Source organism: Chelon labrosus (assembly GCF_963514085.1).
Source record: "Chelon labrosus genome assembly, chromosome: 6".
NCBI classification, from domain to species: Eukaryota; Metazoa; Chordata; class Actinopteri; order Mugiliformes; family Mugilidae; genus Chelon; species Chelon labrosus.
The window spans coordinates 23,205,935-23,348,522 of NC_140342.1; the positions used below are offsets into that span (position 1 = coordinate 23,205,935).

Here is a 142,588-nt window from a genome sequence, read left to right on the forward strand (position 1 = left end):
ATTTGAGTATCTGACAAAGTGGCAACAACACCAAGACTTCAGTTATTTATATTTTGGTATTTTACATCTTGTTTATATTTTATGCTTATAAAGTGCCACGATTGTATAGTGACGCTAAGATAAAATATCCTTACTGCAGATGTCACACAAGTTTAAGTTCAGTCGCCACTCGATCACTGAGTTAGCATCACACTGTGAATGAACAAGTTTATAGTTTTAAAACAACATACCTCATCTTCTGACTCATTGTGAGGGACAGAGAAACAGTTGGTGACCTCAATGGAGTGCTTGTCAATGGTACCTGAGGAACAAACGTCAAAAATTAGCCATGTTATTTAGAGAGCTAGCAACACACAAGAGGCGAAATTCATGACGAGCCAACAACATTAGCGGATGTCAAAGCTAACAACGTTCGTTCCTAAATGCATTTAAGTCGGATTTTGCCGCACCAAAATCACCATAAAAATAAAAAATGACTTGAGAGATGGTCGGTATTTAATGTTACATGACAATATGAACGAACAAACAGCTGTTACAAGTGATGCCGCTGGCTGTTTTGGCTAGCGAACGGCGGCTAACGCTAGCTGTTTGACTAGCCAACGGTCGATAATGCTAGCTAACGGAAGCTAATGCTAGCAGTTTAGCTAGCTATCTAAGCGTAGCTAATGATGTTTGGTTAGCTAACGGTAGATAACGCTAGCCTTTTGGTTAGCCAACGGTAGAAAACGCTAGCCTTTTGGTTAGCCAACGGTAGAAAACGCTAGCCTTTTGGTTAGCCAACGGTAGAAAACGCTAGCATTTTGGTTAGCCAACGGTAGAAAACGCTAGCATTTTGGTTAGCCAACGGTAGCTAATGCTAGCAGTTTAGCCCGCTAATGCTAGGCAGATGTAGATGTAGCTACTGGGTTCAACCTCAACCAAGCCAGCATGCGTTAGCATCGAAGCTACTAGCCGGCTATCCATCACCTGTTTCATAACAAATCAGTCCAAACAAACGGAGCGACTAATAAGTCATGTTTTTTCTGCTTTACCCAGGAGGGTCCCAATCACACGACTTGCTCCCTCATTTCTTCGCTCGTAAGAGTCGCAGATAGAAGCGAGAACGACGGGGTGAATTTTCACCACTGGCCCGTACACCGACATCTTGGAAAAGGAGGATTGATCACCGGCTTCAGTGGACACATATACCGCCACCTAGAGGCCGGCGGCCGAATAGTGTAATAAAAAAATAATGAATAAGGCTAATTATATAATAAACTTACTGATAAAATTGATTAAGACGATGTACGTGTGACTTTAAGACTTTAAAAAAAAAGTTAATTATATATTTATAATAATTGTAACGTGTTTCAAGGAGTGTAATTGTAAAATTTCCTTGCACAAAAGTAAAAAAATAAACACACACACTATTTTTCCTGTTAAACTGCATCAACATTACATTATTATTATTTTTTTTAATAACTCAAACTGCTCTGTATTATAGCTGCAGCTCTTTAAAGCATGAGGTGTTGATGTGATTTTATTATAAGGTGGATCACAAAAGGCCTTCCTCGTCCCTGAGCCGTGCAGACAGCTGAGAGGGGGTCTGGCAGCCAGCGGAGAGGAGGGACACGACTGTCCCCTCTGTTGTGGAAATGAGGAGCAGGCAGGGTTGATAGGGGCTGGGCTGATGACAGCATCCTCCGCCGCTCACAGGCTCCACACCTGACTCCGTCAAGATGCACAGATGATGGAGCTCTCCGCGCTGCCGGGTTATCCTGTCGCCACCATTTCGCACGACCACTGCCCCGAAACACATGTTCTACAGCCAGCCCCAATGGCTGAGCCTGAATTGTTGCTTAATTCTGCAGCGAGTGGGCTGATCGCCGTGGATTTACTGTGAGTGGTCGGATCGAGGTGGTCTTTTCTTTTTCTTTTTGTTTTTTTTTTTCCTGGTAAAGCGAACAGGAGTGGACTGATGCTGCTGCTGCGTCGCGGGTAAACACCAGAAATGGGTGTCATCGAGTCATTTCTACCGACCCCGGCTCCTCGTCCTTGGACCGGATTCTTCCCATGATAAAACATCTGCCCGATCCGCGTCTTACACGTCTACAAGTTGCCTCACTGAGCAGGTAGGATCTGGTTCATTCTGCCATTAAGCCTGGTCGTTTGCTTTCTATTGGCTGACTCACAGTCACCCTTCAACAGAGAGGCTATTTCTGATCCATCCATCAGGCGTAGTGCGTCATCTTGATTGTCACCATCAGTCTCCTCTTGCGTCCATTCGCCCAATTGTGTCCAAATGGACGCGCATCACCATCGCCGAGGCTATACAGCTAGAGGACACCATTTTACTGGGCAAATATGCCAGGGACGTGTCTCACTGTGGCAATATGCATATTTAACTCTTCTCCTCATTATGTAAGAAATCTCCCATATTTTTATATATAAGCTGTGAATCCAACACATTTAAAATAGCAGTAAGTACACTTACACAACACAAGCGCACATGCATGGGCCACACACACACACACACACATACCCCAAGGCATTGTATGAAACAGCTAAAGTGGCTGTAATGTCCACATGTCACGTTGTTCTCAAGGATTAGGATGTCTTTCAAAGAATGCGTCTTGTGTTGAGTTTAAAAACCGTGTAAGACAAACCCTGAAATGTTTTTATTTTCCTCCGTGCTTTGTGTCAAATCACGAGGACAAGAGGTGAACTGCATGCCCTTAAAGTACAAAATAGCACGCACGTCCAAGTGTATTAAATGAAGCTCCCATCTCCTTTAAAGCGATCATTCGTCAGTGAATTACCGTGACAGCGAAGCAGCTAATCCATGCGGTGGACTCGTTTTATCATTGTGCTCTTCTCCTTTATTCCAGGCTTCAGTCAAGCAAACAAATGGTCCAATCAATAGCCACTGGACAGAGTCTGCCATAGGGAGGATATCAATAACGCACAAATTACGCCTCACACACAAACACACACACACACACACATAAATATATATTTTTAAGCAAAGCCATGGCGCTGGAGAACTCTGTCTTCCCCTCCCGTCCCGACTCCCTCTCTCTCCCCGTGGAGGAGAAGGGGGAAGGGGAAGGAGCGGAGGAGGCCACCAAGGCCGCGGTCCCCACGGAAGTCTTCAGCCTGTCCGAGGAGCTGGGCCACGTCGTCACCACGGAGACGACGCCTTCCCCGCCGCCGTCGGCCAAGGTCAGCAGGTCGTTCCAGGACAAGCTGGCCGAACGGGAGGCCAACGCCAACCAGCACAGGAAGAAGACCCAGGAGAAGCCGGAGAAGGAGAGGGGACGATTCGGGTGGCGTGAGTGTCCCTTCTTGTCTTTGATGGAAGTTTTGTTTCCTTGACTGAATGTTGTCTGTTGTTGTTTAACTTCACCAAAGACGTCGAACTGTTGACTCACTCTAGATCAACATTCGCTCTACATCCACATTGACTGCGCCTCCTTCTCCTCCCCATGTATCTTGCTGTAGTAGAGGCTTCTCTAATTTGGACGCCGCTGCAGCTCTTCACCCCTCGGCGATTTCAACCGTCTCGCAAATATTGTTTTTCCGAAAGTTCAGCCACCCCGTCTGAAGCCTAAAACCTAAAAACACAGTTAATTAAAGAACCGCGATGAGATGTGTTTGGAGATCTGTGTTTTTTTTTTGTGTGAATACTAAAACACCACCCTCCAAAAAAGCTGAAAACAAACACAACTGGGCTTGGAGATCCGAGTAGATTCTTCACTTCTAAAAGACTGGTGGAGATCTGGGGTTTAAACAGGAACATCTGTGGGTGATGCTCACCTAAAACCCACTGGACTCAGGTCTGTTAACGACCAGATAGATACTTGTCGTCGGAGGAAACTGTTAACGACCCATCATCAGCCCAAGACTCCAGTCTCAAGGTGTGAAACGTTTTGGAGACAGATTATCTCAGTGCTTTTCCAGTTTGACACAGATGGCTCAACAGCAGGAGAACCAGCACGTCAGGAGACGATTCAGAGGTCCACCTGCACCCTGGTGGACGAAGGAAACACTCCTCTGGAGACAACAACGTCCACATTTTAGCCAGAGAAGACGGATGGTTGGAAAGAGGAGTAAAGGAAGACATCTATGTCAAACTGGAAAACCCCTTCTTTGATCGTGGGGAGGTGGACCGAGATGTAATCTGCCATCAGTCTATAACACAGTCTGAACGTCTGTCCCCAAAATGTTTCACACTTTGAGACTGGAATCAAACTGTTTCCTTCAACTACAGGTAAATATCTCGTCGATAACAGACCACAGTCATGTCAGCCTACTCCCTACCAGCCTTTCAGAACTGAAGAAGACACTTGGATGAAACGTCTTCAAGAAAATCCACAAGTCCAGTTGTCTAAGAAAACTCAAAGGACTTCCAGAGTCGTCGGCTTGCCGAAAGAAATATTCACGCATAGCAGGAAAGTCACCAGAGAAAAGGTTACTTAAGTCCGATCTTTTAGCTTTCCGTCTCTCTCCGAGTGTTTGATGACGTTGTCCCGTCGCACTTCGTCTTGCTTTCTTTTCCTCACCTGTCTGTTCCTATTTCAGTTTTCCCTTCTTCACCAGCCAGGCTTTCCTCTGAGAGAAACTGCAGCTCTCCGAGTAGCTTCGTCCCTTGACACCTCCCCGTGTTTATCCTCAAATCTCTCCCAGCCTTTGTTCATCTCCCATCCTCTGTCTGTTGTAGCTTGAAACGGGAAAACCTTTCAGAAATTTAGAAAGCCCGCCCTTGCTTTGTGTTTTCTAAGGCTTCTGAAAGCGTTTCTTGGAAATGGGGTTATGAGACCGCTGTTTCATGCTAAGGAAGTCACAAAAATGAGGCTTTCCTACAAGCCTTACATATTTCTATCTAACAGTCTTCTCCTTTGTATCTTCGATGTCCCCCTCGGTTCCTTCACCAGCCCGGGCTCGGCGTAAGAGACAGCGCTACGTCGAGAAGAACGGTCGCTGCAACGTGCAGCACGGTAACATGCGGGAGACGTATCGCTACCTGACGGACATCTTCACCACGCTGGTGGACCTCAACTGGCGCTGCTCGCTCTTCGTCTTCGTCATGGCCTACGCCGTCACATGGCTCTTCTTCGGGGCCATCTGGTACCTCATAGCCTACTGTAGGTAAGACTCCTGATTGAGCAAGTCACAGACATTTATTGGTCTGGATCTCTTTGACGCTGAGCCACGGAGGAGGCTGCAAAGCTACATTGAGACTGAACACATCTCGTTAGAAATCCCAGCGACAGTACGTGTGACCGAAAATACTCTTATTCACCCACATGTCTGTACGTCCAACAAGATGCTAAGTAAAGAACATTGACAATCTTGTGACAGTTCAGTGTTCTGCTGGGAAGCTTCTGGACCTGGCATTCATTCATGTGGATGTTACTTAGACATGTAGCACCCACCTAGACCAGACAAGGCACCCCCACCCCATAGCAATGACACTCCTTGATGGCAGCAACAATATTGGTTTAGGAGCAACTTAAAAAACATGAAGAACAGCACAAGGTGTTGACCTGGCCTCCAAATTCACTAGATCCCAAACTGATCAAGTATCTGTGGGATGATCCACAGAGGACTCTCCCCTCAACCCATAGGACACCACAGGAGACCCTCAGAAGGTCCATGTCCATTCTCTGATGAGTCACAACTGTTCTGGAGGCACAAGGGAGACCTACACAATATTAAGAAGGTGGTCATAATGTTATGTCTGATCGGTATACAAGCACAGTCTGGTAATTGATGAGTTTTAGAAGGGGCTTGCTTCTTTGTGCTAAGCTAAGCTACCCATCTAATAGCTATAGAATCACACTCAGCAGACAGCTTGTGAATCGATCCTCTCATCAAACCCTCATAATTCCCAGATGTCAGATTATTACTTTAATGAGATCATCAGGCGTTTTAGACATTTTTGCAACCGAGGCTTTTCAGCCAAAAAAAAAAAAGAAAAGAAAAAAAGCAGATGACAAAGCAGTATTATTATTATTATTACGCCGTATATCATCACGACGCGCCACCCCTTCGCTAGACGCGTCTACTCGATGGATCCCCCGCTTTAATTAGCTAACGTATTCCTCTCGTAAAGCTGCGACCTTTTTATATCCATTACAGGCCGTTTTAATGCGTGCCAGAGAGCTGTCGGTGTTGCCGCAATTCCCTGGTCACCAACACAGGTCAATAAAAGTAATAGATTATATAAATTACTTAACACCACTTTCATTAATTAGCCCTCCCCCTGTGGCTGGATCTGTGTTAAATTAGGAACATCAGCCTGCGTTGTTTGAAAGGAAGTTGTTTCTGGCGCAGGACTGAAGAAATTCCAGCAGATGTTGTGTGTGCGATGAAAAACGATGAAAGGTAGTTTCATTTTTTTTAAGCAGGATGGAGAAAAAGTGGCAGCGCAAACGTTACGTTAATCCCCCCGGTTAAATCTGGTGAACAGGATTACTCCTATTCATTACTGGCTGAAAGGAGGTGGCACATTTAAAAGGAGAGAGATGAGCCGTCATCTATATATTTCCGCACCTCGGGTCTAAAAATATAAATCTTCTCACTCTCTTGTCTATTTTTCCCTCCCGACACCCACTTTGTCACCTACCGCCTCCCCCTCTCCCCTCCTCTCTTCTCCCTCTCACATGTCCTCCCCCCCTTTTCTTCCCAAGGGGTGATCTGGACCATCTGGAGGATGAGACGTGGACGCCGTGCGTCAACAATGTCAACGGTTTCATCTCGGCCTTCCTCTTCTCGATCGAGACGGAGACCACCATTGGCTACGGCCACCGCGTCATCACCGACCAGTGTCCAGTGGGCACCATGCTGCTGCTGCTACAAGCAATACTGGGATCAATGGTCAACGCCTTCATGGTGAGCGCCAGGGGAAATTAGATTTAAAAATCACTAGAAAGACGGTTATGATGATTTTGGAGAAGAAATATAGACATTAAAGCTCAGATAAATTAAATATTATGAATCATATGATTACTGGAAACACCTGTATACACAGATCAGCCACAACATTATGACCACTGACAGTAGACGTGAATAACATTGACCATCTTGTAACAATTCAGTGTTCTGCTGGGAAACTTTTGGACCTGGCCTTCATTGGTGTGGATGTTACTTAGACATGTAGCACCCACCTAGACCAGACCAGGCACCCCCACCCCATAGCAATGACACTCCTTGATGGCAGCAGCCATCCCCAGCAGGATGCAGCCTGACACAGGCACACACACAAAAACACTTTAGGAACAACTAAAAAAACATGAAGAACAGCACAAGGTGTTGACCTGGCCTCCAAATTCACTAGATCCCAAACTGATCAAGTATCTGTGGGACGATAAACAGAGGCCCCTCCCCTCAAAGGCCCCCCCACTAACAACATTGTGTTACCAGACACCACAGGACACCCTCAGAAGGTCCATGTCCATTCTTTAATGAGTCACAGCTGTTTTGGAGGCACAAGGGAGACCCTACACAATATTAGGAAGGTGGTCATATTGTTATGCATGAATGGTGTATGATGATTTTGCCCAGTTAACTTGAAATTCATGTCACGCAAAAGTTTCTATACTTAGTATTATTTACTCATTCAAATAAAATAATATTATTCGTTTTGTTTGCGGATCTGACACAAGGAAAGAAAAAACACAATAAATTGGTTTTCAGATTCTGAGCCGATGTTAAAATCAGTGTAATTACTTTTAGCAAATAAAACAGTTTGACCTGAGTGTGTTTGATTAAACAGAGATTTAACTGAATTAAACGTCTTTCTTGGGCCTTGAGAAAGGAATGAACGAAATGACACCAGTTCTGTGCAGATGGTATTCCTCCTGAAAGATTTACTTTGAAAGTGCTGATGAAGTTCATTTTATTTTTGCACAGAGTAAGCAGTCTTTTGATGGGGATGAGCTCACACACACACACCAGACGTCCAGGGTGAATCATGTTTATGCATGTTCGCGAGCTGGAAACATGCCACGTTAACAACTGACAGTCATGATGTTTTAGTATGCATTAAAAATGGAGGCTAACTCAAGTGTCACTGCCGGTTTAAAATATCGAAAACTAGAAATGGCGAGCTTAGCGCTTCATGTGTTCAGGAAGCTGTTTGGCCTGAGGTGTTAATTACTCAGAATACAGAATGACACGAGATGCCGTACGCTTAAAATGAACCCCCTGCTATTCTCCACTTCCTCTTCTTCGTCCAGGTCGGCTGCATGTTCGTCAAGATCTCGCAGCCCAACAAGCGAGCCGAGACGCTGGTGTTCTCCAAGCACGCCGTCATCTCCCTGAGAGACGACAAGCTCTGTCTCATGTTCAGGGTGGGCGACCTAAGGAGCTCCCACATCGTCGGGGCCAACATGAGGGCCAAGCTCATCAAGTCCAAGCAGACTCAGGAGGGTGAGACGATTTACTCTTTACTTTTTGCTTTAACGTTTTTCGCGGTGGAACGGCTCTACCTGATCCTAATCCTTACTGATGTGGACGACTGTCCGTCCCTGTCTTCTCCTCCAGGCGAGTTCATCCCCCTGGACCAGACAGACATCAGCGTGGGCTTCGAGACGGGCGACGATCGCCTCTTCCTGGTCTCGCCGCTGGTGATTTCCCACGAGATCGACGTTCACTCGCCCTTCTGGGACATGTCGCAGTCCCAGCTGGAGAAGGAGGACTTTGAGATCGTGGTCATCTTAGAGGGGATGGTGGAGGCAACCGGTGAGAAACTTTGATTAATGTTGTTTAAAGGCGACAAATAGAATCTAAAGTCTGATATTTTTGTACACCGTGCAGGAAAATGAATACATTACTCCTGGAGAATAAATGTTTATTGACCTGCAGCTGCTTTTAATTTAAAATGTATGAGGCTAAGCAAACAATACCATTAGCAACATTTTCTCCTGATTTACTGCCGGAGCTTTTTGTGGTGTAAAGTGATAAAGGTGCTATAAAACATAAAAACTTAACGGCGTTACATTGTATGATGAATAATACCCCGCAATTTAATTTGACTGTAAAGTTCCACTGTCCGCGGTGCTGTAAATGCATGTTTGGCTGCGTCAACCAGAAGCGAGCATTAGCAAAATTAATCTCGCCGAAGCGTGCGGCGGCGCGATGTGACACTAATACCGTCGCTGTTTTTAACAGAAAGCGGCGCTTCTAAAACTGTCCATTAGAGAATGAAAACTCCTCTTCCAGGATGATGAGTTCAGAGCACGCCATTTTTTTTTTTGTCTTGAAAGCTGTTTCAGGAAGCGTGTGTCGTGATTATGTGGGGTTTTATGCACTGCGCTGCGACTGTTTTTATAAGCGAGGAGCTAAAATAGAGAGACGTCTACCCCGGAGCAAAGAACACAGCCTTACTGTGCTCACTCACTCTTGATTAATCATCACCTAAAAGTATTAAATGTGAATTTGTTGCTGATAATTGAGACTTTCTGCTGTCTAAAGAGCTGTTTTGAACACATATTAAGGATTACAGTAGGGTTAAAGGGGAACTACTGTTTTTTTACAACCTGGACCTTATTTCTAGCATAAAATATGGTAATTTACTCACCCATATAACTTTTGTGTCATTTGCACTCCTTCAGGAGATAATTAGATCAGCGTATATCCATTTAGCGGGAGTGACTGGGGCATCGAAAACTGCTAGCTTACAGGTAAACAAGCCGACCATCTACAGACCCCTTGATGATGATAACAGGTAACTCCGGATTCAACGGGGAATAGCACTAGCGTGTCATAATAAATATTGACAAAATGAACGAGTTTCGCTGTAGATAATGCGTCATTTAGAGGCTGCGTCTCGGTGCCCCATTCACTCCCACTATATGGATATACGCTGATCTAATTACTTCCTAAACGAGTGCAAATGACACAAAAGTTATATGGGTGAGTAAACGACCGTATTTTATGCTAGAAATAAGGTCCAGGTTGTAAAAAACAGTAGTTCCCCTTTAAAGTGGCCCATTTTACTCACTGAAAATTAAAAAAATAAACAGTTTAAACAGAAACAAGTATCCGGATAGCAGCTAACCCTTGAACTGTTTGGACGGGCTGTTTTCCTTTATCCACTTCTCATATATCGCTTATGTGAAATTCATTCTACGAGGATCGAGTACTCATCTGTATGTATCAGAGCTATTCATGAGGTAAAGGTGGCCTCTCTGCCCACTGCAAATATTGATTCCCTTAGTCAGAGGGCTGTGCTACAAAGAAGAAGCTGACAGTCGTAACTCAAAATTCATACCGCGACATCGTGCAGATAAAACTGTGACTAAGCGGCTGAATTAATTATTTCTCGCCACAAACGAGCGCTGTTTTATTTGTCAGGCACAAGATGAATGAGTTTCCACAGCCGCTGGTTTGTTTGTTTGTTTGTTCTTGCAGGCATGACGTGCCAGGCGAGGAGCTCCTACCTCACGGAGGAGGTGATGTGGGGTCACAGGTTCAGCCCGATGATGTCCCTGGCAGAGGGCTTCTTCGACATCGACTACGGGGCCTTTCACCACACGTTTGAGGTAACGCCTCCCAAGGCTGGGGTGACACACACACAAATATTTTCTGGATGATAATAATAATTCATGGTTGGCGGCACAACTTGCCATTCAGTATTCGTTTAAATAATTTAAATAAACATCGACACACAAAGTTTAGATTCAGTGTTAGTGAGTGTGAAAACTTTTCTGCAAGATCTCTGAGAGAGGACACTGGAACAAATCCTTCTCTGTTATCCCTATTCCTGTCTCCACCTACGTGTGTAACCATCAGCTGAATTCTCACACATCTCTTGAGGTTGCTGAAAGGCATGCTGGGAAATGTAGGAACTTGGACTAAGCTTCTTTGCACTGCTCATTAACAGAAGCCAACAGGAATGGAGCATACAAAAACAAAACAAAGCACAAAAAGTAACACAGTAAAATGTCATAAAAGTTGTTAAACGTGATTTTAACCTGAATTTACAATGATCAGATTCCCATTTGACTTTTATACGTGAGTTTATAGGACACCTGACCATGTTCCATAGATGAAGTCATAGTTAATAGTAGGATTAAGAATTTACACTCATGACATGCTGATGTTTAGGAGGTGTGATCACCCTATTAGTTTAGCATGTTAGCACAAGCTAATACTGAGGGGTAGTAGACAGCTGAGGCCGTTGGGAATGGAATTAGTTCTGCAGATTCATTCTAGCTGGAGCCTATCCCAGCTGACATCGGACGAGAGGCGGGGTCCACCATGGACAGGTCGCCAGTCTGTCGCAGGGCTAACGCAGAGAGACAGACAACCCAGTTTTGCAGATATTTGAGGAAAAAATTAAGTACTGGACGAAGGTGACCTGTTGATGAACGTTTACCTGACTGCTGTCTGAGGACCTTTGAAAGCTAGTAAGCAGTTAGTGTAGATAGCTATGCAGTTAGCATGTTTTCTTGCCATATTTTGTGCATTAAAAGTGTACACCGTTGTTGTTTTGAGTGGTTGTCATGGCAGTGGTTAGTCATCCTGTTTCTATAGCCCGTTCAAATAACTAAAACCAAACTTCTCAGAACATACATCAACATTATATTAACTACCTAAAATGACTGAAACCATCTTTGAAAAAATATATATATATTTGACGTGTACTTCAGTGTTTTAGTTTGGCCCAAGTCCCGCCCACTAACATGGAAGAGGTGGAGCTTATGACCTATACTGCAGCCAGCCACCAGGGGGAGCTCTACTTGACTTGGCGTCACCTCTGAGGAGCTGTCATGGTGGCCACTTTTTTTACATCCGTTTCTACATTTTATGCTCCACACCAACTTTCTCTGACAAAAAGTCACTGTTGGGGCTTTCTTCCAGACTGGAAGCTGCCGGTAGTTTCTCACAGGTTGCTGACAGGTTGAACCACGGTGGTTTTAGCTACAAGCTATAAGTAGAATGGATTGTCTTGAGCTGTGATCCTGCAGCCTCATGAGAATCCAGCTGCCTCACGAGGTGACTGTCTGTACCGACAGCTATCGCAATATTTCCCTCAACCAAATTATTAGGATTCATGAATGATTGTTATGAAGACCAGAAACACCTGACCATCTTCTATGAAATCTCTTCACATATTAGTAAAGGTATTAAGCGTCTGTCAACTCACACGTTTCTACCTCTCCCCCCACTAGGTGGACACGCCCTCCTGCTCCGCACGAGAGCTCTCATTGGCCGCGGCCAGACTGGACGCTCACCTCTACTGGTCCATCTCCAGCAGACTGGACGAGGAGCCCACCCTGACCAACCCGGCGGCCAAGCAGCCGGACGGCGGCTCGGCCAACAGCAAAGGAGGCGAGCCGACCTTCGTCGTCGGGGAGATGACCGACATCCAGGAGCAATCAGGACTGGGCGAGCTGAACGGCAGCGTCGCCACGGACCAATCCGAATCAGAGGCCTAGAACAGAGAATGTTTACAGAGACCCTCGGTATATCGCCACCACATCACAGTTACTGTCGGCAGAACCTTTTTGTTTCAAGGCAAACGATTAGTTTCATTTCTAGTCTCTGTTCTGCAGTGTATGCCATATCTTCCTCTGTTACCACACGAAAGAGTTTATTTCTTGATATTTTGTCTTTTATTTGTGCATTTGTCTTTGTTTGTAGTGTACTGTACTCTCTCTTTGTTGCGTTAGCTCCGATCACCCTTGCCTATATCTACATTTAAATGACAAAACTATGCTTTAGGTGGGGTCAACAGATGGGACAACCCGAGGCCCGAGGCCATTCGTCTCGTGGGGCACGAAGATGACAAGTGTATGGGTTGTTCACATTTAGATGCTTTACTTTCTCCTGCACACTACCGCTACTAGATTATAATTAAGAAACGTTAGAAACCTCCTTTAGATGGAAATATTGTTAGGAGATTTATTGCACGTCCGTCAGGGTGGGAAAGTAAAGAGTAATATTCGTTTGAAGGAAGCTTCACTCGACAAATAAAACATCATTCGGTGCTAGATAAATGTAAATTTCCGTGGACACCGCGGCTAGTTTCCCGCCCTGAACGCGTTCTTATCTTTTTCGCGAGGCACAAAGTATTATATTTATCAACGACCCTGATATAAATGTGCTAAACTGCGTAGCTGCACTCAACACTTTGTGTCTGAAACAAACCTTTAATATAGAAACACGGAGGCTTCGTCTCATATATGGCGCGAGCAGCACAAGGGTTTATGTTATCTATCGTTTGTCCATCTAGTAGAAACTAAAAGCACAACAGTGACCTGCTCAGTTCAGCCCAGACTCTTCTGCTTCTCTTGCTGCTGTGTACATACAGTATGTGGCCATTTTTACTTGATGTTTTTAATATTTAATATAACACATCGACTAGAATTAATAAACTACACTATATTCCTTCAGCACGTGTGTCGGCTTGTGTGTTTGTCTGAGGAGGAGCTACGTATATGAACGCAGCTTTAGTTTAGCCGCCATTTTATTTGCCTATTTGCATTTGTCCTAAATGATATCGCAGTACATTTGTACAACATAAAACAACAAATTACAATAAGTTCAGCTTTGATTTCAGAGACACATTTTCATACTTGTAAACTAATTTAAATTTATCTGGAAGTTCATTTCCATATTAAAGGTTTACAAGTAAAACTTACGGCCATGTTAGAAAATATGAACAGCAATGCAGCTGTAAAGATAATGAAGTAGTTTTTATTTTAATACAGGACTTTGAAGCTTTTATTTCAATAATTTGATGCAGCAGCAAATAATTAAACCTAAAATCTACTCCTACCTAACTTAATAATGTGTCTTTTTGTTACGTAGTACATTACAGATATATAATAAGTTAGAAGAAATGCTGGATAAGTGTTTAGGTCATTTACTTGAGTAAAGCAAACGGAAAAATCTATTAAAAGTAAAAGTCTTGTACTGAAAATGTTACTAAAGTCAACTTAAGACGCAAGAAAACGTACATTTATTACTTGAAAATAAATATTTAACATGTCGGTAACTATTCAGTACTATATACAGCTTTTATGCACTCGCTTGCCAAAACATTAGGTACACAAATTCCTTTCAACACAACAGCCCTGCCCAGGGGATAGATTAGATTGATTGTAGATTGGTGTCAGGATTGAGGGAGGGGGGACACAAAAGTTTTTTTTGCCGGTATGCAACTCATACCATGCCACCATACAGCAAACATTATTTGTTCCACCATTTCGTTTTAGATGTGAATCTAAAATGTGAAAAATGTGAAGTCTGAAAATACATTTGTTCAATTTCGAATGATTCAGGTTATATTTATTGGTGGGGACAATTCATGTTTTTCAGAAACTGGGCGGGACATGTCCCCCTGTCCCCCCCGGGAACTGCACCCATGGCCCCGCCCTCCATGACGGTTACAATGTTCTCGAAAAGTCTTGAAATATGAGTATCTGCTGGAAACATTAGCCATTTGTATAAGCACTGCTGTTATTATTTTAAAGTTAATCCTGCATTTCTTCCTCCATTCCTCCAAATATAAAGTAATCAATTACCTCATAGATTTACTTTAGTGCAGAGCTTGCTGCTTACTTTCCCGTCACTCTGTATAAAGTCTTAACCACAACCTTCCGCTTTTCTTTACTTCTTTAATAAACACTTTTTTTTTTTGGCTCTAATTGTGTATAACCAAATGCTGATTAGATGATAAACTACAATTCAACCGTATTCAACTTTTTACCTCTGATTCCTGTAAAACCTAACAGAGCCATGTGTCCCATTAGGGATTCATGGCACCAGGAGAAGTCAGCATATTGGGTTACTAGGCAGAATCTTTGCTTTAAAAAAAAAAAAACTGAAGACGAAGAAGAAGCAGCAGCAGCAGCAGAAGAAGAAATGTCTTTCTCTGTTTTGGCTGCTAGATGGCGGTAAAGATCCCACACATCCTCCCTGCCTCCTCCTCCTCCTCCTCCTCCTCCTCCAGCCCAGTCACACGGCCCTATTGGCGTGTAATGAGATGGGGTCCCCGTCTCAGCTGTCTCCAAGGCAACCGGGGCTGGGGACAGGGAGAGGGCAGAGTGTGTGCGTTGATGTGTGTTTGAACTGGACCTTCGCGACTGATAACGGGGGGGGGAGTTTATGAGGACTGTCAGAGCTGATGTGAGGTTTGGGTTTGATATTTGTGTGAGAAAAGGACGACGGTGACGCCTGGCAGTGACCTTCAGGTGGAAAACAACGGACGCCCTTGACATTGAAGTCGTGGAGGACAGTGACTGGTTCCTGCATTTATTTTACCTGATAACAACTTCAAACAACAGCACAAGTTTCAGCATCTCAATAAACGTTTTTGAAGCGTCTGTGTGTGTGTGTTTTCTAGGTTTTGGCTCACATTGTACGAGACGCCGTGAACGGGATGAGACACGTTTTGTTTCAGAGGAAAAAGGCAAAAAACAAAAGTGCAAGTTTAATAGTTTCCAGTGATTTTCTGTTTGCCCCAGAGTTTGAACCCCGCGTGCCATTTCCAGCTTCTAATTGTGATTTTAATGAGAGGCTGTTTTGCATGATCCCCCCGCTGAGCTGAAATCAATGTTTCTCTTGATGGAAGGAAGTCATGACAGTCTCCTTTCAGTCTAGGCGGGCGAAGACAGGCAGGAGGAACTGTATGAAAATAGTAGAAATAAAGCATTATCATTTGCTCACTGACCAGCAGCTGCTACGAGACTTTTGCGAGATGAGTTTTTTGGAGTTTGCAAATCTCCTCACGCAAAACTAAACACTCAAAGTCGTTACAAAATTAGATCTAAAGGTCTAATTAAGATAAAGGGTTTTATAGTCCTGATAAATATTAACATTCAAGCCAGGAGCAATGATGATCATTAGCATGTCTTCTGTTGTTCATTAAAGCTGCTCTAATCTAGCCTGGAAACCAGACAGGCTGTCCTTGGCCAAAAGATTTTAGGTAGAAAGTTGGTCTGGAGTCACTCCAGTGGGGACTGATTATGTTCTGGCAAATATCTGTCAGGCCAATCAAATCATTCGGGGCAAGATTTATGTGGTGATTGACAGAAGAGCAGCAGCAACATATAGTAGTTATGCACATCATCTGAGCACACAAAACTGGTCGTAGGACTGTCCAATTGTGTGTAAAATCAAAATGTAGTGTTACCAAATTGAGAGTTTCTGCAATAATTAATACAATCGGTCAGCCACAACATTATGACCAGGAACAGGAGAAGTACATTCCATTGACCATCTTGTGACAATTCAATGTTCTGCCGGGAAACTTTTGGACCTGGCATTCATTCATGTGGATGTTACTTAGACATGTAGCACCCACCTAGACCAGACCAGGCACCCCACCCCATAGCAATGACACTCCTTGATGGCAGCAGGCACACACACAAAGGCTTTACTCAAAAAAACAAAAAAAACATGAAGAACAGCACAAGGTGTTGACCTGGCCTCCAAATTTGCTAGATCCCAAACTGATCAAGTATCTGTGGGATGATCCACAGAGGTCCTTCTCCTCAAAGGCCCCCCACTAACAACATTGTGTTGCCAAATACCACAGGACACCCTCAGAAGGCCCGTGTCCATTCTCTGATGAGTCACAACCATTTTGGAGGCACAAGGGAGACCTACACAATATTAGGAAGGTGGTCATTATGTTATGCCTGATTGGTGTATACAGAAAACCATGTGTTAGAAGCATGGCCGACCACTCAGATGTATTTTCAAAACTGCATACATTTGGAAATGTCAGATCAAAACGGTCACGAGCATTGTTTTCACATTCAGGTGTGGAGATGTCCTCACTGTACTGGACTTCTGTGGTGGAGAATTAATTTAAAATCTCCTGGTTATTTTTTCCTGCTGCTTTTAAATCGGATTCGCACTCATGATTGTTTCCTTTGCAGTATGAACCACTGTAACAGTCTAAGCTATACCACGCCTCAAAAAAACTTCTTCCCGCTGTACAGCTGATGGGAAAAACATGCAGCAACACCTCCTGTACGTGTAATGACTTCAATCTGAAGTGAGATATTCACATCCTGGTAACAGCTGCTCTCAGAATAAGGACAATTAAAGCACAACATTCGATCGATGCATGGAATAAAACCTAAATGCCTTAGGGTGATCAAATCCTAAATCTTTACAAGGTGTAAATACAGGGTTTAGTCAAAGCTCACCTTCTGATACGAGACTAGGACTCTCCACTTACACAAATGTCCCGTGTTTTTTTTTTTTTTTTCTGTGACATATCTCCGAGGCCTTTTAGCAGTGAATTAGAGACAAAGACCTGCACCCAGTTAAAGCCAGCCTGGCATGTGAAGTAGAGCAGAGCTGATATAGGAGTTAGACCACCCACCGTAGCACGCAGCAGGCTCTGAGACGCGCTATGGAAATGGCAAAGTCATTTTGCGTCTGCCAAATGACAGGATTTTGCATCACTTACAAACTGCAGAACGTTCCTAAGAAAAGCTCAACACCACATCCAGTCAGGTCTGGTTTTAGAAGAGGTCTGAAACGAACAAGATCAAGTTGTGAACAGATCAAAGCGCCACAGGATTAACCTCACCTTCATGTAGTCAAACCGTATCTCCTTCTCATAACACTGAGAAATATCCATCTGCTGATTGAGACCATAACATGTGAGACACTGGAGCTAGGAGCTACAAAATAAATAGATCTTGAGGTGAGTTTGTTAGCCGCTAAACTCAAGAAGATGTTTGGAAACTGTGTACAAGCCAGGAGGCTTAGTATAATACTAGGCTTATTTCTCAGTGCATTAAAATTGAGATCTGGGAAGAGTTGTTTTGTCGCTAGTCACTTGAACATGAAACCATCAATTTCTTTGGTATGTTTCCTTAAATAATTACCAAAAATTCAGATGTCTCTTGTAATGGACTAATCATTGTAGGTGAAGTGAACTGCCCAACTTTTTTGTGGCAGGACGCTGGTCTGGAGTCCCTCTGTTGGGAACTGATTATGTCCCAGCAAAGATCTGTCGGGCCAGTCAAATCGTTCGGGTGGGGCTTTACGCGACGACTGACAGAAGAGTAACAGGTAGGCTCTGATTGGTTGTAGGACTGTCCAATTGAATAGAAAAAGAAAAGCCTTCTGTGCGTGACCTCTTGACTTTGTTTGCTAGTGTTTCTGGCCTCTCTTCCAGTGTACCGGTTTGCTAAACTAAACAGACAGTCAGCGTGATCTCTTTGACCAGTGGGCTCCAAAAAGATGCTGACAAGGATCCAACCATGGCTCGTGACACAATGCAAAATCTAGGGCCACAAATGTTCTCTGTCTGCCAACCATCTGCTTGGTGTGTCATGACCCTTAGTGCCAGGGCTTTTGGGCAGTGGCCTAGAGGAGGCAGACTGATTATGCAGAGGTCATTAATTCAAGAAGGTTCTGGGTTCGATTCCATCTGGAGCCTTTCTGTTTGGAGTTTGCATGTTCTCCCTGTGTCTGCGTGGGTTCTCTGCGGGTACTCCGGCTTCCTTCCATTAGGTTAATTGGTGATTCTATATTGGCTGTAGCTGTGTTAGCCCTGCGATAGACTGGAGACCTGTCCAGGGTGTAGGTACCCTGCCTTTCACCCAATGACAGCTGGGATAGGCTCCAGCCTCCCGCAACCCTCCAGAGGACAAGCGGTTACAGAAAATGAATGAATGAATGAATGAATAAAGTACCTGCTATTATGTTTAAACAACCAGAAAGAAACATAGATGGTTGAAAATGTGCTTTTGTGTTGAAAGTATGAAGTGTCTTCCAAACACACTGAGGCTGGTGTTAGTGTCAGCCAACTGGGACATGTCTGAGTGGCTTGAGGACCAACCATAAGCTGACCCAGGCCCAAGTGTGGCTCCCATATTTGATTGTGTATTTAAGACGTGGTCCCGGCTGCAGCTGGCATGAAAAAAGATCTGCAGTTAGCAGCACTCAGGTTAGCGTTGAGCCAGTGTCAGCCAGGTGTTTCATTTATCACCAGTCTGACAGCAAGGTGTCCTAGAATAAGGCATGTACTGGGTCAAAGCATTTTGGCTGCTTTGGAAACCTTGAACTGCAGTGCCTCCATTCTGAATAGCCTTTGTTTGCGCTATTGACTCAAGCAACCAAATGTGGCAATCATCATTTCTCAGACATGTTTTTGTGGTTTATAATATTCCACCTAGGAGACAGATGAAGTAACAATACAAAAAATTAATCTGGGACAAAGACAAGGGGGTTTCCTGTCGTTGTTTCTTCAGCACTAAAAGCCTGGTGGGGTGTTGGGCATTAAACAGGAACTTCAGAAGATGTTGCTGAACAGTTTTGATGCTGTTTACCTTCCCCAATGAATGTTACTCTAATGACCCATTAATGTCCAGAGGCTCCAGTCTTAAGGTGTGAATGGATGTGAAACCTTTCGGGGAAAGAAGTTAAGACTTGTTGTAAACTGATGCCAGATTATATGTCAGTCCACCCACCCTGTTCAGAGAGGGGTTTTCAAATTTGACACAGACGGCTTCCTTTTACTCCTTGTTCAAACCATCTGTCTTCTCTAGATAAAATGTTGTGTCCTTTGTCCTTCAGGTGTAGATGGGATCTGATTATGCCCCGGGAAAGGTCTGCCAAATCAGACAGAAGAGCAACAAGTGGTCATTCGGGTCATCTGAGCACCTTGGAGATGAATTTGTTAACAACAAAATAGATCTGATTGGTTTTGGGACAATCTAATTGCGTGTCCTCTTTCAAATCGTCTGTCTTCTCTAGATAAAATGTTGTCCTCAAAGGAGTGTCCTTTGTCCTTCAGGTGTACGTGGACAGCTGAATGGATTGTTTTGTTTCCGCAATGTCTGTACATTTTTCACTACAGTGAATGGCGTAAACCTTTTGGGGGAAAGAGCCACAATGGACCTTAGTCATGTAAGTTTCAGGAGGGCAACAGCTACAGATGTTCCTATAAGAACCCCAGTTCCCATTAGTCTTTAGGAAATGAAGAAGCTACTTGGATGAAATGTCTTTAAGAAACATCATAAGTCTAGTTGCCCTTGTTTCAACTTGATCTTTTAGACATACCATGACCTGGATGACTAAGAACCTTAAAAACGAGGGTAACAATAAGCCACTGGCTTAGATCAATTAAAATACTTCCCTGAATGAGTACAAACTAAGCATTGAAAAACTGCTCACATGCAGTGACCCCCCTGAACACTTCCTCATGAGTGAGTGGATCTCCGGGACGTGCCCGCTGTCCCGTCACTCCGCCACCGAACGAGGGATCCCTCAGAGTGCAGCATGTCACAGTTGGCACAGGAAGGCCTGAGCCCAGCGCATTTAATTAGCCAAGCTGTTTTGGCATTGGACGGGAGGAGGGGGGACACACACAGTGACGAGTCATCAACATCACCAAGGGTGCGGCGCTGCTCGCTGCCATACTGCACGGCCAAAACTTAGCGCATGGGCGTCGCAAACTGGCGGAAGAACTGGGAGATGGAGTTTTTTTCTTACCGGATCAATGCAACAAACATGAGCTGACCTTTCTCACAGAGACGTATAAGGTGTGTCAAACGTGAGATTAAGGTGGAGGGAGATACATGGGCCTCTCCTGCTCCTCACATCTGTAGTTATCATTCAAGTCAATATGCAAGGCTGATAGAGGGGGGGTGGTGGTGGTGGTGGGGGGGACTGTTGCTATGAAAAAGGGAAAGTTAGGAGAAACAGTTTGGAAGAAACCATTCTGACATCCCTTTTTCCGCGGCTGCCTGCATGTGAGGAGCCCACCCCACCTCAGCTGTAGTGAGGAGAGCCCAGTCCAGGCAGCCAGCAACCAGCGCGTCTCTGCCTACCAATAGGCATGCTCGGCTCAGGCTCTGTGCAGTGCTCTCAGTCTCAGCAGCCGAAGCTGGGCGCAGGGGAACTGCGACGGCCGCGCCAAGCATCTTCCCAGGTATGCGTCTCTCTGTCGCTACGCCCTTTTTTTTTTTTACCTCTCAGAAAAAAAAAATAATGTTTTGCAATCTTATTGCAGCCTTTGCATGCATGTTGTACCCCCGCTCTGCAGACACGGGCTTATATTTATAGGGAGGGGTTGCTGTGTCTTTTTTTTTTTTTTTTCTTTCCATTTCCATTTCCACTAGCCTCCATGGTAGCAGGGCAGCAGGGCTCTTGGTAAACACTCAGTCAGCAGCGGAGACGCATCTGCAAAAAGCCTCCTCGTTAACCGCGCGTCAACTTGCACACGCCTCAAAATGTTCGCCCTTCGACAGCCGAGCCTCCTCCTCCTCCTCCTCCTCCTCCGCCGCTGCCGCTGCTGCTGCTGGAGGTAGCGGTGGTGAAGGTGGTGGTGGTGGTGGTGTTGAGGCGGGTGATGTGCGCTCACTCACTGCTGTACTGCGTGCATTTCTCGGGGTAAAAAATTTGCAGCGGGTGGGGGGGTTATGGTTTGGCCAAGCGGCTCTCGCCCAAAACCTGACTGACATATTTTCAACTTAGAGTGCGTGCAGGTGCAGGAGGGATATTCTTATTTTTATTTTTCCTCTGGACTTGCGGCACTGCTGGCTGCTGGCTGACTGGCTGGCTGGGTGAAACCAGGTACAGGGGGGCTGATTTGGAAAAAAAATAAATAAAAAAAATCATTTCATAGCAGTCAATTTTATGTAGGCTGTGCCATATGACACTGCTGCAGCAGGCTATAGAGCGAGGCTATAATGGGTCATGCTGTATCCATAATGCATGTGTGTGTCTTATCTCAACTGTGATATTTTATTGATAACTGTGTGTTATGATGTTATGATACAGCGGATCTGTTTTACATCATTATTCATTCATGCTCAGAGTTATCCAAGGGGGGGGGGGGGGGGGGGGGAGAAATGTGTTTTTAATTTTTCTTCTGAGAATCTGATGCACTTAGTTATTAACACACAGTGCAGCTGATTGAAAAACGCCCTGAACTTGTGTTTTTGAATGAGTTTTGCATGAAGCATTTATTTTTTTTATGGTGTTTTTTTTTTTGAGTGTGTGTTTTTTTTCTCCTTCCTGTCACTAGGTAAGATGTAGGTACACTCCCTTAGCAGTTAGGGTGGTGCTGCTGCTGCTGCTGCTGCTGCTGCTGCCTGCTAGTGCTGATGTGTTACAGTGGCCACTACCTGTGCATGCAGTCTTCTTCTAGGCCTGGCTGTGCACTGGTGGTGGATGTGGTGGTGGTGGTGCTGGAGGGGGGGGGGGGTGCTGCTCCTCTTCCTCACCTCGGCCAAATGTTTTCATCAATGAAACTGCATTTATTTAAAGTTAAATCCCTGCTCGGAAGTTAAAAGTTGGAGTGTGCCGTGTGCGGGAAAGTTACCACATGCGACCTGCTCGTGCACACGCAGCAAAAAGAAATGATTATTAATAGTCGCTAACGAAGAACCTCCTGCAGGAACTTTAACATCAGCTTGACCTTACCGTTTGTCCAGACTCTCCTACGTGCTGGCGTGTCAGCGAGGCGCGTGTGAAAATACGGCTTCGGTGCAATTATTAATAGTAGTTTTGTTGTTGCTATGCAGAAAGGGCTCATGTGCCACATTTCCACCGCAATCATTTGAAGCTGTGACCTTGTCAAAAAAGAGCCAGTGTGTGTCTGGTGCTCTCTGATAAAACTCCTGCGTTTAAAGGAAGCTACTTTTTTTTTTTTTTTTTTTTTACACACCCCGTCCTCACTGATCATGGCTGCTTCTGGATTTGGCTAATTCAAGAAGCACTTGAGTTGATTTTTTTTTCTTTTTTCCTGCTGCATTTGCCACATATTCGCTCCACTTGAAGAGCCAGGAATAGTTGGAGGACTCGCACATCAGGCGCTCTGATGTCAGCATCCCGATTTTGATTTTACTTTATATTATTATTATTATTTTTTTATTTATATTATAAATTTAGCCTCCGCTCAGGCTTGTCCGTGAAGTTACAAAAGCATTAATTGACTGGATAATCTGTTTTCACATGTGTTGTCCTTGAGAAATGTGGCCGCACGCAGCGTGGTCTCAGAGTGGAGATTTTCTGCTGAGCTTTTTACATCTGGACAGTATTAATTATCTCCAGGCTATGAGGCTGATCCGAAGTGTTGCAGTCAATCATATGGTTTAAAATACGACGCAAACAAACGGTGGAGAGGGGGGGGACAGCTCTTAACTTGCAGAGTGGACAAAGTTACGGAGTGGGAAATGTTAAGGTCATCTTAAGGTCAAGAGAAGAAGATGTCATTTTCCAAATCATTTTTTTCTAAAATAGACGTCAGGGATTCTTCATGTACGCAGAGGTAATCAATTGATTAATAATCCGAGATCTGATTTAGGTAAACTTTTTGCAATTGTGTCGTCCACTTTTGAGAGCTTTGAGCCACGGAGGTGAGTCTAACAATCAACGTTTTGTTTAAGGATTAAACTTTTAATAGTTTGAGTTAAGGCGGCACAGTGGCGTGGTGGTTAGCACTGATGCCTCACAGCAAGAAGGTTCTGGGTTTGAATCCATCGGCCAACTGGGGCCTTTCTGTGTGGAGGGGTTCTCTCCAGGTACTCCAGCTTCCTCCCACCGTCCAAAGACATGCTGGTTAGGTTCATTGGTGATTCTAAATTGGCCGTAGGCAAAGATGCCAAATATTTGCTGATCCCGTCATCTCATATGGACAGACTTCCTGCCATTTACCTTAAATGTATATCAAAAACAAGCGACTGATCAAGAAAATAATCAGATTGATCAACTGATAATGAAAATACTTGGTAACTTTGGTAAAGTCACATGTGTAATGCAGTCATTTTTATACTGTGACGTCAATACTTACCAACTTTCATTGATGAAACAACAAAAGTGTGGGGCTGTTAGAACTTTGAAATCATTCATTCATTCATTCATTCATTTTCTATACTCAGTTATTCCTGTTAAGGGTTGCGGGGGTCTGCTGGAGCCTATCCCAGCTGTCATCCGGCGAGAGGCAGGGGTACACCCTGGACAGGTCGCCAGTCCATCGCAGGGCGGAACTTTAAAATCGTTTTGTCTTATTATAATGTTTTAATAATGGTTTGCACAGAAAGTTTATTTATATTTTATAATGTGTACTACTTTGTCTTGATAACTACCAGTGTTTCGTGTAAACTTTGGCATAATCTGTGGTAGAAGACATCAGTGTGTCTGCAAATCTCTGAGTCACAGGTGACAGGGTCGGGTACTTTTTGTCACATGACCTCAGTCCACGATTTATCTGCCCAGACACAACAATAAAATTGGAAGGTTTCAGTCTCAGGAGAAGAATTAAACAAGAAGCTGCCATCAGTTCTGACCCAAACTTTAAAACGAGTATTCGAGTCTGTTTTAACGCCTTTGATTCGACACCGTGCTCGTCTTTTAAATGACACCTGCATAATGGGAAACGAGTAGCGAGCCGCTGTTCAAGTCCAAACGTGATTAGCCAAAATGCTAATGCCTGCAAAGCCCTTGATCACAGCGCTACCGCTTCGTAAGCCACGCGCCGTCATCTCCAGGCAGGGCAGACCGTTATAGCCACTAATTAATACATCAGACGGGCTGGTCTGGTTTGTGCGTTCACAAGCTCACACTAAAAGTACAGGAGCAACTTTTTTTCCCCTCTACTTGCTGCAGCATATTTAGAGCTAAAATGGTAGAATGAATAGCTGGTTATGTGATGAATCCATGTATCAATCAAAAAGGAAGAATAATCAACAATTATTATGATATTGAAATAATTGTTTAAGACATTTTCTCTTCTAAATTGTGAGGATTTGCAGTTCGTCTTGTGTGATACATGTATTTTTGCAAAAAGCTAGTGACACTTCCTCATATTTTAAAACAACTTTGAGTGTGACTATTTTCTGACATTTCACACCGAACTAATTATTATTAACTACGACAATCAGTAATAATCTGGCTTTTACAATTAAATAGGCAGGAAAGGAAGTGTCACTACAGTCTGAGAGAGGTGCAAATAATCTAAAAATTAGTTTTGTTGCTCAGTTTTATGCACAGATTTAGTCATGGCCACGCCTTGTGTGTTGGCCTGGTAAGTTTCGAGTGTTTGTTGGTCACGTTTTTGTCAGAATAAATAAGAATTATTATATTATAAGGAAAAAAAGTGAATATAATGAATGAATATAATGATTATGCATATAAAAATTGATTGGAGTGATATGAAATCTTAGTAATTAGGATTTGTTTTTCTTATTTTAACCTAAATTTTAGAGTGTTTTTAAGATCTAAATGTAATGTTCACTTCATTTCAACTCTGCAAGTAGAACTTTGAACTGGACATTGAAGTAGATTTTTAAGAGCAGATTTAAATGCAGGTAATGAATGCACGGTATTTTGTAAGAAATTCAGGCAACTTAGCACGCTAACACACATGCACACTTGAATAAAGCAAAGACAGTGGGAAGTACGCACTGTGTGAAATTAGCTGCAGGGGAAATATATGATGCAACTATACAGTACTTGTACAGGGAATACTTAAGTGTGTCTGACTCATAATATGGTAACGATTTAATATTTTATCTTTGCGTGATGTAGATAAACTTCACGCAGTTTCTCTTAAAGCACGGACAGTTAGTACTCTCTATTAGAGGGCGTACAGCATTTAATGTGGACGTTAAATGCTGTCCTGCACTGATTAGCTGTCCAAATGCTGCTCTGAGCGTCTGGGGAACAGCGAGTGATTGTCATGCCTCGTGACGAATGTTCCACCTAGAACCTGCTCGTGTTAAATCACATTTTCCACAGTGTTCTGACAAAGGGTTGCGAAACCATTATGTAGGCAGCGGTTTTGATAGGATGAGAACCCTCGTTTGAGCAGTTCTTACAATTAGACAAAGGTTTCAGACACTTTGGAAAGATTATGAACTGTCTCCGGGAGGAACAATGGGTGTGGCTAATAACCCACACAGATGAGTGTATAGCTGGACTGTGCTGCAGAAAAAAAGGTGGGGTCTTAGTCTCTGCACCGTTAAAACTTTATTGAAGAGTTGCACGATAACGTCAAATGTTGTTTAAGTTCCAGCATCCCTCACTGAGCTGTCGACATAGCATGTGCATCTTGAGAGGGAACACAAACATGGCATGCTCTGACACATCCTTGATTTAGATGCATGCAGAAATAATCTGTTACCTCTTCCCTCCCCTGTCCTCTCCTTAGTGATGGCCTCTGCCGAGCAACCGTGCTCCAGCTTCCACCAGCAGCACTGCGCATAAGGCAACACACCCACCTTTGCCCTCGCGCCCAGAAGTGAGAGAGACACCACCATGTACAGTGTGGAGGACCTCCTCATTTCGCACGGATATAAACTGCCCAAGAGCGGCCCTCCGTCTGCCACGCCTTATGACAAGCGCCCCGCTGATTGCCAGCGCGAACTTGTGGACAACAGGGCTGGCCGGGGGACGCTGAACGGGTACGAGGCGGACCGGGGGGCGTCCTTCACAGGCATCGCAGGCATCGCAGGCATCTACGGCAGCAGGCAGGCACTGGTGAAGGGCTACCCCGCCATAGACAACGAGAGCGGGGAGAGGAACCAAAGGAGAAAAGAAGTCGGCATCGGTATCCTAGGTGACGCTCAGCCCTTGGGTGATTCTCTTGCCACAGATAGTGGGTGAGTGTTTTTTCCCTCTCTTTTGCGATCCCCCACACCCTTTACCTTCCCTTTTTTTCCTCACCCCCCTTCTCACTGGGGCCCTTCAGTATTGCATGCAAAACTGAGTCTGCACTGCGCAGGGTTTTTTTTTTTTCCTTTCCCCTCCTCATCCCTTCCCCTCCTTCCAGAGCTGCAGAACACTGTGGCTGCAGCAGCACTACTGACATATCTTATGCTGGGATATGAGGAATTGTGAAAGGTGCCTTTGCACCCGTTTGAGTTGTTTACACGCCTGCACAGAGACGCGGCCTGCGTCTCGGTGGAGCCCACCCGTGCGCTGGTATCGTCTCCACGGCCTCAGCTAGGCAGGCAGATGTAAACAGCAGCACTAGACAGTGAGCAAACTGAGGAGGACTGAACATGCCTCAAGACAGGCGCGTAATCACTCCACTGTAAACACTGGCACACTGAATCACGCCCAGCACGTGCTCTGTGATGTAAGCATGTTGCTGGGCAAGTGTGCACAGCGCGGCTCCCCTCAGCCATACAGTAGCATATGCTGCTGAGGATGATCCATTGACATTGCTGCTTAAATGAATGAATACAATGACTAACAGTGATTTAGTGCAGTGCAGACATTAGATGGAGCTCTTTAAAAAGCACTATTGTAAATCATTCTTTTCTTTTTAGCTCTTTTTTTTTGTATTTTAAAAACCTATGCATTTATATTTTTACATTTTTATCTGAAAATCTTTGAAAATCGCCGGCCATATGAATCTGTTTTATTGCATGAACAAACAACGCTGAGAAAAAGCACCATGATTGATTTGGTTAACCATAAAGATTTGATGGTTTAAAATCCAATAAGCATTTCAAACGTCTACTCCCTCCGTCATTATAACCGACTGTCATCTCGGTGGCTTAAAAGGTGCCTGACAACCTGGGGACATAGAGTTAATATCAAATTGTCTCCTCTGCTTCAGGAAAATTAACATAATGACCCGTGTGTGCACAAACAAGTGAAGCTCTATGGGTTTTTTTCAAGATGTAAACTGGTATTATATATCATACTATATCTAAATTAATTGTTTTGTCAGAGCAACACGCATTACAGCAGTAATCTCAACCTGAGTGGTAAATATGGAACCATAACTAAAATTATCTCCAGGCAGCATTGCTTCATCACACTGTAGTAGAACCACTGTTCTTTAAACCTGCCAACAGTCATTTGTCACACTGTTGCCATTTTAGATTACCTTCATCAAGCGTTTTTATAAATATAGGAATGCTTTTGATATCACTTATTCACCCTGGCAACAATCAAACAGACCTACTTCGTCTGATTTTCTCCTGTTGTGACACAGTGCAGCAGATTTATTGATTCTTTATTCTATGTACTGTATAGACTAATGTTTATCGTACGCCGCTTATATTGGATTTCCTAAAACTCTTTAATTTGTTCTTGTAATAAAACAAACAGAGGAAGAGAGTCGTTCTTTTTGTGCTGTCACATCAGATCACGTAATGGGATATTTTTGCTTAGACGTTCTTTAAGTGCCACAGCCGCTGCCCAGATGACCAGCTTCCAAGATAAGGTCAGCACAATTTAATATGCAGATCATATTGCAGTAGCATCACAATTTCATGGTGTCTTCGAGGGACTTTGGAGCCGCTGACTCAAGCACTTCTGTCTCATATGTGCTGGCTCTCCTTGATTAAGTTGTGTTGGAAAGCCAATACTGCCGAAGCCAAAACATGTGCTTGGGACGTGTCACTTACGATGTATAGAATGATCAAATCTCAACGGGAGGGCGTTGTTGCATTATATTATCATAGAAACTGAGATAATATTAATTGTGATATGTTCGTTTTTGTGAAAGTCTTATGATTGGAAATAGTTTTTGATGAATCTGAGTCTACAACTTATGGCTGTGTGTTAGACGTTACTCATTTTGCAACTTCTATGACAAAAGAAAATGTTTAGTCCAGGTCACTCTCCTTCTGTAACACTGCGACAGTCTTATTAACATTGATTTTTTTTTTTTTGTCTTTAGGTTCTACGATGTTCCTAGTTTGACTTATTCAGAGCCGCTGAGCCATGATGAGAGGGATGTTTCCTACTGGCGAAGACGGGGCCAGGATTTCAGCATCCTTCTGGACTATGCTGATGGCAGGGAGCTGAGGGCCTCTGCTGGAGCATGGAGGCCACAGGCCCTGATCTCAGCAGAGGAATACAGGGCGGAAAGGCAAGCGCAGCAGCTATGGGAGGACATTTCCTGGTTAAGGGACCCAGATGCTGGCCCTGGTCAGCTAAGGGTGACTACGGAGAGGAAGTGCCAGAGCCTTGGTACAGAGGAGTGGAGACCGGCCGTGGGCCTGGGAAGGCAACTGTCGGATGGGGATGGAGAAAGGTGGGCTCAGGAGCAGTACCGCCTAAGAACACCTGAGGGTTTTTTTCACCCTAGAACTAAAGCAAAGTCTCAGTCTCTCCCCAGAGTTTTGTCACCCGATGGAGCTGACTGCAGAGAGCTCATTCCATCAAGGCCTAGCCTACCTGATAGGCAACAGCGATTAAACAGCACTGTCTTCTCTGGGCCCTACAGTAGGTATATCTATGGTGGTGGCAGGGACCGGTGGGGTAGGAATATTGGGCCAAGCAGCCATGTTGCACTTTTACCAAAGCCCAGGTTCAGTAGGCCACTAAAGCCTCCGTCATATGAGATTCACCAGCAGACAAGGGGTAGCGCAGAAATGCTTGCTATAGACCAGGGTGCCAAACAAAAAGACAGGCCTATCTATTATCCAAGGGGTGGGGAGCTGAGACAAGACTATTTCGCACAACACTCTGCCATCACTGGAATGGAGCCTCCTGGCTACATCCCACCCCCATCTTATAAAAGAGCCCCACTCCCAAGAGCAGTTTCAATCAACCGCAATGAAATGGCAAATTTAAGATGGAGGGCAGAAGCTTTGCAGATGCCTAGCTCAGATCCTGGAAGGTGGTTTTCCAGACAGACAAGTGGCTCGTGGCTGGAGCATTATGGAGATCGAATTGCGTCCTACCGAAAACAGGTACATTCTGGACATGAAGAACAACCAAGTCATGCCCGTCAATTACCCACTGAAGACCCAAGAGTGAAGCAAATCTCAGGAGGGCCTAGCGGAACTTCTCTCACTGACTCAGACAAGATCCGTACCATCAACAAAGAGATTCCGCCCGCTAAGATTTTAGGACAATCTACACATGATAGTGCCTTTCCTCCCCAACAGGGGCCATCTCTCAATACTGAAACCCGCAAAACAGCTAGTAATGACAACGAAAGCAGTACTAGATGGTCCAACAGGGGAATTAAAAAAAGTGACAGTGTAGCTTCTGAACAAAACCGTAGTCAGTTTTTTCCTTCATCTATTCTGGGTAAACCACCACCACCTCCATGTAAGCCGGCTGAGCAGGGTGTCGCTGAAACTGTGGCAGAAGTAAAAAAGGTGGAAGTACCTGAACCACCAGAGAAAGACAAATCCAAGAATCTAAAAAAGAGACTTAGTGAAACAATTTTTTGTTTGGTGTCCGTCCCTGTCACTCCGCAACTCACTGGGACAATCCGTGATCAGAATAATAACAATGAGAAGTCCCCAGACCCAGCGGACAGCCCTAGTGACAACAAAACTGGCCATTTAACAAACCAAAGTCTCCAAAGCACATCGTCAGCTGAAGCTGAGCTGCAAGCACTAACTGGTAGCATAGCAAGCAGCAAAACAAGCAGTAGAGCAAGCAGCAAAATGTTTAAAAGATTACCCTGTAGACCCCCTAAGATAAATCACTACAAGGAGCTGAAGCTGTCTGGATCCTGGCCTGCAAACCAGTATCGAGACCAGGAGACACAAACTAGCCCAGAGGCCCGAAAACCTACCCCTGACAACAAGGAAGCACAACAAGAACCTGTTCCTCCTGGCACGGAAGTTACTCCTGATAGCAGCGGCGTAGTGGGCACTGCCTTCAGTTTTCCTATAAAGGGAGTGAAGAGCCTGAAACTGTCAAGCAACAGCGCCTTCTCCCTGACCTCCACCTTCTCCAACCAGCTGAACAAGAGCACAGCTCAGCAGCCAGCAGTACCACCCTCAGGAAATGTGGAGGAGACTAAACCAGCAGCAAACAGTGGGCAGGAGCCATTTGAACAGTTCCTGCTGAAACCTGCCAGCCAGCGACCATGGGATGCTGTAAAAGAGCTGGAGACCATCAAAAAAGAAGTCCAGGATCAACAGCAGCAACAGCAGCAGCAGCAGCAGCAGAGCAAACAGCCCAGTGTTGACAAGTGCATAGAGGACCTCAACGAGGCCTACAAGGACATCTTGGAGCTAGGCACTGCCAGCAATAAAGTCCCAAATGGTTCCGTCCAAATCCCTGAGCGTATCAAAATCCGATTGACATCCGAACCTCTCAACAAGCCCAGCAGCCTTAGGCGCAGTGCAGTAAGCTGGTCTGTTGACCCAGAATACAGGGAAGTGAAGAGCGCCTTCTCCAGGCCTGCCACAAAGTCGGTAACCTTCAGCAAGCAGCTTAGAGAGGAGCTCCCGGTCCCACCTCGGGAGACGGGCTTCAGAGAATACAGGGTTGTTGCTCATCTTTCGCGCAGAAGGAGCAACGATGGCAGGACAGTAAAACTAGACCTGCCAGATGAGCCCATTGAGACACCACTTTGTGACTTTAGTCCAACAACGCACACCACAGCAGCTGAGGTCCCATGGGCAGATAGACAACCCATGCAGGATGCCTCTACACTCACTAGTCCTCCTGATTATGAGGACATATGCCAGACTTTGCGTCAGTCTAGGGACCCAGCAGATGCCAACAAAACATCCACTGGCCATTCCAGACCAAATGACGCAGAGCTTACTCAAGATCTCAGTGTTGATTCAGAGGAGGAGTGCCCTATTTGTAAAAGAGAGCTTGAGAATCAGATGAGACAGGGTCCATTGCCTCCTCTTCATGAGGAGAACAGCTCAGACAGCTCAGCCAATCAAAATGGCAGTCCGCCACAATGCACCGCATCAGAAAGTCCAGCAGAAGATGCTAAAACAGAGGAGTCAAACGACTCAAGTGTGAATCAGTCAGGGTCTGACCTGTGTGCCGAAACAAGGGAGCAGCATTCACTGACACAGGAAAACGTGGGAGAGGGTGAAAAAGCAGACAATGCTCAGGCAGAGAACTTGGACAGTTTATGCATGGTTAATACTGCTGAGAGTCTACCAGCAAATGCAGCTACAGGGGATGCCTCTTCTGCATCCACAATTTTACCAAGTGATCTGACTACAGGTCCCCAAGTCACAGAGGAACAGATTGTTACTGAAAAGGTAACTAAGGACGTAGAGTTAGAAGAAAAGGAAGCCATTGCAGGAGAAACATCTGAAGGCAGTGCAGGCAAGCAAACAGCTGAAGACAAAAGTGAGGGTAAAGACAACACAGTGCTTGATGAGAAGCAGGAGGAAGAGAAGAAGCCATTTGCTGTCCCAGAGCATAGACTCGGTCAACGGACTCATCTGGGACGAGACCACCCAGGGTTACCGGAGTTTCCGCCAGATAGACTGCCACTTTCAGTTCCCCCAAACTTAGACCGAAGACTATCTCTTAGCTTGGAAGGGGAGCGGAGGAGCAGAGGCCCCTCCCACAGAATTGAAGCGTTGCAGAACAAGCTGGCTATTTCTCCGGGTCGAGTGGCAGTTGAGCGAATGGCTCGGATGAGAGACGTGGACGTTATGTATCGCATGAGGCGCCTGAGCATCAGGAGCACTGACTCTGGGGAGGGGGAGGCAGAGGCAGAGGGGGACGGCAAGGAAGAACCAGCAGAGGAGCTCCACCCTGCTCCTCAGGGAGACAAAGAGAACAATCAAGAGGTCACCCATTCACAGCAGGTCTCTGAGGAGACGGTGTTGAAGGATGAGGAGGAGACATCTCTCTTAGGTAAGATAAAATTCAGAAAACTGACTGTTCAGCTTCACAAATGGAGCCAGGGTAACGTTAAAAGTAAAAAAAATATGTATTTCCCTTGTGGATCTTGGCCCACGCAGTTTTGGAAAGTAACCAAATCGAAAAGACAAGGAAAATAAAACAGATCCTTAAAAATTTCATTGCTCTCCACAGATTTATTATGCATGCCTCTGGATAGCTACAGACTAAACTAAAAGTGTACATGAAAATTTTATTTAAATGGAGATGTGAGGCATTTAAAGGGAATGATGTAGAATGATGTGGTTGCTCACTCGAATGTTTATTCACTGTTTGGTTTTCAAACACACACGGACTGTGCAGGTATTTTTCTCATAAAAAAAAAAAAAAAGAAAAACTAGAGGATAAGATAAACAAGGGAGCAAAATAAAGCACGAAATCTTATAAACTCCTCGGCAGTTATCAAAATGAAAGATTAAAGAAACTGTTGCTGTTTAAAACATCTCCACAAGATGATGTCAGTTCCTATAGTCTTCTATCTTCAGCCTGTTGTAAATCATTAAAATGTTACTGATGCTGTCTCTTTAATGAGCTGATGGAGTGCAAAGCATACTAGAAAAAACATTTTTACAGTCCTGTCCTATCAAAACCAAGCAATTTTTTACAATGATAGTAATTATTTTGTACTTTGCACACTAAAAAAATATACATTTGTGAATTAAATGTTTTTCTCCTTCACATCCCAGAACCCCACGATCCCAGCGGAGGAAAGACAGTGTAGAAAGACTGCGTCCGTCATCTCCATCTGAGGTTTTTAGCTCCAACACTGTGACCTGGCTGCCTACTAGAATGCCTTCATCTCATCTTGACACTGAAATGGCCTTCTTGTCCGACAAGAGCATTGTGTACACCCTCACCCTCGGCGCTGCGTTGACTACTAAGAGTGCTGTTCCACTGCCAAAGGGAGGTGCCCCTTTAACTTAAGGGGCAACTTCCACCCTGAAATCCTTCCCCAAGCCTTCCTAAACTGACTTAACACTACCCCATCTGTCCTCCACGCCCAGGCCCATTCTCTTATAGGGTTTCTACTAGTTAGTCTTCTTGTAGCGGCTTGTCCTTTCTATCCTATCCTCCCTATGCTTTTCTCATTGGCAGACATTATGCAATTCTGTCGTGCATACTAGAACTTCTCAAAACGTCCATAGCGAAAAAACATCTTTTTCGCATTCTGAACGAATCTGTTTGTTTACGGGCGAGCTGTTAAGGATATGAATGTAAGTGTTTATGTTTATAGCTAATGTAGACGTAGAAGGGTTTATTGTTCTGTTGCGTTTAAAACTACACCAAAACAAACTATCTGATTGTGGTGAGGCGACAGCTGTTTCAGAACTGGACATCACTGTCTTTGGCTAAAGAACTGTTTTTGATTTTCAGACGAGATAAATAAGCCTTTCTTTCTTTTTTTATTTCTTTTTTTATTTTAATGACATTGTGCTCTCTTCTCATTGCTTTTGTACACACTGCAACCATAACCCGTTAACGCTCTTCAGTGAAGAGTGACTCTATACCACATGACATGATAGATCAGCGACCTATTATAAGATATGTTGGTTCTACGCTGGAGAGTGATAGTTGCCTTTTTTTTTTTCTTTTTTTTTTAACCAGATGCGTAATTCCTGGTTGGATCCGATTAGTCTCCTGTATAGTTCCCATTTCCAGGTAATTTCAGGAAGCAATAAAGGCACAGATTGAGAGTTGAAGTGGTGGTTGGCAACTTTGATAAACACCAAGGATGGATATTGGGGTATAGAACAAAAATAAATAAATAAATAAAAAAAGATTTGTAGAGCAATATTGTTGTACAAACAGCTCAGTGGTGTAGTGGAGCTACCTGTAGGAACCATTGTCTTAATGTGAACATGTCATTCAGATCATATTACAGGGAAATGGTATCGTGTCAGGGTATATGGGCGCTTAACAGTGGGGGTGGGTGCTTTACTTCATATATATATCTATATACATAGATATATATATCTATATATCTATCTATATATATGTATTCATACATCTGTACCGCAAAGAGACAACATTTCACGGAATATTTATTTTTGTTATCATCGAATTGTTAATCAGTTTGCATAATGTACAAAATAAAAGTATATTTTAAATATTTTAAGAGAAATTTTGTATTTAACCATGAAATTTTATTTCTCCACAAGTTATATCAAGCTGAAAGTATCATATATGTGTGCATAGTATCATATTGAGAGTATACATAAATTTTCTAGTGCTTTAAAATCTTAACAGAGAGATATAAGAGGGGATGGGCCTGTGGTGTGCCTTGATCGCACGATTGGGTTTTCGGTGAGCGATAGGGTCCATCACTGCAAGATTTGACACGGTGGAAACTTTTTGATTGTGCCATGATTTCCTATTTGATAGTGCTTCTTCATACACTAACAGAGTCAATGTTGGACGCTCCTTGTGATATTCGACACATCAATCCATCCCAGCTGTATTTCCTATGTTGGTGGTCAGACATAACCTGTGTCTTATTTTCGTCTTTGTACGTCCTCGAATTCTGGTCATGTATCGTTCTGTTGTTGGTTCCTCAAGACATGTTTAGAAATAAAATTGAGAATTCTTTTCTTTTTCCTTCTTTTCTACCACCCGTCTTTTTTCAGCCTCTTCTTCCTAACTCCAGTCTCTCTGTCTCTGTCCCTTTCATTCCCTGGTGTGTTCATTTTGTGTAAATTGTTCTGCTGTCAATAACACTAATTGCACTAAAGGATTCAATGCGGTGTGCTATATTAGGCTCAAAATCACATATCTGCAAAAACACATTAGAAGACAATACAGATGTTTTGAATGCATTTAAGATTATAATTCAGATTATAATCGTTTTGATCTTCTTGTGGATTTTGCAGCTATGTGTTTCTCTTTTAACAGCATTGTTGCATTGGTATAGAAAACAGATCTGTAGGGATTCATTGCTGTTAATCGTTCCTCAAGTATTACGTAAATGTTATGTAGCATTTTACAGTTGTAGCATTTATCAACACAGAAACTTGTCGTTGTATTTCAAACATTTCTTGTACATTTGGGAGAATCATGTCGCCTTATTATGTGTTTGTTGCGTTACAGTACTCCAGGAAATGCCAAATATTAACGTACTAAGCACTGTTTCATACCTTAGGTTTTTACGACTTAACCGTTCTGCCATCCCTCTGGCTGGAGAGGCGCAGTAGCATTGTGGATAGTTTCTGCTCTTCGTGTTGTTTATCTGTAGGAACATTGAATCAAAACTGTGACCTTCAAATAACAGAAAAAAGCATAATTATTAAAAGTGCAGGATGAGATTCAGTGTTTTCAAGACAAGCCCATGGTCAGCATCACAGGGAGGACAAGCTGGCACGCCCATAAATACTAACACATCTAATTTTCAATTCATTTCGAAGACTGACTCGAGTCTTGTGTGTAAACTGCCCCTGACCACGTTTAAATAGCTATTTCAGTACATACTCAGCCGCCCCCGCCCCTAATAATTGGCATGTCAGGTACACTTGAACATAGTGTCATTTGACCTTTTGTACTGCAGGTTATGTGCAACGTGAAGTAATTATGCACACTTGTAATATTTTCTATTTTCATATGAGATTTAAGTGCTTTTTGTACTCACTGACATCTTTTTTTTCTTCCTTGCATGAAATGCAAGAGAGAGGAAGAAAAAAAAAGTTTTTCATAAAGTATATTTGCATTTGGTACTCCAATAGTAAAACCAGTGGGCAAAACATTCTGTTTCATAATTTAATTTACAAAACTATGCCAAGTATTTAAAAGCTATTTTTAGAGTAAATCAGAAGAGAACTCATTCATTTTTTTTCCTTTGAGACATGCCTTTATCTTTGTATCTATAAATATGAGCATAATCCATAGTCATATGATTGTGCTACTGTTGTATGATACTGCAGTCTGATTCATAAATAAACTCTCTGCATGAAAAGTGTGTTTGTCATTCACTGGCTGTTTTGTGTGGTTTTGCATATCCACGGGGGAAATTTAATTGCTGTGCGGTGTTTTGTGGAATATTTCAGGAACGCATTACTTCCTCTGTCCTCCGCTCTTCAGCCGGTACTCAAAGTGAAGATATTTAATTTTCAAAGACGTCCCTCCTTTGAGGAATGTTAAGTGCGTGTCCACAACTTTTGTGTGCGTGTTTGTTTTCACACATTTGCACTTGTGTACTAGCAATTTCAGCCCAATTACCCTGCCAGACTGCCACACCGAGCTCCACTCGCTGGATCAAAGCGTTGGCGAAGACAATACTTGAGCTGAACCTTGTGAAAACCTCCCAGAATCCTCAATGAGGCCTGGAGGGCATCCATCCTCTTCAAAACTCGTCTGCGTGCCGTTTATTTCTTTTCCAAGTCAGATTACTACTTACTCTTAGGTAAAGGTAAGTTGTCCTTTCACAAGGCTTAAGAGTGTCCTTTGTTGATGGGCACACTGGCAGATGTTTTAGACAGCAGGTGGGTTGAGATTGAGCTTCTGGTAGTGCTAGTGAACATACACCAATCAGCCATAACCTGCCTTATATTGTGTAGGTCACCCTTTCGCATCCAAAACAACCCTGACCTGTCAGGGCATGGACTCTTCTATCTCTAAAGGTGTGACGTGGTATCTGGCTCCAAAATGTTTGCAAAAGATCCTTTAAGACCTGCAAGTTTCAAGGTGAGGCCTCCACGGATGGGACTTGTTTGTCCAGCACATCCCACAGATGCTTGACTGGATTGAGATCTGGGGAATGTGGAGGCCGAGTCAACACCTTGAACTCGTTGCTGCGTTCCTGAGACCATTCCTGGACCATTTTTTGCTTCGCGTCAGGGTGCATTATCCCACTGAGAGGGTCCACCGTCGTCAGAGATCGCTGTTTCCATGAAAGGGGTTTTGCATCAGTACTAATTATATGACAAATATCTGTGCATGATCACATAAGAGCAGTCCCTGCTTCATCTGATATGTATTCATGGTCATTTAACTGATTTAGTAACATGTAAACAACCCCTGGTCACATAAAAGTTAATTATCAATAATCAGAAAGTTGGCACTGAAAGATTAATAGCTAGGTTGATTATTATTATTATTATTATTGTATATATATATATTTAGCTAGCCACAACCACTGTATTAGCCCTGCATGTCAGCTAGCTGCAGTTGGCTGTAAAGGCAATTTTAAATAATAATTATTGTTTTTAATGCTCCTAGTCTACCAGAATTAAATATGTGGATAAATAATTTTTCAGCTTATTTACACATTTTAAAACGTTAAATTGTCATTTTACCATGTTTTCCTCATCACTGCCACGCCAACTGTTAGCTAAAGCAGCCTAACGAGCTAACTAGCTAACAGTTAGCTTCCAAACAGAGAAAGATTATAGACTTTCTTATTGAAGATTTCGACAAATCTCGTAGTTGTAGTCTTACCTTCCTTGCTAACTACAAATCGCAATGTGACTTCTTAATAAGCGATGTCACTTAGTGGGCTAACTGAAAGTAAGCTTAAGTGGATGAGCTAGTTGTCTTTTATGCTAACCTTCAAAATGGCCGCCATTCATAACCGTTGATGAGCCGTCCCTCAGGTAAATGTGAATAATATAAAACTATCTAGACCTTTTAACATACAGTTAATTATAGTATTACCACTTAAATAATGTCTACTATCAGTAGTATATTTTTCTACACATACATAATAGGCTACTACTGTCATTAACTGCTATTTAGACTGCTAATCTTACGAAGTAGTAGTGCTAGCTGTAGCAGTTGTTGTAGTAGGACTTTTTTCAAATGCGAATAAAATTAATAATTTACGTTATATATTATTTAGGACGGAAAAGTGTCAGTTAAGTAAATGACTACAGATGAAATAAACCTTATAATAATAGATTATGATAATCACTATTGCACACCTTTCAAATAAATGGCTGAAAATATGATAAGACCTTCATCTAAAACACAATGAAGACAAAAATACTAAAATTGTTTGCGCTAAATACAAGCATTCAGTTTAAATCAGACAGAGTGTGTGAAGCTAATTACATCAACAAAAGTTTAAGTAAAAAAACTGTCAGCAAACCTACAACACATTGCACGTGTGGATTACAGCTATTTTTACTTAAAGAAAAGAAAAAGATCAAGTATTGTTTACTGTCTTCAGTTAAATGGAGACTACGCACTACTGTAGCTACTTTCTGTAGGATCAACTTTACTGAGAAAATGTTTCGTAAGCTGGTGAAACTAAGGTTGAAGATGGTTTTGGGGAAGAACAAGGAGAAAATTTATCAAGATGTCTTGCAGGACGACGCCAGGATGGCTGCCACCTGAGGACAATGGAGGACAATGAAGGACGATGACAACACACCTAGAGGAAAATCTATTACATAATTACCTCAGACATAGATAATCTGACTCTTGGACTGGCCCAGACCTTTACTCAATCAAATTACCTCGAGAGATGCGTTTGCCAAGACCATGACTGAGCAGAGGCACATCTGAAACACTTGGCTGAGGTTACGAAAAGATCAGTAATTCAATCCAAGTGTTAAAGAAAGACACAAAATAGTGTAATTATTAGTGTGTTACTGGCTTAACTTATATTCATCCAAACTTAAAACTTAGATGAAGATCAGATCGTATTTTATAAGAAGGAAAAATGCCAAAGGGATCACAGACGCAGACTGTTGACCCTGTATAGTAATCCATTTTTCAAACAGTCTTCCCTTGTTCTCCATCCATCTCCAGCTGTCATTCCACCACAGCTGCCTTTGTCTCGGAGTCAGTCCTCGCTAAGTAAAACTGTGTATCGGTCATTACTGTACACCTGTCAAGGCTGCTCGCCTCTGCCGCTGAGGGAATAAGTAACTCCATTAATGCTACGGTGACAGTTGCCCTCCTCCTCCTCCTCCTCCTCCTATACCACGCCCCGAAAGTGTAAAAACTATTTCAACGTATGCACTCTGAAAACAGCTAGCTTGGTTTTGTTCTCCGTCTGTATTACAGGAAGTGGAAATGTTAAAATACATCAGGTACATTAACTTATTTTTGTCTTTTAATCAGTATTAAACTTTCTATATATTAACATTAGTCGTGCAGGGCTGTCCTCCCATTGCTCTGTGACACCACCAGATGGAGACAAACACCAGTTGAACAGAAATGGGACCCAATTACTTAAACTGACCTACTCCTGTTATGTTAAGGCTTAAATCACCTTGATATGCTGACATAAATGGAAGTCTGAAGTGACACCTCGGCCTATAAATAGCTTGTATTAATACTACTTACAATGCCCTTGCAGTTATCCTTCTATCTTCCATTTCTCGAAAGAACTGCAGCTTTAACTCAAACGTTGCGTGGGTTTGTCGGGAGCTTTGCAAGTCGAGGGTTTACGTGCAAATCTAAACGCACCTTCAGTGTCGTTCTCCCTTCCCATGCACGGTTTTGGGGATTAATTAAAAAACGACCGCTTGCGTGAATATATGTGCATTTGTGTTTGTGTAGGTGGACAACTCAACATGAGCACGGGAGAAGAGATCCTGTTTTGTGCATCACACAACTGTAGTAAGTGCATTATGGTCAATTAATTAAATGTGAGTGGTGATACTGCACACACAGGCTTCTCCTTAATTTTAGATTTGATGACGCACAAGTCAATTTATGGCCTTTAAAATCCTCAAAATGGGTTATAAAGTGTAAGGATAATGACTGAAATTGGTGACTAAAGCCAAAAATCAAGGTTGGTCTCTGCACCGTATGACCCCAGTGTTGTGGTGCAGAAGCCCCGGCAGAGCCTGTCTCACTCTCTGCTGCTGGATTGTAGTTTTAACAGCTGATTCGATCCCCCTGCGCTGGAAGCCCGTCGCTTCCTGGCTATTTATGGCAGATGCCCCTCTATCGAGGCCGCTCTCTTCAGCCCATACATGGTTGCTGCGGGATGAGGTTACCACACCGATTTTGGCCCCGCACTCCTCAAACCATTTGGAAGCCTTTCTTACAGTCAGTCTAAACTCTTGTCAGTCCGGGATCTCAAACCTAGTTCACAAGGATGGATGAACCACTGTCTTAATTTCTCTGGAACCGATTACTGTAGGGAGATTATTCTAGCACCCCTTCAGTGCACTTTTTCTCATCGCTGTTTTTACCTCAGCCCTTGTCCTCTCTCCTTCACCCCTCTCCTGCATACCCCACTCCTTCTCGGTCCCTCTCTCCCTTCTTCTCTTTCTTCGCTTGGCTGTTCCCGGACTGATTTATTTGGCCCAGCGCAGCAGAGCTGGAGGGAAAGCACCAGGCTATATTTGTCGGCTGCTGAGGTTGGACCTGCTCTGTGGCAGATGACTTAGGATCCTCCGTTTGGGTTTACCTGCTCACACCTGCACCTCCTGCCTCCTCAGCATCAGCTTCGCTCTGAATAAGGAACTAGGAGATTCTTTTTGGTTTCACGCCTCCACGTTAGGATAAATGGATTTCACCTGTTAAGCATTTGTGGAGTGCACAAGTGTAAGTATGATCTATGATTTTAATCTCTTGCATTTTGTGAAATGTATGGGGTTAACACGCAATCTGACCAACAGGTGAAACTACTTTTGTGTTATTTGGCGTATTTAAGTCCACAGGATAACAAGATTTAGTAAACTTGGCATTGTGTGAAGTCATTTAACTGAACCGACCTCCCAGTTTGATAGTTTTGTGCTTTTTTTGCAATACATTTTTCAAAAAAACGTCATCACGTCATTCGCCAAGTGCATCGTGTTTACCAAAGTTTTACAGTATTTTTTAAGTGGTATTTGGCCTGTGTCAAGTTTAAACGTAGTGTCCCGTCAACGTAGTGTCCCGATCGAGTCTCCCCTCTCGTTGCCTTGCGGTCAAGTCTCGAGTAACCACAGGAGTATCGGCATTCCAAGCTCCAGATCGTGGCTGTTTGGTGGCACTGTGTGCTTGTGCAGCTGATCTGATGGGCGTGCGTCGGGCCGGTGTGTTGTTCCAAGACTGGCCGGGCGTCATTTAGCCACCGTTTTGTTTTTATAGTGTGTGTGGGACAGAGAGAGAGAGAGAGAGAGAGAGAGAGAGAGAGATGCCGTAAAGCAGTTGCCTGGTTCTCTGCACCTGCTGCAGCCGTCAAAACGAACAGACAGGTTTACTGGCTGGCTTGCATGCTTGACTCGCAGCCACTGGACTTTGTGCATCTCCTTATGAGAATACGGACTGACAGAAGTGCTTTAGATATCTGTAAATGTTGTTTTACTTAAGCCATTACGTTTTAAAACACAAATATGTCACTTTTAATTGACTTTGTTGACCAGGAAATGGCCTCAGAACAAAAAGCTTTCAGTACAAAGTAGCTTCAGACACGTTTCACCCTTTTTTTATGGTAGTATCACGAGTACCAGCAGCAGAGATGCCAGCTGATGAGTCTAGAGTACAAAGTTTGCAACATTATCCCATAAGATGGCACACAGCGCCGTGTCTGACGATGCTCTCTGTCTAATGTTACTGTCAGCACTTTGTAAGTCAGAAAACATGGACCCGTCCACTGGATTCCACTGGCCTGCTGATATTATTAAGTTAAATTAGTTAGTTCTTTACTCAGTGATGTTCATAGATACTTATGCATCATATATAATGAAAAGGATAATATTTTTGTTGTGTTTTTGCATTGTTCGATAAAAATGTACAGCAGTGGACCTTCCTGTTATTATTGGGATAGATCAACACGACTGAAATCAAAGTTTCCTCTTGAAAACTACCAGATTATAAGCACCAGAAATCTAACACTCTCAAAGGCAAGGTGGTAGCGACAGGATTTTGCTTATATTAGAGCATGCAAGGAATTATAAGGTCATCTTAAATTGGTCTATTTATACATGCCCAGAGGACGGTATTGGTAAGAGATGTGATATATATATAGATAGAAAGTGATTGACAGAGTTGTTGAAGTACGGGACGCCGCCAACGTTAGTCTGAACGACATCCTCTAATTGTAGGTGAGTATCGAGTTGTTTACGGACTCTAGTCATGTCAGTTTCAAGTGGGAACCATCTTCAGATGAAAAAAGAAAGCGCCTAGAAGGACTAAAGAAGCGGATGAGTGGTGAAACAAGTCCGGTTGCCCTTGCTTTAGCTTTTATTTTCAGATATACCATGTCCTGGATGGCTGAGGGCCTGTTCAGACCTTGCGTTAACATTCGTCCTAGGCAATCCGATCGCGAGTGACCAGCTTTAGGTATGTTCTGTATGCAAATACAAACACCAGCATCACTTGGGGTGCAGCACAATACTTTAACAGCAGCTGTCTCTAATGGATCTCTACCGCTGTTTCAGAACCACAAACATAAAGGTTACGTTATTATTTAGAGACCTGCACAAACTCAGATTCACACACAGCGCTCTACTATTCTGTAATTTAATCTCTTGTTTAGATCATTTTATTATTCAGTTAATTAAAAGCTGCAATGACAGGATGTTTTAAAAGCCCACTTACGGTGCTTTTTCATTTTCAGGTGATCCATTTATAACAGTGGCTGCGTGTTTTGTTTTCTGAATGAATGAAGCAACTATGGCGCAAGAGCACCCTTGTTGAGTAGGTGGTCTTGATTGTGTGTTCACACTGCCAAAGGAATGCGGACAAATGGGACCTAGGCCACCTCCAAATGTGGTCTGAGATCGGGTCTGTCAGATGCAATCTCAGTGTCACTTGTGATCAGATTCCCCTGGACAGGTGTTAATGCAAGGTCTGAACGGAGCTTTAAAATCTCACATTTACATGGCGGTATTACAGTTGTGTATCTGAATGCATCAGAGGGTTCAGGTCCGCACTGTAACATGGTCTGTAATCAGAGTCATGGCTTTGTCTTCTCTCTGATCTTTGTGTTTTTTGTAGCTGGAAGTACAAACGCTGCAGAATTTACTTTGCGGTTTGCTCACACACCACTGACTAACAAACCGATTAATGTTTTCTGCCCATGAGTTTCCCCAAACTACCTCCTAATGTCAACCAATGCGTGAAGATGTTCCTGGACGATGTACCTTTAAGAAAGGACAGCCAAATAACATTCCTGGCATGAAATCACCCTCTTCCTGCGTCTTCCTTTTCCATCACTCTGTCTCTCGTTCCTTGTCCTCCCTCTCTCCCCTCTGGTCTGTCTTGAGAGTTGTCGAACTCGAGTGTCTCTCCTCCTCGGCTCCGGCCTCTGTGCTCATCGATATCCATATAAGAGCAGAGCGGGCAGATTTCTGTGCTGGACGTCAGGCAGGAGTTGACGCTAGGCAGCAGAAAGGAACGCAGATCTGGATCTAAAGGGGGAATGCCAGAGTAAATGTTTGAAGGAAGGAGGGAGGAAGAAGGTCCCAGCTTCTCTTTTGACCTGTGTATCCGTGTGTGTGTGTGTGTGTGGATCATGTACTTCCTCAGCACATGTGTGCATAAGTTAAGCTAAACAGAGAAAATGTATCCTAATAAAGGCAGCTCTGTCTGGGAGCTGCTACTTGGATAATAATACAAACCACTTTGCTTCACTTTTCTCTTTTTGGAAATCGTGCAGTTTGTTTATCCACGTGGAATGAAACAAGATGCAAAACAAGCATGAGAAAAAGCGCCGTCTATGAGGAAGGCAAAAGGTTTCCGTGTAAATACATTTAACTAAAGTGGCATTGTCAAGTGGAGGTGTGTTTGCATCACTCCTGGAAACATCGAGACATGCATGGTCAGTCGGTTGAACTACCCTCTGAAAGGTAACAGCTGAGCAGCAGAAACACATCCCTAACTGTGTTCTGCTTATGGTTTTGCATGGGAATGCTGTCACAGACACACAGTTTGTTTATTATCATCTTCTCCAGAGAGTCTTTGTTAAATTCTTGTCTGCAAAACAGCAGGGGATGAGGACGCACTGACGACTCCTAGGCACAAAAACACCAGCCAAGAATCAGACAAAACCCTCAGTAATAATCCAAATACTGACGGTGCTGTCTCGTTATGGGCTCAAGGAAAGCTGCAGACCTTTTCTTCTTATGATGCTCGTCCAGAATTCCTGGACTTTTCGCGTGATGTTCAGGCCTTTACTTGGAGACGAAGTCAAACATTGTGCAGTCTGTTTACGTCATGATGTACTGTTGCAGCCGTAACAGACGTTTATTTTATTAAAAATCTTCAAGATTGTCACTTTAACAGGTAAACTGGTGGATTTAAACTATAACAACACAATCAGTCTTTGCATTTCCTTTCACCTACTTAACCTTTAAATCTTTTATTTTGAAGGACACAGTTTGTAACTCTAGACCTGTTTTTTTTTTATGTAAGTTGTTTACAGAAACAATCTATCGTCAGACTATCACGCGTCACTTTCTGCCTGCGATTAGTCAAATAGCCCAGGGTTCTGTGAAGTGATACGAGCTCGCACTATTTCTAAATTAAGGTTCCTATCCTGGCTTAAAACCCCGTCTTTAGGTCGGGAGGCTAAAACCGAAGCGTGTGCTCAACTCGGCTCACTCATAACGACGCCGTGACACGAAGCATTAATCTCAGTAAAGCTGAGCTCGTTTGAAAAGCGGACCGAAAACAAAGGCGGCAAACTCCAAACTTAGCTGAAACTCCGCTGAGCTTCCCAGCTTCCCTGACTGATTTACAGAGACACGCTTTGATGTTGACTCACACAGGGGTACGTGAAGACACTTGGCCTTTGGTGTTTACACGATGACCTGGGTGTTGAGTTTTATTGAAGTGTTGTTGACCGGACTGTACGTCCCGTGCTGCAACATGAAATTGTCGAGTGAAGTTTCTCAATTTGTCTTCGACCCGACGGACTGAGAGGTAGTTACAGTCACAGCAAGTGGCCTCAAGACTGAGTTGTAGACATTTTAGTTATGATTTAAGTTCAGATACTAAAGGAAATATCCAATATTTCTATATGAACATGCAAAAAACTCAAGATAATCAATGTCACGTGCATTAAAATAACTCATTTGTTGTTATGAAAAGAAAAATAGCTCAGCAACAGGTGGGAAAATTGAACATTTTACAAGTGAGATACAAAACCTCCTCGCAGTGTTTTTTCCAAATCCCACAGTTTGCATTAAAAAGACAGGTCGTCCTAAAATCCCCAGTAACCTGGACGATAGAGGAGTTCTGCAAATCATGTCTTAAACTTGTGATCTGGTCATAACACAACTTCCCATGTTGTCATCAACTACTCCACCATCTTAATTTAGTTACTTGGAAGACTATAAGTATTATATCTTGCACCAGTGTGGTTTACTTCTAAGAAAAGCCGTATGAATGACGTGAGGCCTGTTTTGAAATTATGCATTTGCACGCAGCTGGCGAGACAGAGAGTGAGATAGTAAAGAAGGCAAAGGGTCCACCGAGAGAAAAAGAGGGAACTAATGAAACACAAAGAATGCAAGAAAGAAGAGGGAGAAGGGTGTGAAGAACCAAAGGGAGTTGATAGGAATGAGTAAGGAGGGGTGAGAGGTGAGCAGGAGACGGATGGCACGGCGGACAAATCTGGGGAATGAGAGGAGAAGGAAAGAAAACAAAGCAGAGCAGAGGAGACGGTCCCCCTGGTAAACACTGGCCTGCCGGCTGACAGGATGACCACTCTCCGAGGCAGCCACTCACAACACATGTTGCCTTATTAGGGGCGTCTACAGGGAGCAGAGGCAGAGTAGGGAAGGTGGCGGTGGGGGCAGTTTGTGTGTGAAAGGGTGAGAAAAAGCATCACACGGAGGGAGTTGAGGGAGTGTGTGAGTGAACAAGACGGAGTCCAGAAGTTGGTGGCGAGTGTAGAGGTTTCTATGAGGTCGCTGTTAAAATGATCAGGTATTTTCTGTCTTCGCAGGAAACAATGAAGTAAAACTCTGTATGTAATTGGATAACCCAATGACTTTATCCACGTAAAGCCAGCCCAAATATTTGATTGGCCCGTCAGATCTTTTCATAATCAGTTCCCAGCGGAGTGACTCCGGACCAAACTATCCACCATAAATACATCGTGGGCAGGACAAGTTCAGGCTGCCTTTTAGGCCATGCTTTCTCCAGGAGCTGCTATGGTTTTGTGTCGACCTTGACAAAAAAAAAAGATCATTTATTGTATTAGACCCGTGCAATTGTGACTAGAAGCCTCTTTTCTGCAGATCGTTATAGCAGTTTTCATGAGTGATATTCAACAAACTTGTAGCCTGTGTACTGCTGCAGATTTCATTCATTCATTCATTTGCCTGTCCTGTGAAGGGTTGCAGGAGGGCTGGAGCCTATCCCGGCTATTATTGGGCAAGAGGCAGGGTACACCCTGGACAGGGGTCTCCAGTCTATCACAGGGCAAACACCGAGAGACTTTGGACGGTGGGAGGAAGTCGGAGTACCCGGAGAGGACCCACCCAGACACAGGGAGAACATGCAAACTCTACACATAAAGGCCCCATATGGAATCCTTCTTGCTGTGAGGCATCAGTGCTAACCACCACACCACTGTGCCGCCCTGCTGCAGATTTATACATCCATTTTACACATTTTAAACATTATGAGTGAAATATAATCTGTAACCATTTAGAAACATCTAATTTTCTTGACATCTTCGTGGCTAAAGAACTGCCTCTGGGTTGTGAGGTGGTGTGAGTGCATGAATGCACATCTGCTGCAGCTTTATCACTGTCAGTAAACCAAGCTAATTTGTGTTTCTATACCTTTGTTTTTGAGGAAGTTATTCTTCTCGCAGCGTATGTTTGGATGTGTTATTTCACCAAGTGGTCAGCTGTAGAGCTGTTTAAGGTCAGGGTTGTGTCTGTGTGGGTGCTGGTATCTTCACCGTCTTCTTCGCTTGTCTCGCCCTAGCTCATAACGATGATGTGATGGTTTACACAAGTGCCGTTTGTCCTTTATTAGATCTAGTGTGTCTGCACTCGCTCTGTGTGATTATGTCTGCATTTCGAAGCTCGAGCCAACTTGTGGCAGAGAGTGTGGCAGCTGCGTGTATTCTTTTTTATCTTTAAAACATTTCATCACTTTTTCAGAAGACAGATTGCGTGAAAGAGGATAAAGGGACCCATATTGTAAAACCCTTCTATGAACAGAGACACCATCAGCCACCCGCCGAAAAGTTTCACCCTCATTCACACCTTGAGTATGGTGTTTCTGGACATTAAGGGGACTTTAACAGTTGTGACTCATCAGAGAATGGACATGGGCCTTCTGAGGGTGTCCTGTGGTGTCTGGTAACAGGATGTTGATAGTGAGGGGCCTTTGAGGGGAGGGGCCTCTGTGGATCATCCCACAGATACTTGATCAGTTTGGGAATCTAGTGAATTTGGAGGCCAGGTCAACACCTTGTGCTGTTCTTCATGTGTCAGGCTGCATCCTGCTGGGGATGGCTGCTACCATCAAGGAGTGTCATTGCTATGGGGTGGGGGTGCCTGGTCTGGTCTAGGTGGGTGCTACATGTCTAAGTAACATCCACACCAATGAATGGGCCAAAGGTTTCCCAGCAGAACATTGAGTTGTCACAAGAAAATCTCAATCTCCCAGTTGTTATTGCTGTTTTTTAAATCTAGTATCTTAAAAACCATCAAAATTGTAATGTGGCCAAAACATTTATTTTATATAGTGAATTTAAGAGCAAAATATTAGGAAAAATACTACAGAATACTACTAATACTGTTACCGATGCTGTAGTCTTTCACACTGACAGAGATAGCATCAAGGCAGAGCTGTCTGTCAGGGCCTTACAACCACAGTGAATCGTATTTTATGATCTGTTTTACTCCCAACTGCATTTAAAAAAAAGAGTAATGACGATCCCACAACCAAACCATCTGACAGATTGATGATAATATTCATGTAATATTTATTTTATGGAAGTGTCATCCCACCCGGACTTGTTTGCAGAAGCGTGCCTGATGTATGCATGTGTTAAGCCACCCGTCTGACTCCCCGTAGCACCCTGGACCCAGTACCACCCCCTGCAGTCCTGCTGGCACCTTCCTCCAATCCTGTTCCAGGGTTTTTTACCATCAAGGCTAATTTCTGCCTGTAATCTGATTAGGGCTCTGAGCTGCTTTAGCGCCCTGCTGTGCTGTCTCTCTCTCTCAGCTCTCTTGCATGCACGCACACACACATTCACATACACACCAACACACACATACTGTGCGAGTGCCAGTCTGTGTAGGCTGCAGCTTGCTTTGTGGAAGTCGCTCTGCTGTTGCCGTGTGCTTGTCCATGCGTGTGTGCGGGTTGTGTCGCCACCTCCATCGTCGCCTGCCTGCCTGCTTGCCGACGGCAGCCCTCATTTCCACCGCTGCCACTCCTGCTGTCCGCCACCATCACCACCACCACCACCACCGTCGTGACCAGAGGGGCCGTCTAGCTGCAGGGCATCTTTCTGTTCTCCTCCCTAAATATGTTTCGAAACCCATGGATTTCTAGTTACCATGTGAACCATGTGCAGCCCTGTGGCCAAGGTAAGGCCTGTGGAAGGGGAAAGGATTGATTTGGATTCAGGTTGACTTTCAAAACCCACTTGAAATGAAATTTAGCTCCCAACTTAGCAAAGTGATGTAGGCTGTCAGTGGTTCAGTGGGGGAGGGAGAACTGAAGTTGTTGATTTTGCTTCTGTTTGCTCTGTTGGATTGAAAGAAATGAGTTGTGTGAGAGTTAGTCATCCCCGTCTAGTCCTTTTTTGGATGTGTTTCTGTCATTACAGGCATGAATGTTTGCACATAAACTGCAGCGAATGCCGTTGTTATTTAACTAGAGTCATTACTACTTAATAGTCGATAGGTGGGTGCTGCTATGTGGTATACATATGTCTCCTCCCTTCTTCCTTCTTATAAGTCCAATCTTGATGAAATACCCTTCACAAACATCCATTGGATAAGCGCTGATCATGTTGAACACAGATTGTGTGGAAAGAGAAGGCCCAGTTCACTCTGGGAGTCTATTTTGCACCTCTGAATATTTTTAGAAAATCCCTCTCCTCACCACGCTCACCTTGCGACTGTCAGCAGCCTAAGCTGCTCTCTGGCTCTGCCAGTCTTGAAGCCCGGGCCGCTTGTTGTGTTGACAACCTGCTGCAGGCGTATCCAAGGAAAGCCGACTGGCATCAGTGCAAGGGGCTTTCCACCAGAGGAAGTTACAGACGGATGAATAAATGGACAGATATGTACACATACACCTCCGCAAGATTCCTGTGGGCTGTGGAAATGTTCAGCTTTTGTGGATGTGACAGGATTACACTAAAGGTTACTGCATTCGTTGATAGCATGTGAAAATAGATCCATTTGTTAGTCCAGGATCAATGGTGAAGGAATATCCTGAGGAAAGCATATTGATGGAGAATTGTGTTTATGCAGAAACGTTTATAAAAGGAAGATGTCCAACCCACGTGTACGCCGCTCTAAGGTCAAAACATATCCTTTTATTGAAGTCGCTTCAGCTGCTGGGACTTTTTCTATTACCACATCTTTCTGCCCTGCTGCAGTGTTGCCACACAGCCGATGGAGGCCAAAATAAGTCAGGTGTTCTGCAGGCGTCTGGAGCAGAAACATGATCTGTCTCCTATACTGGGATACAACTTTACAACAGGGCTGCTGTTGCTGTGACATGAGAGTGAGAGGGTCAACTATCAGCTGGGAACTGGATGTGAACTTTCTGAAGATCTTTTTTTTTTTTTGACAGGTGACTCAGAGTGAGGTTGGAAATTTCCTGTGAGAACCAAACTGAACATTGTTGGTGTTTACTGTGAGAAAAGAGCAAAAGGTTCTTTGCAATAACTGTTTAGTATGGCAGTATTTTTTTACCTCAGCATACTATAAAAGTGGAAATTTTATTTAGTTCAAATTTGCTTTAAACACTTTAAAAATATATCACTTATAAGTTACACTAGGAGCTATACTTTCTAAGGGTTATAAACAATTTTTCAAAATTAAATTCATTCAGGCTTGTGTAATGGGTTTAGTTGTTGTGGTACTGTTTAGTGGTAAATTTAAAGGATGGCAGAGCATCAGTGATAAAACTATCTAGGTTTTGTATTGGTATTAAACCACTGTTTTACTCTGCAACCCAGACAAAAACCCAGACAGAAGCAGTTTTTCACGCAATACGAAAATGGTGTAGCTTTGCTTAGCAACCAAAAATGAGTCTTATTTTGAGTCTCGGTTGTATTTATTATGTACAGATACCAACAATTCTGCACTTGTACATATATAGATGTTAATACGTATGAATACGTTTACATACAAGATTACAACATTGATTGTCTCGGTACATTGCGATGTTCTGCTGGGAAACCTTTGGTCCTGGCATTCATGTGGATGTTACTTAGACTTGTAACAACCGTAGACTGTATGATGACGTGTCTCCACTTCCTCCCACTGGTCAAACTGAGGCTAGAATCACAGGGGTACGGGCGCCGCCATCTTGCCACGTTGGTGCCAAAGTCTGTGCAGTACTGTCTGAGTGTGGAACCATGTCATCAATGACCCGTGTTTTGTTAATTCTGCGTTCTGCTCTTCCTCCACCGGTTACAAAGAAATGTTGGATTATTATGTATTCAGACTTGGTCAGCTTTTTCCTCTTACATTTATTCACTTACAATCTCATAGAACAAAAGGTCGGTTGGCACAGTTTACAGCACAACTACTCATTTTGTAGGTTATAAACAGACAAACGCTTATTTTGATGTCCTACTCTCAATACAAATCATGGAAAGGAGTGAGCAGGGGCATTCGGGATTATAGTGTCAAAGACATACATCGCCATCATATTAACTACTCCACTAACATGGAGGTGGTGGCGAATGACCTATACTGCCGCCAGCCACTGGGGGAAGCTCTTCTGGCTTTGGCTTCACTTTTGAGGAGCTGTCATGGTGTCGGTACCAACTAAACATTGTTGCTCACCATACCACAAAATCTATCCAAGGTGTTGACCCAGCCTCCAAACTCCCCAGATCCTAAACTGATTGAGTATCTGCTCAGTCTGATCCACAGAGGCCTCTTCTTTCAATTCGACCCAAAAGCTCCCACTACTACAACGTCCTGGTGCAGGACTCCACAGGACACCCTCAGAAGGCCCATGTCCGGTTCCCCATGAGTTGAAATTAAAGGTGGAACCTAGATTTCTGTATTATTATCTGAATCTTGTTTCTCTTCTCAGGATTTGGATCTAAACCTCCCACCAAACTCTGCAACTCAATCTCGTTGCCAACAGAAGCTTTAAGGTGAGTAAGAAACAAAAAGGGTCTTTTTTATGTTTTCATAGACGTCGACAAAAAGCCCAAATCTCACTCGGCACCAAGTGTAGCTACAGAAATGACATGTGGCATTTACATTCCTCTCATTCTGCTTTGTCATCACAATACGCATAAGTAAGCATATAGATTTACTTGAGTGCTTTAGCTTATGCTTAGTAAAGGGCTTAAAGCTGGAGATGCCTGGAACAGATTATGCTGCCAAGGGACTTTTTCATTCACACGGTATTAGAGCCGTAATACCTCCTTCTGTGTACAATTCCCGGTCCTGCATTAGTTTACTGTCTTTCCTCCGGGTGGTTTTAGCGTTGGGGCTTTAGAGTCGGTTTCCACTTGGATGAGAGTCAGGATTTCGTGACCTAGTTCTTAAGTTGGATCTCAATAGAAGTGACACCAGCTGAGCTTCACCTTTACCTGTCATCATCTCTTTAAGACAAGTCAATTAAGGCAGAGCTGTGGTGAAGGCGAGGAGAGGAATCAACTCCCTGTGCTTCTTTAATCGCTGAGTAGAAGGAAGATGCTCTAAAGAACCAATCACACATTGAACAAATCTGAATTTTAGTAACAGAGACCTTTTCTTAATTGATGCAAGACGTTTATTGCTTGACAAGATCTGAGAGAAGCAGATGAGAATCTTTGAGAGGAACGAGTGAAAGGGGTCAAACAGAGAGGATGAGAGGTCCTTGTTCCTCACATTTGGTTATATTAACTTCATGCATTAAAATTCAAGTTGCTAGAAGGTGTGTGACTTTGTTTTCTGCTTCAGTTTTCAGAGTGACTTCTCCTTGAATGACAAGACCGCCTTGGTCAAGAGCGTTTCTGATACAGATGCCAAACTTCTGGTCGTCCTTCCCAAAGGTGTGCACCGTTTCAAATCCCTTAAACAATACAAAATAAAACAAATACTTGTTTAACTTTTGCAGTTTTGACTATAAAATGTTTTAATTTTGGTTTGTGATTTTAGTTTCAGAGTTGAAGAAAGTCTTTGAGAGAGCCGTCACAAAGGATTTGGGAATGAACAGGTATTTTTTACCTTGTTTAAATACTTTCAGAGCCTTCCCTCGGTTTAGACTCCTGCTAACCTTTTACCATCTGCCTTTTGTCTCTGTTAGAAAGGAGAGGATAGCCCGGCGCTTGGAGGGGATCGAAAGTGACACACCACCGGCCCTGGTGCCCGGTGGCTTGGTGGCTAACAGGATGCTGGAGGAGGATCCGCCTCGGTACACCCGCGCCTCAGACCCCTGTGAGCCCTGTGTGATGGGTAAGCATGACCTGATGCACTGCAAAGATAAACAGTGCTGGACTAGGGATGTCCTGATCAATACTAGTCTTTTAATCTGCCAATCTGAGTCCCGATACGGTTTTAAATACCTCCAGAAAACCTGTTCTCTTTTGGTTCTTGTTCTTCTTTGACTATTGGCAGCCTTGACTGATTGGATTGGCCCGATACCAATCTCCTGATATCAGTCGGGACATCCCTAATTGACACTACTGAACATTTTGAGCATCCCTTGTTCATGAAGTTGCATGTTGTTGAGCTTTTGAATGTTTTCCAGTTATAATTGTTGCTTGAAGGTGGACAATTACAGTATCTTCTGTGTGGCATGAATGTGGCATGTCTTGGTTGTCAATTAATGTTGCTGATAAACAGATTCTACTATTTTCTACAGTGAGGCGCTACAGTCGAGACGAGCTGGAGGCACCCAAGAAGCAGGTGTCATCTCCAGACAGATCACCTCATGTCAAAGGTGGCGTTGGCAGCAGCCGCCCGGACCCAGTGTTGATGTATGTTGACCCAGTAACATTATCCACCTCTTCAACACCCACATCTGGTCCCACCGAAAACACCAGCCTGAGCTCTAAGGCTGAACGCATCGCCCGCTACAAAGCCGAGCGCCGCCGCCAGCTGTCGGAGCGTTACGGCATCCTCCTGGATCAGGAGGCAGACATCGATTACACACCTCGCTACCGCTCCAGACGCGATCCAGACGTCTCTGACAGACAGACCGCTGGCAGGCGAGACAGAGACAGACCGGAGGTTGAGGCACAAGGACGGGACCCCAGGGGGCCGTACCGCTCCGGAGTGGGCAAGGTTTACATGAGGACTCACCCAGAACCTGAACCCGTTACCACATCAAGCCCTGCCCACTCCACACAAGCCCCTCCCTCCGCTCAGGAAAGACCAAGTAGATTTTCAGAGCGGGAAAAAGCGATGAACATGGAGAACTACCGGCGAGGGGCTCAAGAACGCACAGTCGTTTCTAGATCCAGAACCCAAGAGCTGCATCCGCCCCAGCCCCACCACCAAGACGCTGCCCCTCAGGAGCCAAGCCCAGCCTCCACCAGGGACTACAGCATTGCAGCGGTGCCCAGCTCTCCTCGCACCGCCCGCCGGGCATCCCTGCCCTCCACTCGCTATGGCATCTCACCTGGGGATTTATTCATTGAGCAGCAGGCCCAGAGCATCCTGAACAGACAGGGGTAAGTAAACCTCGTTAGAGAATTAACAAAACACATAAAATCAAGGTTGTATATTTTTTTTCCCTAGAGCTTTTTCACAGAACAGCAAACTTAAACGAGAACAAAATCTTAATTAAAATCAACCTTTGACAAAAGAATAAGTGCATCTGATACAGGAGAATGGTAATAATAACTTCCAGAATATATACATTTGCACATTATTTCTCATAAAAATACACATAAAGATTGAATTATTGACGCCGCAATAGAATCCGGAAAGTACTTTTTTGTTATTTGGTTCTTTGGGAATGTTGTGACTTTACACACACGTTTTTCTTGCTGGTATACTGTACATAAGAAGTAGTTCTTTCCAATATTTTTGACAGTAGTTTTACTGTATGCACCAGACAATACTTCCACAGTGCATCAGGGGATCTTCACCTGAAAAGTCTGATTTTGTGTCTAAAGTACTTTTCAGCTAGTCCCAGTGAATTTAAACCATTCAAGTTTGAAATTAGTTTAAATTGAACATTTCTACAAAATATTAAAAAAAAAATTCACATTATTTGTTAATGTAATACTCGTGGATGAAGAAATTCAAATAATTAAAACGGAAATATACATTTATTTAGCTTTCCACAACTCATGAATCTATGCAGTTTGGACTGTCCACTGGCTACTGAGCTAGCTAGCTAGCTACCCTGCTTCTTCTATTGCTGTGCCAGTGCTGGGAACTTTCTAGACTTTCTGGGTCGAGCTGTGTCACGCTTGCCCTGCTCTGGTTTCACATAGAAAGGTGCTTTGGGAAGCTCATCGTGTAAAAGGTTGTAGGGCGAAGGGGGAACGCTTGAGGGTTGGCTTTAGGAGCGGATATGATTCCCCTACTTGCCCCCAAGAGGTCGATCTGATTAAACAGCAGCTTGGTGCGTAGCCTTCTATTAAAATCCTGAAGATGTTAAGTAAAGGAAGGAACCTATTTTAAATCTCACCTGAAAATCATTAAAAAAAAAAAAAAAAGTAAAATAATCAAATAAAGAAATTATCCCTCAGGGTTTAACACTGTCATCATCCTGTAGCCTGGCCGCGCTGTCAAAGAGCGACTGGTCTCTCAACACAGACTCTGAGAGTGACACAATCTCCAGCTGGCCTTCAAGGTACTGTCCACTCAGGGTGCCATTAGTGTGAAGACGCTCGCTGTCCACCGGGTACATGTGTTTTTACGTTTATTTTCGTTACACTCATTTTACTTTTGCTTTTAAAAAGTCTAGAAATGCCTTAAATAAAGTGTTTAAGTCCTTAAAAAGACAGTATTTTGAATATTTTAAAAGCTGCAGACTTTAGCAAAAGGAATCTGAACTTTTAGAAACATGCTCCCGGTGGACAAGCGCCTCAACTGTATAACCATTTATCATTTCATTCAATAATGATTCCCTCTATTAGTTGGTTAACTGTTGTTTCCCACTTAACAGTTGTTTGGTATTTTAACAATTTCTCGACTGACAATCTTTCATTCCTAACGTAGTCCCATAATTTAACATTTACCAAACATTAAAACTAATTTTCATTAGTTTTTTTTTCTGTAACTAGTGAAATTACTGCAGTAAAATCTTAATAACAAAGTACAAAGTCAGTGGTTTGATACCTAATCTCTAAAATAAAATGTCCAAGGAAAGTACTTAACCTGCGTCTTATTACTGCTCGGCTGTCTGTCTCTAAACACAGCCACAACTCTTGTAAAAACCAGTACAGGAGCTTCCCCCTGCAACTACATTTCTTGTTAAAAGTCGTGCGGCTGTGTGTGGCCCAGGTTTCATGAGCAGTTGAGTGGTGTTAGTGAAGCGGAGTTGATGGGGTGTCAACATTAGTCAGCTCCAGACCCTGACCCAGTCAGTCGCGGGCCCACTGACTCAGCACTTGTCAGCCAGGCTCCACTCACACCCACCCACCCACTCCCTCCCCTGAGAAATCATATCTTGTAGCGGGTCAGTGACAACAATGTTGTTGTTGCGTAAGACATTCGTTTTCCCCCATGAGAGCCCCTGATATGTTTGTTTTTTTTTGCTCCAAGAAGTCCAGAGGGAAACATTTTAGCAGAGATTTTTATCCGAGCTGTGTTGCCATTAAAGTTTTAAGTTCTGGGGCATACATATATTCCTGGGGCGGACAGTGGCCCAGATAAGTGACATAGCTGACTGGCTGATAGGATGAGAGCCGACGTCAAGCCTTTGAGCTGAATGAACAGGTGAAATTCAGGCCAGCGATAACTTAGTCCAAGTGTTAATCAGACACAATTCTATCTGTCATTTCTGATGCTCCATTTTCACAGACAAGGTACTTTCTGTGGGCTGTTTTTTTAAATATAACGTCCCAAAAAAGATGACAAGCCAATAAAAAAATCCCCATGTACGCCACCCGCTTTGACTCCTCTTCTGTCCTTATCAGCTGCTTATGATTATTAGTATTAGTGTATACTCGTGTAGCTCGAGCACTGTTTGAGTTTTCCATGCCAGGTCAGATAAAGCAGAAGCCCATAAATTACATCTGGCTTAGTGCACTACAATGAGATTAGTGCAACCTTTGGCTACCAGGGGTCACAAGGTTGCAGACGAAAATAGTTTACTTACTTCCTTTTTTTGGCTTGGAGACATCAGAGAGAGAGAGAGAGAGTGCGACTCAAATTTAAACCCAGGACGTGCTGCTGCTTGACCTTTTTCCTCGTACTAGTGCAGGATTTGCGAGCTGAAGCCGGTCCCGTGATAGTCTCATGTTGTAAATCTTCCCTGCAGTATATGCTTCATAATGTGTGGTTGGATTTAGTGGGATTTAAATTAAGTTTAAAGTAAAGGCTAGTACTTACAATAGATTAAAGCTGTATGCCTTGTTGGCCACGTACAAAAAAGCCAATCAGAGTTTCAGTTAGGGATGTCCCGATCAAGTTTTTTGCTCCCCGATCTTTTAATGATCAATATCCTTGTCCTGATCCAATCTTAAATACACAAAATGAAGGCGTTTCTTATCTTACTTGTGTTCTCCTAGCTCATGTGTGCACCATGCCGCTGTAGCAAGTACAGTAAATAGGGCTGGCAAAGCTAATGGAGTGTAAAGAGTCTCCAGGAATGTAAAGAGTCTCCAGGAATGTAAAGAGTCTCCAGGAAACTCTTTTCTTCTTTTAAACGCAGCATTCAGTGCTTGTTGTTGTTGTTGTTTCGGCGTCGCCTCTAGAGAATCTCTGGAGAATCAGTAGTATTGAATGACAATCTCCCACTACCACCTCGCCAAGCATCCACCTTGCATAATTTATAAATTGCTGTCTTACTGATTTCATTTTCCAGAGTAAAGTACTTCCACACGGCAGACATGTTTAGTCACGTGATTTGGTTCTTTGACGTCAGCCAGGCCCCGTTAAAACAGAACAGAAAGAAGACGTTTTGACACTACCGGCATGGCGGTTTTGGTTTATGGCAGACATAAAATAAATGACTGTGTTTACATGGTCTTTAGTATCCCGATTTTGATCGGGATTTTGAAGTATCCCGTTTTTGTGTTTGTCCATGTAAACAGCATATCCCGAATTCAGAAATCGGGTTATGCCCATTTCCCGATTTCAAGAAACCCGGTTTTGCCACCTGGAGTACTCCGATAGAAGCCGGGATACTGGAGCATGTATACACCTTATCCCGGTCTCTGACGGCTGCCCACTGTCTGCGCAGGCGCGAGTGACGCCAGTGACGCACCAGATATACAATCAACATGGCGGCAACGAGAACTTCTAACTTTTGGAGCGACGAAGAGACTGAATTTTGCCTTAAAATAATGAAAGAACTCAACATAACTACGTGTTTAGATGGCAGAAAACACAGAAATGCCGACATATTCAAGTCTGTTGCGGAAAAGCTACGTGATGCTGGTTTTCCACCTCGCACTGTTGAACAAGTTAGGTCGCGTTGGAAAACATTGAAAAAGACGTAACACGCGCATGCGCAGATAGGATGCGGTGATCAGAAAACGGGTTTCTGGCATTTATCATGCATACAGGGATATGAATAACCGGGTTTCTCTGTGTTCCATGTGAACACCATATCCCGGATAAGCCTCAAAACCGGAATACTAAAGACCACGTAAACGCAGTCAATGACTCCAAAAGATCAGGCTTGGTTGATGCCTGATACCGATCCGATCATTTAAAAAAAGTCTGGATCTGGACATCCCTAGTTTGGATATACAATACAAGATTTTTTGAGTGGAGCACTACTGTAACGATCTATTTGGATAGTATGACTTTTTTGTATCATGGAGAAAAGTATGATCTATGTACTTTAGATGACTTTTTACAGGGTCATAAGTCTTGAACTGGAAACTCAGTGTCCCTTATGCATTCCTTTCCTAAAGAATCCGAGTAAGGGAACGATTGCCCAGGGATGAAACTGTCCAGAGGCCCCCTGACTGGAGTCCAGACAGGCACCAGGCTAACAGACACCGTACTCAGGGTACCGCTGCTCAGTATACACCACAGCACTCAGAACCCACCCAACAAAGGACTGTCCCCCAGCCTCAGCCCAGCCCAGGCCACCAACCTGCTCACGGGCAAACAGCCTACGCTCCCTCCAGCTCTGAGTACCAACACTCCGGTCCTGCTGTGGACTCGCAGCCCTATTTGGCCATGACGGCAAAACTTTCTGGACCTTCTGAAGCACAACAACGAAGAAGAGTGAGTGCCGACCAAATCTATGCCGCCCAAAGGGAGGCAAGATTAGAGGCAAGGCAGGCCCTGAAGGAAGAGGCCCATACAGAGGGCCTGCTAAAGAGCAGGAAAGCTGTGTTGCCCTCAGAGATTCGCAGAAGGGAAAAGAGCGTGGATGACACTCAAAGAGGCCGGTATGAAGACATGGACTGGCAGAACAGCCCAGAACAGAGGAGGGCGAGTCGAGGCGAGGAAGACTGGGATCGGGAGAGACCAAGGGAGAGGGGGAGGGACAGAACTGTCGAGAAAATCAGAGAAAGGGTGAGAGAGCAGATCTCCAGCCATGACGGCCCAGAAGAGAAAATATCTAGATCTATGCAGCCTTCCCACCCGTCTGCACGCCAGCAGCCTAGGCAGCATCAACCATCAGAGCCTTTGTATCATCAAGAGCCCCAAATTCAGCATCAAGAGCCCCTCACGCAGCAACAGCACGAACCCAGAAAGAGACAGTCTGCCGCTCAGATTCAACAGCAAGATCCTCAAAGGCAGCATCAGTACGAACCCTCGAGACAGCCACAGGAGAGTCAAAGACAACAGCAGTCTCAAAGGCAGCAGGAGTACAGGTTGCAAAGACAGGAGCCTCCAAGTCAGCAGCAAGACTCCCAAAGAAAACATCAGCACCCCCAGCTAGATGAAGGCTTTCAGCCTCAGAGGCAGCAGCAGCAGCAGGACCCACTGGCGCAACAGAGGTCTGACTCAGCCGTCTACCTCCAGAAAGGCCCCTCTCTGCTTCAAGGCAAACACAGAAACACGGAGGTGAGCGGAGGGCCGAAACACAAGATACGAACCCGCTCCATGTCAGATATAGGTATAAGCCAGCACTCGGCCATGTATCGCATGGAGAGAGCAGCTGCCGGCAGAGAGGCAGCATCCAGGGCTGTCCTTCCTCCGGGGATGGCTAACGGCGGGGAGATGGGAACCCTGGACACAAGGGTGTCAGTAGCACAGCTCCGACACTCTTATCTGGAGAATGCCAACCGGAAACCTGAGTTGTAGGTCCACTGGCATGGTCTCTGTGTTGCATCGCTAAGTAATTGTCTAACAGTGCATTAAAAAGCTGTGTTGGGCCAAGAAACCAAGCTGATGTGTGTCATTCTGTGGCATGATATGTGTCACGGTGCAGTGTTTATTGCAGTGTTTGCAAATTTAGTCTTTGAGCTTAATTTACTCGCACAAGTTAACATAATTTTTTGCAAATTATCCTTAGACAGTTGTCTGCTGCTGCATGTTAACATTAATTAGGGGCTCTTCAAAGTCAGGCTGCAGTTTGTTTGTGCTCAGCTTGTGCAACAATATCAGTGTTTGAGTTGAAAATGTTAAACCGCTAAAACGACATCGAAACCAACCATCATTAATATTATTTTACTTCTCCTCTTCGTTGTCCTCGTCAATCTTTCCAATCTGATCCGCCGCCCCCCAAAAGCGAGACTACTAAAGTAGATCTCTCGGCTATGGAGGTAGATCCAGCTAGCAACGGCGACCGGGACAGGGGTGCTCGGAGGCCTCGACGCTACTTCACCCCGGGGGACAGTCGCATGTCGGAGAGGTTTAGGACCCAGCCCATCACCTCTGCAGAGCGTCTAGAGTCTGATAGGTACAGACGCACTCTGTGGCAATCTGCAGGAGCTTGTTGGAATGATTCTGTTTGCAAAGAAAAAGTGCACAGAGTTGGATGTCAGAGCACGGTCCTATGTTGGGGCTCACATCATGATCGCATGTGGTCAATTTAAAAAAAAAAAAAAGCTGATTCTTAATGTGTGTTGATGTTCTCTGCAGGTCCCGTCTAAGCCCATCACAACTACAGGATGCTGAGGGTAAGTACAGCCTGTTGCAAACTGTATGTGCACAGTTTTCGTAAGACATTTGCCCAGAGCTGATGAAATGGAACAAGATTCTCTATTTTTTAATCCTTAGATGCGGAAAAATTGGACGAGAGAGCTAAGATGAGTGTGGCTGCCAAGAGGTCTCTCTTCAGGGTAAACTTCCTGCTTTGTGTACATTTACATCACAACACACGATTAATATGGTGAACATTTTGGCTCAGATTTACGGATACGTTTGTCTAATTTCAGGTGCCATATTTTATACCCGATTGTGCTTAAACACTGAAACACTGAGGTACTTTTGTTTTCTTGACTTATTGTTCCAGGAGCTGGAAAGAACATCAGAGGGAAATGTCCCCAAACCACGATCGCGAAACGCTGCCATAGAACGACGTCTGAGAAAAGTTCAGGACCGCTCACACACCCAACCAGTCACCAACAAGGAGGTAGTCAGCGCCTCGAGGTAATTCTTCGTTTAGCTTATTTAGCTGAGTTTTCCTCCTCTCCTATCTTTTTTCCCCCCATGTCTCTCCTGCTTTGCCACACCCCTCAGACACTTCTGTCAACATTGCATTTTCTACATGTCACTTTTGTTTTCCTTCTGTGCCACCTTTTCTCCGCTTTTAAGTGATCCTGCCACATCGTCACAACCTGTCAGCGTCCATATGAATGTAAATCGCGTCCCCAGCCCGCCGGTGGCGAGCACAAGCATGACGAGCATCAGGTTGGCTGGCTGCTTTCCTATATGTGCATGTTCTTAAATTACACTATGTGGCCTTGCTTCATATGTTTTGCATGCATGAAAACTTAAAGAAGGTAATGATCTGGGTTCAGGGAAAACATGAGACTGACCTCAGTTTGATAAGGAGAGATCGAGAATGAACATTTATTGAGGAAATATAAGCACGAACGGTGTTATAGAGCTAAAACTCAGATGATGAAGGTAGATAGGGACAGAAGTTTAGATGCTGGTGGTGGTGGAGAAGGAGGTAAAGTTTGCAGGTGGCTGAAGGAGACCTCTGATAAAGGCTGGATGACCACGGAGAGGTGGAGAAGGGTCAGGGGTATGATTAGCTGGGAGACGGCAGGCAGACAGTTCACTGGAGGAAAGTAGTGACGTAGCAGCTGAGGACGGACAGATTTTGACAGCGTGGGGAAATGGAAAACACGAGGGAATCGAGCGAGAGGAGGACAGATCGCGAGGAGAACTTCCTTATTGAACTTTCGCCTAAGCTTCATTAAGATTTGCACCAATTAATTTACTATTAAATCCTCTGGCAATTGCTCTTCGTTACTAAAGCATCAAACAATTAAAAGATTCAGAATTAAACTTTATGTTGTAATGTGTAGCAGGGAGTTAGGACCCAAATGCAGACACACACCAGGAATTAAGGGTGTTTATAATAATAAAGACTAACAGCAAAGGTGACAGAAGGTGCTGCAGAGTGTAGCAGGTTAGCCCAACCTGAAAACTGGGACAAAGACGTGGCTATATATACAGAAAGACTAACAAGGCACAGGTGAGACCACTGAGGGAGAAACCAGTCATGTAATCAAAGGAGGGAAAGCACAGACAGGAAGTAAAACAAGACACAAAGCACAGAGGAAGAAACTTTCAAAATAAAAACAGGAAACACTGAAAAGTAATTACAGAAAATGTTAAAAAGTCAATACCCTGACACCACAGGCTTCACACAAAATGTTCCCTGTAGTATAATGAACCAACAGAAACTTGCCTGCCTCTGTGAATTCAACAGCGAGCAGATCTCCGTCTCCCTCTCCTGGCTGCAGTGCCCACATGCTCATCCAGCTCACTTTACCTCGTTATTTCTGCCAACCCCGTACGTTCTGCTTCCTAGCGGCTTGTACCTTATACGGGAAGGAAGCCGCTGTTTACACAATAAGTCATTGAGAACTTTCCATGTCCAGTTTCCAAGCGTTCCCTCTTTGCAGGGTTTCTCACATGCAAGTCACGAATCGCGGTGAAGAAATAGGTGCCGTATCTTGAGGAAAGGTCAGAGGTTGAGCCACTTAAAGCCCCCCTGCGCGTCTGAGGTCACGTGTCTTGCAGGTTGTTTACAAGGCCCCAGGTTTAAATCAGCACACTGCTGCCAGATCGTCACAACTATCTGACATATGTGATCTACTTACGTCCCTGTGCCTGTAATCTTACACAGTCGTCACAGTTATTTATCACTGAGGAATTTGCATGCACATTCATTTGTTTGACTACATTAACATTTACGACATTAAGACTTCATATAATGAGACAGGTTACAGCTGCAGCCATCTTTAGCGTTATAAAATCTTTATATATCTCATATTTTAAGTCTTAGATACAAACAATATCAAGTTTCTGCTCCTATAGACTCCTATAGTGGCTTTTTATCCGTCACTTCAGGAAATAAAAATGCCCCAGTCTTAAAGATAAGTATTTTATTCTCTGCCCTCAGCGTTCAGCCTGGCTCTGCAGTCCCGGAGCAGGAGAAGGAGACCCAGGAGCACCAGAAACCAGCCCAGGCCCCCAGCGCTGGGAAAGATCCAGGCGGCCCGGAGCCCCTCTCGGACGAGCCCGACCTTTCCGCTCTCAGTTTGTCTGAGAAGATGGCGCTGTTCAACCGCCTCGCCCAGCCCACGGGCAAACCCGAGGGGACTCGAGGGGACACCCGTCAGCGTAGAGCCAACGCCCGCTTTCAGACTCAGCCCATCACCCAGGAAGAGGTGCAGCAGGTAACATGCTTTAACCTCTCGTCATGCTCAGTTTAACCACAAAATAGTTTTAGCAGATGACGAGCCAAAGTTGAAAGACACAGACTGTTGTACTGTAGTGATCTTAAAATGAACTAACTTAATTACTTTCTCTGATTTAGTGACCCACACCCCATCACACATTACTATAATATATCTCAGCGGCACGTAGTTAAAAGTAAAAATGGCAGCAGATATTTCCCCCTCACACCTAAATTACATCTTTAATCCCTTCAGACTAAAATTATAAATGTCCGCTAACTCATTCCTGATGAGAATTCACAATTTAGAGAACGTAATGTCATTATATTCCCCTAATTTATTATCTAAGCTATAATTTCACCCACTCACAAACCATCCACTATTAATCACAATGTTAATTTTAATGGCGTTAACTGCGGTCTCTTGGTCTGAGACACATTTCCTCTCTTTTTGTACTGATCTTCACGGCATCCATCCTGAACTGCCACACAGCATAAACAAGACAGGAAAGACTTAAAGGGAGTAAATAACTAGAACATGTACAGTGTCCCAGTACTTAGGATGGATCTTTTTCTAACAGGGTAGAACATGACAGGACAGATGTGGAGAAGGTAGCGTACGGACCACGTAGCGTCTAGATGTCCTTAAGAGCCCCTCAGCTGCAGACAATTCACTTCCAGGTCACTAACACTCACGACAGAGAGTAGTTTCATTGCACACCGATTTCCCTCTGGTGCTTTGTGGATGGATGACATGGATCTCCATGCAGCTGGATGACTCTTACATACCACACAATAAAAAGAAAGGTCAAAGAGCGTACAGTATATGCTGCTTCTTATTTAATACATTCGCCTTTTAGATTCTCAGGTCATTTAGGTCGTTATTTTCTTTCCTGTTCATCGAGCTGTTTTCAATTTTACGCAACACTGGACTCACTTCAATCTGTTACCTGCCTTGTTTTTTTACATTTATATTTATTGACTTCTTCTTTTTTGTTATCTGAGATGTTAATACTTCTAGAACTGACAATAAAGCACTTTGACTTTGACCTCTAAAGGGAAACTATTCCCTGAAATGAAAGCAGGCAGTCATAGTCAATAACTGGTGTCCACACAGGAAGCTGAGCCGGCAGTAACCTCTGCGGCGGTGTGTAACGGCGACTTAGAAGCCAATCAGGGAGAACATGTAAGACACCGGAGCTGTGTTTGCATCAGACCGCCTTCGATTGATCTGACTGTTCCCGCTAGCGGCCGGTGTTTGTGCACTGATACGGTAGTGGTGGCTTTTAACGCTGAGCTTAGTGGCGGTCGGGAATAAACATGGTCGTGCCTCAGTGTTTCCTTTTTGTCGGTAGCTGCTTCTGTGACGTGCTTGTCCGCTGCATTGTAAGCATGGGATATCTGACTCGTTAGTTTATTCGAAGTGAGTAAACTAACATACTTATCTGGGGAATGTGGATGCGTTGTCTCTGGAGCTGTATATTGACTGTACGCAAAGCCCAACGACGGTCAATAACAGACGTGGAACTGCAACAGAAATCTGTTTGTGGTAGTTTGTTGTGGACTTTGAGCATCTTGCAGATAACTGCATATTCCAAACTAAATTACAGCCATACATGAACTATACAGGAGCAGCTGGAGGGAGGGATGAGTCACATTTAACCTAATATCAACTTAAATGTTATGTTTATCTAGCATTATTTGTCCTTCTCCATCAAATTTGATCTTTGCAGCTAAATGAAATCATATCTAAGGTGTTTTGTGTACCATCTAGCTTGAGTTTAGCTCATATTATTAGCTCTAAGGGCTAACCACAGTAATAGTGGGTGTTTTTTGTTCCATTCATTTAATTTAAATAAAACAAACGCTACTAAAAGTTGCATCCAGCTGTGGTTTCGTGAGCCAACTACTGTTTTGTGTTTTTCATCAATCCGCTCTCACCCGTCCTTCTTTATTCTTCTCTCCATCATCCATTTGTCTGGCACCACACACCTTCGTCTGTATTTCATCCACACATGCTTCTGTTAATGTCTAAGTTCCCTGCGTCATTCATATTTAATCTTTCCTTCTCCTCACCAATCCATCTGCTCCTTTCCTTCCTCTTTCCCTCTACTTTATCCATCCATCCTCCCTCCATATCAGTCCGTCCAGCTCTCCTGTTGTCGTCTTTCCTCTGTCCACACTTTCTAACATGACCCCTGCTGTCCTTGCAGCTGAAAAGTGGAGGCGAGATCAAACTGGAGCCCCTGTCAGCCTCCTTGGTTCGATCCGTGGCGGCCGTCACCTCCCGGGCCTCCGTCACCACGGTAACCGCGGCGCCAGGCAGCGGCGGCAGCGCCGGGGATGGCGACGGTCTCCAGGCGGGCAAGTCCACCGCCGTCCCCTACGTCCCTGCCCAACAACAGGCTTCCAGCGGCGCAAACGTCCACCAGGAGAGGGCGCTGAGGTACTTCTCCATGACCCAGAGCAGGGACCCAGGCCAACAGGAGAGTGAGCTCAACTCCTCCTCTCGCTTCCCCGAGAGCCGAGAGAGAGTAGGGGCCCCTCCTGCTCCCACATCCTCCACTGGTCACAGGCAGCAGCAAGGGGAGGGGGTGGAGGAAAGCTGGAGAGAGCGGCAAGAGGACGAGGTTGGAGGGAGACAGCAGGGAGGAGCCAGGGAAGACATCCAGGGCGGCAGCATTAAGGGTAAGCTGCACTCAGACGACAGGCAGCAGCATCCCCAGCCTCAGCACGCTGCCGAGCCGTCTTTGTGGAGGGGCGAGTCAGAGCCTCTGCCCAGCTGGAGAGCCGCAGACTCCCAGGAGAGCAGGGAGAGAGCAGACGGAGGCGGAGGAGGAGGAGGAGGAGGAGGAGGAGGAAGAGGAAAAGGAAGCCACCTGAGGGAGGCTGCAGCCGCTCACGGTTCCTCCACACAGGAGCAGGAGAGAAGCAGTGGCCGGAGCCAGGCGGTCATCTCAGGTAGGAGGCTTCTCTTGGTGACTTAGACAAAACAAGAGATGTTGGAGAGTCAGGTGGAAGAAGAATGAGGAGGTGGAAATAGCCGAGAAATAAAAAAAAAAATAAAAAAATGCAGTGGACAAAAGAAAAGAGAGAAAGGAAGTGACAAAAAAAGAAGAAGTGTCTAGGGAAGGGGCTGTTCTCATTATCTTCACCGTCTCATGCAGCATGCTCCCACGCATGATTGCTTTCTGCCGGCTGCACACACACACTTGTCCCAGCTGGGGGTATTTGATTTGGCTGATACAGAGAAGAGAGAGGGAGAGAGAGAGAGGCGTCTGAGGCAGCATCTAATTAGCATATTTTTCCATGAATTTACCTCGTGGCTGTCTTTGTCTGGAAAGAGGAAGCCCTTTCCTGACACACTGTTTGTCAGCTAACAAACACCAATGATTTGCAGATCGAAGTGTGTTGGTGTGTGTGTGTGTGTGTGTGTGTGTGCGCTCACTGTCACGGCCTATAAAGAGGCTGTGGTGTCCGTGCACCAGATTACTTATTGCCTGTGGGTTAGCTGCAGCTCACACTACAGTAAATAACGGGGCCTGACCTGTTTTTTATGTGTTAACGCCGAGCGTGTCCAGGGGTGGTCTTTTCCCAACGCATGCACACGAACGGAGCGCGGCGAGATGAAAGCTTTCAGGGAGAGAGTGCACGACGATTGTCCGGCACTTGAATGAAGCAGGTAGAGGACGGCGAGGACACAATGGACGCCTTGTCTGCAGGCCAAAGTCTTGTTTAGTTCCGCATGGGTAAATCCTGTCTGAAGTCTTTTATATTATCGCATCATGAGGCCTGAGAACTTGTACCACTTCCCTCAGGACACATCATTACATGCAATAACATCCTTGAACAAAAAAAAAAAGTCTTAAGCCTCAAAGGTGGTCCCCTTCAGTGTGTCTTTTTGGACAAAATATTGTCTTTACAGTGGATTTAATACATATAATATACACACAACACGCTCTGTATGGCATTATTGATATTTTGCCTTAAAAAAAGCTTTTGCACGTGTGCATACAAACGATTTATGGATGAATACTGGTTACACAGAGGAGAATAAGGCCATCTACTATATTATGGTGGTATATTGTGTGATCCAGGCATATATTTCAACATGTTAGTGTATAAAAGCTCCAAAATGGCCGTATTAGGATAGACACTTTTCCTGTAGAGGGCCACAGGGAGCTGGAGCCTACCCCAACTGACACAGGGAAAGAGGTGGGATTCACCCTGGACAGGTCGATAGTCTAATTGTCTCCCCTAAAGCAGTGGTTCCCAAACTTTTCACAGCCCGTACCAGTTCAGACATTTGACCCCCCTACTCTCATGCACTTCAGACTCCTCATCGCTGTCCGTGGCTATGCTAAGCAAGCAGCTTCGCTAGCCACATCTGCACTGCTTCTAGCATCCCGGTCAAAGTTAGATATAGAAGTTGAGGAATAGCCTGGGTTGTTGTCGCTGGCACGTGCATCTTCGCCTGTGGGCTGACTGGTGGTAGCAGTTGAGGTCTCTCTAGAAGGGCAATCTATCCGTTTTAGCCATTTATCCATTTTTGGCGGCCTAGTTTACCTCAGACTGATGACTTGACAGCTCAAATGACAGAAAGTTATCAGAATTGTTGACGACATAATTTAAAGACCCAATCAAGAACAAGATTTGCTTGTTTCTGGGACAATAACTGTAGCGAGTATAGCTATATCATCAGGAGATTTGCACCTGCCCACCAATCACAGACATTTCAGGGAATCGGCGTCTTTCTTATTTAGGTGACCCAGCGCTATAGCTACATTAGCAGCAAACTGATACATAGCTTCAAAGCCAGCTGTCCTACAATCCAGCTATTAACATAACTGACTCACATGAAAAACAAGTCTTTTCATTTACCATTTAGGTGGAGAATCAGAAAATGAGAAAACAACCTATTATCCGTTTTTTCAGTTTCATAATGTAATCAGGCTGAGTTCAGAACCAACTCTTTCACGTACCCCCTACGTCACTTTGCGTACCCCTGGGGGTACACGTACCCCAGATTGGGAATCACTGCTCTAAAGTGTCGCATGTTGCAGTGACATGCTACTGTATCTTAAAGTGGAAGCGAAATAGAAACACTAATTAGGTATTTCCTTCAACATCCGACTCTAGTATTTCAAATTTAGCTTCCCTGAATCACTCTCATCTAACAAAAGGTCTCTTTACGCTCACATTACCGCCCACACGCCGCTTTAAAAACTAGACTGGCATCTCTTTGACTCCCCTGTTAGTAGGACACGCGGATTTACACATTCAAGGTTAACCTCAGCAGAACTTCTCAGCGTTACATGTCTTTTTTTTTTTTCTCACTTTCATAGCCGCAATGGCTCTGGAGTTCTGCTGACCTAATTGTAAATATATATTTGTGTTATTTATGTCCTTTCAGATTTGCCGGATCATTCTGCATCACTGAGGCCGCTGGTAGCTAAAGTATCATCCAGGACAGCGTCTCACGTTTCGAGCAGCGTGCAGCAGCAGCAAACAGTCAGCCAGCCTCCACAGACTCTTCCCAAAACCTTCACACAGCAGCCTCCTCTGACCCAACCCAAGCCTGCGTCATACGTCCAGCCCCAGCCGTACTCCCAGCCCCCGCCGACCTACCCCAAGCCTTTCACTCACTCGCCGCAGACCCAGCCCAAACCTCAGGGATTCGTCCAGCCTCTCCCCAAGCCTTTCCCGCAGACAGCACCGCAGCCTCAGCCCAAGCCCCAGCAGGCTCCGCAGACACCCCCCAAACCTCAGTCCTTCCCCCACGCCCTGGTCAAGTCCCACTCCCTGCCCCTGGACCACAGCGAGGACTTCAGCAGGCACAGCGTCCACTCTGGAGAGCTGCTTTCCCCCACTGACTCCGGGGACCAACTCTCTGACGGCATGTCCTCCAAACAGATGTCCATCAGGGAGAGGTGAGGCAAACTGCTAGAAAAGGTCTCAAAAGCTGCACTACTCAGCCTCGATTTCATTCACAAATCCAGGATCCAGTCGGAGCTTGGCACCTTCACAAGGTGAAAAGTGAGATCACACACTCGCACAGATTTGTGCTGACTGAGTCAAAAGCCAGCATCTCAATGAATCTGCCATGTTTGACAGAATCAGACAGGAAGTCGCTGCTTGTCCTTTCACCGCAGCATATAGGTTCATTTACATCTCTGAAGGAGAGATTCACTTTTAGCATCACCGTTTTTCTCCTCTGAGATTCAGCAGGTTCCTCCTAATGCCCTGGTTTCTGCCCTGTCCACTCTCGAGCAGCTGCCGAGATGATGACACACTTTCCTTTACCCCTCAGCCATCCTTTATCAGCGCTCCTCATGCAGTCTGCAGAGGCCTCTTTTTAACAGAGGGGAAGAAATCTATGACCTGGTTTTTCATCCTTGAACAGTTTTTTTTCTTATGACCTTGTTGGAAATAATGGAAACGCTTATATATGTCAGGGTTTTCTGTTCCTCATCAGCTACCACTGCAAGGCATCATCTTTAAACCAGGCTTTCCCGTCTTTTATTAACATTTTTAATCTAGCTGTACGGTTTCCTGGTCGTTAAAGCGTACGCTTGGTTGTAAACAGAATCTCTGTTGTCTTATGTCAGAGTGGCACTGCTGAAGAAGAGCGGCGAGGAGGACTGGAGGAACAGGATCAACAAGAAACAGGAAGCGGTTCAAGTGGCGTCCACGGAGGAGCAGACTCAGGTGTGGACGGAGACGGAGCAGACCTCCGAGAAGAAGGTCAGTCTTTACTTATAACAAACATCTTCTAACAAATGATTAGTTTATGATGTACACTTTTTCCTGTGTTACTAATATAACCTTTTACCTAGGAAGGTCTACCACTTTGCATCGCTTTCTTTCAGATTTGTAGAGAATAACTTCTTTCTACTCTTTTTACCTGGTATACTTTCATTTACAGTGACCCGTTAGGTAAAATTAAGTCTTCTTTGCCACGTTCCCTCTCATGTAAACACAGTTGACTGATTATATTCGCGTCACAGCCACAAACTAAATGAGCTAGCTGTGTTCCTGTCTTTAGTGATGGCTTGTCGTCCAGCTCTCTTGACTCTTCTGTGTCACAAAGGGGTAGCAGGGGTTGGGAGTTACGGACCCAAATGCAGGACTTCAGGAGGCAGGAGTAGGCGAAAGATAAGGTTTTAATTAACAAAAAAAAGAAACAAACTTACAAAAAAAAAAAACAAAGGTGCTGCTGACGAGGCAGGAAATCCAAAGAACAAACAAAAATCAAAAACACTATGAAACTACGACATGGCATGAAAAACTCTAACATGAACAAAAGCTATGGCAAGATACATGGACAACGTGAAACAGTATGACGTGGAAACAAGCAGTAACAAGCAGTAACGTGGAACATGAGAAACAAGCAGTATGACGCGACAGGGACAAAGGGGAAGGCAGGGCTATATCTACACACAAGGAGCAGGGGTGACAAGACACAGGTGAAGCAAATCAAGAATTAACACAAGGTGAAAGCAATGATCTAATCAAAAGAAAACATGGAATAAGAAAACAGGAAATTCAAAACTTAACAAAATAAAACAGGAAACAGAAAACCTAAACACTAAACCATGACTATGAAAAACCAAGACTTAACAAAATACAACAGAAAATCCAAGAGACTAAACCCGTGACTGAGAAAAGACATGACGGAAAGACATGACGGAACTAAACAGAAACCATGACAGAAACTAAACCATGATGAAAGACATGACAGAAAACCAAGAACGAAAGACATGACAGAAAACGTGACAACATGACAGAAAACCAAGAATGGAGGACATGACAGAAAACATGACAAAACATGACAGAACCTAAACCATGAAAGACATGACGAAAGACATGACATGGAACCCAAACAGGAAAACCAGACCTTAACAAAATAAAACAGGAAATCGAACAGAAAACATGACAAAACGTGACATTCTGCAGCTATTTTGGTTTCTACATCACTATAAACAAAACAGCGAGGGCTCGAGAATACAGATCAAATGGATTAAAACGTCCTGAAGATGTTGCTAGTTTGTCCTGCAGGTGGATGTTGCTGTAAATCTAATGTTGTCTGAAATCTCTGCTGCACTATGAAGTGTGGCAAAAATCCATTTTGATATTCACTTTATACATTTGGTGTTTCCAGGGGCCTCTGCTCTACAGCTCTAGATGTTGTTCAGAAACATTACTCTGCTAGGTTTTACTACATTTCTACTCCCTACCCTTCATGTTTCACCATGCCAGCTCCCCTCCTCAACTCTTTTAGTTAAGCGCTGCTTTCATTTCATCATTTCATCATTTCATTCCCTTTAGCCTATGTGTTGTCTGAGCTCAGTGGCACTCTGCTTGTAGAATTAAGAATCGGGTGTGTTGGGAATAAACTCTCCTCCTTTATGAACTCGAGAAAGCCTCAAGCTGAGTTTTACTACAGAGATAATAACTTTAAAAGCTTATTTGACAGAAAGAATCTCTTAAATGTATTTATATGCATCTCTGCTGCTTTAAACAGCAGCTAGAATTTAATTTATAAGCTCAAAGAGCCTTTGATTTCAGGATTTAGGACTCAGCCACTTTAAAGGACCTCTTTCCTGCAGCTCATCTACTTCACATTAGTATTCTGTGGGGTGAAACTGCCTGCTTAAACCCTGGATGGTAATCCTCCAGGCAGCTTCACCCCTAAACCCATTAGCAACAATGGCCGCCACCAAACCTCAAGCCCCCTCCTCCCTACCCGTCTCTCCCTCTGACCGAGCACTTCCCCTGTGTTTAACCCCTCAGGAGGAGAGGGTGGTCGTACAAGACTATTCCGCTGTGTCTGTGTCTGAACAGCTGTGGGTAAGACCCGATGGCAGCCAATCAGCTTCGTGTGACGCCCGTGTCGTCCAATCACAGCGTTGTTTGGATGTTGTGTGAGGCTGTTTGTGTCGCTCCCCCTGAATTTCTCAGCAATTTCTAGTTAAAATGCTCACAAACCATAAAAATACTGCATGTGGCGCTTGATTAGAGGCTGAATTTGTCCTGTTAAAGGGAGTCACATCTTCTAAAAGTAAAGATTTTCTTTAGTACGTTTTAAGACCAACTTTTACTCACTGCGCTTCAAGCTCGGTTTAAGCTGTGTGTTTCTAATATGAGGCTTTCTGTGTCTGTCTCAACTTACAAATCACCAGGGTCACTTCCTGCTGCTGCTTCCTCACTAACAGTTAAAAAAAATGTATAAAAAATGCTCCTTGAAAAAAAGCAGATTAGCGTTGTTTACAGATTAGCTGCGCCCCCAGTTTCTGGCCTTCTCTCCTTCAGATCCATCCCTCCTTGGCACCTGTTCAGACCTGGTATCAATATGCGTCCTGTGTGATCCAAACACAAGCGGGCAGCTCTAAGTATGTGTCTCCGCAAGCTTCTCGAGACGCAGCTGTTATCTCAAAACAGTGGATCACTGTTTACTGCTGTTTCAGAACCAATAACGCTGGGATATGATATAAACCGTAATGACCCATTAACATATTTATTTATTGACCTCCGCACCTGATGCATGCCGATACCATTCTTTCTGAGGGAATTACACATAATCTACTCATATTCATTCATTTTAATTGTCAGGTTATCATTGTTTAGCTTTATTTCATATTTTAATCTGTAAACAGCTTTGAGGACAGAGACCAGACAACACTTTTGGGGCTTTTTCTTTTTCTGGAGATTTTTCAAAATACCGTTTTTTTCTGAATGAATGCGGCAAAACTCAAGTAGGCGGACTATCAGTGTGGCAGGGACGCATTTTGTCTTCACACTGCTAAAAGACTGTGGTCACAGGTGGCCCCAGACCACCTCCAGATGTGGTCGAATGCTGTACACCTGTGATCAGATCTCTCTGGGCGCGTGTTAATACCAGGTCCGGACAGTTCCCTCGTCTTCCTTCATCTCGCACGTGCGTTGTTTCTCCTCCCGCTTCCTCCTTTTCTTTTTCCTTCACTTTTCTATCCACCTCTACATCCTCAGGAACCTGTCTTCTCTTCCACCTATTCTCCTCCTATCTCCCTCGGTCAAAAGTGTCAGTACATTGACCATCATAGCCAGGTAAGGACGTGCACCTGGCACGCTCGAATGGGCTGCATGTACTTTTTTTGCTTGGTTTGCAGCCGTGAGCCGCGTGGAGGATGCTTTTATTTGGTTACGACAACTCGGGAAGGAATTCAGTGTGCAGCCGTCACTTCTACTGAGGAGTAAAGTAGTCTTTGCGTTCCTAGCATGCTTGAATGCATCTAATCTCTTTATATCTGCTTGGTTTGATACTGTCACTACATGAATAATTGCTCCCGAGGGAACAAAGTGGTGACATGAAGCTACAGTGAAGCTGTGTGAGAGGAGATGTACAGTATATGATGTGTCTGGAAGCTTGTTTTGACTTGTTAGAAATAAGCCTGACGAATTAAAGCTGTCACTTAGCCCTCATCCTGCAGATGCCGTTGCCTTGCATGCAGGACTTGGAGCTTTGACTTTATTACAACCTTGCGCAGTTTGATGATTTTTGCTCGATTTTGTCCCGTCCGCGCCAGAAGATGGGAGAGGACATCGATGCGCAGATGACCATTGAGGAGAGGAAACAGATGATCTCGACCCGTGAGGAGGCCTGGAAGACGAAGGGCAGAGGAGCAGCCAATGACTCGACCCAGTACACAGTGGCTGCACGCATGGTCAAGAAAGGTCAGAGCACAAGCTGCCATCTTAAAAAAAAAAAAAAAAAAGCTTCTGGATGAAAATAAATCAGAAAGTAAGGCTGCAGCAGAGAATTCATTCAATTAGAAGTGTCTCCACAGAAAGCTGTGCACCTCATAAACAGCTAAACGTCTTCTTCACCTCCACTAAGTGATAGAGGTTTCAGGTTATCGTAAAAAATTACACTTTTCTGATACCTGCACTAGTCTGAGAGCTGAAATGTAGCACAAACATATCCTTGATGTCTTTTTTTGACTTTTTTTTGGTAACTTGGGTTTTGATTGTGGCCGATGCTGCAGAAACAAATCTCACTGAGCAGAAATGCTCATAAAAAGCATCTGTTGAGAGTCAAGTTCATCTTCAGAGCTCTGCCCGGTGGTTCTCTCAACAAGAACAAAGCTATCTGCATTTACTATATAAATAAACTGAGTAAACACCAGAGTACATCCAGGTTTAAATACCACTTACTGACCAAGCACACAGATGATTCAGAGAGCCCTCCTCCACTCTCCACTCCCATTTTAATAGGAGATTTAGAAACTAATATGTTAACTATGACAGCCCTGTTTAAATATCATACAAATACTGATTATGACTTATCTCTGCAGTGTTTTTTTGTCTTATCTCTCATGAATTATTTCTCTCCACAGGCCTGGCAGCCTCCTCCTCAGTTATCAGCCCCATCCTGTCACCAGTCTCCACCAAACTCAAGAGCAGCACGCCTGCTGTCAACAAACCACAAGAGGGTGAGACAGATTTACGAGTCCTGTGTGACCACTGCAAGCTCAGCGAAAGAAATCCCAGTTAGAGGGTTTACTATTAGTTTACTATTTTAACAGACGGATTTAGAGATGCTTTGTGTATTTCTGCTTCAGGGGAATTAAATAACAACTAATGAACTAATTGTTGTAGGTAGGTTAAGATCATTTAATCTTAAATTTCATCTCCAGAAATTGAGGCCAGGCCCGACATGGAATCAGATAAGAAACTAGACAAGTTGGAGAGCTTCTTGGGACGCCTGAATAGCAAAGGTGAGTACTTCCGTTCTGACTTACAGCACCATTAACCCCCTCCATCCTAGAGGTCACCTGTGCTATCTGATATCTGCTAGTTACATCTGTCCACTTAATTTGCAGTTTTAATTATTGTGGAAGTGAAAATATCAGGTTTTCTTGGCCTTTGAAACAAGATGATAAGTTGAATTTTGTCCTCGAAGTTCTGCTAATTGTGTTTTGAAAGTTTATAGGATTAACATATATATTTGTAATGTGCAAAAGTATAGATGTTTATTGATCCGGTTGTGCGTCCCTTGTTTATTCAGTGGCAGGTTTGCAGGAAACCACCATAACAGTGACTGAGAAGGCAGTGAAGGAAGTGATGAAGCTGGATGACGAGATCTTCTCCAAGTTCTACAAACGCGTGACTGAATTTCCACGCATGCCCACCAGGATCGAGATCAGCGAGGACTTTGACAGCATCTTCGGTTCTTCGGGTCCCAAGTAAGAAAATACTAGCACCCGTGGATCCATCGTCTGGATCATTGTCCGTCCCTACCTTTTAACATCGGACACCTGTCCTCTCCCCGTCCAGGCTGACTTCGGCCATGGTGAAGCACAAGCGCTCCGTTCGTCCGTCCAGGAACGTCCAGGCCTCCAGAAACCCGCTGAAGATGCTGGCAGCGCGAGAGGACATCCGACACGAGTACACAGAGCAGAGACTGAACGTGGCACAGCTGGAGAGCAAGAGGATGAAGGCTGAGAAGACCGAGCGTAAGGACGACAGCACGAGTTTAGCCCTCTGGGTGTTTAGCAACAAGCGATGTGTCGCTGGTAGTTAAAAATCCCAGCGCCCACATCCACCTCTTTTATTTAGTAAACAGCACAAATTAACATTCATTCCTTGCAGCAGTGTTTACAACAGGGATTTTAAAATTTAATGGAGCGGTTATTTTTCCACAGCCCTGCAGCTCTGTGTTCTTATGAAGTGCGGTCTCTTTCTCGTTCCAGTGACTAAGAGCTCCGAGTACTCTGAGGCCGCTCTGGCAGGTCTGGCCAGCAAAGAAAACTTCAGCAGCGTGAGTCTGCGCAACGTCAACATCTCGGAGCAGATGTCCAACAACAGCGCGGTGCCGTATAAGAACCTCATGCTGATGCAGATCAAAGGTAAGAACTCTTTGTGTCTCTCTTTCGGCCTTAATTTCGGCCTTTGCTGCCACTTCCTTTACTTCCAGGATTTAAACATCATAATGGGTTCGTTAAACCAGAATCTGTTTATGATTAAACTTCTGTTTCTTTTATGGAAAAAAATACATACACAGGAAAACAAAAGACTAAGCATGATATTTAAAGGAGTAGTTCTATATTTAGGGGACCGTTTCTGGATTTGGAGCTGTTGCCAGGCAACCAGTAGGGGATTCAGAGAAATTTCAGCTCCCGGCCAAGAAATAGTCTGACCCATAACTGCCCAGAAAAAAAAGGAAATATGCTGATTTTTTTAATGGATTAATCACAACAAATAGATGAATTAGTGACCTTTTCAGGTGCTATGCTAGCTGTCCTCTGTGTTTCCTGTCTTCATGCTAAGCTAAGCTAACTGTAGCCATGTATATTTATCTGACAAATACTAATTAGCTTTCGTTTAGCTTTACACACGAAATTCTGAATCGATTTCGCAGGTCGTCGTCACGTTCAGACCAGATTAGTGGAGCCCAGGGCGTCTTCTCTGAACAGCGGCGACTGCTTCCTGTTGGTCACTCCGGAGCACTGCTTTGTCTGGATAGGAGAGTTCTCAAACGTCATAGAGAAGGCTAAGGCAAGTATCTTCAGTAGATCTCCCGCTACAGTATTGGCGTCTGAACAAAGATGATTCACTGATGACACGGCCATCGTGCAGCCATCTGTGCTCCTCGTCAAACACATGCTTTCAGCCTCTTCCTTTCCCCCCACAGGAGCTCCGTCTAGACACTTTCTAATAGACGTTTGTTTTTTCTACTCCGCCTCCTTGTTCTGTACTGTTTATTCATCTTATCATGCACAGCCCAGCAACTGTCAATCAAGCTTTGCCTTCAGAGTCTCACTCAGTTTCTAAATTTATCTCAGATCTAATTAAAGTCTGACGGGAAGACTTTGTTTCCTCCCTTTAGGCCACTGATTTGGCCACATTCATCCAGGCGAACAAGGACATGGGCTGCAGGGCGGAGCAGTTGCAGACTATCCAAGAGGGGGTCAACCCTCAGGGTCCGGATATGCAGCAGTTCTGGACGATCCTAGGTGGACACATGGCGTACCAGCGTAAGAGCTTTTTCTGGATGATTCTGATCCACGACACGACGTTTCCTTTGATAAATGGTTTGTTTTATGATATCTTTACGTCTCTTTGTGCCGTAGCGGCGGGTCCGCCAGAGGAGGATGAGCAGTTTGAGAATGCCATCGTGGAAACCAACTGTATCTTCAGACTGCTGGATGATAAACTGGTTCCTGACGATGAGGAGTGGGGGAAGGTCCCTCGCTGCTCCCTGCTGGAGCCCAAGGAGGTGAATGTGACTTTATGTCTATCCACAAAAGCCTCTTTACATCCTTCGCTTAATAACATTCATATATCAACATAAAACGTGTGCTCTCGTAGTTTTAATCAGTCTTAGCTTCTGGTTGCATGTGAGGGAGTCACTTTTTATCCGAATGCAAAGCAGCAAGTTGTCATTGTCATTTAAGATCTGAATATAAAAAGGTTTTAGCTTATTTTTTTTTATTTTTGGAGGGTCCTTCCCATCAAAGCTGGTCTTAATTTGTTGCTTAGCAACAGCAGGTGCCATGATGAGCACCTCCTACGTCCATCTGCGCACTGGTGCTGCAGAAAAAAGGAAATGGGTTCAGGACACTGGGGCTAAGATCAAGAAGAACGCTGCAGTTACACTTGTTTTAAATATGTTAACTATGAAGTATCCAACCTGGAGGCCTGAATGTTACCCTGAATTCCCAATAGCTGGTCTGGAATCGCTGCATTAGGAACTGATTATGCTCTGAAGAAGATCGTTTGGGTGATGGACAGAAGAGTAATAGGCGGTTTAGACTCTTGAAGCTACGGCGACAGTGCAGAGCCTGCACAGACGCCTAGCGCCGTAACTGACGTGCACCTCCCCAGAAATGTAGAGCTGTGATTGGTTGGCTTGGTAGTAGCGTGTTTCCATTTTGGTATTTGGTATTAAACTGCTTTTTGGCAAAATTTCAATTAAGGGTTAGGGTTAAGGTTAGTGTTTGGGTAGCGTTTTTACAGAGCGAGCCAGACTGACAAGCGCACAAATATAAATGGCTCGCACTGACGCAGGCTGTGTGCGTAAGTTACGGTGTCTATGTTGGTGTCTAAGAGCCTTAACAGGGATGTAGTCATACACATCATCTCAGCCCCATGAAGTTTGAAGTGAACAAAATGTCTCTGATTGGTTGGAGGACTATCTGATTGTGTGCTGAGGTAATATTTTTCTCTGTGTGACTCTTATTACGACAAAAATTGAGGCTATGAGGTATAACATTTTCTAAACTCTCCATTCCTCTATTTAAATGATGTGTAAAATACACAATATGTATGTGTGTGATTATTTTTCAGGTTTTAATGTTTCTATATGTAACTACTTGTTTCAATTATAAATTTATTATGGACTACATAAAGTGGGAAAACTAGAACATATCAGAACTGATCTGCTAATATGTCCACATGCAGCTGTGCAGTGTTGGCTAACAGGGCTGTTTTTGTGCCGTGTGCGCTGCAGGTGTTGGTGTTTGACTTTGGCAGCGAGGTGTACGTGTGGCACGGTAAAGAGGTGACTCTGGCCCAGAGGAAGGTGGCCTTCCAGCTCGCCAAACACCTGTGGAACGGGACGTTTGACTACACCTGCTGTGACATCAACCCTCTGGACCCCGGAGGCTGCAACACACTCATACCAAGGTGAGGTCACTGTACTGTACTGCATTCAATGCCTCGCAGCCTTAACCTAACCAGAAAATATATTTCATATAATATTTTTAAAGCTCTTTGATTTATCAGAGAGTTTTTCTTCCGTGTCCTGCTGCAGGAAGGGTCAGGGACGTCCTGACTGGGCGATATTCGGCAGGCTGACGGAGCACAACGAGACGATCTTGTTCAAGGAGAAGTTCGTGGACTGGACTGAAGCAAAGTCGCCGACAACGAAGGAAGGAGGCGAGCTTATACCCGAGCTGAAGGTACAAATCCAGCTCTCAGTATAACGAGAATAATTCGACAGGTTACACACACAGAGAGAGGCTTCATATGTCTGGTACATCTCCCCATCTGTTTATTAGTTGAGCTGCCACGGTTCATGTTGCCAGGAACAATTAGTCAAACACTGGGACCAAAACAAGAATTAGAGAGCATATGCCTTTAGATTAAGCTCCAAATCATCACAGAGAAGCACGGGGGCACCAGACCGCCGCCTGCTTTACTTTTATTATTATAAATCCTATTTCGCAATCTTTCCCCCAGGAGGCTCCGGGGCGAGAGTGCCGGCCTTATGACGCCACCCTAATGCTGCCCGTCCTCCAGTCGTCCATTTCCACCATTCTGGACGGGGTGAACGTCGGGCGCGGCCACGGCCCCGTGGAGTCAGAAGACCACATGAGGACCCAGGAGATCACCACGGCGTCCGTGGACGTTTGGCACATCCTGGAGTTCGACTACAGCCGCCTGCCACGCCAGAGCATCGGACAGTTCCACGAGGGGGACGCCTACGTGGTCAAGTGGAAGTACATGGTCAACACTTCAGGTTAGAAGGTCCTTCCCCTTAGCACTGATGCCTCACAGCGAGCAGTTAAAACAATAGAATATAACATTTATAATGAGTTTGTGTGTCCCAGTCGGTCGGAGGCAGAACCCCGAGGCGAGGAGCAGCGGACCGGGGAAGGAGAAATGCTGCTACTTCTTCTGGCAGGGCCGGCACTCCACCGTCAGCGAGAAGGGAACGTCAGCACTGATGACGGTGGAGCTGGACGAGGAGAGAGGAGCACAGGTACACGACACCAGGCTTGATGACAGAGACAGCAGTCGTATTTTTGAAATTTTTAGCCCAGCAGGAAATATCCGTCTGACTTGTGCCGCGGGTGTTTCAGGTCCAGGTGCAGCAAGGAAAGGAGCCGCCGTGTTTCCTGCAGTGCTTCAACGGAGGGATGATCGTCCACGCTGGAAAGAGGGAGGAGGAGGAGGAGAACACTCAGAGTAAACGTTTTACATTTTAATTCAGGTTATTTATTCCCAGTTTGGAAGCAGAAATATAAGTAAACATCTTAGTAATTAGTAAATTCATTAATGTTACAGGTGAAAAACTTGCTTTGTTTGGCACTAAAATATTCAAGTAGAGATTCATGATATAAAAAAAGGTTAAATATTCTTAGTTCTTTGCATTTTTTCCTTTATTCTGACTAGAAAACATTAGATCTTTCTAAATTTTAATCATCTTTTGATTAAAATTGTGCCTCTTTCTGGTAAAACATTCATTAATATAAAGGTAAAAGGACATAAACAATCACTGGTGTTGTTACGCTTCTTATTAACTTTGTTGGAACAAACTCCTTCCTATCCGTGACCGTGTTCACCTGCCGCCCTGCGTCCAGGTGAGTGGCGCCTCTACTGCGTGCGGGGCGAGGTGCCGGTGGAGGGCCACCTGCTGGAGGTGGCGTGTCACTGCAGCAGCCTGCGCTCCAGAGCCTCCATGATCCTGCTCAACATCAACAAGGCCATCATCTACCTGTGGCACGGCTGCAAGACGCAGCTGCACACCCGCGGCGTCGGAAACACGGCCGCACTCAAGATCAAAGAGCAGTGAGTTGTTGACGAGGTGTGAGTTTGGTGCGTTTGCACTTGCGTCGGATTAATTTCCCCTCTTGCCGCTTTCAGGTGTCCTCTGGAAGCAGGCCTCCACAGCAGCAGCAAAGTGACCATCCATGAGTGCGACGAGGGAATGGAGCCTCCGGGTTTCTGGGAGGCTCTGGGGAGAAAGGATAGGAAGGCTTATGACTGCATGCTTCAAGGTACGGGAAACACTTGAACTGGGTAGTTTCTTCTTTAAGATACGATTGTGATTACTAAACGAAAATGAAGTGAGCAAGTTATTTAACTGTTGGCTAACCTTGGAAGAGTGACGCTCAGCATCTTTTCATCAGATCCGGGCAGATTCAACTTTACCCCGCGGCTCTTCCAGCTGAGCAGCACATCTGGAGATTTCGTGGCGACCGAGTTCTTCCACCCGTCCAGAGCTCCAGACCTGGTCAGCTCGCTGCCCTTCCTGCAGGAAGACCTGTACAACGCCCCGCAGCCTGGTGAGGCCCGGACACAAACACTCGGACAGACAACCAGAAATCTAACTTAAATATATCACAGAGGAGTTGAGGACGAGAAGAAGGCTGTTAAATTAGCGTGAAACTCTTGGATACTGTAACACTCCCAGAGCAGAGGTAATGTATTGTTCTCTCTCCTCCATTACAGCTCTGTTCCTGGTGGATAACTTCCATGAAGTTTACCTGTGGCAGGGCTGGTGGCCTCAGGACAGCGAGAGCACCGGCTCGGCTCGGATCCGCTGGGACGCGGACAGGAAGTGTGCGATGGAGACCGTCCTGCAGTACTGCAAAGGTGAGGACAGCTACGAGACAGGTGCTACCGAGAAGACTAGAAGCATTTCAAGAGTGTGAATATACGTGACAGGAAGCATAGAAAGGTCAAAGTAATGGAAGTTTTATGCTAAGAAGAAAGCACGTTGCCCAGTGACTCCACTGGACCTGGCATTCACTCATGTGGATGTTACTTAGACATGTAGCACCCACCTAGACCAGACCAGGCACCCCCACCCCATAGCAATGACACTCCTTGATGGCAGCAGCCATCCCCAGCAGGATGCAGCCTGAAGAACAGCACAAGGTGTTGACCTGGCCTCCAAATTCACTAGATCCCAAACTGATCAAGTATCTGTGGGATGATCCACAGAGGTCCCTCCCCTCAAAGGCCCCCCACTAACAACATCCTGGTGCCAGACACCACAGGACACCCTCAGAAGGCCCATGTCCATTCTCTGATGAGTCACAACTGTTTTGGAGGCACAAGGGAGACCTACACAATATTAGGAATTTTTTTAAGTCGGGCCTCTCTGTGAAGATTCTCAGTCATCTAAAAATAAGAATAAAACAAAGACAACTCTCTTTCTCCCTCTAACTCAAGTGAGAGGGTCAATAAAAGCCCCTAGAACACACACTTATGTTCCTAATAAAAACCTAAACTCTCCACAGGAGTCATTTACGGCTTAAGATGCTTTGTTTAAGCTCTGATTTTATTCCTGTCAGCTCCTTATTGAGCTAATATTATCCTGCAGCGTGACCGAATAAAACCACAAGATAGAGATTTTTCAAGCTGCAACAAATTTGTGTAACAATAAAAGTCAGATGAATGTCGGCTAAACGTGTGATCTCTCTTGTTACCTGTCACCAGATCCAGGTGAGGTGGAAATAAGTGGAAACATTAATCACGTCCCCTTATTTTAAATGACACGAGCAATACTCTTAACATTTGTTGTTTGTTTTTCTCCCGCAGAGAAGAACGAGAAGAAGCCTCAGAAGTCGTACCTGATCCACGCCGGTCTGGAGCCGCTCACCTTCACCAACATGTTCCCCAGCTGGGAGCACAGAGAGGACGTGGCTGAGATCACAGAGAGGGTCAGCAACACCACTCAACGCTCCACCGTGCTCGGTGGAATTACACATAAACACGCTCCCAACCACACTGACGGTACTGAAACCATGAGCTCCACAATCTAGTTGTAACGGCCGCATGCTGTGTGCTCTGCCGTGGCTGCAGGAGGCCGAGGTGTGTAACCAGATCATCCTGGTGGAGGACGTGCTGGCCCGGCTCTGTCAGAACACCTTCCCTCTGGCTCAGATGCAGGCCCGGCCGCTCCCAGAGGGAGTCGACCCGCTCCGCCTGGAGATGTACCTGTCCGATCAGGACTTTGAGGTCAGTCCACCGACTCAACCGTTCACTTTAAAGTTTTGTTTGTAACATGCTCTCTCTCAGATGCACAGACTGGAAAAGGTCATTTTATTTTTGAGTTAATTCCAGCCATCCATCCCCAGTCACATGTCTCATCCTAACTCCATCTAACTCTCACTTTTCAGACCAAGTTGTAGGTGGATTCAGGTAAGATGAGCCGCTCGTGTGATTCACCAGCACTGGAGACCTGTCCTATCTCTCGAGCACTGTGTGTGTTTTTCCTCTTTAAACGGACCTGAATAAGCACCCTCGTCTCTCTCTCTCGTCTCTCTCTGGAGTGTGGTGCTGGTCGAGGAGGAGAGGCTGCGCTCGGCTGCACAATCACGTCGGAAAATATCATCCCGATAGAACGTCACAGCTTTAGACGGACCTTTATATCAGCCACAGAGATGACAAATATAGGACGACACATGATCTAAATTTAGATCCCGTTACAGTAGGAAGAAACGTGAGCAGAGAAATGAAGACTTGAGTTAAACAACCCAGTATCAGAACTTAAAGTATATATTTTTATATATATATGACTTTTTGATGACTTTACTTTGGCCTCTTTTGTATATTTTGGAAAATATACAGATCATTTTTGCATATTTACTAATATTTTATAGACAGAATTATGATTTATCATGATTTTCACCTCTAGAGGTTCTTATCTTGTCTTTTTTCTCATCAGAAATCGTCTCTCAGACTTAAAATCAAGAGTTTTAATCCGTTTTCTCAACTTCTTCCTGTGTAATTGTGCAGCTGCAGCTCGTCCCTTCGACCGCACCGCGCTCTCCTGCATCACCTCTCTCTACTCTTTCCTCTCAGTGGAAAAATAAAACGCACTTCAGTGATTCACCGTCGGCCGCAGTTCACACTGCAGTCTGACTCACCGTCTGTCTGTCTGTCTGTCTGTCTGTCTGTAGAGCACGAACTGGAGGCATGAAATCTGGACACAGTTGGTTCTGGTCCTCAGTCACAGATAGAAATTATGATAAAGTATCCTGATCCCAACCAGTGCGAAGCCTTGTATTGACATTTAAGCAGCGCAAAGAAATGAGCTACACTCGCCGAGCACTTTATTAGAAACACCTTAACGACTGTTTATCACGACAGGCAGGGGTGCAACGGCTAAAAAAAATCTTCAGTCTCTAATTTGTGATCTGAGGTGGAGATCGGCAACATCTTAAAATAATTTTTTCTGATATTTTCTGGTTTTCTGAGCAAACGTGAGCCCTATCTATCCTAGAAGCTAGACCAACTTCCCCCTGCCTACAAAGTCTCTCCGTCGGGAACTGATTATTCTCCTGCAAATATCTGTCCGGCCAATCAAATCACGTGGGCGGGGCTTCATGTGGTCATGGGCAGAAGACTAACAGTAGCTGTTCATGTCCTCTGAGCGCCGTGGAGTTTAATCGCTTTACAGCAAAGTGGTGGCCGTCAGAGAAGCAGGGCGTTTAGAGTCTGTAATCGCGTCCCGTTGTAAAAGATAACTTTAAATTAACAGATATTCTTACCGAGAAGCGTACGTCACATAATTTGTTGACGATCCAAATGTGTGGAGAGGGATATTTTTTGACTCTGTATCCATTGAATCTGGCGTCTAACCAGATTACCAGTATTAGCGTGGTGCTCGGTGAATGTATGCTCACTTTATTTAAGATTTTTAAGTTTTCTGATGGAAAAAGAACTTTGACAGACTCAGGTCAAAAGTCAAAAAGGTTTCTTTAATCAGTGATTCACAGAGAGTCTAATAACGGGTTCTCTCTGGAGAGAACCTCCTCAGGCTACCTCCCCTAAACGCACACAGCTTTTATACAGATAATCTTGGTATGTGGTTTCCATGGTAATGCGAATACTGTCAGACCCTTATCACTTGTTGCTTGCAACATCCTCAATGCAATGACCTTGTGAAGGCAGAAGAACAGATTAGAAAACACTCTAAATCCAACCATAGAGATGTTAAATTAAGCACTATGCATAGGTTATACATTTAGTTGTGTCATTGTTATACAAGTCTATGTGTAACTAGTCTAAAGTTGAAGGTAAGATGGAGAATAGATCACAATCAGGAGTATTTTTCTGTGATTTTCATCCATAAAATAAAAGTAATTAGGTCCTTTCACAGTCAGTATTTCATCCAGTGCACCCGAAAATAAAACGTTTTGGTGCTTTTGCATCTAGAAACATTCAAAGAGAGAAAATAAGAGAAGAAGAAATGCAGTTTTATATGAAAACATTTGCTTTTCCGTTGTAACTTTTTGGTGCAAACGTACATAACGAGGAACAGGAGAAACACCCCGTGTTATTTTGTGTCTCTCTTGTTTTTGCGCAGAAAGCTTTGGACATGAAGAGAGAGGAATACGAACGTCTGCCAGGGTGGAAGCAAGTGAACTTAAAGAAAGCCAAAGGACTGTTTTGAGAAAGTTTTTATTTTTTTAAAAAACACGTGAGGGCGCGCCAAGCGGCCAAAGAGCGGACAAGCCGAGAGACGGAGACACAGGGGAATAAAGTGAGAGGAACCTGATTTGGTTTGTGACATATCTGAATCTGAAGAAAACCCAGAAGGATGAAGACTGGAGATGCACTCGCCTCGCTTATAGTTTTTTTTATTTTTAACGTCTCAACTTTGTCATTAATTAACTAAATGAAATGCGGGCAGTTTAACGGCGACAGGTGTAGGTTTGGTTTCATACGTGGTGTTTGTGTGAAATCTCCCTCCCAAAAAAAAAAAAAAAACCTGTTCAAGATCATGGACTCGTTTGTTGTCAGGGTGCCATGCTGTGGTTGTGTGCGACTGTATATAATGTTTGTGTGTTTAAATGTGTAAAAGTTTGTGTGTGCGCGTTTGTAACTATGTAAAAAAAACAAAACAAAAAAAACAACAACAACAACAACCCCGTCGTGTCGTCTTCTTCCGCCCGGATGCCGTCGGGCCTCGTTCTGAGCGCCCGAGAGGAGAGAGCTGTAATTTTAAAAGGTGTGACAGACAGCAGCTTGGTGAATCTGAATGTATAGTGCCTTGCTTTTTGTGTACAGTTTATATACAGAAATTCTAGTCTGCATTTTTAAAAGACTTTCTTTGTGATATAGTGAATTAAATCACAATAATGCTCAACTCAGACGACGAGTCGCTTTGTGTCTTTTGGTGGGAACTATTAGTCACTGATGAGATCTTTAAGAAAGTGTGAAAAGGATTGATCATTGTCAAGTGGGGGTAGTGGGGGTTGGAGGTTCGGACCCAAATGCAGGACTTAGGAGGCTGGAGCTGGCAAAAGGTTTTTAATTAAAAAAAAAAAGCACAAAGCTAACAAAAACCAAAAGCGCTGCTGACGTGGCAGGTTATCCCAAAAAAAAAAACTTGACATGAAACTCTACGGCATGGAAAAACATGAACAAGGCAAACAAACAGTATGACGTGACAAGGAACAAAGGGGAAGGCAGGGCTATATACTGTGTATATATACACACACAAGGAACAGTGGGGTGACGAGACACAGGTGACACAAATCAGGGCAACACAAGGAGAAACCAATGATCTAATCAAATGGGGAAAACACGGAAGTAACAAAAAACAGGAAATCAAGAACTTAACAAAATAAAACAGGAAACAACAAAAACTAAACACTAAACCACGACTGTAAAAAATCGAGAACTTAACAAAATACAACAGAAACCCAAGAAACTAACCAAACCATGATAGAAAACATGACAATCATCTTACAGTAGAAAACATATTTAATGTTCTGTTAATCAAACTGATCAGGCATAACATTATGACCACCTTCCTAATATTGTGGAGGTCTCCCTTGTGTCTCCAAAACAGTTGTCTCATCAGAGAATGGACATGGACCTTCTGAGGGTGTCCTGTGGTGTCTGGCAACAGAATGTTGTTAGTGGGGGGGGGGGGGGGTCATCCCACAGATACTTGATCAGTTTGGGATCTAGTGAATTTGGAGGCCAGGTCAACACATTGTGCTGTTCTTCATGTCTTCCGAAACGGTCGATGTTATTTACTTCTCCCGGTCATAATGTTGTGGCTGATCGTGTGTAGATTCAAGATTCATTCTACTGAACGTTAAACTGGGGACAAACTCCAAACAATTCACTGTGAATGCTAAATAATGATCTTTCTTTACAAAGACATGAAAGTACAGGCACATAAAATTAAACAAGCGCTTAAATACACAAAAATACATTTGAAATTTCAAATAAAGCTCAATTAAGACCCTGATAATTGTATGTAGAATAGAGATTTAACAGCTCTGGGGCCCCTAACTCAAGCTAGTGCCGACCTGTTACCTGCTAAAAGCCAAATATCACAGGAGTATAAGAATCTAAATATCACAGAGGCCATAGTGGGTTGCGACGATGAACTGAACTGCATTACGTTGAAAAGTGTTCCTTATATTTTGTCGTCACCAAACATGAGGGGCAAAATATTAAAACAGAGAGTGTGACCTCAGCTCCATCCAACACTTCACTGGGATGAAGGAGACTATCGACCACTAACATCAGTGTTGGACAAACAGAGATTAATGTTCATTGGTTTGGTGTCCACATACTTTTGGCCAAGTGGGAGCTTGTCGTTACTGAAAGTGGCCACTAGATGGAGATGTTTGTGGAGGTTCTCAGTCGTCAAGCTGAAACAAGAGCAACTGGACTTGTAGAGTATGTGGTTGTTAACAGACACCAGTCATGTGAGTTTCTGATGAGAAACAGACACAGATGTTCGGATTTAAACCCCAACTCTCCACAAGTCTTTTAGACTTGGATGAAAGGTCTTCAAGAAAGTCCAGTTGCCCTTGTTTCAGATACCCTGACCTACTATTTGACACATTCATGAAATAGTTTCAGTAAAACCCATCACAACCTTTAACCAGACTAGACTTTATGCTGCCTTGGTGTCTCCCTCCCAACCCTACACACCAGAGATAAAAAAAGAAGAAAGGGAGACACTTCATGAGCTTCATCCAACGATTTTATTTCACAAGCATTATAATTAAATTTACAGGTTAGATTAGAGAGGTCCCATGATTATGGTCCAGTTTTATCCAGGTAGTCATCACCACCTTAAACACTGCTGTTAAATCTGTTAAGTCACCTGGCCACACCCAGGAGTAGGTTAGAAACCTGCAAAGGCTTCATCCTCAAATGAACAAAGAACCTGTAAATAAAACAGTGATCTGTGTATTTAGCATAACACTATCAGTGTTTCTGCTGTCCTAAATAAACTGCTGGAATTGTAACGGGCTGTCCAGCAAGAGGCCGGACCCAAAATGCACCAAACTGAAGCACAACATGTTAAAGTCAATCAAAGTGAGGTTATTAAAAAACTCAACAGGAAAGGTACAAAACAAAAAAACTCCAGGGGCGAGAAAAAACAATCACAAAAATGGCTGCAAGGGCAGAAAACTGGCTGAGAAACTGAGAAAACAACCAGTCAGCTGCTTTTGATCACGATAATGAGTTGATCATCATAATGATCAATAGCTGTGACGGCTCATCAGTTGTAGAACAATACAAACCCCGTCCGGCACTACTTCTGCGCCGAGAATGAGTAAAATCCCAGAGTAGATAAAGTTATCAACGCTGAGTAAAATGCGCACAACTGTCTCGGTTCGGAGACTCTCGCTCCTCAGACGGATCCTGCAGCTGCAACACTTCTGGGACCAAGAAACAGAAAACCTCCTCTTAAGGATTTGGATTCATTGTCGGTGAGTGTCATTACTGTGACTTTTACTTTTACTGTGACCTTTTTTTGCGTCCAGTTTTGATGCAGTGGGCTGTGAAATGAAGCCTGGTTCATCCAAAAAAAATTTAACAAAGGCAACTGGACTTGTAGAGTTTTGTTTTAGATGTTTCTTCACTCACTTGAGTAGCTTCTTCAGTTTAATCAGGAGAAGCAGCTCAACAGGAAATGATTCAGCGTTTCATCTACACCTAAAAAGAGGAGGTGGACTGAGGTATAATCTGACATCAATTTACAACACAGTTTTAACTTCTGTCCCCAGGAAGTTTCAACCTCATTCACAGCTTGAGACTGGAGCCTCTGACTGATAATCGGTTGTTGGACCACCATTCATAGGGAAATAGGACAGGAACAAAGAGCCCCCTCCCTCAACGACAGGTAAGTATCTAGCTGTTAATGGACACTAGTTGTGCAATTTCTGGTTGTTAACAGAAACAAGTCAAACAAGTTTCAGAGATGTTCCTATTTAAGCCTCAACTTCCCACCAGTCGCTTAGAACTGAACTCAGATGCCTGGAGAAACGTCTCCACAAGTCCAGCTGCCTTTCTTAAACGCTTTCTTAAAGGATTTCGTATTTTCTTTCAGAGGACATGTCCTCCCAGGTCAGACTGAGGCTGCTGCCGAGCGCCAGGTGTCTGTTCGACGAGCCCGTTCAGGTGAAGGTGGCCGGCCTGAGGTCGAGGCAGGTGGTCACCATGAGGGCCAGGTCCACCGACGACAAGGGAGTGCTGTTCAGCTCCTCCGCCACCTACAGGGCTGACGGGAACGGGGTGATCGACCTGGACCGGGACCCCTCGCTCAGCGGGAGCTACGTTGGGGTGGAACCCATGGGTCTGCTGTGGTCCATGAGGGCGGACGCCTTGCACAAAAGGCTGCAGAAGACAAATGCGCTCAACCCTCATGTGGTGAAGTTTTCAGTGCATGAAGAGGAAGGAAGGACGCTGGCTGAGGAGACTAATGAGAGGCTTCTGATGGCAGACGGGGTCAGCAGGGTCCCTGTCAAACAAGGGAATATCAGAGGAGTCCTGTTTACTCCCCCAGGTTCTGTATAGTGTTTACTTTCTGTCCTCATTTTAGATTATAATCATAAAGTGTTATTAATACATAAAAACTGTACTTAAGACTAATAATCAACAGGATACAAAGAGGCTGATAAAATAACAGAATCATGAGACCTTGGCTGCTATAATTCTGACAGTCAACAACAAATCTTTTCCTTGAATTGGACTAATTTAACTAACCAAGGGACCATGGATATATCCACTCTGGTTTTGCTGCCACTACAGGCCCAGCAGACATTTAGTTGGTTAAATCAAAATGAAAAGAGCTGTGGTTGGAGCAGAAATAGAAATCTATGACCTACAACTAACGTTTATTCTTTTGTTTGTGTTCCAGGAGGAGGTCCGTTTCCTGCTGTGTTGGATCTGAGCACAATTAGATGTGAGAAAAGAGCCTCTCTGTTGGCCAACAGAGGCTTCGTCGTTCTCAGTGTAACTGTGTTCAACGACAAGCCTGGTACGGTCCAAGGGATTCATCTAGATCCATTTAAAGAAGCAATGGAGTTTTTACAAAAACAGCCTAAGGTGAGTAGACAGACAGCAGACTTTGGCATGCCACTTCCCTCCTCTGCATGGTTTGTTAGGGACCAAGAGGTCAAAGTTCAAAAGGGTGGATGTTTACTGACAAAAAATACATTTTATTTACCCCAAAACGTGGCAACAAGACAAGCAACAAGCTCGAGAGATGACTGAACTCTTAAATTGTCATTGTCAATTGTTTTTATTCCACAGGTGGGCAGTAGAGGAGTCGGCGTCCTGTCACGATCAAAGGCAGCAGACGTTGCACTTTCACTCTCCACCTTTGTGCCAGGTGTAGAAGCGTTAGTGTGGGTCAATGGCTGCAACGCCAACGTGAGTTTTCCTCTGTACTACAAGAAACGCCAGATCCTCTCACCATTACTGTGGGACAACAGCAAGGTGGTTCCCACTGAGTCTGGGGCCGTCATTTCCAAACATGCTGCTCACGACCCGCTGGCAGAGGAGAACAAGGACACCCTGGTCCCCATTGAACGAGCTGAGGGGCGTTTCCTTTTCGTGGCCGCGGAGGACGACCTCATCTGGGACAGCAAGGTCTACATGGACGAGATGGTGGAGAGACTGAAGCGTCACGGGAAGGAGAACTTTGAGAGCGTGTCTTACCCCGGTGCAGGACACTACTTGGAGCCGCCTTATGGGCCGTACTGCCCCTCCAGCTTTCTCATGGTCGTAGGCAAGCCAGTAATGTGGGGAGGTGAACCGAGGTCCCACGCTGCAGCTGAAGTCCACCTGTGGAAAAAGATCCAGGAGTTCTTCAGAACTCATCTGAGCTGCGATGCTAGACAGACGAAGGCTAAGTTGTAGAAGCAAAGTTTTTAATTAATTCAACATTTACCATTTTGAAAAGTTGCGGCCCATCACAACCTGGGTTACCGTCCCATCGCCGTCCAGGCTTAGTTAAATCATAACCTTTAAAAAAAAAAAAAAAAAAAAAAAAGATATCTGATCATGAATTAGCAGACAAGCAACATGACTACGGTGTCGGAAGCTTACCCATTAGGGTAACTTTTGGTCTCTTTTGCAACCATAACCCTCCTTCAGTGCATCAAGGCCGTACAGTTCATCAACAATACTCCACGACGCCTTCTGTTATAGATAACAGAAGAACCAGAGAAGCCTTGAAACATTCACCGTTGCCCCTGGAAGCTGCTGTCATGAGACGACGTTGTTCCCTTTGTTTTCTATTAAAAAGAAGTGAATGATTACAGTGAATGGTTGTCTGTCTCTCTGTGTTAGTCCTGCGATAGACTGGAGACCTGGATCTTCACCGTATGTTTTTATCCCACAGTTGGGCAGTAGAGGAGTTGGTGTAATGTCTGTGGTGTAATATTTGACACAAATAGTAAATGCATTGGTGAAACCCATCACAAACTTTATCTTCACTAGATGATGACTTGGTGTCTCCCTTCCAACCCTACACATCCAAACCCTAATCATCAGGGAGGGAGCCAAGATTAGAGCGGTCCCATGATTATGGTCCACTTTTGAGGAACATTTATCCAGGTCGTCATCACCACCATAAACACTGCTGTTAAATCAGCCTCCAAACACCACCTCCCTGCCACCTGGCCACACCCAGGAGTAGGTTAGAAACCTGCAAAGGCTTCTACCTGCAATGAACAAAGAACCTGTAAATAAAACAGTGATCTGTGCATTTGGTTTAGTGATGTGTGTCAGTTTATGAAGTTAGATTTCTGACTTTGGAGTTTCTTTTAAATTATATGACATTTGTCTGTTTTACATTTTATTCAGAAATTCTGCTGTCCTAAATAAACTGCTGGAATTATAATGGGCTGTCCAGCTGGGGGCCGGACCCAAAATGCATGAGATTGAAGCACGTGTTAAAGTCAATCAAAGTGAGTTTATTTTTATTTTTATTTTTATTTTTTTTAAAAAAAGCCAAAGTTAAAGTCAAAAGCAAAAAAAAAAAAAAAAAAAAAAAAAAAAAAATGCAAAAGGAAAACAAAAAACGCTGGAAACTCCAGGGACGGCGAAAAAATAGAAAAACGGCTGCAAGGGCAGGAAACTGTCTCTCTTCGGGAGGCACTGAAAAAGGCGAAAACCCAGGAGGTGAGTTCTACGTTTGCAAGAAGAAAAAAACAACAAAAGCACCAGGTGTAAGTGAAGTGCTGGCACAGACCGAAACATGAGGAATTATCTGGCACTGGAGGGAAGAGAGTTGATTGGTGTAGGAGCCATTATATACAGTATCTTGTAGTTACATTTAATCTAAATCACTGTGTTCATGTATTTACATGCAGCTTTGGGGTTTTACTTGGGGGGCAAGGGGGCACCAGTGTGGAAGTGCATATAGCTGAGCTACAGGTGGGGGAAATTAGGCGTGTGTTTCCCGTGTCAACTGGGAGCTCGTCAGAATGGCTGGCGTGTTAAGTATATGTCGGCCCCAGCTGGGTCAGGTGCTCCAGCCAGTTTCCTGCCCAGGTGAGCCTAATGAGAGTGACAGAGGGAGAAGGAGAGAACAAAAACAAGGCACTGGATTCACTGGAAACCCAGGACCATGCCAGGACGCCGAGCATGAGTGTACTCCCAGAGTAAATAAGTTATCAGTGCTGTGCCAGGTGTGTAAATGCACACAACTGTCTCGGTCTGGAGACACTCCTCAGACGGATCCTGCAGCTACAACACCTCTGGAACCAAGAAACAGAAAACCTCCTCTTAAGGATTTGAATTCATTGTTGGTGAGTGTCATTAATGAACACTTAGAGAAATGGATGCATGTAAACTGTGAATTTTTTGTGTTCAGTTTTGGCGCAGTGGGCTGTGAAATGAGACCTGACGTTCAGACTGACTCTTTCATTGGTGATACTATTTGCTTTATGTCTCGAGTGTGTTATAACAAAAGATCTATTGTGTTTTTATTTATTTATTTATTTTGATTAATCTATCCAATATTTTCCACTGGGAGTCAATTTAGTCTTCATCATTCGTTTTTTTTTTCATTTCAGTCGTTTTTTATTCAGACATTTAAACATTTAACAGATAAAGACATAAATAAACATCAAGTCTGAAATGGAATAGGCAGAAGCTGAAGCTTATTGCGCCTATCCCAGTGTATTTACAGACATAAACGGTAAAAGCTGCCCATGTCTTATGCATGCACTCATACATTTTTTATTTTCAAATCATCCCAAAGAAGAAAAGAAAAAATCTATCATCTTAATTTTGCGTCCTCAGCATCCATTCTCAACATATTTTTTTATAACTGATTTCTTCAAAAGAGTTTTAAACTGAATTAAAGTTTTACAGTCTTTTAGCTCTTGGTCCAATTTACTCCATACATTAATCCCAACAAAAGAAACACAATGCTGCTTTGCACTTGTTCTCACATATGTTTTTTTAAACATTTCTTCCTTTCGGAAATTATAACCACAGTCTCGTTTTTGGAATAATCCCTGAATATGCTCAGGTAACTTGTTATGGCTTATGTTATATATGAATTGTGCTGTTTTAAAGTCAACCAAATCCTTTAGTTTTAGTGCTTTTAGCTTAATGAAAAGCTCATTTGTATGTTCCCTGTAAGCCACTTTATTCACAATGCAGATCGCTCTTTTTTGAATTATAGTAATTGGATTAAGATTGGTTTTATAAGTGTTTCCCCAAACTTCTAAGCCATAGGTCAGCCATCATTGAGTAACCAATAAATTCCTTGTGTCTTTCAGAGGAGATGTCCTCCCAGGTCAGACTGAGGCTGCTGCCGAGCGCCAGGTGTCTGTTCGACGAGCCCGTTCAGGTGAAGGTGGCCGGCCTGAGGTCGAGGCAGGTGGTCACCATGAGGGCCAGGTCCACCGACGACAAGGGAGTGCTGTTCAGCTCCTCGGCCACCTACAGAGCTGACGGGAGCGGGGAGATCGACCTGGACCGGGACCCCTCGCTCAGCGGGAGCTACGTTGGGGTGGAACCCATGGGTCTGCTGTGGTCCATGAGGGCGGACGCCTTGCACAAAAGGCTGCAGAAGACAAATGCGCTCGACCCTTATGTGGTGAAGTTTTCAGTGCATGAAGAGGAGGGAAGGATGCTGGCTGAGGAGACTAATGAGAGGCTTCTGATGGCAGACGGGGTCAGCAGGGTCCCTGTCAAACAAGGGAATATCAGAGGAGTCCTGTTTACTCCCCCAGGTTCTGTATAGTGTTCACTTTCTGTCCTCATTTTAGATTATCATCATAAAGTGTTATTAATACATAAAAACTGTACTTAAGACTAATAATCAACAGGATACAAAGAGGCTGATAAAATAACAGAATCATGAGAACGTGGCTGCTATAATTAACCACAAATAATTACATATTACAGGTGGAGGTTAAGCATTTACCATTTTGAAAAGTTTTGGCCAATCCCCAACCGGTGTTACTGTTTGGTTTAGGTAAGAAGCTCCAGTCATCGGACGATGTGTTCCCTTTGGTGTACCGTGACAAAACCACAGCAATTAACAAGAACAATCTGTGCTATTTTAATTTCAACAAGAAAAAACTGTTAATGATTCACTCCAAACTGTCAGTCCTCAGTCAAGATCTCTGAATATTGTTCACAAGTGAGTGTATAATGGAGCGGGAAATGGTCAGGCGGATCGGAGCGGCTTCTGCATTGTGGTAAAGAGAGAGCTAAGCTGAAAGGCATGTCTCACCGGAAGGAGACCTCTGTGCCGACCCAGGACACGATGGAGGCATTATATCTCTCGTCTTGCCTGTGAACGCCTGGGGATTCCTCCAGAGGAGCTGGTGGAAGTGGACGAGGAGAGGGCTGTCTGGATTTCCCTGCTGACCTACAACTAACATTTATTCTTTTGTTTGTGTTCCAGGAGAGGGTCCGTTTCCTGCTGTGTTGGATCTGAGCACCTTTAGGTCTGAGAAAAGAGCCTCTCTGTTGGCCAACAGAGGCTTCGTGGTTCTCAGTGTAACTGTGTTCAACGACAAACCTGGTACGGTCAAAGGGATTCATCTGGATCCACTTAAAGAAGCAATGGAGTTTTTACAAAAACAACCTAAGGTGAGTTGACAGACAGCAGGACTGAGCTTCAGTGGTTAGCAGACACCTCCACTTCCCTCCTCTGCATGTTTTGTCAGGAATCAAGAGGTCGAAGGTCAAAAGGGTGGACTTCTGTCTAAAAAATACATTTTATTTATCCAAAACATGGAAGTAATCAACATAAACAAGCTTGAGAGATGACTGAACCCTTAAATTGTCATTGTCAATTCCCAGGATGTTCACCGTATGTTTTTATTCCACAGGTGGGCAGTAGAGGAGTCGGCGTCCTGTCACGATCAAAGGGAGCAGATGTTGCACTTTCACTCTCCACCTTTGTGCCAGGTGTAGAAACGGTAGTGTGGGTCAATGGCTGCAACGCCAACGTGGGTTTTCCTCTGTACTACAAGAAACGCCAGATCCTCTCACCATTGCCTTGGGACATCAGCAAGCTGATTCCCACTGAGTCTGGGGCCGTCATTCCCAAACATGCTGCTCACGACCCGCTGGCAGAGGAGAACAAGGACACCCTGGTCCCCATTGAACGAGCTGAGGGGCGTTTCCTCTTCGCGGCCGCAGAGGACGACCTCAACTGGGACAGCAAGGCCTACATGGACGAGATGGTGGAGAGACTGAAGCGTCACGGGAAGGAGAACTTTGAGTGTGTGTCTTATCCCGGAGCGGGACACTACTTGGAGCCGCCTTATGGGCCCTACTGCCCCTCCAGCTTCCACGGGGTCGTAGGCAAGCCAGTAATGTGGGGAGGTGAACCGAGGTCCCACGCTGCAGCTGAAGTCCACCTGTGGAAAAAGATCCAGGAGTTCTTCAGAACTCATCTGAGCTGCGACGCTACACAGACAAAAGCCAAGTTATAGAAGCAAAGTTTTTAAGTAATTCAGCATTAACCATTTTGAAAAGTTATGGCCAATCACAACCTGGCTTACCGTCCCATCGCCGTCTTGGCTTAGTTAAATCATAACCTTTATAAACAGATATCTGAACCTGAATTAGCAGACAAGCAACATGACTATGGTGTCGGAAGCTTTCTGGCAGTATTTAGTAATCACGCTCTGAGTGGGTTCTGGTTGCATGCAGGTCAACCGTCTGTGAGGAGGACCAGAAAAATTAATTCCTGCATCACAAGTTGATAGTTGGACTTTAAAAAAAATGACATGCACATGGAAGAGGAAGTCTTGGGCCAGATATCCAACTGGCTGCACCAAACAGTTTGGGGTCTTGGGGTAAAAAAACAAAAAAGTAACCCCATTAGGGTATCTTTTGGGCTGTTGTGCAACCGTAAACCTCCTTCAGTGCATCAAGGCCGTACAGTTCATCAACAATACTCCATCACACCTTCTGTTATCAGTTATAGATAACAGAAGAACCAGAGAAGCCTTGAAAGCTGCCCCTGGACCCTGCTGTCATGAGACAACGTGTTCCCTTTGTTTTCTATTAAAAAGAACACTTTGTCCTACAGTGAATGGTTGTCTGTCTCTCTGTGTTAGTCCTGCGATAGACCAAGCAGTTGCACAAAATGAACGAACGAACTTTGTCTTGGTCTTGGTACGGTTAATGTTTCACTCCAAACTGTCTGCTTCTGGCGCTCATCTACAAGAGGACACCAACCTTATTACCTTAATCAGGTCAGCTGAGTCTGTGATCTGCTTCAAATCTCTACGCCATGGTCTTAACTGAGATTTTAATCAAGTTTTTAGGGATATTTTTGATTGTTTTATGTGACTTTTTTCAAAAATTGCAGATGTTTCTCTATTATTATCCTCATCCTTTGCTCTCTTACAACTGGAACAACTGCTTTGTTGTTCTCCTGTGCTCTTATACTGAAGTTCTACTTTACTTAGCTGTAGTCAAAAATATTTGTTGTTTAAAATGTTTAAAATTAAACCGTATAACCACTTAATGCTCGGAGCTAAAGTTGTCCGTAGATTCAAATCGTTTGTCTGTAATTCATAATTTAACTTATACACGAATCAATACCTGACAGACTTTTATTGTGAAACACCAACCTGTAGCTTCCTGTCAAACTAACCGGAAGCGACCAAACGACCCTGACTTCAGATGTTCGTGAAAGTGGGTATATTCGTATCCTCTTAACATTACAGAGGCTTTTAATTAACACATAGAAGCTCATTAGATTAAGAGGTGATTTCCTCCACGAACCGTAGATAAGGGCAGGTGTTCGGGGCCGCGTAAAAAGCTTTAACCTGTGGAAATACTTAAGTTTCTGTCACGAAATATTCAAACTTGCATTAGTGTGAATGTCCACCAGCCTCTGTGCTTTAAAATATCACATCACTGAAGCGTCCAACTAAAGATTTTAGCTGTTTCAACTACTGTGTCATAACTGTTATTTACAACTACGGTGGGCTGCAGCCAGTGCCATAGAGAGAGAGTTGCGACACTCTTTGATGTCGCCGCTATGGCTGTCACGTGGTTCATGTAAACCCAATTAGTTCCCAAACATACGCTGGCTGTCATGTTCTTCTATGGGACAGACAGCAGCGACTGCATTATTGAACGGTAAATATAAAATAAAACACACACCCAAGTACTTTTTCAGCTGTTATTACATTATTGCATTTTTGTTAATGTCAGTTTTGCATTTGGAGAGGCAGGGTGACAACGAAAAACTTATATTACTTAGATAAGTTTTAGGCTACATTTTTGGAGGGAAAAGCTTAGTGTTCATGTTCGCATGGGTAGTAGCACTGGCTTTAGAGGCTCTAACTAAACTTTTCCATATCATTCATCTGATGGTAGACGTCTCGTGATATTCATTTGAGCACAACTGGGCTGTATTAGGCTATTGATTCCCGTGATTTTGCTTATAAATTCCGATTCAGCTATTAGCCTACCTTCGTGATAACGCAAAGAGGTCTGCCATGGCGGTCCGTTCAGAATTCGCCTAGAAGCTAGCTCACTTCTTCTGATGAGTGGCCACCCCCAGGACCACAACGCCAAACTCGCCAGTCCTAAAATTCCCGTCATTCCTAATTAAATAACCCTCGCTCAAATCACGAGTCACAACAATGCCTTGACATACCTTGATCATGAGCTCATGGCATGGGATAGCAATCTATCAGCATCTCATCAAGCATCAGCAAGTAGCGCTGGGCAAATTGTACACTAGCCAAGTGAACATGGAACAGGAACAGTACAACAAATTAAGTACAGCCAACACGTCACATAATGAAAAGTTAGTATATCCCAAAATTCAATTAAATAAAAGTTGCTATAAAGGTGGTAGCGATTCATTACCGAACTACCTTCACAGCAGGGGAAGTCGCGCTGGCTAATTAGCTAGCAGGCAATGCTAAAAAATATAAATAATTACGCTGTGCATATGCAAATGAAGACCAGTATAAGCATCGCAAAGGGCCTCTGATACAATATAGACAGTTGACAATTCAAAAGAGGTCGATATTTCAGCAACTTACCTCTGGAACAACTCGATGCGCAGCAATGTAAGTGAATGAGGTCCAACGCCCAAATGACAGTGTTTGGAACTAATCCGATTTTCAAATCCCGGAAGTAGGCGGTTAAAAGCGCCGCCATTTTTTACAACGGAGGTCTATGGGACTGTCGCAACTCTCTCTCTCAATAGAGAGCCGAAGTCCCGCCCCTCTACTTCCGGGTTATGGGACCTATCTTTCGAAAAAATATGAAAGGCAGTCTATGGAGAGATCATAATTATTTTCTGGTCCCGATCGAATTGTGGCATGAATTTCACATATGATGTGTGTGAATTTAAAAGATAATTTTTCACGTCAAGAGATAAATTATTTGACGTAAATAAGCTGAACAACATTAGGTTTTGTATGAGATCGCTTAGTGAACTACATCTCTCGTCTCGAACAATGTACGTAACTGGAGAACTATGGCTGTCTCCTTGTTGAGCTTTACCGTCTTCTTCCAGGACGAAGGCAGAAGCATCAAACGAGGTGAAAATCATTATAAATCGGGTCATGTCGAGAGCTGTAGTTACACGAAGGGAGTTTTGGTCGGTTCTGTACGCGCCAGCATGCGGGACTTGTACTTCGTTTAATTACGTATTTTCCATAGCGTTTTACTTAACTATCTTGAGACAAACTGTGACATTCTTGACATGTAAAATCATTTTTTATTCTGAAAAACAACATATGTATAATCCAAGGCACAAGTCGATCGGGACCAGAAAATAATTTATCTTTCGCCATAGACTGCCGTTCATATTTTTTCGAAAGATAGGTCCCATGGCCCGGAAGTAGAAGGGGCGGGACTTCGGCTCTCTATGGCTCTGGGCTGCAGCTCATGTCAAGGCTAAGCCCCGCCCACATGCTGTACGTTGGTTATGCTTAGTTCAAAGAAAGCTGGGAATTTCGTAAACTTATCCATGTCCAATGAAACTATTCAACATTTCAGACAAATTGGAAGATTTCGTAAACTTGTTTCAAACTTGCGTAAAGGTTCTGATGTACAGGGTGAGTTTAGAAAACAGTTCTATAACAATTATTTTGTATTTTCTTATATACACACGTCAATATTTGCCTTCGTTTTCCGCTCTTGGATGAGCAGGTAGTAAATAATAAAATGGAATTGAAAACAAATATAGATAGATAAATGTAAACTAGTGAATAAAAATGTAAAAGTAAAAAGTATATAGAGGTAGAAATGTATAAAAAATAAACAAAGATGTGTATGGAATAAGATATATATGCAATATAGAAGGATAGAAGGAATATACTGTAATACAATGTAAATGTATTTAAAGTATATAAGGATATCAAAATACGGGGCAAATAGGATATACATGTGTAAATATATAATATGTAGAATATGTGAGGGTATAAAATATGTAGTGGACATGAGATATATGTTTATCAGAGAGAGTCCATTGCGTGCTGCAAATAACACACAACCAAAGCTGAAGCAGAACACTGCGTCCGTCCTTAAGAAATGAGACGTAAAGACCAGGCTGGATCTGTATAACGTTGTAACGTCAACACTTAAGCTTTAACCGCGCAAGAACACATTTGAGTGAAAAGTGATACGAATTGTTTTCTTTTCTAAGCGAATGACGTGGGTTTTACCTTCATGTTTTGTTCACTTTTGTGCAGGGCAGAGTCTAGTCTTGTAAAGAAAGGCCTTCTAGTTTTCAGAGGACATGTCCTCCCAGGTCAGACTGAGGCTGCTGCCGAGCGCCAGGTGTCTGTTCGACGAGCCCGTTCAGGTGAAGGTGGCCGGCCTGAGGTCGAGACAGGTGGTCACCATGAGGGCCAGGTCCACCGACGAAAAGGGAGTGCTGTTCAGCTCCTCGGCCACCTACAGGGCTGACGAAAACGGGGAGATCGACCTGGACCGGGACCCCTCGCTCAGCGGGAGCTACGTTGGGGTGGAACCCATGGGTCTGCTGTGGTCCATGAGGCCGGACACCTTGCACAAAAGGCTGCAGAAGACAAATGCGCTCGACCCTTATGTGGTGAAGTTTTCAGTGCATGAAGAGGAGGGAAGGATGCTGGCTGAGGAGACTAATGAGAGGCTTCTGATGGCAGACGGGGTCAGCAGGGTCCCTGTCAAACACGGGAATATCAGAGGAGTCCTATTTACTCCCCCAGGTTCGTCTTTTATTTTTAATAAATCTGTCAATAACAAGTGTTGACTTTTATGATGATTTTATGATTGAGTTGGAAGTATGGATGGGTGCAAAGTAAGGTCTATAAAGAGAGTAAAGTAGTGGACTCAACACACAACCAGCCAAGCTTGACAGACGGAGGGCAGTTTGTGAGGAAGTCTGTAACCGAGGTGCAATGGTGAGGGCCGTTTCTTTATCAGTACGTCTGTTAAACACTGTAATAATTTGTTCCAGGAAGTGGTCCGTTCCCCGCCGTGCTGGATCTGTACACGTTTGGTGGAGGTCTGTCGGAGAAGAGAGCGTCTCTGCTGGCCAGCCGAGGGTTTCTGGTCCTCACCGTGGCTCTGTATGGCCACGATGACCTGCCAAAGAACATCAGAGAGGTCCATCTGGATTATTTTCAAGAAGCAATAGAGTATTTAAGAAAACAGGATAACGTAAGTTGATTACATTTACCTTTAAAGACCTTTTTATTTGCCTTTCATGTTCATTTGCTATCAAGAGAAATGGTACAAAGCATCTGATTCTGTTGCTTTTTAATTTGCGTCTTCTCCCTCAGGTGGGCAGTACAGGAGTTGGAGTAATATCACTTTCAAAAAGTGGCGATCTTGCTCTTTCAATAGCCACCTACCTGCCAGGTGTTGAGGCCACGGTGTGGATCAATGGCTGCTCTGCCAACGTAGCTCTGCCCCTCTTCTTCAAGAAAAGACTCATCCACCCTCCGTTAATGTTTGACAAGAGCAAACTGATTCCCACTGAATCAGGGGCCGTCATTCTGAAACATGCTGCTCACGATCCGCTGGCAGAGGAGAACAAGGACACCCTGGTCCCCATTGAACGAGCTGAGGGGCGTTTCCTTTTCGTGGCCGCAGAGGACGACCTCAACTGGGACAGCAAGGCCTACATGGACGAGATGGTGGAGAGACTGAAGCGTCACGGGAAGGAGAACTTTGAGAGTGTGTCTTACCCCGGGGCAGGACACTACTTGGAGCCACCTTATGGGCCCTACTGCCCCTCCAGCTTCCACGGGGTCGTAGGCAAGCCAGTAATGTGGGGGGGTGAGCCGAGGTCCCACGCTGCAGCTGAAGTCCACCTGTGGAAAAAGATCCAGGAGTTCTTCAGAACTCATCTGAGCTGCGACGCTACACAGACAAAAGCCAAGTTATAGAAGCAAAGAGGATGATAGTAATAACAAGATCGTGACATCTTAGGCTTAGTTAAATCATAACCTTTATAAACAGATCCAAAAAGGTCCAAAAAAAATCACATCCCATATTTGTCAGAAAAATACCTAAAACAAAGTGGATATAAGCAGTTAACTGAGAGTACACTGTCTGGTCTCGACACAAACTTCATTCCTGCATCACAAGTTGATAGTTGGACTGTAAAAAAATGACGTGCACATGGAACAGGAAGTCTTGGTCCAGATATCTGACTGGCTGCACCTCTTTTGGTCTGTTTTGCAATCATAACCCTCCTTCAGTGCATCAAGGCTGTACAGTTCATCAACAATACTCCACGACGCCTTCTGTTTTCTGTTATATATAACAGAAGAACCAGAGAAGCCTTGAAACATTCACCGTTGCCCCTGGAAGCTGCTGTCATGAGACGACGTGTTCCCTTTGTTTTCTATTAAAAAGAAGTGAATGATTACAGTGAATGGTCGTCCGTCTCTCTGTGTTAGTCCTGCGATAGACTGGAGACCTGGATCTTCACCGTATGTTTTTATCCCACAGTTGGGCAGTAGAGGAGTTGGCGTAATGTCACTGGTCATAATGTTATGGCTGATCAGTGTACATTAAATATTCATTCTACCGAACGTTAAACTGAGAAAAAAAATATATTTTTTTATTATTATTATTAAGTGTGACCTCAGCTCCATCCAACACTTCACTGGGATGAAGGAGACTATCGACCACTAACATCAGTGTTGGACAAACAGAGATTAATGTTCATTGGTTTCGTGTCCACATACTTTTGGACAGGTGGGCGCCTGTCGTTACTGAAAGTGGCCACTAGATGGAGATGTTTGTGGAGGTTCTCAGTCGTCCAGGTCACGGTTTATCCAACAACACAAGCTGAAACAAGAGCAACTGGACTTGTAGAGTATGTGGTTGTTAACAGACACCAGTCGTGTGAGTTTCTGATGAGAAACAGACACAGATGTTCGGATTTAAACCCCAACTCTCCACCAGTCTTTTACACCTGGATGAAACGTCTTCAGGAAACTGTTTCTTGAAGTCCAGCTGCCCTTGTTTCAGATTATATACCCTGACTTACTATTTGACACAAATAGTAAATGCATTGGTGAAACCCATCACAAACTTTATCTACACTAGATTTTATGATGACTTTGTGTCTCCCTTCCAACCCTACACATCCAAACCCTAATCATCAAGGAGGGAGCCAAGATTAGAGCGGTCCCATGATTATGGTCAACTTTTGAGGAACATTTATCCAGGTAGTCATCACCACCATAAACACTGCTGTTAAATCTGTAAAGTCAGCCTCCAAACACCACCTCCCTGTCACCTGGCCACACCCAGGAGTAGGTTAGAAACCTGCAAAGGCTTCTACCTCAAATGAACGAAGAACCTGTAAATAAAACAGCGACCTATGTATTTGGTTTAGTGATGTGTGTCAGTTTATGAAGTTACATTTCTGTATGATGCAGAAAACGGATGCATCAGTTGTAGAACAATTCAAACCCTGTCCGACACTACTTCTGTGCCAAGCATGAGTGTACTCCCAGAGTAAATAAGTTATCAATGCTGTGCCAAGTGTGTAAATACGCACAACTGTGTCGGTCTGGAGACACTCTTCAGACGGATCTTGCAGCTACAACACCTCTGGAACCAAGAAACAGAAAACGTCCTCTTAAGGTTTTGAATTCATTGTTGGTGAGTGTCATTAATGAACACTTAGAGAAATGGATGCATGTAAACTGTGAATTTTTTGTGTTCAGTTTTGGCGCAGTGGGCTGTGAAATGAGACCTGACGTTCAGACTGACTCTTTCATTGGTGATACTATTTGCTTTATGTCTCGAGTGTGTTATAACAAAAGATCTATTGTGTTTTTATTTATTTTAATTAATCTATCCAATATTTTCTAATGAGTCAGTTTAGTCTTTATCATTTGATTAACCAATAAACACCTTGTGTCTTTCAGAGGAGATGTCCTCCCAGGTCAGACTGAGGCTGCTGCCGAGCGCCAGGTGTCTGTTCGACGAGCCCGTTCAGGTGAAGGTGGCCGGCCTGAGGTCGAGGCAGGTGGTCACCATGAGGGCCAGGTCCACCGACGACAAGGGAGTGCTGTTCAGCTCCTCCGCCACCTACAGGGCTGATGGGAACGGGGTGATAGACCTGGACCGGGACCCCTCGCTCAGCGGGAGCTACGTTGGGGTGGAACCCATGGGTCTGCTGTGGTCCATGAGGGCGGACGCCTTGCACAAAAGGCTGCAGAAGACAAATGCGCTCAACCTTCATGTGGTGAAGTTTTCAGTGCATGAAGAGGAGGGAAGGATGCTGGCTGAGGAGACTAATGAGAGGCTTCTGATGGCAGACGGGGTCAGCAGGGTCCCTGTCAAACAAGGGAATATCAGAGGAGTCCTGTTTACTCCCCCAGGTTCTGTAGGGTGTTTACTTTCTGTCTTCATTTCAGATTAATTATATTATAAATATATAAACTGTATTTAAGACTAATAATCAACAGGATACAAAGAGGCTGATAAAATAACAGAATCATGAGAACTTGGCTGCTATAATTAACCACAAATAATTACATATTACAGTTGGAGGTTAAGCATTTACCATTTTGAAAAGTTGTGGCCAATCCCCAACCGGTGTTACTGTTTGGTTTAGGTAAGAAGCTCCAGTCATCATTCAACCACAACAATTAAAAAGAACGCTTTGTCTTAGAGCTATTTTAATTTCAACAAGAAAAACCAGTTAATGATTCAATGATTTTCCTAAACTTGGACTAATAAACACGGGACCATGGGAACTGTCACCTTACCGTGGTGGAGGAGTTTGAGTGCCCTGAGGAACATAGGGGCTATGCTGTCCGGGCTTTTTGCCCCTGGTAGAGCCTCCCAAGGCAGATTGGTCCTAGGTGAAGAGCCAGACAAAGAAGACTCTCAATGCATAACAACAACAAGAGTCTGTGTACCCATCCTGAAGAATTACCGGGGCCCCACCCTGGAGCCAGGCCTGGGGCTGTCGCCCATGCTCCGGGAGTATGGGGTGGATGGCCCTTTGCTAAGGCCCTTTGCTGAGGGTCATTCAGTCCTTGTACCAAAGGAGTGCGAGTTCGGTCCTTGAAGCCGGTAGTAAGTCAGAACTGTTCCCGGTGAGGGTTGGACTCTGCAAGGGCTGCCCTGTGTCGCCGGTTCTGTTCATAATTTTATGGACAAAATTTCTAGGCACAGCCGGGTGGGGGAAGGTGTCGGGTTCGGTGATCGGAGGATCTCGTCGTTGCTTTTTGAGGATGAGGTGGTCCTGGGATGAGAATCAGTACCTCCAAGTCTGAGGCCATGGTCCTCAGTCAAGATCTCTGAATCTTGTTCACAAGTGAGGGTAGGATGGAGCGGGAAATTTTCAGGTGGATCGGGGCAGCGCCTGTGTCGAGAGAGCTAAGCTGAAAGGCGAAGCTCTCAATTTACTGGTCGATCTACGTTCCAACCCTAACTTTGGGTAATGAACGAGATTGTGAATACAAGCGGATGAAATGTGTTTCCTTCCCAGGGTGGCCGGGCTCAGCCTTAGAGATAAGGTAAGGAGCTTGGACATATGGGAGGAGCTCAGAGTAGAACCGCTGCTACTCCACGTTGAGAGGGATCAGTTGAGGTGGCTTGGGCATCTGGTAAAGATGCCTCCTGGGAGAGGTGTTTAGGGCATGTCTCACCGGAATTAGACCTCGGCGCCGACCCAGGAAACGATGCAGGGATTATATCTCTCGTCTGGCCTGGGAACGCCTGGGGATTCCTCCAGAGGAGCTGGTGGAAGTGGATGGGGAGAGGGCTGTCTGGACTTCCCTGCTGACCTACAACTAACATTTATTCTTTTGTTTGTGTTCCAGGAGCGGGTCCGTTTCCTGCTGTGTTGGATCTGATCACCTATAGGTGTGAGAAAAGAGCCTCTCTGTTGGCCAACAGAGGCTTCGTGGTTCTCAGTGTAACTGTGTTCAACGACAAGCCTGGTACGGTCAAAGGGATTCATCTGGATCCACTTAAAGAAGCAATGGAGTTTTTACAACAACAACCTAAGGTGAGTTGACAGACAGCAGTTTTTGGCATTCCACTTTCCTCCTCTTCATGTTTTGTCACGGATCAAGAGATCAAAGGACAAAAAGGTAGACTTCCACTGACTAAAAAATACATTTTATTTACCCCACATGGAAACAAGAGAAGCAACAAGCTCGAGAGATGACTGAACCCTTAAATTGTCATTGTCAATTCCCAGGATGTTCACCGTACGTTTTTATTCCACAGGTGGGCAGTAGAGGAGTTGGCGTCCTGTCACAGTCAAAGGGAGCAGACATTGCACTTTCACTCTCCACCTTTGTGCCAGGTGTAGAAGCGGTAGTGTGGGTCAATGGCTGCAACGCCAACGTGGGTTTTCCTCTGTACTACAAGAAACGCCAGATCCTCTCACCATTGCCTTGGGACATCAGCAAGCTGATTCCCACTGAGTCTGGGGCCGTCATTCCCAAACATGCTGCTCACGACCCGCTGGCAGAGGAGAACAAGGACACCCTGGTCCCCATTGAACGAGCTGAGGGGCGTTTCCTCTTCGCGGCCGCAGAGGACGACCTCAACTGGGACAGCAAGGCCTACATGGACAAGATGGTGGAGAGACTGAAGCGTCACGGGAAGGAGAACTTTGAGTGTGTGTCTTATCCCGGAGCGGGACACTACTTGGAGCCGCCTTATGGGCCCTACTGCCCCTCCAGCTTCCACGGGGTCGTAGGCAAGCCAGTAATGTGGGGAGGTGAACCGAGGTCCCATGCTGCAGCTGAAGTCCACCTGTGGAAGAAGATCCAGGAGTTCTTCAGAACTCATCTGAGCTGCGACGCTACACAGACAAAAGCCAAGTTATAGAAGCAAAGAGTGTCGTGTTTTCTGTCACGTTTTCCTTTCTTGGGTTTTCATAGTCATGGTTTAGTTTCTTCTGTCATGTTTTCTGTCATGGTTTAGTTTCTTGGGATTCTGTTTGTTGTATTTTGTTAAGTTCTTGGTTTTTTCACAGTCATGGTTAGTGTTTAGTTTTTCTGTTCTGTTTCCTGTTTTATTTTGTTAAATTCTGGACTTCTTGTTCTTGTCACTCCATGTCTTTTTTCCTTTTGATTAGATCATTGGTTTCACCTTGTGTTATTTCTTGATTTGCTTCACCTGTGTCTCGTTACCCCGTTCCGCGTGTGTGTATATATAGCCCTGCCCTCCCCTTTGTTCCTTGTCGTGTCATACTGTTTGTTTGTCAGGTTTCACGCCAGTTTTTCATGTCTTTCCTTGACACAGATTTTCATGCCACGTCATAGTTTTGATATTGTTTTTGATTTTTGTTTTCCTGCCACCTCGGCAGCACCTTTGGTTTGTCAGCTTTGTCTTTTGTTAATTAAAAACCTTTTTTCTTCGCCTACTCCTGCTCTGAGTCCTGCATTTGGGTCCAAAACTCCCATTCCCCGCTACGCTACTTGACAGAATGATGCGACAAAGAACAAAGGGGAAGGCAGGGCTATATATGCACACACACGAGGAAGAGAGGGGTGAGGAGACACAGGTGAAGCACATCAAGAAACAACACAAGGTGAAATCGATGAGCTAATCAAAAGGAAAACATGGACGTAACGCAACAGGAAATCAAAAACTTAACAAAATAAAACAGGAAACAGGAAAACATGAAACATGAAACATGAATGAAACTCAAAACGTGAACACAGGTGAAACAAAACCAGAACCATCACAAAGAGGGTGGTAATTAACCACAAATAATTACATATTAAGTTTTTAAAAATTAATAATTAAAATTAATGGGCCAGATATCTAACTGGCTGCACCAAATAGTTTGGGGTCTTGGGGTAAAAAAACTAAAAAGTAACCCCATTAGGGTATCTTTTGGGCTGTTGTGCAACCGTAAACCTCCTTCAGTGCATCAAGGCCGTACAGTTCATCAACAATACTCCATGACACCTTCTGTTATCTGTTATAGATAACAGAAGAACCAGAGAAGCATTGAAAGCTGCCCCTGGACCCTGCTGTCATGAGACAACGTGTTCCCTTTGTTTTCTATTAAAAAGAACACTTTGTCCTACAGTGAATGGTTGTTTGTCTCTCTGTGTTAGTCCTGCGATAGACCAAGCAGTTGCACAAAATGAACGAACGAACTTTGTCTTCCAGCTAATGGTATGGTTAATGTTTCACTCCAAACTGTCTGCTTCTGGCGCTCATCTACAAGAGGACACCAACCTTATTACCTTAATCAGGTCAGCTGAGTCTGTGATCTGCTTCAAATCTCTACGCCATGGTCTTAACTGAGATTTTAATCAAGTTTTTAGGGATATTTTTGATTGTTTTATGTGACTTTTTTCAAAAATTGCAGATGTTTCTCTATTATTATCCTCAATCATCCTTTGCTCTCTTACAACTGGAACAACTGCTTTGTTGTTCTCCTGTGCTCTTATACTGAAGTTCTACTTTACTTAGCTGTAGTCAAAAATATTTGTTGTTTAAAATGTTTAAAATTAAACCGTATAACCACTTAATGCTCGGAGCTAAAGTTGTCCGTAGACTCAAACCGTTTGTCTGTAATTCATAATTTAACTTATACACGAATCAATACCTGACAGACTTTTATTGTGAAACACCAACCTGTAGCTTCCTGTCAAACTAACCGGAAGCGACCAAACGACCCTGACTTCAGATGTTCGTAAAAGTGGGTATATTCGTATCTTCTTAACATTACAGAGGCTTTTAATTAACACATAGAAGCTCATTAGATTAAGAGGTGATTTCCTCCACGAACCGTAGATGAGGGCAGGTGTTCGGGGCTGCGTAAAAAGCTTTAACCTGTGGAAATACTTAAGTTTCTGTCACGAAATATTCAAACTTGCATTAGTGTGAATGTCCACCAGCCTCTGTGCTTTAAAATATCACATCACTGAAGCGTCCAACTAAAGATTTTAGCTGTTTCAACTACTGTGTCATAACTATTATTTACAACTACGGTGGGCTGCAGCTCATGTCGAGGCTAAGCCCCGCCCACATGCTGTACGTTGGTTATGCTTAGTTCAAAGAAAGCTGGGAATTTCGTAAACTTATCCATGTCCAATGAAACTATTCAACATTTCAGACAAATTGGAAGATTTCGTAAGCTTGTTTTAAACTTGCGTAAAGGTTCTGATGTACTGGGTGAGTTTAGAAAACAGTTCTATAAAAACTATTTTGTATTTTCTTATATACACACATGTCAATATTTGCCTTCGTTTTCCGCTCAACTGTTGGTTATTTGGCGTCTTACTGTTACCTTAAATGCAACACTTGGATGAGCAGGTAGTAAATAATAAAATGGAATTGAAAACAAATATAGATGGATAAATGTAAACTAGAGAATAAAAATGTAAAAGTAAAAAGTATATAGAGGTAGAAATATATAAAAACGAAACTTAAAACATGCAAATATATATATGATATAAGGTATATATCCAATATAGAAGGATAAAAATGAAAATATAGTTTAATATTATGTAAATGTATTTAAAGTATATAAGGATATAAAAATATAGGGCAAATAGGATATACATGTGTAAATATACAATATATACAATATGTGAGGGTATAAAATATGTAGTGGACATGAGGTATATGTTTATCAGTGAGAGTCCATTGCGTGCTGCAAATAACACACAACCAAAGCTGAAGCAGAGCACTGCGTCCGTCCTTAAGAAATGAGACGTAAAGACCAGGCTGGATCTGTATCACGTTGTAACGTCAACACTTAAGCGTGCAAGAACACATTTGAGTGAAAAATGACACAAATTGTTTTCTTTTCTAAGCGAATGACGTGGGTTTTACCTTCATGTTTTGTTCACTTTTGTGCAGGGCAGAGTCTAGTCTTGTAAAGAAAGGACTTCTAGTTTTTAGAGGACATGTCCTCCCAGGTCAGACTGAGGCTGCTGCCGAGCGCCAGGTGTCTGTTCGACGAGCCCGTTCAGGTGAAGGTGGCCGGCCTGAGGTCGAGGCAGGTGGTCACCATGAGGGCCAGGTCCACCGACGACAAGGGAGTGCTGTTCAGCTCCTCCGCCACCTACAGGGCTGACGGGAACGGGGAGATCAACCTGGAACGGGACCCCTCGCTCAGCGGGAGCTACGTTGGGGTGGAACCCATGGGTCTGCTGTGGTCCATGAGGCCGGACACCTTGCACAAAAGGCTGCAGAAGACAAATGCGTTCAACCCTTATGTGGTGAAGTTTTCAGTGCATGAAGAGGAGGGAAGGATACTGGCTGAGGAGACTAATGAGAGGCTTCTGATGGCAGACGGGGTCAGCAGGGTCCCTGTCAAACACGGGAATATCAGAGGAGTCCTGTTTACTCCCCCAGGTTCGTCTTTTATTTTTAATAAATCTGTCAATAACAAGTGTTGATTTTTATGATGATTTTATGATTGAGTTGGAAGTATGGATGGGTGCAAAGTAAGGTCTATAAAGAGAGTACAGTAGTGGACTCAACACACAACCTTGTGTGGGAGCCTAGCTTGACAGACGGAGGGCGGTTTGTGAGGAAGTCCATATCCAGGCTGCAGTGGTGAGGGCCATTTCTTTAACATACAACTATAACAGCGATGTGATTTGTTCCAGGAAGAGGTCCATTCCCCGCCGTGCTGGATCTGTACACGTTTGGTGGAGGTCTGTCAGAGAAGAGAGCGTCTCTGCTGGCCAGCCGAGGGTTTCTGGTCCTCACCGTGGCTCTGTATGGCCACGATGACCTGCCAAAGAACATCAGAGAGGTCCATCTGGATTATTTTCAAGAAGCAATAGAGTATTTAAGAAAACAGGATAAGGTAAGTTGATTACGTTTACCTTTAAAGCCTTTCATGTTCATCTGTTATCAAGAGAAATGGTAAGCAGCATCTGATTTTGTTGCTTTTTAATTTGCGTCTTCTCCCTCAGGTGGGCAGTCGAGGAGTTGGAGTAATATCACTTTCAAAAAGTGGAGATATTGCTCTTTCAGTAGCCACCTACCTGCCAGGTGTTGAGGCCACGGTGTGGATCAATGGCTGCTCTGCCAACGTAGCTCTGCCCCTCTTCTTCAAGAAAAGACTCATCCACCCTCCGTTAATGTTTGACAAGAGCAAACTGATTCCCACTGAGTCGGAGGCCTTCATTTCCAAACATGTTACTCATGATCCGCTGGCAGAGGAGAACAAGGACACCCTGGTCCCCATTGAACGAGCTGAAGGCAGTTTCCTCTTAGTGGCCGCAGAGGACGACCTCAACTGGGACAGCAAGGCCTACGTGGACGAGATGGTGGAGAGACTGAAGCGTCACGGGAAGAAGAACTTTGAGAGCGTGTCTTACCCCGGAGCGGGACACTACTTAGAGCCGCCTTATGGGCCCTATTGCCCCTCCAGCTTCCACGGGGTCATAGGCAAACCAGTATTGTGGGGGGGTGAACCGAGGTCCCACGCTGCAGCTGAAGTCCATCTGTGGAAAAAGATCCAGGAGTTCTTCAGAACTCATCTGAGCTGCGACGCTGCACAGACGAAGGCTAAGTTATAGGTTTAGATAGCGTGAGAGGCAAGACAACAGTAGCTTACTTTTGAAACTGATTGATGATTTATTAGTTTGTGTATCAAGATTGGTCACAACCAATGGGATCATCAGATTGGTTTTAACAGACTCATTATGGACACGAGGGGAAGCCTCTGGTATTCGAGTATTGACACTGTGCCTATTTGCTAGTTAGCCATTTTGGCTAACAATGCAGCACAGACAACTAACATATAAATTAAATATTAGAATTTCATTTATCAATAAAGCTGAATCATGGATTTCTTAGATGTTCAGCTTTGTAGAAAACTATTATATGTGCATATGAAATGATCCAAAATAGATGCAATCAACAAACACGGACAAGAGGTTGCGGTTACTAACCTGTCACTCAAAGTGGCCACCTCCTTGTTAATGAGTAAATTTGCATAAAATGTAAAGTGATTTAATAAAAAAAGTTCACTTATCATCCAGTGAGATATAAACTTTAGAGACCAAAATGTTTAATTTGTAGGCTGTGAACTTGTTTTCTGCTGTAAAGACGGACGTTTTAACATGGAGATCTATGGGCCAGCATCTAGTGGCCATGTGTGGAACTGCAGGTGTGAGAAAAATGTTGCCTAATTCAAACGTCATGTTTACTGACCGAATTTATATGAATAAAACAATGAAATTGTGAATGAACTGATGTACATCGTTTTACAAAATGAGGATGAATCATTGCAGCAGAGTGTGTAAGCATCCAGTAGTGCATGGAGACGTTTATTAATTTAGTTTTTGTTTTTAAACAGGATACAATAGGGTGGCAACTAATTATTATCTTCAGTATTGAATAATCTAGCAGTTATTCATTTGATTCAGCAAATAGTGAAAAATGTGTACTGGAATTTTCCAGAGTCCAAGGTTATGTCTTCAGATTACTTTTTATTTCATGAACACAATTCAATAACATGACGTGTTTAATTTAACTCCTGAAACTGAAAATCCTGACACGTTAAAAGCTTAAACCAGAAAACCTTTTCAAATGTTGGTTGCCAGTTATCAAAACAAGTGCAGATTATTAATTCTGCCTAATGTAGTGATGTATTAATATGTTAATTTAATGGTAATGTTGCCACTGTTATCTTTTAAATTGAGGTTCAAGCAGTTGCAATTACTTGAATTACTCCCAGACTAAAGTCAGTCACCACTAAAGCCACAAGATGGCGATGTAAGCCTCTAAATAAAACCTGTTTGGTGCTGCCTATTGAACAGAAGCTACCTGAGTTGGAGCACCACTTACATGTGCACATTAAATGAACTATCCTCCAAAATAAGAGTATATTCTTACTGGGTGCTTCAGCTGAGCAAAACTGCACTTCTTTGTAAGACACAAATATATTAAATGTGTATAAATAACTCTCCTAGCAGTAACAGCGAGTTTGTTGTGTTTCTCAGAAAGGATGAGAGTGCTGTTGAATTGTTGAAAGGCTTTTATTTTTGAAGAAGCCGTTTTATTTAAGAAACAACTATAGGCCAGGTGAATTAACCACATTAAAACATCCCACAGACATAATATAAAGTTAGAGGAAGGTTAGGGACAGAAGACGTGAATGGTTGGGATTTATCAAATTGGTGCAGCTGGGGATTTAATGAAGGATTTAACATCAACTTCATATGGTATGAAACGACCGTTAGTGGTCTGTTTTAAGGGTCGCTCACTTCCGGGTATTTGACACATCAAGGGAGTAATAAAATATTAAATATTGACACATTTAAATAAAACACCTTGCCCTAATAGCTTCAGTTTTGCTAATATTGATTTATGTAAATCAAGCTAACGTCATAATTGCAAAAAAAAAACGTTGAGCTAAAATATAGCATTAAGCTAGCTGCTAAGGTTAACTCTGTTTTTCTATAAATTTTTATCACCTTTGCCTTATCACCTTAATAACTGATTTCCTGTTTGACCTATTGATTAAAAATATTTTTTATTAAGTAGTCAAGTGTCGCAAATCAGGCTAGGGCTGCATTATCTTTCCAGAGCAGGCTAATGGAGCTGTTCTTATATTAAATAATAGGTTTTATAGAAAAAAAAAAGAAAACACCTGCTGCTGCAAACTCACTGTTCAAAGACCATTTTCGTGAAGTTATGTAAAGTAAAACCTTTATAAAGCTGTTAAAGTGTTTAGTCCAACCAGAATAAAAATGCCTCATGTAAGCACCTCAGTCTGAATAGTCGGGCCCACATTTTCAATCAGATTGAGAGGAGTGGTGTACACCTTTGATAATCCTTGCAAAAGTTAAATACTGGCTCCTAATTATCATGTAAGCACTTGATCTGAGTGTTTTTCTTTCTAGTCGGAATAAATCCGTTTCTTTCTGAGCATGTTTTCTTCATGTGGCGTGATGAACGTGAGTTTCTAGGAGGGACAAAAACGTAGAGGGACTTTGTTGTTAAGTACAACACAGAGTCATGTCATATGCAGAAGTTCTCAGATGATGCTGCAACTGTGGGGTGTATCAGGGATGGACAAGAGCAGGAGGACAAAAATCTGATGAACAACTTGGTCTCATGGTGCGAATTGAACCACCTTCAGATCAATGCAGCTAAAACCGAGGAGATGGTAATGGATTTTTGGGCGTCCAGGCCTACACCTGCAGCCTGTAACCATCAACGGGGAGTGTGTAGAGGTGGTTCAGACCTATAAGTATCTGGGTCTACAGCTGGATCACAAACTGGACTGATCGGTCAGAACCGTCTCCATTTCCTCGGGAGGCTAAGGTCGTTTAATATCTGCCGGAACCTGCTGGACATGTTCTACCAGACTGTCGTTCCCAGTGTCCTCTTCTACGCTGTGGTGTCCTGGGGAGGCAGCACTAAGAAGAAGAAGGGCACCTCGCGGCTGGACAAGCTGATACAGAAGCCGGGCTCTGTTGTAGGGGCAGAGCTGGAGTCCCTGACATCGGCGGCAGATGTAAGGACCTTGAACAAACTTTGGTCCATCATGAACAATGTCCACCACCCTCTACACGACACCATAGTCAGGCAGAGAAGCTCGTATCATTCTGTATCTGTTTTTTCATGGGATGAAGCAACTGGACACTGAATTAAAATTGTTTTTAATTATATCAAAGAAATACCATCGATATATAGTCATTGTTCCAACTTGTACACAGACTTGGGCAAACCTATACTTTTAGTTATAACTTAGTTGCAAATTGTGTCGAAAGATGAAATGGTAAACTAGGTTTCCGCACTATAAGTTCATGAGTGGAAGCAATATTTAAACAAAAACTTAAGTCGTACACCGAGCATCAAAGGCAGATATTTTAACTCACCACTTCCATATAGAGCTATTCTAGGTTCATGTTTCAGCCTTTCTTTCAGACTTTCCGCTACTCACCTCAAAGCAGCATTGGCAAAAACAGAACTGAAAAGGAAATGAGAGGCAGGGAAATCAACGTGACATATTGGGAACTACCTTGGCGCGATTGTTCTCGCTCACTCACTCTTGAGACGAGAGATAACACGTTATTGTTCTTACCTGGCCCGCTACAGCTCATGGAGTTCAGACAGATAGCAGAACCAGCCTTGATCTGCCTCCTTGATTTATTAAGCAGCGTTGTTGAAAAGCTCTCTCTCTCTCTCTCTCTCTCTCTCCCTCTGCCTGTGCCGTTCTTTGTGTTTCTGTATGTGACTGCTCCCTTTCTGTCATCTCAGCTCAGCGGAGCTCACATCAGCCTCTGGCTTTTGAAAAGCGGGGAATTATTTGTTCTGCGAACGACTGTAACCTGCACTAAGACGCAAAGATGAGTCAGGAGCTTGAGGCTGGGGTTGTGTTTGAGCTCAGTGATCCTCGGTAAGAGTGGATTTATATTTGTGTGTTATTGAGTGAGAGCCAAGCAACAAAGCCTGTGTACATATATTAGTCTCTAGTGTGACGGCTTCTAGGCCTCAAGAACATTGATTAGTAACAATACCAAGGATGCAAATTTAGGACTTGTGTACTTGGACTCTGGAGGATGGGAGGACGTGGGACAGTCCTTTTGGAATTGGAACAGCAGCCGACATGAAAACAACTGCAAAATACACTCTGGGATACCAGGCTTTAACAAGTCGACACCACTGACTGACCACTTCCTCCTATTGGCCGCACAGATGACAGTATCCCAGGAATACGGGCGGCACCACCTTGCGAGTTTAGGGCCAGAGTCTAAAGCTTCTCAGAAAAATGGACACTTGAACATACATCAGCATTAAATTAACTACCTAAAACGACCAAAACTATCCTTGAAAAATATTTATTTGACATGTAATGTTTTAGTTTGGCCCAAGTCCCATCCACTAACATGGAGGGGTTGGAGCTTATGACCTATACTGCAGCCAGCCACCAGGGGGAGCTCTACTCGTTTTGGCTTCACTTTTGAGAAGCTATCATGGCGTCCAGTTTTCTTACAGTTTATGGTCCACACACATGACTTCCTGGGGTATCCTTAATAAAAGGGGTGGGGCAAGAATACATCCTAGGACTTTGAATTGGAACAGTGCCTTGGCAGCAAGTGATGACATTTCACAAGCCGACAAGAAGTACAGACAAAAACGCATAGTTATTAATGCAGCATGTTTAATTATAACTCACCAGACGTTTGGAAAAATTTAAGCACATCTGCTGCTTTTTCCAGTGAACCTCTCCAGCTTTGCCTAAAATAATACACCTGCGCCATGAATCTCACCCCCTCCGACAGGCGCAGCACCAACGGAAACAAAGAAACTACACCTCCAAGCAGGAGTTTGCCGTTGCTTTTCCAAACAAAGAAAAAAAACGGTAGTCTGCATCTGACAAGCTATCCGTCGCGACACTGTGATTGTGGCTGCAGGCTCCTTGTGTACACCAGCTACAGCTGATGTATTTTTAATGAGTAGTAATGACCAGAGAGCAGGAAGTGTTGCTAAAAGGGAAACCAAATCAAACGTCCTGATAGTGCAGCGTGGTTTGGAAAGCGATACGGTCCTGTTGTAGCAATCTGAAACCCCATTTGAACTGTATAATCAAGCAGCACAGGTTTTATCATATTGTGATTGAGATCTACTCGGGTTTTAGTTACTATCTAGGTTCTCTTTTTAACTCTTAACAATTAAATAAAACCGTCCCCACTCCACACAAGATGGCAGCCATTGCAAAAGTATTAAAACAATGAAATATTTAAAAGAGCAACAGTTAAGTGCAAGCTAAAGCCCACCGTTGCTTTACCTTCCAGTTCCACAGGCAGGTTCCTGTGTCTGAAGTGCATAAACTACAGAGAAAATCTCCAGGTGCTCTTTTCTTTCTTCATCACTTTATCTACCAACTGGTTATCCAGGGTAGAGGAGCAGACTTGATTTGAGCTGTGTTGTACTGGTGAAAATTACCATGCCATCATGTCACCTCCGTGTATTATTAGGCTTGTTTACGCGTCGTCTTCACTGTGTAATTAGCTCAGCAGGCTAATGACAAGGAACCACGATCTCTGTTCCCATCTGGTGCAGATATATTTATTTATTCGATTTATTGCATTACGTGTTTGCAACAAAAGCTGGGAGACATATGGTAGTGTAAAAAAAAAAAAAAGACTCCACTGCTTTAAATGTAGGCTTGAAAGCCAAGGTTGTTTTATACTACAGTTACTACAGTTTTGCACAATAATGCATCAAAAGTCCGACTCTTTTTCTCCATAATTTCAAGCTGCTTTAAAGAAAGCCTTTGGCTTCCACCATCTGTTGTCTTGATTACAGACTGTGCAGAGATCCGACAGAAAGTAGTGGTTATTTTAGTCCAACTGTGGGCCATAATTAGATTTAATACAAACCTTTTTACACTTTATAATGTGTTGATTGCGCACGAAAATATCATTTGCAGTTCTTGATTCAAGTTTAGCCGCATTTGCCTCCTCTGAGAACAGAGTGGCCGCTTGAAATGCGAATAAGCCTCCAAATTCATTTTTGATGTGATGAAAAGTAGACAATTGATTTAATCAAAAGAGATAAAATGTGCCTTAAAATGTCCCATCCACATGTAAAGCATTTCACTAGTCGTCCATCTCTTCATAACTGAGAGTTGGTCATTGGTGGACGTTCCAGGCCCCAAATGCAAATGGATGGAGTTATAACTTCACTGCTCTCTTTTTGAAAAGAACATGCTGTCAACGATGCCACTGCTCCGTGTGTTTTCAGCCTACGCTCCAACATAGTGACTTTCAATATTTCCTTGGGGTAAATGTTTAGAGGAACTCTGCGTCATATTTCAGTCAACCGTATTGGTTGCTTCCACTGGTTTTTGCCTCAATCCTGTCCTAATCCAGACACTGTTACAGTTGATTTCAGTGTATTGTATGTATTTGCAGTTGTAACATTAGCTCCTAAATAGGTTGAACTGGTGTTAACATTTGGTTTTATTAAAATGAAACTGGGAGAAATTGTGACTTTAAGCCATTGAATTTGTTCAATTTCTTCTCAGAAAACAGGTGAAATTCTCCAGATTGCTTGTCATCATTGATAATGTGACGTAAACATGAGCTCCATCACTCCAGCAGTGTAGGCTAAATGACAAACAACATAAATACTTCCATATATTTATTAATATGTTTCTTAAATTATCGCTCACTGTAAACCACTTTACATCAAAATTTCAGTTCTGTTAAGGAGACTTTCTCTTGCTTTGTGTAAAAATCAAGTCTGAAAATACTGTAGTCAACCTTTAAAGTATAAATCAATTTCACCGAAGTTGCTAAAACACCCAGTTTAAAAAGAAATGTGCAGAGATAACAAGTAAAATGTTATCAGTAAGAAAATAAACCTGCTCATAAGAGGTGCAGGACACACTGAGCAGCTTTTCAGTTACATAAGTGAACGCCTCTGAATTTCCCTTGTTTCTTTCTACGTCCAAAACAAGCAGAGTACAGTAGCCTATAATCTCCATTTAATTCATTTAACAAGGACACGGGGAAGTGCGATTGCAGAAACATTTATCGAAATCCCCCTGCAGTCAAGCTGCCCGCGTGTGTCCTGGCAGCGCTTCCTCTGGCCTCCGCCAAGATGCGGACGACAAACCGTACGAGCCAGGTTTTGATGATAAAAGGCTTCCGCGTTTCTGGTAAAAGCATAAGATTTGCATGTTCTTCCCACGGGCTGGACTGATCCCAGTGAGACAGGCAAAAGTTCGCTGAGGACTTCCTGTCAAGGTTTCCAAGTGCCAGAGCTGCATGGAAGCGTGTATGTTTACAAGTTTTTGAGTCACATCTGCTTGCGTTGTGTAGAGTAGCTGCTAAAAGATTTATGACTGATCTGTCTGGATGAATGTGATCATATTCCTTAAAAGCATTTTCAATTAAACTCTCAGGACCTTGTTGCATTTACTGTATGTGTTAAAACTTGGTGTACTCTGATAGATACTTTACACAGCCTCACGGTGGAGCTGTAGTTAAATGTAATGTCAGAGGTGTCGCTGGTGCAGTTTAAGAAAGGGGTGAAATATTTTGCGGGATTGGAAAGATTTTGTTAAATAACTCAAAAGATGTCCCAAACTGAGGAAATATTCATAAAAGAGAAATTTAAATCAATCACAGATCCTATTATCTACAGTTAAATAGTGAATAAATATATAAATAATTTGCCTAATGATATCATTTATCTACTCACAAGAGAAATCAAGGGAGAAATCACCATCTTCAAGTACTGTCTCCCGCATTAATAAGCCGCCTCATTAGAAGCAGAGGGAGGGGAACCTGCAAGAACTGGCTGCAACCTGCTTCATATCCTCTGAGGCTGCCTGCAAGGAACCAATAGCCGACGGTCACTTTCATGAGCCAATCATAGCGGAACACCTGCAGCTCACCAGACACCATCACACCACAACAGGTCAATAAAAAGAAACAGAACGAGCCATGAACGCCAGAGACGATAGTCAGAGGACAAGGAGATTCAGATACACCATTCACCATTAGATTTTTAGAAACAAAACAATGATAAAATATCTGTAGTAATCCACATAAGCCTTGTACCAAGAATAAAATGTTTTCTCGCCTAATCTACTTAATTTCATTCTTCATGATGTTACTGGGCTGTTGATGTGCTGTGTAATTGCTCTTTAATCTTTCACAATTCTGTAATAATATGAAAGAAATCTGCATCCTCATCGGGGCATTTTAAAAAGCTGATGCAATTTAAACAGAGAGAATTATGATAAAGATGTATTAATCTTGAGTTTGTAGGTGTAACTTCAGAGCACTTGACTGGTCCTAATACTTGTGAGTCTTTAAAGGGGGATTACTGTTTTTTACAACCTGGACCTTATTTCTGGCATAAAATACTGTCGTTTACTCACCCGTATAACTTCTGTGTAATTTGTAGTCGTTAGGGAGATATTTAGATCTGCGTATATCCATATAGTGGGAGTGAATGGGGCACCAGAACGCAGCCTCTAAATAACGCATTATCTGCCGCGAAACTCATTCATTTCACCAATATTTTGTTATTGTACGAAAAATATTCAGCCATGTTGCACAAAATTGCTAGGTTTTTGCCGCGAATGGCTGGTTGTGTCAAGCATAGCAGTAGCAAATTACAGGTAAACAAGTCGACCGTGGCGGGTGCACGCGGTGCTCAGAGATGACATCATCCAGGTCAGAAGACATCATCTGTAGGTCAATCTACAGATGAAGATGATAACAGGCAACTCCGGACTCAACGGGGAATAGCACTAGCGTATCATAACAAAATATTGGTGAAATGAACGAGTTTCGCGGCAGGTAATGCGTAATTTAGAGGCTGCGTTTCGGTGCCCCATTCACTCCCACTATATGGATATACACAGATCTAAATATCTCCCAAACGACTACAAATTACACGAAAATGATATGGGTGAGTAAACGATCGTATTTTATGCCAGAAATAAGGTCCAGGACGAAACTGATTTATTCTAGCTGAAAGGCCAAACCAACTTCCCCATGCCACATATTTTATGGCGGAGAGTTTGTCTGGAACCGCAACATTGTGAACTGATTATGCTCCGGCAAACATCTACTGGGCAAATCAAAACGCTTGGACGGGATTTATACGGTGACATTACTCTGATTGGTTGTAGGACTATCCAATTTCGTGGAGAGGTATTTCTTTCTCTCTGTATTGGTTGAAATATGCCCCATAATGAAATTATTAACCGTCTCCTCTGCTTGACATTCATGTCCTTCTCTGGATAATCTCTTTTTTATGCACCACCAATCGTCAGGTCAAAAATAGAATTTTTCCAGTGCTTCAGCTTATGTCTGAGCTGAGCCATTCCCATCAGCCTCAGCTGCACTTTGTGCTCAGTGCTAATTACCTAAATGAACATGGTAACGTTACACCTGGCTACATGACATTAGCATTAGCTCAAAGCAGTAAACTGTGTCTCAGTCCAGAATCACTGAGTCGCTGAGGGTTGCTAGGTTTGGCTTTCAAACTGAGGAGAACCCAAATGCAGAGTCGGACTCGGGCAGGGGGGAAAGGTTTATTGTACGAAGATCAGAGGTCTGAGGATGTTGAATAGTTGAGCTGGTTTGGTAGCGGTGAATGGGCAGGCACGTGACAGAGACGCTGACTGGCGGTCGGGTTGAGTACAAGCTAGGCACAGACCCAAAAGAGAACTTGATCAGACCCCAGGTTGAATGCAAAAGAGCTAGAACAAGATCATCTGCCTGAAGTGTTTGTTACCTCAGGAGGAGACGTAACGATCAGGCAAAGACGTCTGGAGGAACCAAGTACTGCAGAGATGATGCAGCCTGACGTAGTCTGGTAACACGATGCTTGAATTCCATTATGGGACGTGATACAGAGGGGGAATAAAAGCAACAACTTCGTGAGGTCCGGGCCGTCTTTCAGGCCAGGGATGATGAGCTGAGGTGTGCCTCAGGTTGATAAGGATTTACTGCCTCGCCCATGCGGACAAAGCTCCAGAGACATACACGAGGAGCGAGAGGAAGTATGCACCGAGCCCCGTTTCATGTGGCACAGGAGCCAATTTGCATTTACGTAAAAACCTGACTCGTCATGTAGCTTGATATTCGGACTGAATAGTCATTATCCAGTGATTCAGAACTCTTTCTTTCTCCCTGTCGGTAATGGTTTGTTCCGTCATACACTCTCTCTCTGAATCAGAGATGAAAGAGAGAGTCATTATGGTTGTTTCGTGCCGAAAGAAAAGAATTCGGACAAATAAAAGAATAAATGGAAGAGAATCAAACACGGAATCATTGAAATGTTAGAGGAGACATGATTGCGGATGACGTACTGTATATTTGAATGAAAATAGCCGTATGGTTGATGTCTGCAGGTTTGGACTGACCTTTTATGTTGTCTTCCTTTTATTTCTTGTCTTATTATCGCAAATTGTGACTTTGGATGGAATAAAGTGCCCCCTAATCTGCATAAGCAGCATGGGCTCTGAGCAAGAGACTAAACAGATTAAGGTAGAGGTGTGTGTGTGTGTGTGTGTGTGTGTGTGTGTGTGTGTGTGTGTGTGTGTGTGTGTGTGTGTGTGTGTGTGTGTGTAAAAGATAGAGAAACCTCAAATGAGACGCTGGCCTCATTTTAAGAGCTTGTGACAGTGAGGAGACAAGAGTTCAAAGGGAAGAGGGAGCGGAGCGGTTATATAATGAACTGAATGAGAATAAAGGAAAGATGGAGGAGAAGGTGTCATGAGGGAAAACCCTTCATTATATAACGTGATCATGAGGGGAGACGATGACAGTTTGAGGAGGTATTTGCACGTCACTTGTGGGATTTTGTGTTCTTGAACAAATGGTGACGGATAAAACCTCCAAGCACTGCACGGCACTTGAATTCTTGCCGGAGGAGGAGAAAGTACTCCTCCCATGGTGTCTGTCGCGTCCTTGAGCAAGGCCAGCTAGTTTCTCACCTGGAGGAGAAAGATGGATGTTGGCTCCAAGGAGCTTAAAGTGAGGTTAGTTGAGTCCTGTCAGCCACTAGTGCTTGAGGGCTGAAATTGATTAATTAGAAATCATCTTGATTTGCTAAAGATGCCACAGAACCACAGGTACCAGCTTCTCAAATGTGAATATTTACTAGTTTTTCAGCTTTCTATGACAGTAGACTCATAATTTTCTGTCTTTTTGACACTGATCAAAATGGAAGATTAGTGTGGTGGCTCCTGTCATCGCTATCTTGGCAGCGGCTTTCTCCATCTAACTCAAAACTAGGCAAAGAGGCTAGCAACCTGTGACAGCAAACACCTTTAATCCCTGTACAGTTGTCATGGATTAAGACACTAACTATAGAGACAACAACTTTTTTTTTTTTTTTGGACCAGGCTGTTTATTTCCACCTTATAATTGGACATTTTAACATGGAGATCTATGAGGATTGACTCACTTTGTGACCCAGCCTCAAGTGACCATTTGGGGGAAAGTGGTTTAATGCTAATGAATTCAAATGTACCAGGCTACAACTCTGTGTTTTAAAGGGGAACTACTGTTTTTTTATAACCTGGACCTTATTTCTAGCATAAAATACGATCGTTTACTCACCCATATAACATTTGTGTTGTTTGCACTACTACATCTGCGTATATCCATGTAGTGGGAGTGACTGGGGCACCGAGACGCAGCCTCTAAATAACGCATTATCTGCCACAAAACTCGTTCATTGGTTTGGCCTTTCAGCTAGAATAAATCAGTTTCGTCCTGGACCTTATTTCTGGCATAAAATACGATCGTTTACTCACCCATATCATTTTTGTGTAATTTGTACTCGTTAGGGAGATATTTAGATCTGTGTATATCCATATAGTGGGAGTGAATGGGGCACCGAAACGCAGCCTCTAAATAACGCATTATCTGCCACAAAACTCGTTCATTTCACCAACATTTTGTTATGATACGCTAGTGCTATTTCCTGTTGAGTCCGGAGTTACCTGTTATCATCATCCGGGGTCTGTAGATTGACCTACAGACCCCGGATGATGTCTTCTGACCTGGACGATGTCATCTCTGAGCGCTGCACACACCCGCGACAGACGGCTTGTTTACCTGTAATTTCCTACTGCTATGGTTCGTCCACAACCTCAGAATTGGAAAAATATTCAGCCATGTTGCAAAAAACTAGCAGTAGCAAACTGATTTTATGCTAGAAATAAGGCTCAGGTTGTAAAAAAGGCAGATACTGAATAAGAAACAAAGTTGTGATCATTTAATCCCTCAGTGTCTCATATGATCGTCAGCTCTGACAGAGATGAATCATTCACGTTTGATTACAGTGGGTTCGGCATTTATTTAGTTTTCAAAATGTGCTAATTAGCCAAATGAAATGATGAATTATTGATGGGCAGATATTAACGCCACTAGGGAATTTGTCTCAAAATCACACATCTAATTGGGGAAAACAATAAGTTTGCAGCGTTCCTGACCGACTCCATCGCTGGCAACACTCCCTTGGAATCGGTTAAACATTTTTTATTTTTTTGTGATGTTTATCAAACCTCCATTTTCTGTCTTTGTTCCATTTCACTCCTGCAACCCAATTTCCCCTCTGAGATCATTAAGGTTTCATCTTGGGTTATTTCTGAAATTGAAGACACACACAGTCCTGGGCAGGGCTGATGATAGCTATTTAAATGCTTTTTTTATAATTTCAAAAATCGACAGGCATTCAGAAGATATGACTTGACAATTACGTGAAATTGCATTCCCGTGTTTGCACCACCCGCTGCTGGAAGGCACTTTGGTTAAAGGCTGAATATCTCTCCACATTGCAGACACGAGTTTTGGATCCGGCAGCAGTGATAACAGCGTCTGCACAGCAGCGGCTGCACAGTGCGTGAGCGTGCTCGAGTGTTTCCTCAGGTGTTTTGGAGAGTCGGCTCTGGTAAGTGGATCTCACACACAAACGCTGGGGCCGCACGGGAGAGGCCAGAGAGGATGGAGTTAATCTAATCACCACTAACACACAAACACATCTACAGACTCTCTGGTTACCCTGGAGCCACAGTAGATAAAGAAGATATTTATTTCGCATCGGCAGTCCACGAGACACTTTTGCGATACAAGCGGTTTCATGTGTGGTCATTACCAACAGTATTGTTTATAATTTGCATCATACCAATTTTGTTGTCTGAAACCAGCATGACTTTTGTACTCCAAAAAACCTTCAGTTCACATTGACATATTTGGTTTTGATTGGTTTTTGGAAATGTTGGAAGTTTGCACAGAATAAGCTTGTAAAAGTCAGGAGTAATGGCTGTTGGCTCTAGCAAGCACCTAAAACTGCCTCCTAAACTGCTCCCTGGCTGCCTTGCATGTCCGCCCACTGCAGGGACAAATTTCTCGTATGTGTGTACCTATATACATGGAAATAAAGCTAAATTTGATTTGAAATAAGATTATACACATCAGAGCGTGTTTACAGGTTCTCAGGAGTTTTGCTGCATATATAAAACAAGTTTTTATAAAGCCCCTGAAGGTGCTGAAAGACGATAAACCGCCTAAATTAATGTCATGTAGTCTTAAAAATGGAACTTTTGAAAATATGCAGATGTGCTGTTAAAAAGTAGTGACTTTACCAGACATTTGTAGGCTAATGCTAGAAGCTTGAAGCTACAGTATGTACACTGGCTGCAGCAAGAATCTACAACTGTACAGTTAGGGGTCAAGTTGCATTGTGGGTAATGTAGGAGGTTTGGGCAAGGGAGAAGCATGTGCGGCGTTGCTGTGGCGTTGTTTCAATAAGCTTCTTCAATGTCACCAGATTTATTTCCATCCAGTGTTGCATTCATTTTTCACCAAGATCTTGTATTGATGATGGGAGAGTCTGACCACTGCACAAAGCCTTCTCCAGCACATCCCAAAGATTCTCAATGGGGTTAAGGTCTGGACTCTGTGGTGGCCAATCCATGTGTGAAAATGATGTCTCATGCTCCCTGAACCACTCTTTCACAATCTGAGCCCCATGAATCCTGACATTGTCATCTTGGAATATGCCCATGAACATCAGGGAAGAAAAGAAATCCATTGATGGAATAACCTGGTCATTCAGTATATTCAGGTAGTCAGCTGACCTCATTCTTTGGACAACATAATGTTGCTGAACCTAGACCTGAGCAACTGCAGCAACCCCAGATCATAGCACTGCCCCCACAGGCTTGTACAGTAGACACTAGGCATGATGGGTGCATCACTTCATCTGCCTCTCTTCTTACCCTGATGCCATGGTTCTCCACTATCCTTCCAGTTTTTAATAATGCGTTGGACTGTTCTTAACCCAGTTTTAGTAGTTTCTTCAATCTCATTAGATGTTTTCTCTGCTTGATGCATGCCAATGATTTGACCCTTCTCAAACAGACTAACATCTTTTCCACGACCACAGGATGTGTCTTTAGACATGGTTGTTTAAGAAATGAGAAGCTACTCATTGCATCAGTTGGGGTTAAATAACTTGTTGACAGCTGAAAGATAATCATCCATGCAGTAATTATCCAATAGGAGGCTCGTATCTATTTGCTGAGTTAAATCCAGGTGGCGACATTTTTTTTTTTTGGCCATGCAGTGTTTCTTTTTGTAATCATCACCATAATCTAAAGCACTATCTTTCTTGAACAGTGGAGAAAAACAATAGAAATAGAACCAGCTCAGTATGTATGCCATGTTTTCATGAGTGAGCTTTTAAAACATTCTCACCCAGTCCTTTAACAATCTACAATTATTTCCTTTTTTCCACTTATTTTGCGATGAGAATGAGGAAAAACTACTTCTATACTGGCCACATACACATGTGCACCGAAACACGAGCTTACGCAACATTTGGTCACACCCACACTCCTGGCTCGCCTGGCCTTAAGATCAGCAGGAAGGCCAGTAAACACGACACTGGTATTTTTTTTTTTTTCACCCGCCGTGTTTGTGTGTGTTTGTGAGTGTTTGTATGTCGGCCGAGAGGTCTGGAAATAATTAAGATAAGGGCGGCAGGGCAGGGTGAAGGGAGGGAAGGATGAAGGGGGAGGCTGGCAGACATGCATCTCTTGGCTATATTTAGCGGTATTCAGAGGCAGGTCACCTCCTTTCAGAGGAAGGTCACCTCCTTAATAGCTGTTAAGGTGACTTTTTACTCCTGCGTGCACATGTAATTGTACCTTTTTTTATACATTTTCCAAAAAAACTCATTTAGATTGTGAGGAGAACTAGAATGGAAAAGAAGTTGAACTGTGTTTGTGCTTAGAAGTGGTTTGATTTGTTTATTTGACACTAAACCACTGTGGAAGAAGTAGTACTGATAGTACACAAAGTTCAATCATTACTGATAGTATTAGGCTAGTAATGGAAGTAGTATAAGTAGTAGTAGTAGGAGAAGTAGAGTAAGTAGAAGTGTTAATGTTGAATTAGTAATAGTAGTAATAAAAGCTAGTTAGTAGTAGCAACAGCAGTAGACAGAGTGGTTGTAATATTATTGATCGCACAGGGAGTATTAGTATTTGTTGTAATAGTAGTAGTAATACAAGTAGTAGTAGTAGTGTTAGCAGCAACAGCAGAAGAAGGAATGGTTGTAATACTGTTGATTGTATAGGTAGTATTAACAATAGTAGTGGTATTAATACTTGCAGCAGCAGTAGCAGAAGGAGTGGTTGTATAATATTAATTGTAGTAGTAGTAGTAGTAGTACTTGTAGTAGCAGTAGTAATAGTTGCAGCAGCAGTAGCAGAAGGAGTGGTTGTATATTATTAATTGTAGTAGTAGTAGTAGTAGTACTTGTAGCAGTAGCAGTAGTAATAGTTGCAGTAGCAGAAGGAGTGGTTGTATATTATTAATTGTAGTAGTAGTCGTAGCAGTAGTAGTAATAGTTGCAGCAGCAGTAGCGGAAGGAGTGGTATAGAATGATTATATTATTATTATTATTATTATTGACTGTACCGATAGCAGTAATAGCAATAGTATTTGTAGTAGCTGTAATAGTAGTATTGATTAGCATCAGTTGTTGTAATATTATTGATCATACAGGTAGCAGTAGTAGTAACTGCTGGAGTGTCAGTTGTATAATTATATAATTACTAGAAGTATAAAGAATAATAATGTACTAGCAGTAGGTTTATCAGTAGCAACAGTAGTATATATCAGTAGTAGCAGTGACAGCAGTACTAGCACGGCTCTGTTTTCTCACTTCCAATTAAAAAGCATCATATTGAACTGCGCCCCAGTTGCTGCTGCTCAGCTGTCAAACCCCGGTGAGTCTTTTCTCCCACACGTTAAAACCTCAGTAAAGAGCTCTGAAGCTGCCTCGCTGAACGTTGACACAGCTACCATAAAAATGCTTTGTGGTGCTGAGGCCTTTATTGGAACAGAGAATATAAAGTTTATTTGCTGAATTTCCAGCCTCTAGTCTCGTCTAGCGTTGCTACACTCCGGTGGCACTTTCTCGTCTACGCAATTCTGCACAATTCTGCACAATCCTGGCGCGTTTTGAAGCAGTTTGCGGGTGTTGCAAGCGTTGCAGTGCCGTCAAGCATTGCAATGCACGTCTGGTTGGAGCGCAGGATCGAGTCTGGGGATGGCGTGCCCCGAGGAAAGCAGCACATCGTAAAGACAGTCGACTCCACCTCAGCAGCTGATAAATAACGAAACGGAAAGAATGAGGACATGATGGAGGAACAGAGAGAGGATATAAAGGGTCGTGAGATAATTAACAGGAGAAGGAGTGAGGAAAAAAAATTTTTTTCGTTACATAAAGTAATTGATTTTGTGAGATTTAACTTGCCCTTATTTGCTCTAAGAAACTTAAAACATTGACAGACAGAGCTACATTCACATGGACAATATTCAAACGTAATGAGAAGTATTTTTCCCAACTTTATTGACGACACTGAATTTATTCAGTAGAAGAAGATGGCTGATGGATCCATGTTTTCAACGCTGCTGTCCACAGCTTCATTCATCTTGTCTCCGTGCCTCTGTCCCACCTGGAAACGTGTCACCTGAAGTTTACCCCACATAGAGGCAAACACGTTCAGAAACAATGGATTTACTATGTGTTCGAGATGGGTGGTGAGAACTGCCCGGAAGGGAGGTGAAAGAAGGAGATTTTGGATTTCCCTGTTAAAAACACATGTGCGCAGCCGCTCACCTGGGAGCTGCAGGGAAACTGGGAGTGTTTCACATCAAGACGTCCGCCAATTGCCCGGGGAATCCAGCGCAAGAAACATGAAACTCAACCCCTTCCTGTCCAGCTTTGAGAGAGAGTGTGTGTTAGTGTGTGTAAGAGAAACAGAGAGAGAGAGAGAATACACTCACGTGAAGCAGCTTAGTGCCGCTAAGAGAATTTAGAGCCTACCTTGATAAAAATGCTGAGTGTGAGGAAATAAATAAATTAATGTTAATTAAATTGGGAGGAAAATCTTGCTCACCTTTGCTCAGTTGTTGTTATTAAGGTTTTAGACAAAAAACAAAACAAAACAGGTGTCCCGTAAAGATTCAACGACATGTGGACAGATTACAAGAGCAAATGTTTTCACATCGGGCTTTTATACTAATTTCATCTGGGCAATGCTAATGTTGCTCTCTAATCAAGGAATGTCCCGATCAGTATCAGGGCCAATTTAGGCGTTTTTAAAACGATTGAATCGGATTGGGCTTCAGCCAAGTCCAGTCTTATGTAAGTATTTGTTTGAGGTCTGCCATAAATCAAGACCACGTCCCTGTAGCGTCAAAACGTCTTCCTCCTTTTCTGTTTTAATACCGGTTGGCTAGCGTCAAAGCTGCAAAAAGGTACAAGCTACCCTCTCCACACTACATTAACTTTGACAGCCTTATTCATTGGACTTAATACAGTCGCACGGTGAACATGTGATCCAGGAGAATTCACGTAAGATAAGAAAAGCCTTAATGACTCTCCAGGGGAAGATATTTTGTTTATTTAAGATCTGATTGGGATCAGATTGTGGGAAAAAACCTGATCGGGACGTCCCTATCTGCCTTCTTTCTAACTAATTCATTGCATCAATTCAAAAATACTTGATTCAGCGTTTTTACTGCCCCCTAGTGGCCAACAATCAGTTGACACAGCTTTAAAGTATTTAATTCAGCAGAGATTTCAGTGATGTTTATAAAATCCAGCAGTACGGTTTTAAAGATGCTTTATTGGCTCTGGTGAAGTCGTCTCGCCAGGTGTCTCACGGTACGCTCCCCAATAACTACATGAAACAGGCAGGTCATTTTTTCCATCAGTTACATGGTTACCTCACTCTTCCTCTTGAGTCATCATATACGTTTCAAAAAGGTTTCATGCACATATAAATGTTTATAAACCCGCGGCGAACCAATTAATCTTTCACGTTGAGTAAAATCCTGATAATCACCCGTTCCTTACGACCGGGTTGCGCATGTGTGCCGGTGTGAGAGCTGCAGGTACGACACGCCTGTAGGAAAGAAAAACACCGACATGTGGCTTTAATGTGGAGCCGGCCCGGAGCAGAGACCTCCATGCAGCCTGGAGACCTTGAAAACACACCTCAGGATGGAAAACAGCATGACACACACACACACACACATTCCTCAAGCCAGATATCTCAAGTATGCACTGTGGTTTCACTTCAACTCTTACCTGCAAGACGCCTAGAAATGCAGCCAAAAGCATGCAGGTTCAGTAATGATTTCAATATGTACATCTGACCAGGGTTAAATCTTTCATTTATTTTTATGTTTTGCATACCTTTTGGGGAAATCCACTGAGAGTTAGAAAGGTATACAAGAGAAAGCCAAAACAGAAACATGTAAATGAGGATCCAACACACACAATAAATGCAAAGGAATTATTTCCAACTCTTCTTTGAAGTGTTGGGTTGTTTATCTTCTAAAGGAAACTCCGGATTCATGTCAGAGACCGGTGAGGAAAACTCGTCTCTTTCCCCAGAGAGCACTTTTCTTCCCGTCAGATCAAAGCAACCGAGCTGCGAATTTAGACAGGACTGAGTGGATGTCTATGAAACATACATGACAGGATTACAAGAGGAGGTCCTTGCTTTTGAGCAGAGAGAAATTTTTATGAGATCTGGGCCAGATGCGGAGAAAGCCGAGGAAAATATTAGCTTGAGCTAAATCATTTAAGGTTTGTGTATTTTACTAATGTTTCCATCCCAAACAGTTTGGGCTGTTCGTGTTCGCAAAGAATACTTTTTTAATGTAAGGACACACGCCTCCTCCTGCATTTGCGCAATTTCCATCAAATTCCACGTTGTACAGTGATTCAGGGCATGCAGACAGTTGTGAAACAGCGTGCAGAAAATGAGTCGGAAACTCAAATGAACCACAGTTTGATGAGTAGACATTCGGTTATAAAAGCGCTCCGAGTCTGAGAGACTGTTATGATTGTGGGATGCCATTAAGAAAAGGTCGCTGTGACCGCAAAGTGAGTGTGGATTGTCCTCGTATAACTTGAACAACCTACATTTAACTTTTACAGCGCGTCTTACCCCATAAATCTGTCTTCCTGTCTTGGAGAGTCTTCCAACTGAAATTAAACTGCTGAAGATGATTTTCTGCTAGATAAATTTGATGTGTGATCAGTAGAAACATATATGCTGAGACATTCATGTGTACGTTTGAAGTATGTTCAGTTAAACTTGCGTCCTTTAGCTTGTGAGCTGAAAACACCAGCACCGTCAAAGGTGCATCATTGATTGTACTGCCAAGAGAAGTTGACTGTAGTGGTCACAAGGCTTTCACTAATGACGTTACTAATAAAAACACAGTAGAAAGTAATGCTTTGCAAGAGTGAAATCTATATTCTTGACCTGAATACATATGCTTAGAACAGACGGCTCATGTGCTACATACTGTGTGCTGCAGATATGTATAGCCTGTATAAAAACATGCAGCAACTCAGCACCATCAACAGCATTTAATAGTACTTTTAAATGTAAATGTAGTTGTTGATTTGCAGCCTCCTTCTCTGCAGGGTGTTTGTTGAAGTTGTTGTTTGACCGCACTTGATGTTAGCATGTTCCTCTGCTAACGTTAGCGCATGACTTTTCATGACTTTTTACTGTGTTTTAACAGTCGGACTTTAAAAAATCTGAACTTGTGTATCCCCTAGTTCACGAGAAGTTGGTTGTGGTGGTCACAAGGCTTGCACTAATGACGTTACTAATAATAACACAGTAGAAAGTAATGCTTTGCAAGAGTGAAATCTAATGCTCCTCTGCTAGCGTTAGAACATGACTTTTCATGACTTTTTACTGAGTTTTAACAGTCGGACTTTAAAAAATCTTAATTCGTATAGCCCCTAGTTCACGCCACAACAAACGAACCGACCTTAGGGGTAAATGTTCCCGGATTCGAAACAACGACCTAGGCGTGAGAAAACTCTCAAAGATTAAAGAGGACTGAAAATATGGAATGTATAACGCAATAAAAATGATATAACATGGCACATTTAAATACATAGTAGAGAATAATGAATTAAACATTTCATGCTACATTTACTTCGCAGTAGAGGCCACAGAGACTCAATTTTCCTACATCATAAGCACAAACACATGCTTTCAGATCTTTTTCTGTCCTGGCTGATGCACAGTATATCTGTCCATTATTTTCACACATCATATCTCTATAAAAGTAGAAGACAGCGTTGTAGTACCTACAAAATTAGATGCGGCGTTGCCTGACTTCCACCGTGTCATCTACCCAAAGCCAGGAGAGAAATTCCCACCGTGTGAGAAAGTGCAGTGTTTGTGAAGTCACCTCCGGTTTTAAACCTTAAGAGTATAACTGATCTTTTTCTCCTGCCAGGAAAGTACCGCACCAGGTGAACACAGAAATTCACATGTGTTTAAGTCATCGTCTGACCTAACATAGGTGTAAAGTTTCCCGCTGTTAGCAGCAAAAAGCACACACACACACACACACGGTGAAGATTTCTGTCTGTCCAGCTGGAGACGATTAGTGTTCCTCTGGCCCACAGGAAGTCAGCCATCATTTCAGGCTGACAGGTACATGGAAGGATCTCACCGGCTCTTAGCTCTGAAATCAGCTCTGTAACTCTTTACAGCGTCCTGGCATACGCTCTTATCGTCCGCATGATCTGCTGAAGGGAAACAGATTTCTTTATGGAGACTTTTTTTTTTTTTTTTCCAAGAAGATGAGATGGAGTCCTGCAGAGAGACAACAGATTTTCTTTGTAAAAAACCTGTATCTATCCTGCTGACAATCACCCTGTTTAACATTCATCCAGATCCCCATACGCCAGTAAAACATCTTCTTCTGCTGTCCGTTCACCGAAGTGGGTGGAAGTTAAAGCCTTACTTTTCCGAGTATCGTTCCATCGGTACGATTGATTCATCTCACCGTGTCATAAATAACAGACGTGACCTGCCCACAGGGGAAAACTACAGCGCTGACATTACATGCAATAGTTGTGGAGAAATAGTTGTGTGAATGAACAGTAAAGACAGACATCAGCTGTCTTTTGTCTATGAAAGATGAAGGAGGACACATCCAACACAATTCCTATCTTGTGAACCCAGACTTGCATTGACAGTCGTAGATCCCAGAGGGTAAATCTAACTGACTGTGAGCAGGTTGATGCTTGTCAGTGAACTGTCTTCACAGCTATTGGAAGAATTGTAATGAAATTTGATGCAGACATTCGTTGTCCCCTTTGACAATTCCTATGTTTTTCTTCCAGACCAGAATGCAGGTCATAATCGACCCCGTGAAATATGTCAATTAAGAAATAGAGACATTCATGTTCCCCTGATGATTAATTGTGTTGCCACGACCTTCCAAATGGTTGTGGCATCTATTTAGATGAAACTTTTTCAATACCTTAGTGACCTTGACGCTGCATGCTGTGCCTGGCCCCATGCAAGGTTCATCTTCTTTAGCTCAGCTGTCACGGTTTGTCGCCAGGTTGTCTCTTCCCACCTGGGGTCCATCTCAAGGCGACCCTTGGTATTTGATCCTGGTCCACTCTGAGCACATGTCCCAACCATCTAAATCGGCGGCTTTTGATTTCCGACACAACGCTGGTGCACTTGGTCATCCTATGCAAATCTTTGTTTGAGATCTTCTCAGGCCAGAAGATATGGCAAAATGTTTGGAGGCATCCATGGCATCGATGGAAGACATCGATCTTTTGTTTGTCGTTTGCAGTCACTCGCCAGTATTCTGAATCATACAACAGCACTTATTTTACATTGCTGTTGTATAGCCGGACCCTTGTTCTGAGCCTGTACTGCTTTGACTTCCAGATAGGATGGAGGTTAACAAAAACACGTGGGCCTGTCCTAGCCTTGCTCTAATGTGTTGAGTTCTCTTTGCTGACAAGACTTCCCAAGTAAGTAAACTCTTTGACATGGTCGAGGGTTTCTCCATCCACTGTGACTGGTGTATCTGGAGTGGCATTAATGCACATCACTTGTGTTTTGGAGACGTTGACGTTCAGTCAGTTTGCTTTGCACACTGGTTGAGTTTGTCGGTTTTCTCCTGCAGGTGAGTATGTTTGGAGGAAAGATATAGTACCTGTTTAACATCTGCCAACTAGCATTGTCGGTGGGAGCATCCCATTGTTAGCATTTATTTGAGCTGCTATAATGGCTTTCCAAAGTAAAATAATTAGATTATTATCATTATATGAGTTATTATAGTGCCTCAGAAATCCAATCCATGGGTTTTTATTTGGACATGGCTGCTATGGGACGCCCTGATGTTAGTTATTTCCAAGACCTGCACAAAATTCAGATTATAACTCAAACTCTGGAAGCTTCCATACGCACCATAATCTCTTCTAATGAAGGTAAAGAAAGACATCGGTGATTGAGGACATTCAGATTTATTTATTAGTTAGTTAGTTAACACTGGTACAGAATGCTCTCATTACTAATAAGCAGACACCTAAATGCAAATTCAATGCATTGTGTGCGTGTGTTCACATCTGTACTTTATGTTGGTTCCTTTTGATCGAATTCCCCTGAATGGATGTTTCTGGAAGGTCTGAACGGGCCCAAAGTAAGCAGCAAAAGACATAAAGCCTCAGAAACAAATGAGGCAGAGTTGGCTGGAGCTTTTCTGCAAGGCTTTTTTTCCCCCAGGTGTGAACAAAGCTCCTTGCACCACCCAAAGACTCTTGCACTTCTACTTCAAAGCCAGCGGGGGCTCAGACGGCCAAACCACTCACTCATATAGTATGAAGGAAATAAAGGAACAGAATGGCATGGCAACACATTTTATGCATCTAATTATTAGGTGAGTGCACTCATGGGAGACAGTCGCTTTGACAAGAAAATTCCTGATGTGAAAAATGTCTAATTAATATGTGCTTTGCATAGAAGAAAAAAAAAGTGATTTAATGAAACGTGGACCTTATTTCCACCTCACTCTGCAAAATGGAGTAATTTTACTCCTGAAAACAATTTTACTTTGTGAGTGAAATGTTATTATAAGTGATGGAAATCGTGCTCAGGAGCTGCTGTTTGCTTATTTCATAATCTAAAATGTAAAAGTTCTCCTAAAAGCCCTCTTTCATGTAAATGAACACATCTGCCACAACACACTGACACGTAATATTACTCCTGTGATTCAGTTGTTGTTTCATAAAAATTTATTTTGTCACCCTCTGCTGTGCCAGTTATGTAATTTGTTGTGTGGACCCAGTGTGTGAACGCATGAATGCCGAATAATACTCAAAATGTGCGCTTGTGTTTCACGGCGCCAGGTTGAAAATCTTACAAACACCTGACACCGCAGATGGCTGAATGAAACATCTGGCAGGAGCATGCACACATCAACACACACCTTTCAGGAGGTCACGGCCGTCTCTTTGTATTAATTTGCCCGTAAAAGCCGAGCAGGACGCTCTGAGGCAGAAGACAGAAGTATAGCAGTGGAGTGGGCTGCTCGCTTCATTTCAGTATGCTAATAAGAAACCAGAGCATTTGCATGAATCACCTCATTAAACGGCAAAATGTGTTTCAACCCTCGTGATCTGTCTAGTGTGTGCACTGAGACACAGATTGCCCCCCACCCCACCCTAACCCCCACCTACTTGACCAGCCAGCAGAGAAAAGACGATGTTTGCTGCTGACGAATGATGAAGAAGGTGGAGGGGTGTTTGGTTTCATCCCTGAGTGCACGAATATCGGGTTACATCTATTTTCAGGCCGCACTAGATCTTAATGTTGCACTATATTGTATCATGTATGAGATTACAGAGTCCAGCTAATCATATTTGAAGGTATCCGGTGAATCTACATCAGCGTCTCTGTCGCAGTTTCAACAAATATCAGCAGTGTGGCTGCGACAAAACGATTAACTGATGACTTTGTATATATTCATTCATTCATCTTCTGTAACCGCTTTGTCCTGTAAAGGGTCACAGGGGGGCTGGAGCCTATCCCAGCTGTCATCAGGCGAGAGGCGGGGTACACCCTGGACAGGTCTCCAGTCTATCTCAGGGCTAACACAGAGACACAGACAACCATTCACACTCACACCTACGGCCAATTTAGAATCACCAATGAACCTAACCTGCATGTCTTTGGACGGTGGGAGGAAGCTGGAGGACCTGGAGAGAACCCACACAGAAAGGAACCAGTCCTCCTGGATTCGAACCCGGAACCTGGAGGCATCAGTGCTAACCACCGCACCACTGTGCTGTCACACTTTTTAATCCAATTTAATTTACTCTGCTGTTACAGAACCTCATAATCATAAGAGGCATGATCTGACAGGCTGAATACTTAATTTTCATGCAAAATAACCCATTTTGTTTGTGGCAAGTACAAACGCTCGGACATCATTTTTCTAGTGAAGTCAAGGCTGAACTCATTAGCCCTCAATAGATTTGTTAGTTTATTTTTTTTTGGGCTTTTACGGGAGGTGAACAGTTGTCATCTGGTGAATTGTCATCTTCTGGTACATCTCTTCCAATACGCGTGGACTCCACCAGGTGACAGACGGAGGATCTGAAATGAAGCCAAACGATCGCTGCTGTACTATATCAGGGGATGCTATTAAAAGATAACAAAGTGCCTCCAGCTTGCAGTTTCCACCGTACGCCATTAAGAAATGGAAGTTAAGAGGTGAGGGGGAGCAAAGGTGAAGAGCTGGAAAAACTTTCAGAGTAAAGCGAGTGCAGGACAAAACAGAACCTCCCTCAGGCTGCGAAGGAGTTGCAGGGTTTATCTGAATCAGGGGTGATGGTGTGTCATTTCATTGTGCAGCATGGACGCACAAACACTGACGAGTCATTCGAAGTAACCTCATGTAAAAAGTCAGCCTTTTTTTAGCCACAACCTCCAAAGGTATGTTTGGAATAAAAAGACTAAAAGCAGCAGAGTTTGATGACCAAGTGTCAAGGAAATACTACTGCACGAATAAATGGAGGAACGGATTCTGCTAAAAATGTCAGGGTGTCTGTCAAGACAGTGAAAGTACGCTTGCTTCGACAGAAATGATCCAAGGCCGACCTCAAAACCCATCTTCAAGAAACTCAAGCTTAAGCCGGGTTTCCATTTTCAGACGACAACCTGAAACATTAAAATGGCTGACACAGTCCATTCAGTCACTTTCCTTTCTTTTCTTAAAATCTCTCTTGGGGTCTTTTTTAGTGGCTGTAAGGTGACAACATCCATGATTTGCCCATTTCATTAAAAATGCCAGTGTGAGACGAGCCTCTTAAAAGCCCCCGAAGTGCAATTATCTGCAAATTAAATATGCTGTCATGCTATTATCGCGGCCATTTCTTCTGCCTCTCTGCATCCTCATTCATAATTTAATCCTTTATGCACTTCCCCTGCTCGAGGTGTTGCCGGTGCTCCCGGTAACATAGGCGGAGAGAAGAGAAGCTGAATGCCTCGGCCTTGCGGCGGGTCAATCGTCAGTTAAAATGGTTGTTGTTCTTCCAGTGTTGTTTACATGTGGGTCAAGACTGGAGCTGGAGAAGAGTCTGAACCAGGAGAGAGAGGAAGAAAGAGTGGCATGAGTGTGCAGATTTGCAGATTTGTTTTCGTGGTGAGGAAATCTTCACCTGTAATCATGCACAACATGCAGCAGCGGTTAGAGCACATCAAGCACTGCACTTCCAGTATTTCTGGAAGATTAAAGTGCGACTCTGAAGTTGAGAAGAGGCGAGCAGGTTGAATGGCAGCGTTGGATATTATACTATCCTGTAAGAGAGGCTTTGTTTGCATTATCAACGTGGAAAAATGGACCATTTCGTCAAATGGATTTAAATTTGAATGCTTCGGGTTGTACTTTTTGAGGGCAGCTGCAGTTTGTACGAAAAGTAAAAAGCAGAACTACGCATTGTCGAGACAGGAAGGTGTGGGGGACATCGGGGGATGGAAGGGAGGAACAAAAGAAAAACTGTAGACATGGCAATCAATGAAAACATAGTAAATATTCTAACAATTTCTTTTAAAAACAGAAAATTTCAAGTTTTTTCTTTCACACTTTCATGCAACATTGGCATTTTCTGATTGTCATATTTTATATTCTGTTTCCTCCTTAGTTTAGATTTGCAGACTCGTTTTTTGTGTAGTGTAAATCTTCGCCTGTAATCATGCAGCAGTTACGAGCACATCAAGCGCCGCAGACAGTAGCTTCCCCGCTTTGAACAAGACTCGGAAGATTAAAGTGCGAAGTTTGAGAGAAGTCGAGCAAGTTGAAGATGGCGTAGTCGGAAAGAAAGAGGTTTGAATATTAAATTTGGCTTTTATCACGGCGTACTACGTACCTGTCTGATGTGTGAGATGCGAGGCCCCTTTCAGTGACTGTCAAGTGTCAGAGTGAATTTTGAGGTTAGCGGAGAAAACACCGCGAGGCAGTTTGATCTCGACAAAGTGCAATTAGTGTCAAAACAGTGAGGAGCGGAGGGAAGATGGTTTCTGCTGATGCGAGGGTGATGACGGGGTGAGGCTGAGAGGGGGGTGTTACCTGTGCGGTGATGAATGGCGTTCAGTGGATCGGAATAAAACCATTTAAGTGTGTTTGTGTGTATGTACAGGTACCTATCAAAAGCTAATGGGTAGAGGTAATGGGAATGACCTGATCTGGCGTCCTGTTGACAGAAATTTCAAAGCAACCTTTTATTTTTTTCCGTTTGTAGCGACAGATATGAACAGTTCTGACACAGCGGTACATTTTTCCAGATAACAGCCTTGCACAGTTCGTGCGTTTTTCTTTGGCAATATATAATTTAATGTGTCATTCTTTGCCATGATAGCGGCATGTGAGCCGTGGATTACAGATTCAGCCGTTCGGTAAAATGGTCAGTCCAAAAGTTTGGTCCAGATTGAAATATCTTAGTATCTGATTCTCCTTCTAGAATTTGAGTGAAACGACTCAATAATTAAACCTACTCATGTATTTTTAGCTGATTCGTGTCTTTCTCCTGAAAAATGCATTCTAGGAAGTCTGCTAATACGCTGATGATCTTTTGCTTTATGTGAGCTGAGTGAACTCAAAACTACTAACTAACTACTAACTTGAAATTATTAAAAGCTCAATATTTACATTAAATTACAGCGGAACAATTAGACAATCCCTCTAAATTTCAGTGCGATGTTCTCAAGCTTTTCTTGCAGTGCCATTGCATTGATTTTGGCGCTAATAAGCTAATGCTGCCTTCAAAAGAGACTAATGAGCCGTAATTGATGGGAACACTGGTGCTAGGCAACTGTTTCTGTGTAAAAGCAACCGAGGTTAAGAATTTAACAAACTAACGGCCGATGATTTGGTTATGCAAACTGCAACAGCTAGCATTAGCTTGGTAGCTAAGTCGGTCAAGGGTTGTCAGCCGACTTACCCCCGATCATTTAGAGGTGAAGAAGCTACTTGGATGAAACGTCCTCAAGTCTACAGGTCCAGTCTTTTTTTTTTTTTTAATATACCATGACCTGGATGACTGAGATGACTGAGAACCTCCACAGACGAGGGTTGTTCATAATTTCTGGTGAGTCGGCAACTTTTGGTGTTTGATATAAAACAGCACTAGCCTGTCGAGGTCCATTAACTTCACAATTACCGTACTTGCATAGTGTACACTTTGAAGTACACGAAGGAGCTTTAACAGCGGTCAGGTGTTAAACTCTTTGTACTTTTAAGCATATAGATAGCTCTGTCAGAATGAACTGAACAGTAAGTCACAAGATTAATGTAAAAATAGGTTGCCCTTGCTCCAATGATGAACTGAAGAGACTGAAATCCCCGTCCACAGTCATTTTCTACGTCGTCTTTCTTTCTGTAGCTGACAGTCGACCTAGCTAGTGGACTAGTGGACGAGTGGACGTTCCAGGCTTTGGTTGCCTTGATTAGTCTCTTCGATATTTCCTAACCCCAATATTTTCCTAGCGAAACAAACGGAACATAAAAATATCTCTAGCGAATGGATGTAGCTAGCTCTTCTTGCTGTCACGTTTCTGTATTTGAAGTGAAAATGTCGATGTGCCACCTGGGTTCCCCCGGCGCGCCAAGCCCGCTATCAGCGTAGTGAATTCACGGCGGTAGGTTAGCAAAATCTTAGACGGTGTTTTGTAGTGGTTAAATGTTTGGAGAACTCTGTGTCTCTTTGGTAGCTACCTGCTTGGCATCACCAGTGTTTTCCTCACCTATCATTGCTACAACTTGCTGATTTTGATGAACATCACACGGTCTGTGCTAGTCTCTTTCTCCGTTGACTAGGCCAGGTATCTGATGTCTTCATGTTGGTTGGTTACGATATTTCTTTGTTTGGTTAGCTGCTGAGCGGGCCATACAAGCCAGCAGCATTTGGTTAGCTTATATTTCACACGGTTTGAAGTATCCTCTGCTGCTCTGTGGGCCTACAAGCCAGCAGCATTTACTTAGTTCATTTAGATTGTAGGTTAAAAGTCATATCTCATGACTGTAGGTTTGTTAGGGTTTCTCAGTTGGACAGGGCCTCTAAATGTGTTTTGCCTGGGATCTTGGCACAAGAGATTGTAACATCTAATCCTGTGCATTAATGAATGCGCTATGTACTCCCCCTAAGACTGAAAGATGACTGTTGTCCAAACTGGATTTGCAGGAGTGTGAAAATGAAACTTTTCATCCAAGTACTGTGTAATCTACATTAGATTCAAGAAAAAAAGGGAGAGGTCTGTGCAAAATTACAGATGCATGATGTCCATTCATCTTGCAACAAGTATGTTTACACCACTGATGTCAGCCAGTAATTGTATTTTCGTCTAACAGCATTAATAATGTATGAACATTTTCATTCTTCCTTTGAACTCTTTCCCTCCAGTTATTAGCGAAAGCACGACAAGAGGCACGTCTGACTTTCATCTTAAATAATGTCAGCCGGGATGAGTCACGGGGACGTCACGGCACCGACTTACCCTCTGCTCAGACGCTGCTTTCTATCCCATCGTGCACTCGGGCACTGAGGCAGAGTGAGATCACTGCTCAGACCCAGAGGGATGAGTTCAGCATAAGATCACATTAACCTGCTGAATCCTGGGGTGGAAGGGATTTAACAGCAGCAGTAAACAAGCTCATGCACAAAAACGCATCTCTGAAAGTGAACTAGTAAAGATGTCACAGCTGTTAAGAGTTATAAACCCATAATTCCTTTGCATGGAAATCACATTGATGTGCATACATTTAGTAGGTGGTTTAATTCGATACAATTTCCACGGCTGGGTGCAAAGAATATTTCATCCTCCCACGCATACGCCCGTGAGCTTACACTCAAAAGGTAGCACACACATTACTGTAGTGACTCTGCAGCGAAAGTTTTCCACCGCTGGGTGTAACTGAAATGCTGGCAGAGGTGTCTGTTAGTGAGTTTGTGGTTATGGCACATCATGCATTTGGTCTGGCTAAAGAGTGCACAATAGAACTGGATGTCACGTAGGGAAACGCTGACAATCCTGCGGGAATAACAACAAGGCTGAAAAGCCCACAGAAATGCTCGGGTGTTGTCTGAGATACAGCTGGAAAACAGAGGCCCGGTCACAAACGAAGCTCGAAGATTTGATTTTTCTCGCCTGTAAAATGATAATGTTCAACAAGTTCTGGTTTGGGGCGGCACAGTGGCGTGGTAGTTAGTACTGTTGCCGGGTCCAGGTACTCCAGCTTCCTCCCACTGTCCAAAGACATGCTCATTAGGATCATTGGTGATTCTAAATTGGTTTGTAGGTGTGAGTGTGAATGGTTTTCTGTCTCTCTGTGTTAGCCCTGTGATAGACTGGAGACCTGTCCAGGGTGGACCCGCCTCTCGCCCCAATGACAGCTGGGAAAGACTCCAGCTCCCCGGGACAAGCAGTTACAGAAGAAGAATGAATGAATGTTCCGGTTTGAATTATTCCTGATGTTTTTGGACATTTTAATCTTAAAGCAAAATACAATTTGCAGCAAAAGCTCCTAGCCAGGATCAAACTAGGATTTTTCTAGTTACATTAAATGCACCTCAGACCAAAATGGCTAAAGTCTCTCAATAAAGAAAAACCTTAAATTAATTATGTGAGCCAAAAATAAATAAATGAAACATTCTTTTAAGGTTTAAGATGTGATAACTTTTTCCTTTTTTTTTTTTTTTTTTAATAGAAAAACTCTGGTAAAGAATACGGAAATAAATG

At 43.6% G+C, this 142,588-nt stretch overlaps 9 protein-coding genes across 12 annotated transcripts in view; 8 read left to right on the forward strand and 1 right to left on the reverse strand.

The window, feature by feature from the left end:
* Window positions 1-1,182, reverse strand: part of eif3f (eukaryotic translation initiation factor 3, subunit F) — a 3,184-nt gene extending 2,002 nt beyond the window's left edge. The window contains exons 1-2 of the mRNA XM_084546836.1: window positions 1,032-1,182; window positions 231-301 (exon numbers count right to left, since the gene is read on the reverse strand). Coding sequence (XP_084402962.1) covers window positions 231-301; window positions 1,032-1,143 — 183 coding nt within the window. The 5' untranslated portion in view covers window positions 1,144-1,182. The remainder of the gene's footprint in view (window positions 1-230; window positions 302-1,031) is intronic.
* Window positions 1,183-3,009: 1,827 nt separating this feature from the next.
* Window positions 3,010-12,425, forward strand: kcnj9 (potassium inwardly rectifying channel subfamily J member 9; the record flags this gene model as incomplete). The annotated part of the gene is made up of 7 exons (XM_084547382.1): window positions 3,010-3,310; window positions 4,914-5,127; window positions 6,672-6,873; window positions 8,220-8,412; window positions 8,527-8,724; window positions 10,396-10,526; window positions 12,159-12,425. 7 exons carry the CDS (start codon window positions 3,010-3,012, stop codon window positions 12,423-12,425), a joined length of 1,506 nt encoding a protein of 501 aa, XP_084403508.1.
* A 13,798-nt stretch (window positions 12,426-26,223) lies between these two features.
* On the forward strand, window positions 26,224-33,274 carry jcadb (junctional cadherin 5 associated b; the record flags this gene model as incomplete). The annotated part of the gene is made up of 3 exons (XM_084545757.1): window positions 26,224-26,567; window positions 28,604-32,508; window positions 33,240-33,274. 3 exons carry the CDS (start codon window positions 26,224-26,226, stop codon window positions 33,272-33,274), a joined length of 4,284 nt encoding a protein of 1,427 aa, XP_084401883.1.
* Window positions 33,275-48,863: 15,589 nt separating this feature from the next.
* On the forward strand, window positions 48,864-86,183 carry svilb (supervillin b). The gene is made up of 41 exons (XM_084546190.1): window positions 48,864-48,989; window positions 51,685-51,748; window positions 52,545-52,636; window positions 52,743-52,800; window positions 52,891-53,039; window positions 53,449-54,259; window positions 55,315-55,392; window positions 58,628-59,971; window positions 60,403-60,573; window positions 60,756-60,793; window positions 60,894-60,955; window positions 61,129-61,265; window positions 61,431-61,526; window positions 63,256-63,532; window positions 64,649-64,717; window positions 65,745-66,492; window positions 68,945-69,461; window positions 70,140-70,275; window positions 72,325-72,381; window positions 73,540-73,617; window positions 74,097-74,244; window positions 74,907-75,002; window positions 75,207-75,287; window positions 75,578-75,755; window positions 75,847-76,025; window positions 76,263-76,418; window positions 76,931-77,067; window positions 77,399-77,546; window positions 77,643-77,788; window positions 79,022-79,197; window positions 79,325-79,472; window positions 79,753-80,032; window positions 80,124-80,275; window positions 80,376-80,481; window positions 80,877-81,084; window positions 81,160-81,293; window positions 81,426-81,581; window positions 81,748-81,891; window positions 82,843-82,964; window positions 83,107-83,262; window positions 85,616-86,183. The coding sequence occupies exons 1-41, from the start codon at window positions 48,929-48,931 to the stop codon at window positions 85,700-85,702; spliced, it is 8,181 nt and encodes a 2,726-aa protein (XP_084402316.1). The 5' UTR covers window positions 48,864-48,928; the 3' UTR covers window positions 85,703-86,183.
* A 2,226-nt stretch (window positions 86,184-88,409) lies between these two features.
* On the forward strand, window positions 88,410-92,066 carry LOC311489701 (acyl-coenzyme A thioesterase 2, mitochondrial-like). 3 transcript variants are annotated; one of them, XM_084546901.1, is made up of 5 exons: window positions 88,875-88,997; window positions 89,295-89,410; window positions 89,618-90,073; window positions 90,428-90,615; window positions 90,823-92,063. In XM_084546901.1, exons 3-5 carry the CDS (start codon window positions 89,623-89,625, stop codon window positions 91,429-91,431), a joined length of 1,248 nt encoding a protein of 415 aa, XP_084403027.1. In that variant the 5' UTR covers window positions 88,875-88,997; window positions 89,295-89,410; window positions 89,618-89,622; the 3' UTR covers window positions 91,432-92,063. The 3 variants fall into 3 exon arrangements, with proteins under 3 accessions (XP_084403026.1, XP_084403028.1, XP_084403027.1); XM_084546900.1 differs by lacking the exon at window positions 89,295-89,410 and having other exon boundaries at window positions 88,410-88,997; window positions 89,598-90,073; window positions 90,823-92,066; XM_084546902.1 differs by lacking the exon at window positions 89,295-89,410 and having other exon boundaries at window positions 88,415-88,997.
* A 2,246-nt stretch (window positions 92,067-94,312) lies between these two features.
* Window positions 94,313-97,377, forward strand: LOC311489706 (acyl-coenzyme A thioesterase 2, mitochondrial-like; the record flags this gene model as incomplete). Its single annotated transcript, XM_084546908.1, has 3 exons — window positions 94,313-94,768; window positions 95,449-95,631; window positions 95,874-97,377. The coding sequence occupies 3 exons, from the start codon at window positions 94,313-94,315 to the stop codon at window positions 96,480-96,482; spliced, it is 1,248 nt and encodes a 415-aa protein (XP_084403034.1). The 3' UTR covers window positions 96,483-97,377.
* Window positions 97,378-97,661: 284 nt separating this feature from the next.
* Window positions 97,662-103,106, forward strand: LOC311489704 (acyl-coenzyme A thioesterase 1-like). The gene is made up of 4 exons (XM_084546906.1): window positions 97,662-97,695; window positions 100,722-101,219; window positions 101,471-101,673; window positions 101,796-103,106. Exons 2-4 carry the CDS (start codon window positions 100,769-100,771, stop codon window positions 102,402-102,404), a joined length of 1,263 nt encoding a protein of 420 aa, XP_084403032.1. The 5' UTR covers window positions 97,662-97,695; window positions 100,722-100,768; the 3' UTR covers window positions 102,405-103,106.
* A 1,304-nt stretch (window positions 103,107-104,410) lies between these two features.
* LOC311489705 (acyl-coenzyme A thioesterase 2, mitochondrial-like) lies at window positions 104,411-107,334 on the forward strand (the record flags this gene model as incomplete). Its single annotated transcript, XM_084546907.1, has 3 exons — window positions 104,411-104,861; window positions 106,314-106,501; window positions 106,726-107,334. 3 exons carry the CDS (start codon window positions 104,411-104,413, stop codon window positions 107,332-107,334), a joined length of 1,248 nt encoding a protein of 415 aa, XP_084403033.1.
* Window positions 107,335-109,123: 1,789 nt separating this feature from the next.
* Window positions 109,124-113,324, forward strand: LOC311489703 (acyl-coenzyme A thioesterase 1-like). 2 transcript variants are annotated; one of them, XM_084546904.1, is made up of 4 exons: window positions 109,124-109,165; window positions 110,332-110,829; window positions 111,087-111,289; window positions 111,399-113,324. In XM_084546904.1, the coding sequence occupies exons 2-4, from the start codon at window positions 110,379-110,381 to the stop codon at window positions 112,005-112,007; spliced, it is 1,263 nt and encodes a 420-aa protein (XP_084403030.1). In that variant the 5' UTR covers window positions 109,124-109,165; window positions 110,332-110,378; the 3' UTR covers window positions 112,008-113,324. The 2 variants fall into 2 exon arrangements, with proteins under 2 accessions (XP_084403030.1, XP_084403031.1); XM_084546905.1 differs by lacking the exon at window positions 109,124-109,165 and having other exon boundaries at window positions 110,053-110,829.
* Window positions 113,325-142,588: the final 29,264 nt, after the last annotated feature.

What these genes read in the sequence shown, in the direction of transcription:
- LOC311489701 (XM_084546900.1), top strand. Translation starts at nt 88,882, where the DNA reads ATGCGCACAACTGTCTCGGTTCGGAGACTCTCGCTCCTCAGACGGATC. An exon ending in AGTCCTGTTTACTCCCCCAG is followed by an intron (nt 90,074 to 90,427) that starts GTTCTGTATAGT and finishes TTTGTGTTCCAG; the next exon opens with GAGGAGGTCCGTTTCCTGCT. An exon ending in TTTTACAAAAACAGCCTAAG is followed by an intron (nt 90,616 to 90,822) that starts GTGAGTAGACAG and finishes TTTATTCCACAG; the next exon opens with GTGGGCAGTAGAGGAGTCGG.
- svilb (XM_084546190.1), top strand. Translation starts at nt 48,929, where the DNA reads ATGTTTCGAAACCCATGGATTTCTAGTTACCATGTGAACCATGTGCAG. An exon ending in CCCAGGAAGAGGTGCAGCAG is followed by an intron (nt 63,533 to 64,648) that starts GTAACATGCTTT and finishes GTGTCCACACAG; the next exon opens with GAAGCTGAGCCGGCAGTAAC. An exon ending in CAGATGTCCATCAGGGAGAG is followed by an intron (nt 69,462 to 70,139) that starts GTGAGGCAAACT and finishes GTCTTATGTCAG; the next exon opens with AGTGGCACTGCTGAAGAAGA.
- LOC311489703 (XM_084546904.1), top strand. Translation starts at nt 110,379, where the DNA reads ATGTCCTCCCAGGTCAGACTGAGGCTGCTGCCGAGCGCCAGGTGTCTG. An exon ending in AGTCCTGTTTACTCCCCCAG is followed by an intron (nt 110,830 to 111,086) that starts GTTCGTCTTTTA and finishes GATTTGTTCCAG; the next exon opens with GAAGAGGTCCATTCCCCGCC. An exon ending in ATTTAAGAAAACAGGATAAG is followed by an intron (nt 111,290 to 111,398) that starts GTAAGTTGATTA and finishes CTTCTCCCTCAG; the next exon opens with GTGGGCAGTCGAGGAGTTGG.
- LOC311489704 (XM_084546906.1), top strand. Translation starts at nt 100,769, where the DNA reads ATGTCCTCCCAGGTCAGACTGAGGCTGCTGCCGAGCGCCAGGTGTCTG. An exon ending in AGTCCTATTTACTCCCCCAG is followed by an intron (nt 101,220 to 101,470) that starts GTTCGTCTTTTA and finishes AATTTGTTCCAG; the next exon opens with GAAGTGGTCCGTTCCCCGCC. An exon ending in ATTTAAGAAAACAGGATAAC is followed by an intron (nt 101,674 to 101,795) that starts GTAAGTTGATTA and finishes CTTCTCCCTCAG; the next exon opens with GTGGGCAGTACAGGAGTTGG.